Source organism: Abramis brama (assembly GCF_963993115.1).
Source record: "Abramis brama genome assembly, chromosome: 12".
NCBI lineage: Eukaryota > Metazoa > Chordata > Actinopteri > Cypriniformes > Leuciscidae > Abramis > Abramis brama.
In genome coordinates, this window is record NC_139974.1 from 11,956,428 (window position 1) to 12,100,606 (window position 144,179).

Below are 144,179 nucleotides of genomic sequence, written 5' to 3' on the forward strand. Positions count from 1 at the left end.
AGACTTGAATTTGGATTAGAGTCCACTTGATTGATTATTTTTACGATGCCTTTATGACATTTTTTGGATCTTTTAAGTTTAAGAGGAATGGACTTTAAATGGAGAGACAGAAATCTCTCAGGTTTCATTAAAAATATCTTCATTTGTGTTTGGAAGTTCAACGAAAATCATAGGTTTGAAACGACATGAGGGTGAGTACATGATGACAGAATACATTTTTTGGGTGAATTATACCATATAAATACAGTAAGTTGAGCCTTGGATAAAACTAACTATGTGAATCATATCGTTTACATCAACTATACATTTCGTTGCATTTTTTTTATGTCGTGATATCTCGATATGACAATGCATCGTTACACCCCTAGCGTTAGGGTGTTGTATTATGACCTCAGAATCTCCCTTTGAAAAAATCATTCCTGAGCCATCGAGCAGCAAAAAAACAAAAATCACATTTACCCACATGATCGACGCGCCACCTTAAAGCCCCCAATAAGTTAAGAGAAGCAAAGCCAATTCCATATGAACAGCCTCGCTAACATCAACAAGATTTGTCAGCATGGCAGTATTCCATTCCTACACAAGAAAAGGGAAAGGGCTACAATTTATGTGACATCCCAATCCAGGTTTGTCTCTAAGGAGCATTAGAGCTTTGTGCAAGAGGAGGGTGCCAGCGAAAACAACCCAACTCGACTGCTGTGAACAGTTAACAGTTTGTGGCAGGAGCAGGTGACTTGATCACCCCTGGGGCTATTTGCTGATGTTCCTCATTTAATTATGTTCCTCAAACCTCACTCTCCACACTGGAGAATTGGGCAGAGCCTCGACGGGAGCATAGGCTCTTGGTTTTGAGGGGAAGATGTGGGGACTGATACCTTTGGGGTTGGGGAACTGACCGCAGTTTCTGGTATTGGAGCTTAGCACTAGAGGAGGACAAAGAGGAGGGCTGTGGGGCACCAGGTGTAGATGAGACAACTGAAGGGGAGGAAACTGAGGAGGAGGAGGTAGGTGGTGGTACATGTATATGGTGAGAGGAAGAGGGTGGTGCTGGGAGTGCAGGGACCATTGGAGAGGGTAAAGAAGGTGGTAGACTTTGAGGAGGGGATGGCGGTTGTCGGGATCGGTCTGAGCGCTGTGGTCTTTGTGCATTGATGTTGGATTGGCTTCCAGATTTAGCCTGGCTCTGAGCCCGATCCGGTTTGGATGATTGCCGTTTGGGCCTTACGCTGCTGCTGAAACTGTGGCAGTGGGGGAGTAGTTCCTCCTGACTCCTAGAAGTCACACGATTCCATTTGGAGTGAGTGCTGGCAGAGTGATGGGGCGACTGGCAGGAACAGGATGTATGGCCTCGACTCTTCTCTTGAGACCTGCTTTTAGATTTCTTTTCAGTCTTGACTGGTAATTTATCTACAGACCAGTATCTTCGAGGTGGTGGGGGAGTCAATGGAGTTGGAGGACACTGGTTTGATCCTAAGCCTCCTGATCCCCATCCTGTTCCTGCACCGAACCCCAAGCTACTTTCTCTGCCACCCAATCCCAAAAAGGAGTCATCTCTACTGTTTATACTGCTTCCTCTTTCTCTGGCAGGGTAGGTGCCAAAGAACCATCCTCCTCCTCCAATGCCTCCAACTGCCCTTCCTTCGTGACCCTCCCAGTATCTCTCAAACTTACCAAACTCTCCAGAGGAACCTTCATCATCTGTGTATATCTCAACAGTTTTTTCTCTGTCCCTTTCGGACTCGGAGTTCATTCCTCTGCTTTCTCGCCGTCTCACCTGTTCTTCTGGCCTACTTCTTTCCACTTCAGACTCTTCATCTTCTTCCTCGGATTCCCATTCGTGAAACGACAGGCCTTCTCTCGAGCAAGGCTTACCTCTACAGTGATTTTCCAAAAGGGGCCGACTCTCTACAGCTCTTCCATGCTCATCTCTCTCAGCTCCTACAGACTTTCGTCTTTTAGAGGTGATGGGAAGTAGGGGTACAAAAGGCGATGGAGACTCTGAAGTTGGGTTCCCACTACCCCAAAATTTGACGGTTGAAGAAGGTTTGTTAGAGGTGGAAAAATGCTTGTTGTTGGACCTTGGCCTGGAGTGGCGAAGGGATTTTGGGCTTCTGTGATGCCTTTCCTTTCCCCTACTGCCTTCTTCATTATCTCCTCCTTGATCATCCCTATCTCTTTTTACTCCATCTCTGATAATATCCCACTCATAACTCTTGGTAGAGCTTTCACTCTTTTTTCGGAAAGAGCTCCGCCTCAGTGCAGGATAGGAATAACATTCCTGTCCCATTCCTTTTTCAAAAACATCTTTCCTGTCCACATCTACTTCCTCTTGTTCAGGTCGCTTTTCCCTCTCTCTTCTTCTGGATTTCTCCTCTTTTTTCTTTTTCTTTTTCACTTTACGTCTTTTACGCTCCCTTTCTCTTTCACGCTCTTCTCTCTTCTTTTTCTTTCTACCCTTCTTCCTCCTCTTTCTCTCCCTTTCCCTTTCTTTGTGATGCCGTTTCTCCTCCTTAACGTTTCTATCTCCAGCTGCTCTTCTACCTTTTTCTTTTTCCCCCCAAGACGCCCACCACTCTTGAAGCTGTGCAAGCTGACTGCCTGCTCTATCTCTCACCTGCGCCCTTTGTGGGCAAGGTTTACGGGGTGGTATAGGTGGAGGTGGGGGACTGCTGGGCAGGGATCGAGAAGACATACGAGAACGACTTTTTCTCCTCCCCAAAAGCAAGCTTGATTCCTCTGTAAGCTCATCGGTGTCGTAGTCCTCATACATGTCTTGAACATCTGCCCGGTATCTGAAGCTCTGTGATGATGTGTACGATGATGAAGAGGAGGGAGAATTGGATCGGGAGACTGACTCTGTAGAAGAGGATGAACTGGAGGTGCTGGAGCTACTGGAGGAAGTGGATGTGTAACATATAGATGGAGAAGGCGAGGGCGGAGTTTGTGTTGGGGAAGAGAGGGGCACCGGTATAGGCAGGGGAAGGGGAGGAGGACGACGTCCTCTTCTTCCACCAGAATCCCTCATTCCATATCTGCCGCCAACTCTTCTTCCGAGTGGAAGGATGTTTTCGTACAGTGGCCCTGAGCCCTTCCTTTTTGAGAAGCTGCTTCTCCTCCAGATAGATTGATGGGGTGGAGAAGGATGTGGCAAAGCAGGGTTAATTGGCAAGTGTCCAGAAGCTTGACCTTTAGGAGGTAACCGTGGATTTCCAGAGGATTTTGTCCCTCGATGCTTAGTTTTTGGAGTTTGAGTGCCCATGTTTTGAGGCTCTGCAGATACCCCTAAGCCCTCTGGATCAATTGGCCCATAGTATCTCTTGTACTCATCCAGAGCCCCGTCCCCTCCAGTTATTCCTGCACCCCAGTGAGGGGGCATGCCTTGGAATTGTGTTAAGTCTGTAATCCCACTGCTCACACCACCGGGCTTCTCAGGGCCCACCTTTGGACGTGTCCACCGATCTACCACAGCTAATCGGCGATCATGGCGTGGTAGGAAAGTAGAGCAAGGCATAGGTGCTCCAAGAATGGGACTATTCGATGGCCCTAGAGCCATTCCAGAATGTCCACCTGACGGAGGAGAGCCGGGAAGAAGAGTATTGTATACTGGTGGTGGCTGCTGGTGGTGTTGCTTTTGTTGTTGCTGCTGTTGTTGTGCCTTAGTGATAGTGGGATTGGCCATGGCTGTAGAGATCACATGAGGTGGCGGAGGAGGAGGAACTGTGGAAACATGATGATATTGAGGAAGTGTGCTTTGGGAACATCCATGATCTCTTTCATCCTCAAAATTGCAGCAGCTGTACATTCCCTGTAAGAAATAACAAGCAAAATATTTATTTAGCAAACAGTTCAGGATATCATAATATTCCCCTCGGTGACATACAAACAGATTTAGATGCTTGGAAAATGTCTCTGTAAAGACGTGAAACATTACCATAATAATGAAATTGTAAAGCTCCCAGTGCTTTGATGATGCAAGAGTACACACTGTAAGCTCAGCTAACCTTTCTCTGAGGTAATGGCAGTGCTGACCTCACTGTTTGAGTGTCCCATCTAACCTAACTGCCTGACATTTCTCTCAAAGAAAGTCTGTTTGGGAATTTAAGGTTCTTCTCATTCTTTCCATAATGTAAACAAAGACACACATTGATAATACAGAATGAATATATAATCCATCTTCTGTCATCTTCCTCTGTTATTCATTACTATGAGAGAAGTTAGGAGCTTTCATAAAATCCCTCTCTGTGTGCAGTGGAAATGCTGGATATGCCATCACATTTCAGAAATGACAGGAATTAAAGGAGTGTGCTGCAAAGTTCCCTTCTAAGGATTTAACACCAGATTACTTCGTGTCAGTCTTTGTTCTTTTTGCAAGTAACAAGAATTGCAAAAAGGGTAATCTTGACTTTTACTTGCAAAGAAATTCTAATCATTTCCGTTTTGTTTAGGTTCATTTTTACATTTCCTGGGCTACTGATTTTAGTTTGCAGAGCTGGAATGAAGTCATTATTATGGCACAATTATTGTTTCTTAATGTATTTTATTACCTTTTCTCTAATATCAACAGTTTCATAAGAAATATTCATTAATACATTTATTAGTGCATCGATTAATTAATTAGTTTAACACCATTTTAAGCACCATTAACATATTTATTCAATTTGATATTAAAACTAAAATAATAGGAATAATTCAGAACTGATGAAACAGTTTGAAAAGTCTCTCTTACACAGAGACACACTCCTCTACATGAGCACCTGTTTATCAGCAGCCTAAATTACTAAGAAAACCATTCTCCTACAAATCATTTATTTATAAATCAAACCCAGATGGGATGTTTAATAAAAGTAATTTGCAGCCTTTATATAATGAAATTGAATAATCATTTAAGCTCAAAAAGTGAAACACCATCATTCATAAAAATGTTAATGCAATCACCAGAGGAGGACAGTGGTTGAAAAAAAAAAAGCATATATATTCTGAGTGCCATTAACATAAATTGAAGAACAATAAGTACCCTATATTATTTAGTTAACTTTCCTTAAAAATGACCTGAATGCATTAACATTTTAACAAAATTAATTCAAAGACATAATATTTCTATATTATTAGGGTCACTCACCCGACTGAAAGCCAGCAGGAAGTCAAGTCCTCCTGAGCGGCCCATACAGTGGCGAAGCTTCCAATAGACAAGATGCTCCCATGCAAACACCAGCAGACTTAGCCCCATGGCAACCAGAAGCATATAGAAGACTCCTGCCATGTTGTCTATGTCTAGTTTGGAACTCATCACCTCAATCTTATCATTATGGCAGATCCCAGACAACCAGAGTCGTTCAAGCATGTCAATCTCATCTGAAATTAATGAAAAGATGGGCACAATGACAGGAGATAAGCAGCACGAAAGATAAGCAGTCCTTGAAACAGACAGATGGACAGAAGGTAGAGAATGAAAAAAAAGAAGAAGTAAAAGAGTACTAGAAACTAACCGTATTGTTGGGAAAAGTGAGCCTTTAATACAAATCTCCTGACAGTGGAGATCTTGGTTTAGCTTCGATTATTATTACACTATGTTCACAAAAAGGTGAAAATGGAAAAGAAAAAAGAGAGCAAAAGAATCATGAAAGGCAAGGAGGAGGAAAGAGAGAGGCAGAGAAAGAGAGACTGGAGGATAATAACAGCTTTGATGGAGGTCTGAAATGGCCTGGTTTTGAGGCTCTTGTGATAAGACAGGCCCAGAGTAGTTTGGAGATGAAAGCTCTAGACTGATGGGCCTACCTCCCAACAATAGCCATTAGTGCATTTATCAGAGTGAAAATGTCACTGTGGAAAAAATAAAGGAATGACAAGATCATGTTTCTGGAAGAAAAAAGAAAGAAAACGACATATGCATTTAGATGTAGGATTTATATCGGGGATTATTCCTTAACTCCGAAGGAGGGAAAGAGATAAGACTAAATCCTCTTTTCATATGAAACAAAACAAAAACATAACTGCATTGACCCATGGGTTAATAATGTGTTTCAATTCATGATAATATGGCCTTGAACTATGGCTTAGGTAATGGGAAATTTAATCACAGGAACTGAAATCATCATATTTTTCATTATATTTATTTATTCAAACAAGCAAAAACCAGCCCTAATGAGAATTCCAATCCAAATTGGAACGCGTCAAAATTAAAAATCGAGGCGTTCGACTACCGCACCGTTTACTGAAGTGACCCTTTGGCTATTCATAATTGTGTTCATTTGCTGTGACACTTTTTCTAATTTCATTTATCATATTTCAATGAGACTTCCAGCTCCCTTTCACATTTAGTGTTTAATCAGTATGGGGCAACTCACTAGGTTCCTCATCAAAGCAAAAAACAAGTAATGCTGGAGAAAAGCATGTGAATGTATGCATATGAGAGATGGGGAGAGACCCCAGAAAATCAGAACAACAAGTGTAACGCCACTCAAAAAAAAATAAAAAATTTGTTTGTCAGGGGTGAAAATCAGGGGTTTGAAACTGAGTATTACAACTACAACTTAATTTAGAAATTCTCTTACCATCTCCAACTAGCTGCAGCAGGGCAAGATCTAGCGGCCGCTTCCAGCGGGAGTTCTTGTGTAAGGCAATGCCATATCCTGTTGTAGCGAACACTTTACCAGAGCCGATGGTCATTACTTTGCAGCCCTCGTCTTTACGAGCCATGTAATTTAGGACAGCCGCATCATATATGAATGCATCCAGTTTGCTGGAGAGAGAAAAAGGAAAATCAGAAACAAAACAACAAGACATAGGGAAATCACTTTAAGAGACTAATTATCACTTTATTGATTGTTACATGTAAACACAAAAACATTGATGATCTTAAGGGAAATCCCATTCCGAAACTAAATAGTTTGTAATGGGTAATTAGTGAAGCCAATCAAGCACCAGTCACCTACACCATGCATTTGTTGGCTTAACAGCACTGAAAATCCTATTTAGGACTTGGATTTTTTTATTATTATTCCTGTATTGCTACTGGCATCTGCCTTAAAAGACCCATGGATTTCAATTATTTTTCTATTACCTTTCTATGAGTTGGAATACTGTATAATGATTTTTTATTTTTTAAAATAATTTTATAGAGATTTTACTCAAAATATCTCAGAGCAGAGAATAACTATAAAGAAAACTTCCACTACCACTCAAAAGTTTTATTTTCTATTTATGCAATGAATACTTTTATTCAGCAAGGATGTATTAAATTGATTAATAGTGACAGTAAATAATTTTTTGTTGTTAAAAAAAAAACTATTTTAAATAAATGCCATTCTTTTAAACTTTAAATGTATTCAAAATCCTGAAACAAAAATGTTCCACAAAAAAATTGAGATTGTGTGACGCTGAAGACAAATACTGGAGTAATACAAATACTGCTAAAAATTCAGTATTAAACATATTTAAAAAATTAAAAGGTGAAGAAAAGGAAATTATAAGCTCCTAGGGAAGCATGAATAAGCCTAAAGTAAAGAGCTACTTCATCCATGAATACTCTGTTTTTATATACAGGCGGATAATCAAATACCTCAAGAGTTTTCTGAGACACGTTTTGTTTCTTTGCCATAAATGTGATAATTTATGCGCACAAGCACTTTGCAGAATAGCACCAAAGAACGTTGTTATTGTCTGGCTGTGCGCCTCGCTGAAATGAGCAGCGCATAATAGGACGACAAATTTGTGGAGACACTGGTCTTCAAATAAAAAAAATCCCACCTGAAATTGGGACCAGATTGGCAGGCTGCAAGTATCCCACGATATCTGAGCTGTGGCTGTGCTGTGTTACACAAATACATATTTCTTCCACAGTTTGTAATGTAATGCTCGGTATCATGTGTCATTTGTGCAATTATTTTTCTAAACAATCACACTAAAAATGTCCACCTTGCTGCATGATAAAACAGGCAAAAAAGGGGACATCTACATCTACAGGCACCACTTGCGTTCTTAAAATAATGCAACAATCCTCTTTAATCTTATTACTGCATATTCACAGTGCTAAATCATTTAGCAGGTGAGTCTATTACAGTCAAGACATAAAAGAAAGTTGCAAAAGTCAAGGAAGCATTGTGCCTTATCAGAGTCAGGTGCACTGGAATGCCTCTTTTCTTTGATCGTATTTCCCCACCTTGTAACATGCCAACGTCTTTGCAGCAAAAACCCAAATTGACAGCTTATTACTGGGTACTCTTCAAACTCCTGCTAAGAACACCTTGAGGTTATTAACAAGCTCAACTTGGCCCTCTAAGACCAACAAGCGCCGCATTAGCATTCAAGGTGGAAGCTTTTGTCAGAAGTGTTGAATCCAACAAAACAGAGCCCTTGGGGGAAAATGAGTCACACATTTCAGTAAGGGTGAAACCAAACGAACAGAACACACACAGACAGGTGTTTGATAGTGCAGAATACTACCCCACAGTGCAACACTGAAATAGGTAGGCTACTGAGGTAAACAAGTGCCTTTGAGAATCAGCTGGCACCTAGATGGTGGCCTGGCTGGCAGGCCTGCCTTGAATTGCGCGGCTTGAAAGTGAAAGACTCACTCTGCAGGCTGCAACTATTATACAAACCAAGTGCTGATGAACGACAGATGAAATCTTCACGAGAAATTGCAAAGGTGCATATTCTAGCCTGCAAGCATAACCTTTTTTTGAAATGGGATGCATATTCACACCCTTTGTATGCATAATGCAGGGACTTGAGGTTTGAGTGGAACTATCATGGCATCTTATGATGCGGAGCAGCAAATTAATAATGCACAAGTGCAGAATTGCTTCTTTAAATGAATAAACACTACCAGAAGAAAATCGAATGGCGTCAAATTTTCTTTGTTTAACAAAGTCTGACAAAGCTTTTTTAAAAAGTTTTGTTTCCTAAACTAGCATCATGCAGAGTGGTGTCAACTGACTCGACACATTAAAGCACCATTACAGGAAAACTATATACCACCAATGCCTCTACACTAAGGCAATATGACACTAATAAAACACATTCTGCTACTATAAAGGTAGTCTCGTGTAGCCAGAACTTCAGGCTGATGGCTTTCATTGGCCAAGGAAAGCTTAGAGACCGGCTGATTGGCATGTAAAGCAACCAATCACAGTTCGTTTTGTTCATGTTTAGGGGCGTGAAAATGTATGTTGTGGTCCCTACAATAACTGACCGGTGTGTAAAATTCTTGGACGTATTTTAAAGAGTCTATGCCGCGAATTTCACGTACTTTTGAAAATCCAGCATTTAGTTGACCCTGATAAGTGCTCATTGTCACAGTTGTAAACACAATGGCTTTCCTCCTGTTTGGCGACCCGGCGGGTTTGTTTAAAGAATGTGACACTCCCAGAAATCTTGTAGAATTCAACCAATCAGATGACAGCTTTGAAACTCCTGAAGTGTTTCCAATTTTGAATCTAAAGGTAATGACACTACCTGCTATATTTGCATTTCCTGAAGGAAGTATCGGTGTTTGCAAAGCAGAAAAAGACCATTGTTATACATCAATGCTCATTATTTAAAAAACGTAGTTATCTAACAAAAACACTAACAAAAAGTGGGCAACTATTGTACACTGAAGCAATTTAACAGGTAACTAAATATTCCAAAACAACCTAGATAAAATATCTTAAATAGCTACTGTAACAGCTGTAACATACTGTATGTCAGTGAAAGTAAACTTGAAGATTTTAAACTTTACATTTTGTATAAACTATTACATTTATAACCACCAAAAATACATTTAAATTTAAAAACTGTTTGGGGCTGGGTCAGTAAGATTTTTTTTTTTAAATTTGAAAGAAATTTCTTATGCTCACTAAGGCTACATTTATTTGACAAAACAAATTTAATAGATAATAAATAAAAAGTAGTTTTCCATTTCAATATATTTTAAAATGTAATTTATTCCTGTGATTGCAAAGCATTATTCTACTATGGTGATTTGGTGTTTAAGAAACAGTTCTTCTTATTATCAGTATAGACCCTTTTACTGTTTGTACACAACGATGATGTATGCGCGCGCATATTGGCAACGGAAGTATGGCGAGAATCAGCAGCGTGTCAAGCTACGCGAGCGGATTAAACAACAGACGCGAGCATTTTTTATTATGTCCTCGCTCCAATCAACACGTTTAATCGCCTGCAGCCACTATTCTGAAACGGCCGTGATCCTGTCGGAATCCTATAAAACTTGAAAAAAATAAAGCCCCTTGGTGGAATATCGATTAGTGCAACCGTAAACGCAACAACCAGACATTTTGATGCTGGGAAACCATTTTGATAAACTTTCGGAGGTGCCAACACGTTAGAGCCAGTGGGGAAAAACTCCACTTCCGTTGCCAAAATGCGCGCGCAACTATTTGATCACGTGGGCTGTAAAAGGGTCTGTAGAAAACAGTTGAAGAATAGAAAATTCAAAAGAGCAGCATTTATTTGAAAGAGAATTCTTTTAAAACAATGCAAAAGTCTTCACAGTTAATTTTGAATGATTTAATGCATTTTTGCTGAATAAAAGGATTACTTTCTTTAAAAAAAACTTTTGAATGGTAGTGTAACTAGTTACTGCACCATTATAACAAATTGCTTGTGATGTTCCTCACTTGTAAGTCACTTTGGATAAAAACATCTGCTACATGAATAAATATAAATAAATGAAATGAAAACGTAAATAAAATAAATGAAGTGTGACTGGAGTAAAGCGAGAGATATCAAAAACATGCTCGCCCTGCAAGAACTGTAACAAATCAAGTTAAATAAGTAGTATCCTGTGGTGATAGTAATGCCTGCTGAATGTTTGGTCCTTCCAGTGACATAGCACCAAGGATGAAAGTCAATCTTCACACCCTCCTTGGAAATGGAGACGAAAAGCCAGGATTGAAGCTAGAGTTTGGAAGATTTTTTTATTTGTCAAGCTGGCCATGTAAAACGCTCATTATAGATACAGTTTATGCACATGGATTAACCTATAGATTCATCTGAGAGTGCGTGTACACCTTTGAACCTGGATCACCCAATCAGATTTTAGAGTCATTCGTATCATTTTTCTATTGTCTTTAACACTGGTCGTCATTCACTCACCCGGTTTTAAGGTTGTCGATGGCTTCTTCCACTCCTCTCTGATTGTTCCGCACCATGTACTGATGCATGTTGGGGTAATTGCTCCGTATATTCTCTTCCGTACTCCCGTTTGGGACAGTGCCGAATCGTAAGGGAGGATACTGATCTGTGGGATGTTGAAACTGAAAACGACAGTGGGAGATACTTCATTAGGTTTCTGAAATATGAGATTACAGTTTAGGCCTCTGAGTTTTAGTTAATTAATCATTTGGCTAACAATGATGGGAAACCCAAGGGGTGTTGGGGGGGGGGGGGGGGGGGGATTGGGGGTCTAATGGGGGTTTAAAAGAATGAAAATCAAATCATAGCTTTATGTGATTATAGGCAGATGATTTATTTGCATAATTTGGCCCCAACTCCTCCACACACATTCAAATGAGACCAGTTTCAAAAGATGAACAGTGTGTAACCATATTACAGTGATGTCAGTTATTGTTATAAATCACAATTTCAGCTTATATAAAAAATTCACAGCTCAGTTTAGTACACTTTAGTTCCAGTAAATAGGGATGCTATTAAAATTATATTAAAATTGTGACCAATACCAAAGTCCCTTTAGGCAAGTTATTTCACTCGGCGGCCATCTTTGAAATGCCTCTCGGACAGCTATTTCAGTCATGCAAGTGCAGCTCCTATCTCTTTGAAATATCTTTATCTCATCAAATTCCCCAAAGCTGTTCAACCAAGCTTACGAATATATTTAAGAATTTGAAATCACCAATGAAATCTGAGAACAATGGTCTCATTTCTTACTCTCAAATAGCGTTAAAAAAAGCTTATTTTTCAGGCTGGACCAGCCAATGCACACGTGCAGTCCTAAGCATGCGTCTCAGAACACTGACTGTTTTATAGCAACCGGATCTTCTAACGGCAGCTGCAGTGACTTTATCAATCAGCGATTGGCTGTTTTATTTAGAAGGCGGGACTTATTCCACCATATTGTGCGTTGCACTTTCTATAATAATTTATAATTTAATGCTAATTAAACAAATCTCTTTGGTTGAAAGAGTATTTTTACTCTCAATCGACTATAGAAATGTGATTTGTGTAAATAATTTTTTTTAAGTTGAGCTAAAGTAAACCGATTACTTGTAACAAGTTGTAAGTAATTTTTTTACTTTGATCCAACGACTCATTTTTTTCAGGTGTACCATTCATAGCAATATGACGTATGAAGAAATATGAAGTCCATGCTTATAATGAATTATAGCTCCATTTATACTTATTTATAAGTATTACTATTTTTAAAGACTCATTAAGACCTATTCTGCATTATAAGAACAGTTAGTTACATTTATATAATTTTTATAACAACTTATAAGTCGCATAGATGCATTTGGCTGTTTCAATGCGCATGCTTATAATCCATTATACACTGATTTATAAGTATTAATTAGTCGTATGTCATATGGATCCATGAATGTATTTATAAAGATGCAACCTGCATTGCTTTAATGTTATTATATTATGGTTACAATGACTTTTTAATATTATTATTTATTTATTATTTCTGTCAAATAAGTGAGATATTGTTATTAATAGCAGTGATCTTATAAACACTTATTGTAAGTGATAATACAGTTACTAACCTCTACAAATGCATCATTGATGGCTTTAAATAAAGTGAAAACATAGGATGCAATTTTCCTAAAGCAAATGTTAAGAAATCATGAAGATGTGTAAATGTAACTAATGAACAATAATTCCTGTAATAAAATAATGAAAAAAACAACAACACAGAAATCATTAATACAAATAGTTGGGGAAAAAATCATCCTTTTTAATGTTACATACTAGCAAAACACTGCAACAATATTTTTGAAAGTATAATTCCAAACTGCTATAAGCAATACTATGCATATGGCTGAGATATAGATTTTAACAAATCAAAATTGCCATTCATGACCTCTAATGCAAACATTAGCCATTAAATACATAATTGATAACTAATTTGTACAGCAAACAAGTGTCTCTGGAACTATTTTATATTTGATCATTTATAAATCAGTGTATAATGGATTATGAGCATGCAAATGAAAAAAGCAAATGCATGACTTATAAGTAATTAAAAAAATATATAAATGAAACTATAACTGTTCTTATAAAGCAGTATAGGTCTTAATGAGTCTTTATAAATATATTTATAGAATAGTAATATAGTATAAATGGGGTATATAAATAATTATAAGCATTGGGCTTCATAGAAAGTGTTTACCAACTGTTTTAACTGAAATAAAGCTGAAATAAAATAAAATATAAATTATAAATGACAAAAAAAAAAAAGGGTTAACGAAAATTAGAAATGTTGAACTAACTGAAATAAGTTTGAATTTATTTATTTAAGTTTGAAACTAACTGAATTTAAGTACTAAAATTACTAAAACTGAAAATATACAAAAAAGTTAATTCAATAAGTTAATAAATACTGTAGTATATAAATAATACTAAAATTACACTGCTGATATGATAAATATTTGATTTATAACAATGTTTTTTGTTTGTTTTTAAATTAGGCATCACAATATTATGCATTACCATAATCTATCAATATAAGTTAGTGCTAAATGGTAATCTAAACCTTAAAAAAGGAAGAAACAATTAAATATTCAATAGTGGTAGATACATTATGATGATTATAAATGATAAATACTTATACAATTATACATTGAAAACACCTCAATATAACAACAATTATCTTATTTGCAAACAATATTTATTATTACACAAATATAAAACATATCTAATCATAATTATTCCCCCGGTTTCACAGACAAGGCTTAAGCCTAGTCTCAGACTAAAATGCATGTTTGAACTGTTTTAACTAAAAGCATATTTCCTGGCATATCTTAAAATATGTCAGTGCCATTGTTTTGTCTCAAGATACACACCAGTAAAGTTTTTTTTTCGAAGGAACGTTTATAAAAGCCACTTAATTGTTCTAATTGAACTATGGTCTAATCCTGGCTTAATCTAACTCGTCTGTGAAACCAGGCCATTATTTTTCAACGTAATAGCTAAAAAGAGGGACATTTTTTACTAATTAAATCACTCATATTACTGTCTACCTTCTTATCACTGAGGCCCGACACAGTGTCGATGTATTCTTCTTGGATCATGAAAGCAGCCAGGTTAGCGGTGTAGCTGGCTAGGAAGATGACAGCAAAGAAAGCCCAGACCAGCACCATTATCTTACTGGTGGTGCCTCTCGGGTTTTCCACCGGAACAGAGTTATTAAACACCAGAGCCCATAGCAGCCAAATAGATTTCCCTATGGTGAACTTTGAACCTCCTAACTCTGGGAGAAGAAAAACACAGGAAGGCCAAATGAGACATGTCTTATTATGACATGATGATAACAGGAAGTGTAAAGAGAGACAACATGAGAGAAGAGGGAAGATAGCTCGAGGTGAATTGTGGAACATGCTTACAATGATAATAACAATCTGAAGACAAATCTTTCATTGCTGATTGCATTCAAGAAATGCCTAGAGCGAAACCTTAAAATATAGAAATAACATACTCTTCCCGCTCTGTAAGCTTCGGTTATATCCAACAGGGCTGAGGAACTCGAATATAAATACGGTCACAGCCACCACAGACAGGCACATGACGAACATCATAACCCACACAGCTGGGCTGTACGGCTCTACAATAGTGGAAAAACAAAAACAAATGAATAGATGACATTCAAAACACTTTATATTTCCTCTGAGCTCCATTTATAATGTTTTTGTATTTTGTGCCAATAAGTCTAGCAGGGGTCGGAAACCCATGGCACACGTGGATAATCACTGACACGTGACAATAGCTAAAAAGGTATGCGTTTAATTAAAATAAAGTGCTTGTTGAACTTTATTAAAATAAATAAGTACATTTTGAGGTAATTATTCCTCATAGTCACACAGCCTGTTTTAAGTTAGGTGCTATAATACATGCTATTAAAGTGTGACATTTCAACCTGCGATAACGCGCATATTTGACAATCCATTTGCGTGATTGGAGGGGCGTGCTTCTGTGATTATCCCTCCGCGTGCCATAAGGTTCCCTTAATGTAATTGAAATTTAATTGACCAGTCTAAATGACTTTGAATAAAACGACCTATTTAACAGCCTCTTTGCAAACGTAAAAAAAAAATCTGCACAAACGCAGAGCAGTAGGTGCTACACACCTAGCCAGGAACAACACAAGACTTAAAGAACTTTCTCACAAATCACCATTCTTATTGTTTAGGACTAATAGCATATATCATATTTTCAAGCTTCTAATCACCCAATAGATGTCATTGATTTGTCATTTGTTAATGCATTTATCTGTATACAAAATTAGTTGTCAAGGGAAATTTGATTCCTTATGCCAGCTTAACATTTAAAAAACATTCATTGTTAGGAAGAAGCCAAGTTGGTTTGCAAAGTACAAGATTATTTAAAGATTTATATAAAAATCCTCATTTGGCAAGTGTGCAACATGATACAGCACTAAACCAGAAGTAATATGAAGCCTGTACTGTAGCTCAATTGGCAGAGCACAGTGCTGGCAAAACCAAGGTCAAGTCAAATGCCTAAATGTAAAAATGAAGTCTAATGCTCCTTCCTACTTTCTTACCGAGGAAAGCAGATGGTGACACAGTGCCGTTGCTACGAGATACCATGACACTGATGCCAGTCTCCACAAACGGAACAGAGAACTCCACAACCTCTGACCTCTCTTCATTAATAGTCAGGGAGCCGATCGCCATGTCGGCCCGCTTGGACACCACCTGGTGGGGAAAGAGGCTAATAACATTACGAACAGAGAAAGTGGATTAAAAGTGAACAGGTTTGTCAAGATTGTAACTAACTTTTATTATTTGAATGTTGCATAGTTTGGACATATAAAAAAGTGAAATGATACGTTTATAATTTATATTCAAGAACAATATATTTGCATATTATAATATACAACCAATATAACAACACTTGCATATTTAGCCTGGTGCTTCATCTGTGTCACAATTCAAGAAAAATTCAGTTGAATTCAGTGAACTTTGTGATAATAAAATCAGGGTCAATAAATAGTCAAGAGATAAGATGAGGGCCTGACCTCCCCGACCATTCCATTCCACTCTCCATCTATGTTCTTTCCATGCCTGCCATTGGTCACCAGATAGAGGTCATAGGTGAAGCCCACTATTTTAGCCAGACGCTTGAGAACATCAATACAGAAGCCTTTGCAGCAGTGCTTCATGGATTGAATGCCCTCAACAACCATGCTGTAATTGAAAAGAAGAAGAAGAGAAAGACATAGAAAGGGAAAAAAGAAACAGAAAGGGGACAATGACAAAAGAAAGAAATAATGTAGAGAAACCAAGCCAAAGAAACTAAATGCACATCCCTGCTTAGAATTCAGTGCTGTGTCACCTAAAGCAAACACACATGATCTGGGGTCTATCAGCATAAAGCATTACGATTCTTAAAGGAAATGGTTCTGCTGTTTTAAAAACCAGCACTACTCCACAGAAACTGGAGTTTTGATCAAATAGAAATAGGTTATTTATCGAAATATTGTATTCCATATTTCAACCAAAAATATAATCCAAAATATATTTTAAAAAATTATTTGAAGACAATTTTTACGTTTTTTTTTTTTAGATTGTGACTATTGCACATTAAAGGGGTTCTATTATGCTTTTTCGCTTTTTAAATTTTAGTTAGTGTGTAATGTTGCTGTTTGACAAAATAAAATTACAAAAAAAAGACATGCATACAAGTTATGATCTATAAAAAGCAAATTGACCCGGGATCACAACTTGTAAGTATGTGTATGTCTTTTATTTTTAGTTTGTTTTTTCTATTAACAGTTCCAATTATAGGTTGTATGTAGTTGCTATGATAGCTATGATGTAAACGAAGGCCAAAGCTTTGCCTCCGCTAGCCTGCTAATTAACATTACAGTATAGATGTTTTGTTTACTGTAGCTTTTGTACACTCTTGCTTTTGTAAGACCGCCCCTTATCCAGAAAATTATCCATGATTTTTTGATTAATTACTGTTTGTATTACCATAGTTTTCCGACAAACATGATTAAATGGTGGATAACATATTATCTATAAAAAAAATACCACTCTGAAACGTCCTGTGAAATCCGTGGTTGCAAAGTCCATGGTTGAAATCCGTTCTGCACGTTCCTCTTGTCCGTTAACATTGTCAGAGTCTGAATCAGGCTCGAATCGCCATTGTTAATATTTACATCTGAGTAGAGCTCTTGGTTATGGAGGGGCCGGACATTTCCCGAACACACGCTAAGCGGTGCCAATCACGACACACACTGGGCCAGCTAACCAATCACAGCACATTTCGTATTTCGTAAGGAGGGGCTTCATCAAAAATGACGCGTTCAACCAGACTAGGGAAAGAGGAGCTGTAATAATGTAAAATATGTGAAAAAATAAGGCGTTTTTTGAACAATCAAGCATTAAAACATATTCTAGTACACCCCCAAAAATCAAAATCAATACTTCGTAAAAGGGCATAATAGGACCCCTTTAAGTACATTTCCCCTTACTGTCATTACCGTAACTACTTTTGAGTATTTAGTAATTCTCATTAAGAATCAAATGAGATTCGCCACTGCAATAACTACCATATATAAACATATACATCTTTCCAAACATGAGAACGAAAATCTGTGGGATAAATTATTGAGAAAGATAATGGAAATTAGATTTTAATTAATTTGATTATGATTTTGTCTAACCAACTAAATTTTTCATGACATTTTCATTATAATTAAGCATATTTACAGTAAATATGCTTAATTATAATGAAAATGTCATGAAAAAACTTAAAATCATAATCTAATTAATTGAAATCTAATTTCCATCATCTTTCTTAATTTTGAGGTGAAATATCACCTGTTACAGTTATGTTACAGTTTTTCTGCTATTCACCTAGGCTCTGTATGCTAGACCAGGAAGAGTTTTGAGAAATTCTCCATTTAAATAAGGTAAATGAAGTAAAGTGCTCTAACACAGAACAATCATTGATCAACCTCTTCTATTTCTACGTGAATTTCTAATTTATTTAAATTCCATCAGTGCTAGCGACAGGACGGGGAATTAATGCCCCTGGGGTAATGTGAATGTAATTTGCAACATCTGCATATTCACTGCCACATTTGCTAAAGTGATAACCTCAAATGTTGAACATTTCTAGTCTAAAAATGCACAGACTGAACCTTGACCTGTTGTTGAGTGGCAGACGGCACGGAACAGAGTCTCTGATGCAGGAGCCTGTTCCGGGATCAGCAGGCTCTACGATGACGAAGGGCCTCTCCTCCAAAGTAACAACGCGCAAGTGCTGGGAATCATCCAGAGGTTTGAGGAAGGGGCCGTACCGGGACCAGGGCGGGTAACGCAGACGCAGCACTCCATTCTCCCACCAACCCACCTACAACAAAAGCAAGACACCATTAAAAAAGTTTTTGAGACCTAAGACAGATGCAAAATGTTTCATAATGGTGCTTTGATGAAATCAAATAATGATTGGTGTTGGCAGGTCTGTTTCCTTTCTGACATTCTTTACATCGTTAGTGGATGTAGTCCCGACTTTATTAAGTTAGACACTTGAAGCTACAGAACATATAAAATGCCTGTCTTCCAAGTGACAGCTATTTTAGCTTTCAACAAGACACGTAAAACCAAACCTTTCAAAGCTACTGCAGCATGACACCTTTGTAAGTTCACATGATTCCCAATCTCAAGTGTTAACTATCTGTCAGTGAACACGGCAATTAAATGTAAAAAAATAAAAGAAAGACTTTTGTACTAGCTCAACAATGAATGATTTGCGGTTTTCTGCAGCTCTTTTGGCAGTTCTGAAACCAGCCATTTCAAACTGTCAAAAAGTGAATGAATAACTAATAAACTGCAAAAATATTTTTTTTCCTTGGCTTATTGACATTTGCCAGAAAAAAGCTGTATGTGCAATTATTTGCAATTTGCTACTCAATTGCATTCAAGTGCACTGCCCTGTTAACAATTTCCCTTTTGAGAGTTATTTAAAATAACAGACAAGTTATTGAAAAACAGGAACATTACGAAAAATACAGTAACGTATTAACAGGTATGAACTGCAGTGCAGACTACTTATTTTTATAATTCTTTTTTTTTTTACCCTGAATTTAAAGTTTTTAATAAGGGAGAGAGAGATTACAAACTAAGTGTCCAGTAGGTTGACCATTTTTCTGCATGATATGTAGAAGTATATGTACTAAAAGTACTGAAAATGAAAATTACTGGTTAATACGGTCATGTACAAAGTACAAAAGAACACAATAAAATGCTAAAGATAGTTACAGCGGGGGAAATAAGTATTGAACACGTCATAATGTTTCTCAGTAAAGGTCTCATTGCCAAGGTGTCACACAAGACACATCTCATGATGGGTAAAAGCAAAGAACTGTCTCGAGACCTTCGCAACCTAATTGTTGCAAAACATAATGATGGCATTGGTTATAGGCGCCATTCTAAGCTTCTGAATGGTCCAGTGAGCACTGTTGGGGCCATAATACGGAAGTGGAAAGACAATCATTTCACCATAAATTTGCCTCGACCAGTGCTCCTCGCAAGATTTCTGATAGAGGAGTGAAAAGAATAATCAGAAGAGTTGTCCAAGACCCAACACCAAGTTGTATGGTGTTTTTAGGGTAATGTGCACTGCCATTTCTCCTCCATATGGTGTGTATTATGGCATCCAAACAGTTCAATTTTGCTCTCATGTGACCACACTATATTCTCCCAGTACTTCACTGGCTTTTCCAAATGTTGTGCAGCAAACTTTAAATGAGCTTCAACATGCTTTTTTTTCAGTAATGGAGTCTTGCGTGGTGAGCGTGCACAGGCCATGGCGGTGGAGTGCATTACTTACTGTTTTCTTTGAGACAACAGTACCTGCTATCTGCAGGTCTTTTTGAAGTGCTCCACAAGTGATCCTTGGCTCTTGGACAACTCTTCTGATTATTCTTTTCACTCATCTATCAGAAATCTTGCGAGGAGCACTGGTCGAGGCAAATTTATGGTGAAATTATTGTCTTTCCACTTCCGTATTATGGCCCTAAAGTGCTCACTGGACCATTCAGAAGCTTAGAATGGCGCCTATAACCAATGCCATCATTATGTTTTGCAACAATTAGGTTGCAAAAGTCTTGAGACAGTTCTTTGCTTTTACCCATCATGAGATGTGTCTTGTGTGACACCTTGGCAATGAGACCTTTTTGTAGGCCATCATTTGGGACTGAACCAGCTGTTATTAATTTCCACTGACGGGGCTGGATTGCTTTTTAATTACTGTAAGTTTTCAGCAGTTGTCTTGGCTTTCCATGCCTTTTTGCGCCCCCCTTTCTTCATGTGATCAATACTTTTTCCCTGTGTCATTTCACATTATTACACATAACTTAATTTCTGAACTTATTTTTGTTTGTTTCTTTGTATGTATGGCTTACTTGGGTTGTTACCAACATCTGGTGAAAATTGCATGTCAATAGCACCTTTGGAAATATATTTACTGAGAAAAATGATGACGTGTTCAATACTTATTTCCCCCGCTGTATGTTTATAAACACAAATTTCAATGCAGTAAAAATTACAATTCAAATGAAAAGGCATCATATGACCTCAACTTCCTTGATTTGATTTGCTTTGCACAAAATGTATTGTAATAAAATGTGAATGTGCATATATTTTTTATTTGATGCACTTCAGTTCCTTCTGTATGCGACACACGGTTCATTTCAAATGCATTCTTCACATTTCAATTATATTGTATTTAAATGGCAAGGCAAAATGTGAACTCACTTGGAAGCTGCATTTAAAACAGTTCAGTGATAACCATGAATATCTAAACACATTTAAGCATACTAATGGCTCCACCCCTACCTCCTCCCAGCTTCTTCCTGCAGTGTAGGAGATAACATCCAGAAGCGGATTTGCCAGATAACCGTCATTATTAAAGGAATAGTCCCGTCCAGATAGAGTTATGTTACTGAAGAACCTGCAGGAGAAAAAGGGGGAAAAAGAGAAGGGTGATAAAGGAGGAGTCTGAGTGAAAGTGATAAAGAGAAGGAGAGCGAGCAGCGAGAGATAAAGAGTGATAGATGGGAGTTCCATTAGTCACCTCTCCACTTGGGGTGGTGTGTGTGATTTGTGCTGAATGCTTAAGGGACTTAAGTAAACCTTCTCTGCTGAACATTAAACAGAAATGACAACACTAAATCTCAAAGAACATAATTATACAAGAAATTAATTTTACAGAATGACAGAAAACTGAAGGTATAACCAAATGAATGAATCAATACAGAGTAAAATAGACAGTATGGATGGATAAAAAAATAAAAAAAAAAGAGTAATATATAGTGCGTGTGTATACATATATATACACTCAATATTGCGTTACTTCCTTAAAAAAGTAACTAATTACGATTTTTAATAAAAAAAAACAAATTTCACACCAAATGGTTGGTTGAATTGGATCATCGAACGTCAGCAGCAAAGACATTGGTTAATAAAATGTGATTAAATACATAACGTATATTTGTATTAATTAACAAATCTAATTATTGCAGGTTTGCATAATATTCTCTGTTTGCATTTACAATTTTTATTCATTTTGAGGAATAATGAAGCTATTTTTATCCAAGTGAGATGAGTAAATGCGTGATCACATTAGACTACAACTAATAATAACCATCATGTTAACACAGCGCACACAACGCCTTTGCATGTGTCAGGGGAGGTGTCAGTCAATAAATGAAAAAAAAAAAAAACTTTAAACTAAAAAAACTTGCATTACTTATTTGAAAAAGTAAGTATTTTGTTGTAAATTTAAAAGTAATGTATCACTTTACTCTTTACTTGAAAAAGTGAACCCAACACTGTGCGCGCGCGCGTGTGTGTGTGTGTGTGTGTGTGTGTGTGTGCGCGTGTGTGTGTGATGAATAATAAAAAAAATAGGGATTTTTTTTCTTCAATATTTGAAGAAAGGGTAGATGGATTCATGGATGAAAAAAATACAAAATGATCAACTTCATGAATGTATAAATGAAAGAACGAATAAATAGAGGAAAAGGAAGAGGACTAGACGGATAAAATATGAAGGAAAGTAAAGACGAACAATTTCATGTTTAAAGGGTCAAAATAATGAATAAAACAGTGAATGAGTAGCTATATAGAGAGGAAAAATTGGATGAGTGACTAGGAATGGATTCATGGAATATAATTATAGAACAAAAAGATAAATGAAAACAAGAATAAATGCATGAAAATTGTATTTATGTAGACAAAATTGTAATGGATAGATGGACGAATGAAAAAAAACAAAACATGGGTAACAAAGGATAAACTTCACAGAGGGAATGAATCGATGAATCTTAAAAAGAGGAAGTCTTGGATGGAGGATGAATGACATGCCCTAAAGCACTGCAGCCACGGCTCCGGCTGCACTTTTATCACACTTCCAGATCGGCGGCAGGACACGGCAGTCATCTCGCCAGTGGCTTGTTTTCAATATTCAGTGTTTGGAGCTCTTAGGATGCTGCTGAGATGCTCTTGTTAGTCGCCATGACAACTAGGAGCATGAGAGTAGCATTGAAACTCTGGAACAGAGGGACGCGAAACGTGAACATCACAACAGAGTATCTTTCTCCCCTCCGCATGTGTAAGCTGCATCTCTCATCAGGCATTTGTCAGCAGTTTTCTTTTTACTGGTGATGCGGTAATGGCCAGAGAAAACGACTCTTTCAACCAGCTCGTTTTTCTTTTTTTCTTTTTTATTGTAGCCCGTCATTGCACGGGATGCTCGGCTCGTTTTTATGAGACGTGTCTCATAAGTCTTTCCACTTCTGTCTTTGGGAGAAATTGCATTTGATATCTAATCCATAATTTATGACAGGATCTATATACGAGAGATTATGTTCATTTCAAAGCGTTGGTCGGAATGACGGCAGCGGGCCCACTTCTGTTTAATGCCCCATTTGATAGAATGTGAGCGGCATTGCTTAGCCATACTTCATTCCTCCATCTTGAAATGCCACACTAAACACTTTTAGGAATACGGAATGAAGATTATGAATGACACTGCTCATTTTCCATGGCACATTTTTTTCATGCACACTTAGATATAGCACAAGTGAATCATAATCGAGTTTACAAATCACTCTCAAACTTCTTCGATCCGTCACACACGATATCTGCTCCGGATCGGCAATTAAAGAAAACGTCCGATCCGGTGTAATTCATTTATCTCTCACTCATTACGAGAGTGCAATGGAGAGCGTGACAATGTTAACAACCTCGAGTCTGCGATGCCAGCACTCACACTTTGCTCGTTCCCTCGCTCTAGACCCCTGCATGGTTGTCATAGCGACGCAGCCATTGACATTACATGTGTTCCGCTAATGCCTTACATTGTGGGGTGAACAAACAACCTAAAGCACAGCACGTAGCGGAATACAGATGTCACTTGTGTCATCACAATGAAGACGAGAAAGAGAGAGGAAGGAAAAAGAGAGCGTGAGCCTGACACAAAATGGAAACGTAGCAGTGATGTACTGTCGCACAGAATTTAAAATGAAAAGGCCTGGAGACACAAGGAAGAGGAAGCAGGGGGGGAAAGTGTGAGGCGCACACACACTAGGACAGGATAAGGAGAAATGTTGAATGTTTAAACATCAAAAGGGTGTTTAAACATCAGAAACATTCCAGGGGTTTTAATGTGTCCATTAAAGCGGCATTAGTATGGTGATGAGCAGAGGCACTGCCCTCTGCAGCTGGCTGTGTGTGTGTGTGTGTGCGTGTGTGTTTGAAAGACAGAGTTTCTCAAAGCAGTTTCAATATGACTTTATACACTGGCAATATGGTTACCCTATAAGTTAAAGTCATAAAAGAGAGAGGGTGTTCCAAACCCTGAGACATAAGCCGCATTTCCATTACAGATTTTTGCAAAACTTTTGCGATATTGTCGACAAAAAACTATTGCGAAATTACAGTGTTTCCATTAACCGGTGTTATGCGACTAAAACATAATTTTTTCCTCTCACGATAAGTTATTCCAAAAATCAGAGATGGTCCTCACTGCAGAACACGAAATCCAGGGGGAGGAGTTGGATCCAGATCCAACCCCTCCCACCTTACATATACCTAAACCTACCCATCTCCACCCCCTGATCTCTAAACCCACCCCTAGACCTACCAATCTCCACCCCTTATATCTGGATCCAACTCCGCCCCCTGGATCTCGTGTACTGCAGTGAGGTGCTACTGAAAAATCATGGCAACGGATGTTGGTTGGTTTACGCATATCTCAGCCACTGCACTAGCCATTATTTTTAATATACTTGGGAGCGGTATATTCAATGTTCAATGCTGTCTATGAAGGAATATTCAAGCTCACCTGTGATGCCTAAAAATTCTTATATGCACATTTAACATCCCTATGATCCCCAAAAAGAGCCTTTAGGGTTATATAGAGTTATCTACGCAGGAATGTTCTAAGCGGCCATTCACACAAAACATGTTTTACAAATCAGATGCAAGGCAGTGAAATAAAAAAGACAAGGTCTATAGAACATCTTTTAACTTCTTTCCTTAATAAAATATGCTGCAAAATATGCAAGACCTGAGTGCACGTCCAAAATCAACATCATTTCCAAAAAATGTCAGGAATTTCCAGAATTAAAGAGTGTTATTTTACAATAAATTACTGTAATCCGGAATTTACAGTGATATGAATGCATGCTGGCCCGGGTAATTTTCTTATGAATTATTGTTAATCAACAGCAAAATGATAATGACATCTCACTCACAGTAATTTACTGCTCTTGTTTTACTCTGAATACACATTATAAAGTTGTCTTTAACCATGCCACTGTACACTTTTTTACTGTATACTTTACACTATACTTTAATACTGTTTATTACTGTAATTGTTTTGAAGTCACTATAATGGTGATCAGTGTTCCATTTGCTTGGGATCTTGGACCTTGTATATTCACATTCAAATTTCTGATCTAGTCAAGTAAGAAGTGTGACAAATGAAGATATTTGTTAAATCAAGCTAGAATTTAAAATAAGTGAATTGGCTGATTTTAAGTTAGTCAAACGCTATTATTAGATTTTATTTCAAATTCATAATTATTTGTAGATGGATATTTCACAATAAAGCAGCTGCTGAGATTTATCTTTGAAAGGTGTGACATCATCTTGCAACACAAGATTTTTTTTTCTTCCATCACCTAATGATGCACAGAAATCAATACTCGACATACAAAACACCACATGGTGACAACAAATAATAATAATAATAAAAGATCAATTCAGAACATTAAAAAATAAACAACTAACACAAACTGCTAAAAGTGAACAAAAAATAAGTTCAGCAGCACGGATAAAACCAACAAGAATCAAGAAATTCCACAGCATAATTTATTAATGCCGCACTGCATGCTGGGTACATTCAAAGTACATATGCACTGTAGAAATGCAGTATGATATTGCAGTATGAGAAATTTCCAAGAGTGCAGTTAGATGCAAGGGAAGTCCTACTATGGAATTATTGTGAAATGAATGCAATTATTAACCTGGAATATACTGTAATTACACAATTTTTAACCGTGTAGATCTAAATGCCCAAAAAGGTCTATGTAAGAATGTTTGAAAGAACCCATGGAACACTTTTACGTGCCTAATTCTTAAAAACGCTGTTTAGGAACATTTAAACGTACCCATGATCCCATGATCTAAATAAAAAAGACTGTGTGACTGCTTTAGTTAGAAAAGTTACTGAACTAGGTGCTTACCAGTCGACATTCGCTGCATATATTTGAGCAGTTAATAACATTAGCTAACGGCTGCAAGTGGCAACACATGACTAAACATCATCATTCAAAATACTTCTCTTACATGTCAAAACTCAGCATCCCTGAACATAGCACTTTCTGCAACTAACGTTAATTGTTTTGGGCCAGAAATCTACTCTTTTGTTAAAAGAAATTCCATGGCAACAAGATTTTACAGAACATTTGACATTTTCTCTAATTTCCCATGTGTTTTCCAGGACTGGAAAATTTACTATCAATTTTAAAGGTTTTCAAGGTTTTCCAGGATGCAAGGGCATAATGTCCAAAACCCCCCCCAAAAAACAGTCGAGGTAGAGTTCAAATGTGCATGATGCCCAAAAAAGGCCTATAGGTTTATCTAGGGCTATCTAGGCAATGTTCTAATGATGCCCCAAAACTGCTGTCTATGAACGTTTGACACACACATGCTGCCCAAAAATGCTGCTTGTTGAAATGGCCATGATCGGACCCTTCAAACATATCTATGATGCTCAACAATTGTCAATGTAGAATGTTTGAAAACATTTGCATGTACCTAATGGCTAAAAATGCTGTTTAGGAATGTTTTAATGTGCCTATGATGCCCAAAAATGTGCTTTGCAGTAGCTGTAGAATCCTTCAAATGCATCTACAGTATGATCCTTCAAATTTATCTAATGATGCTCAAACATGTTCTACATATGACTGTTAAACCCACCCATAATGCAGTCAGGATGGCCAAAAAAATGTCTGTAAAAATGTTGAATGCACCTAGTACTGTATGATGCCCAAAAATTAAGCCTATGCAGGAAAATTCACACACATCAATAATGCACAAAAATGCAACAAAAGTAGAAATGTTCCTATATGCCCGTGATGTCTAAAAAAAAATGTCTAGATAAGCAGCTCACAAGGTTTTGAGACATAACCAGAGATAGATAGATAGAGAGATAGATAAAGAAATAGAGAGAGAGAGAGAGAGAGAGAGAGAGAGAGAGAGAGAGAGAGAGAGAGAGAGAGAGAGAGAGAGAGAGGAGGAAGTTGGCAAAGTTGGCTGAAGACGTCAATACTGCAGCGACATCCTGCACAGACAGCATGAGTTAATAAGAGGAAGTGGGTGTAAGAGTGAGCGAATGAGGGATGGAGCAGACCTTGAGTGAATGAATGAGTGAGAATAAGATTGAGTTTGAGTGTGTGTGGGTGAAGCCGTGTGGCTGTGAGATCAGTTCCATTGGTGACAGTCTGTGATATTTCCCCCACTCAGCGCACCATAACCAATTATCCTATTTACATGCAAAACGACACTGCATGTATGCCTCTTTATAGCCGCCCGCAGGGGCAAGACGAGAGCGGAGAGGAAAAATGAAGGGATAAGACAGTGGGGGCCAACAAAAGGGTGGGAGAAAAGGAGGGGGACAGGAAAGAATGAGTGCGAGAAAGAGCGAAGAGTATGAGATAAAGAGATGGAATTAGAGTGGGGGGAAGTAATGTCGACATGATGAGAGAGGAGAGTTATTATGAAAGAGTGCAGGGACTGAGAAACGCATGGGCATGAAAGAGTGGGAGGACGTGAAAAAGGGGAAAAGAATGACAGAGCAAGAATGAGAAGAGAAAAAAACAACCCAAAAAGAGGGTGAAAAAGTTGAAAGGAGATGAATAACAGTGGGCAGGAGTGCAGGTGAGCATTCATCACACTCTATTAGCTTAGGCAGTAACAAAAAGTTAGCAGTAGGGGGCAACAGGTCGGTTGCAATATGCTTACTCATAGTAATGCCAGCGCTCTTGTCTCCTGCACCAGCCTCTAATGACTGATTTAGGAACAGCTCGCGGCACATCTGCCACCATATTTAAACTTGAGTAACTGGAATATACTGTTCCCAGAGTGGATGACCGTACATGCGATGGTCAGAGACAAAATCTCAATATAAATTCAGTAACCGTGCCTGTAAATCTGTGAACTTGTGCCGTTGATTGGAAAGCAGATCATGCTGGAATATAGTGAGGTCAAAGAATCAAAGCGATTTCATTATTTCGTCAACTCAAAAGTGGACTTTAGATTAATCATATTAATACTAGATTCTATATTATCCAACCGACCACTATTATTGTAATCAATTTAACTTCACTAAAATGACCACAAGCTCAAATATCAAACATGGGTGCTTCATAGGTCAGAAAGCTTGGTCAATAACATGATCATAAACCACAAAGAGACTACATGAATTTCACCATACCTGTCATGAAACATTTTCAGGTCATATTTCATTTGAAAAATCAAAAGAAATAGAAATGATATTTTGCTTAAAGAAAATGCAGCCTATTTGTTCAAAAAGTCTGTCATCAATTACCCTATAATGTCATTCTAAACCAGTATTTCCTTACCACAAAAGGTGATATTTTTAATACCGTTTTTGTCCATACAGTTAAAGCTAATGGTGTCCAAGGGAACACTGTCTTTGCATTGTGACCAGGCCTTCGCTAGTGGGGTGGCCCCACTAAATCCAGTAGTTATGCTATATATTGCCCTACTCTTGTGAATCATTATAGTATATTGATGTGTATGCCTGAGAGTTCAATGAAAACTAAAATTTTCCAGATATCTCCTCTCACTCCCCTTCCTAAAAATGGTTTAGTCCGATGGTTATTTATTATTTCAGCTCAGTCAGCGACAAACAGCGGAGGGACCCAATAAAATTGCAACTCCCACTCCAGCAGTAAACAGAACCAATCACAGTTTAGGCAGCTCCGAGAACGGTTGAAGTTAGTAGTAAAATTTCATTGTAAGTGAGACTGACTGAAACTGTCAGCGGGGGGAAATCTGGGTACTAGTAACATCATGAAAAGGAGAGGAAGGCCAGGAGAACTGCTTAATCAGCCAATCAAAACGTTCTTTAACAAGACAGGTTAGTGCAGTCAGTGTAGGGATTTCAATGTGATGGGATGCCGATCATGCCGTGCCCTGATCATTTTGCGGGAATAGGTATAATAAGAGCTGCTGCCTGCGCCCTCCTGCCGGTACATTTCATTAAGCTACTGTATACCGGCGTGTGATTAGTTTTAGTCTATTGCGCTATTATGTAGTTTGTTGGTTTGTATAACACACAGAAAAATGGAAATGCGTTTCACATTGAACACAGACCTGCTGGCTGCTGATGAGAAATGTTTAAGATAATACTGTCAAGAAAACGCGAATACAACTCACTGCTCTTGATGGATACATTTATTTTTAGCTTTATTTAATCAAATAGCAGTACATTATCTTCATCAAAAATGAAGACAATGAGAAACTTAAGTGGTTTTATTACATTTGACTGCATTCTTTTTAATTTCTGAATATTTATCTCAGCTGTTAGACATGAGACTGCCTGGAAAGACTTCTACAGCATTTATTATTCTTAGTTAATATTAATTTCAACATTTACTAATACATTATTAAAATCAAAGGTTGTATTTGTTAACATTAATGCACTGTGAACTAACATGAACAAACAATGAACAGCTGTATATTTCTTAACTAACATTACCAAAGATTAATAAGCGCTATAATAAATGTATTTCTTGTTGTTAGTTAATACATTAACTAATGTTAACTAATGAACCTTGTTACCAACATTTTATAGGCCTATTATATTGCTGGTATGCCTACTTTAAAAAAAAGTTTATTTGATCATTTTATTAATTTCTTGTCTTTTGTTGTTATTTTATTATTTTGTCTTGCATAATTGCTTGATGACTTTAAACAATAAGTAGTTATTAATCGCTAAATGCCACTGTTTTGATATAATATTTATAATCAACTTTGTATATAAATTTATATAAAATAAGTAAAAGCAAAAACCTGTATTTGCATTTATTTATTTGTATGTTTTGTTATTTTGTAAGAAATCCTTATTATAATCCTTATATATATATGGCACCAGATGTGAGCCTCCATGCCCATATATTATAGGCCTACCGTTATGGTACATGACATGAGTGGAGGACATTGGGAGCCCACATCAATGTTTTTTTTTTATGGGGGCCCAGAATTCAATAGCTACGGCCCTGATTGTGACATTATTTTTATTCTCATTATTGCAATGTGCCACCAAAAAAAAAAAAAAAAAAAAGTCTCGCTCATTACCATATAATGAAACAAATAATGGTATATTATTTAAATTGTGAGTCATTTAATAAGAAACTAACGAGAATCACGTTTGAAAATAATGAGAGTAACAAATAAACTTGAAAGTAAAATATCCTGACATATTGCCTAGGAAAATATGCTTATTTGTCATGAAAATAATGTTGCAGTGTCACAATCTTAATGGTCCTAAAATAGGCAATATGCAAAGTAGAACTTCTATTTTTATTTGTTTTATTTTAGAACTGAAATATGACACGGTGTGCTTTGGAGACTCATCCATCCGTTTTAGAAAATTAAAAAAAATGTACTCAGTGACTCCACTGCTTAAACCCACCTGAAGATCGAATAAGAGTTCATTCAAATGCAGGTTGCAATGATTTCAAAATAAGAAAGAAAACAATTAAATGAAAGAGAAATTATGGGGGGGGGGATCTATAGATGTGATTCCGTGCTCAGCGCTAATGAAGAGCGATCAATGGGAAAACCTTGAGTAAAAAATAGCTGCGAATTCTAAAGTGATTGTCCACTGGCTCCCCTAAAGGAATAGATGTTGCAATACTTTGAGGTAGAGATGAGGTAGAAATCCCTTTTCAGGCAAAAATATTAACTTTAAAACATGGACAACTTGGTTACACCTAATATGCAGATGTCACATTAAAGAAAATCTGATGATTGATAATCGTGCTGGTAAAGTGGGCTTGAGAGAAGGCTCAAAATGGAAATGAGCTGGCCAGGTCAGCTAACCTAAATTGATGGCATGTTTAAGTGATTGACTTTTGAAGGTGCTTAAAAGATTTATGATTCCCGCAGTTCATGCCTGAGTGACACAAACACTTCCAATAGAGCTCCCTCCACCATAAAAGACAAGTCAACGGTGCTGTTTGAGGCCAGAATTTTCTTCTTTTTTTTTTTTTTGAGTGATTTGTGAGAAGCATGACTGACAGGCAGCAAATCCCTGCAGTATGGCCTGTCAAACACAAATCAAATTCAGGTTAAGGGCTTGTGTGTGTGACTGAACACATGTGGCCTCACTGGGGTTATGGGTGAAAAGAGACCCAGGTAACAGACAACACAGGGTTTTGATTCAGTCATCACAATCGCACTAGTCTTTGAATTTTGCACGGCAAGAGATGAAACAGGAACTCGTTAGATTCTTTTTTGTTTTGCTTTGCCGCTCATGATGTACCCGGTTTAGGGCCATTTCCTCTAACAGTGCAAAGTCAATGTAGTGTTCATACATAATTAACACCAGTTATGCACAGCTTGAAATAAAGAGTTTCAGTTTGTGTTAGGAGACTGTGGGGAGATATATTGCAACCAAAATGTAATACATATTTATCAAATGAAAGCTTTAACAATTTTAAATGGAATGGTCTGGAATGCATTATGGTCAGTATTCTTTTAAATGCAGCTGGATCATGTGCAGATCATGGTTAAAAAAATAAAAGACCTCACACGTTTTGTTAAGTTTTAGCTTGCATGCCATTGATATGCTAGTGTACTCTTAAAAGTGACATAATCTGCTTTTAGTGTATATTTGCATTTATTTACAGTCTTTCTCTACAAAACTCTCACCCTGCACTTCACAGATTTTCAACCAATGAAATTCATATCAGAATGAGAAAATGCCTCCAAATCTACACTCGTCAAGTTATTTTATGAGATCTTTAAAAGATTCTGTTAAAAAGTTTGGGAACAGTAATATTTATTTATTTATTTACTTTTCTTCAGCAAGAACATATTAAATTGATCAAAAGTGATAGTAAGACTTATCTATTTTCAAATTTCAGTTCATTAAAGAATCCGTGGTTTTCACAAATAAATTAAGCAGCATAACTGGTTTCAACATTCATAATAATAAGAAATGTTTCTTTAAAACCAAATCTGCATAATAGAATGATTTCTGAAGGATAATGTGACTGGCTGCTGAAAATTCAGCTTTGCCATCACAGGAATAAATTATATTTTAAACAATATTAAAATAGAAAACCATTCTTTTAAATTGCAATAATTTCATAATATTACTGTTTTACTGAATTTTGTCACAAATAAATACACCCTAGGTGAGCATAAGAGACTTTTTTCAAAAACATTAAAAAAAAACTATACTGACCCAAAACTTTTGAACGGTATACTGTTTTTCTTTCTTCTTGTTTTTTTGTACGAGACATGGATGTACATCAAACAAAGCCGTGAACCTATCAGCAATCAAGTAGATTTTCTTACCTGATCCTATCTGGCACCCTCTGGGTTTGATTTCCATCCATCATGCAGTTCCCAGCGAAGCTCGTCCCTCGAGCCCCAGGATACTCCCTACGCAAAGCCATAGCACCGTGCGTCAGCACTGACACACCCTTTGCGATTCGCCGTCGTGGCTCGTCCCTCCATCCCTGTGGCCTCACAGCAAACACAGCCTTGGGTAGACCCTCAAGACCAAGTCCTGCCAGACCCGGGCCCACCGCAAACCACATGTGTGAGGGAGTAGCCTGCCCTGATGCCCATGCAGCCTTAAAAATGTGCCCTGCCTCTTCCTGTGAGCAATACAGGAGTCGCACCTGTAAAGAGTGGTAGAGCGAGAATAGAATAAGTATTCAAATGGACCACTTTGTCCTTTTAAAGTCAGCATAAAATCAAAATGCATTTACTTAAAGAGAAAGTTCACTTACTCACCCTCATGTTGTTCCAAACCTGTAAGAGTTTCTTTCTTCTGCTGAACACAAAAGTAGATATTTTGTGTTCAGACAGTTGATGGTAGCCATTGACTATGGAAGTCAATGGCTTGCGTCAAATGTTGATTACCAACATTCTTTAAAATATCTTCTTTTGTGTTCAACAGGAGAAAGAAACTCATAAAGGTTTGGAAACAACTTGAGGGTGAGTAAGTGATGACAACATTTTCATTTTTGGGTCATCAGGCTCAATAAGCTCTTTCTGGCTGCTCATGATACTTCACTGATCTCAGAAAATGTCCTATCGGAACAGAGTGATCCGGTGAGCTTGTTATCCATGCGCTAGCACATGTTCGTCAATATCTTTAGCACGACCAAAGGTGTTTTTATAAAACTCAAACCCGGGAAGTGATGTACGAGGGCTTTTTACACACACATTTCAAAAAAAGGTCAGAGATGTCAGACATCTTAAAATTACTTTGATACGGGTCTTGTTTTTCTTGCTGGAGATGTATTGCTTATCCCACTTGTCGACATGTAGCCACAGGCTTCTCAGAGGGAGATAAAACTACTCTTGAGGGTTGTTGACTGGTGACCTGCAATCCTCCAAAAACTCAAGACTAGGCCCTGGCTATTGGACTACACCCCTAAATGTTTTGGTTGTTGGTCTTATTTTCTGCTTTTTGTGGTATTTTTCGCATATATAAAAAAATTGGGCAGTTAAAGTAAACGCAGTTGATGACAATTCTGTCACGTGGCACTGGTTCCATTCATTCTGCCCATTTTAACCTCAGACACCCAAGCATTGACATTCATGATGTGATGATGTTTTTTCACCTTTCAGTATTTCTGTAGACAGGGCTCGACATTAAGCCTTGTTATGTGCTTGTCCAAGTAAAAAAAAAAAATCCTGTCTGAAAAGAATGGTGTAAATGTAATTCTGAAACAATATTCTCATCAGTGTTCTATCAGTGCTTACTTGCTTAAATCAGCAGATTTGTTTTGTGATATTAGTCCCCTTGATTTCCAGGGAATTTTGTACCTTGTATTTTTTCTTAATATTTTAAATATCTTGTGTGTCAAATTCTTACATTTTATCAATATATTCAATTATAATAATAAGACACTGAAGGGCTGTTACCAATTAAATGAATAAGTAAGTTAAATTAAATCAGTACCAATTAAATCAGTAAGAACAAAATCCATATTTTCACTGCAGAGGAAAGCTGCAATTAAAGTGGTATTTAGATGTATGTACACAGACTGTTTAATGAAGCTTAGAGGTGGCATGGATGCATTTAAACTGCATAAATAATGTTATGAGATTAATGTTTTAAATAACATTTTCTAAATATCCAAATATAAAATATTGGGGAAAAAAAATTAAAAGGTACTTTTAAACATAACAATGAACTAAACCACCAGTAGGTGGTTCATTCAATGGATTCATTCAAACGGCTGATTCATTCAAGAATCAAACAAGTGACTGTCTGTCTTTATGAACAAGTGACTGTCTGTCATTGAATCACAGACTCACCCGATTCATTCAAAAACAAATCACTGCAGTGTGTTGTTTGGACACGCACAACAGTTCTGCTTTGGCTTTGTTTGGAACTACTTTGGTTGACGAAAACAAAAAATCAATATTGTGTCTAAATCGTAACTCATGTACTATTAACTATTAAATAAGGGTATACAAAATGTGCAGAGCAGTGGGTCAAGATGTTATAAATATAAAAACTCAAAACAATTTAAATGTTAAAATGGAGTCGGACAATGATGGAGAGACTCAAGAAGTGACAACATGTAGAATGCAACAGGACGTTTCTGAATGGTTAGTTGATGAGTTAGTCATGATAATCTAGAAATCACTTGTCTGGGAACTGTTGTAAGATGTCTACACAGTGAAATGCTATTGCATTTGTGTTACGTACTGTATTGCATGTGAAAAGATGGATGCGACATCTTGAGCAGACTATCAAATGTGCTCTACTACAACAACTCTTCCTCTTCTCAACATGGACTGCGTGTTCCCGGGGGCGGGGTTTATGTCAATTTTAGGGTTAGTGATGTCACTAACCCGGGAGGAATGTTGTGTAGTCCCTACCAGCCTTTTGTTGTAGTCCTTAAAAAACGATTTCTTTAACAGCAAATATCTTCCTTTGCTTTAAACTTTGAGCGTTGCAACTTTGCAGATGTTGTTTATGCTCAAACAGCAACATTACACACTAACTAAAGTTAGAAAAGTGAAATCATAATCAACCACCCCTTTAATGTCATTTCATTGTCCATTATCTGTCGCCATTTACACTGAATGAAATAAAATCTGAATCCTTTTTGCACCCACATTTTGGGTGGCTAGTGATGTTTTATTAATGACATTTTAATCAGGCTACTTTTACTTGCCCCTTCAAAAAAAGCATTAAATGTCGAGCACTGCTCTAGGAAGCCATTAGTTGTTTAAAAAGAAAACGTATAAATAAATTTGCATCAGGGTATAATTTGGAAAATTGAAAAAATGAAGTAATTTTAGTTGAAAGTGAAACTGTAATTTTTTTAAATTATTATTATTTATGTAAAGCAATCTATTGTATAAAATGCTTTAAATAAATGTGACATGACTTATCAGGAGAGCCAAATTGCAGAGCTTGTGTAATCATATCCATATTGCTATAGTATAATCAGATGCTTCTCACCAGCAAAATATGCAGTGTTGTTTAGAGTTGTTTTATGGTGTTAATTTACCAGAGTTAAAAAGTGTTGATTCTGGTGTTGATTTAAATGACATCAGTGTAAATCAGTGGTCAAAGTTAGTGTAATTACAGTGAGTTTACATAATTGACACTGGTGATGAGTGGATCTTATTTCTGGTCCTTGCAAATTATTTCCTCTTTGATTAATGGCGGACGACCATGAGAGTACAGATATAATTCCAACAGATATAATATATTTTTTCAAGTCATTTGTGCTGGCAAATTTTGGCAATAAAATGCATTTTATGTCTCATACTTTAGTATAGCCGTGCAATACAATACATTCCACAAATAATAGTGAGCACCATTCAGCAATTCAGTTTTTTACGTGCACCCCCACGTGCTCAGCCTTGGATAATCAGGAATTTACATGTGCGGTTACACCCTTCTCCAAAACTAAGGCAGTGCAGAAAAATTATCATCCAATCCAGCAAGAGGCGTTGAACTTTTTATTTTCTGGCTGCATATGAAAAGAACAGTTTATTTTCACTTATCATATGAGATATGTATGACATGCACGCTTCATCTGCAATCATTTGTTTACATTCAAGTAAATGCAAATTAGCTGCAATTTCACTTTAATGTAACATTTGTGAGATGACATACGGAGCTTCTGACTGCAACGGCTCGCTGGACTTCATTTATCATTAGCGACGTTATAATTTGCGTTTTTCTTGACCAACAGCTTTCATCGCGCAGGTGAAAGATCAATATCAAAGTGTGAAGACGTGTGAAAGTGAGAAAATCTTGGAATGTACAATCATTAAGCAATGTAGGTAAGTTAATGTGCTACTGCTTAGAAATGTGCTAATTAAAGCAACCATGCTTAAAGCATAAGCTGAAATTAGAAAGTCCACAGGGATTGTTTCCAGGTTTCAAAGCTTTGCTGTCTGCGGTCAATTAGGTCAATTAGGTTTTACTTAAATATGAAAAAACCCAAAATGTCTATATTCATGCTATTGTTAAAATTACTTTTCAGTGAAAAGCAAATTCGGGTAGCAAGAACTGCAGCCCTTCAAGTCTTTGACAGACAACAATGTGGAAGAGGACATCTTCCATGAATTGAAGGCAGTCTACTGATACTCTTCACTCTCTTCAACTGACCATAAAGAGACAGAGAGAGCAGTGCAAAATCAATCAATAAGGGTCAGCAACAGCTTTAGAATAGATGCTGATAAGGCAAAACAGCTATGTATTCATGTGTTTTTCTTCATGACTAATTTGTCCATGTAATTATTCCCTTCCATTATTTTATAGCCTTAAGTTGTCACCTGTATTACCCGCTTTTCCACTGTCGGGCCAGTGCAAACCAGGGCTAACAATGTGCCGGGGGGTGGGGGGCAATAGCCTCGGACCTCAAGCATGTTTAATCAGATTGTCCAAGACGCCCTGGAAAAACAATCTGGTGGTAAGGAAGTGCTTCAGGGAAGGAGACTAAGATCAGTCCAACAGAGGCTGTTGACAGACTTGTACAATTCCGTAAGGTATAAATCACAATTCTGTTTTAATTTTTAAATTAAGATCATGGTTGTAAAAACCATAATGCAGTGGTTTTCAATCCTGGTCCTATGACCCACCACTTTGTCTTTCTTGCCTGACACACTCAGTTCAGTTCATGAAGCTCTCTCCAAACAAGCTGATGATCTGTCAGGTGTGTTAAATAAGGACATTATAAATGTGCAGTGCGGTGGGTCCCCAGGACCAGAGTTGAAAACCACTGCCATAATGCGACACTGTCTTAGGCTACGTTCACATTGTCAGTCCAAATACGATTATTTGTGTATCCGATTGGAATCTGATCATCTACATTGTGCATCGCAACTGTTCAGATCCAATTTGTGTGTCCCTTGCTGCTCTTTTCTTTTCTGGAATGACTGCATTAGTTTCTATGGCAATCACGTTGCGATGGTAAGTATAAGCCAAAAAAAAACCACAATCGTAACATGGAGCGACTTGCAATACAGATGTTGTCTTATTTACAACATGAAAAAGTATATCCACCATGCTGAACTACTACATCTTCTGAGATGGCAAAAATGAGCAAAATTCAGCATGTATCCATTATATTGTACATTTCTGCCTGACTGGCACTTTGCATAAACACAACCTTGTTTCTGCAGTGACTTTCAGAATGTTTCCTATAACAACGTTGGACATGTTTACATGGTGTGAGAAAGTGGCATAAACCATGTGAAATCCGAATAGAGCGGTCAGACTGAAACAGACTTCCAGACATGCGATTTAAATAGGATTTCAAACCACGTTTCATTGCATTTCTTGCGATTCTTTGCCGTTCACACTTGCTAAATGTGATCGGATTCCAATCAAATCGATTTGGAGTGAGTCTGAACATAGCCTAAATGTACCTTTGGACTCTCAAAGCGTTTCACACGTTCACTTGCGTTCTATTGACCTACAGCGCTCAGATTTTTTTCTTAGTGCTCACATTGTGTTTTAATGAAGAAGGCAAGTCACTAATTTTTGGGTGAAATATTCCTTTAATGAAGTTGTCTTGTCACAGTAATAAGCAAAGCATACCAACTGATTTTATTTTGCACATATTGGGGTTTTATTTGTTGGTGTTTAATGAAAATTGTCCTTTACTTGCCCTCGTGTCGTTCTAAACCCGTAAGACTTTCGTTCACCTTCAAAACACAAATGAAGATATTTGAATTAAATCTGAGAGATTTCTTTCTGCTTTCAGTTTTTACTGTTATGTGTATGTATTTTATTTTTGATAGGAAAGTTCTGAATTCAGTTTCATTTGAGATTTTTTATTTCATTGCTTTATACAAACTTTGCAATTCTGCTACACTGGGTCTCTGAGGGTTAAACACACATGTGAAGAGGGAATGGATTATTTAGTTTTATAGCAGCTTTGACAATGGAGAAGTTTACAATTTATCATCATGCTGCTCTTTCTTGTCAAGCTTATTCAAATAAAATATAGCGAGTAAGCTTATGCTTTAAAGCGAATCACTGGAGGCAGAGTTTTTACATTTATAACAAAGCTTGCTGATAAAATCTGCACTTTGATGTCATGTGTGTCTGTTGAGCCCTTACAAAAACCGAACTGATGTTTAATAATTTTGAGGAGAAAAAATAAAATAGCATAGCATCAAGCTGACCCCAATTTTTTCCTCATTCTTTTCCATGCGGGAAATGTGACAGGCACTTTGAATGTGCTCCTGTATCAGTCACTGATTAGGGGCTGAAAGTCTGGGTACTTGGACACTGTGGAGAATTAATCAGTCAAGTTGTTGAACGTAGAGGATGTCTGCTGGCGTGACCAGTCCTGTGGGGAATTGAGTTGGCCACCTTTGGGTCAGATGGAAACTGTCATTTAATGTCACGCTGCTCTCTAACATTACTGATGCCATCTCCCCTTTCGTGGGTCACATGACCTCCTTCTCTTTTGGAGCCTTCACGTAAAGGCCAAAGTATGCAGTAAAGTCAGAGAAAGAGAGAAGAAAAAGAAAGAGTGGAACGAATACATGAGCGATGAGAGGGAAGGTTAATCGAGAAATCAAGTTGGGAATATGGAGGAAGCGACTTACAGAATGCATGAGGAGCTTTACCATATTTTTCTTATTTTGAATTTCTGTAGAATAATTGCTCTGGGGCATTAGAGCTGGCTTCTCTCTTTTCTTTGTCATATTCTTCTATAATTAACCAAGACTGATTTTGTAATACAATTGTTAATTGTGCTGCCAGTGAAGCCACTTTGAATTAAAATGGGAAAAAAAGAAACAGGGAGCGGTGGAGTGGGAACGCTAGTTCAATGAATGGAAAAGAAACCGTGGAAGAGTATGAACTGTACAGTCGCAATTGAGAAAAAGAGCTGCAGTGCAGTTCAAAAAAGGTTGACATGATTTACATGAAGATAAATGAACAGAAAAATGAACAGATTAAACAAAAACCCTGATTGTGAACCCTTTGAAAATACCAAGATTTGGGATATTTAATGTGAGCTGTCATAATCATTTATTTATTTATTCATTTTTTGATCTGTGCTTTAACCCTGGAATAAATCATTTTAGAATTTCTAAATATGTAACATTACTTAATAAATGATAATTAATAAATAAAAAAGTGGGACAAAAAGTCAGATCACATAAATAATCTGGACTATGAACCTTAAATTTTAGAATAAAAAAAAAAAAAGTAAATTGATATAACAAGAAAATGAAATTAAAATAAATAAATAAAATCTGGAAATTAACCATTTCAACTGTTTTTAATAAAATGTAAAAATACATAATGTATGGAAGCTTGTTTCTGCCAATGGATAAAAATGAAAAAGGTAATAGAGACTTTTTATCTTACAATTCTGATTTTTTTTTTTCTCTCAGAATTGCGAGATATAAACTTGCAATTGCTAATTATAAAGTCTGAATTGCGAGTTATAGTCAGAATTGCATGTTATAAAGTCGCGTTTATTATAAAAAGTTATAAAGAGCGAATTTCAAGATATAAACTCGCAATTAAGAAATAAAAGTCAGAATTGTGAAATAAAACGTTCCAATTATCTTTAAAATTGTTTTATTCTATGGCAGAAACAAGCTTCCATAATAATGATATAGGAAGAAAAAAAAACTAACTACCCTGCACTAATTCTATATCACTAATCACATGTAAATAAATCTGTAGCATTGATCATGAGACTTCTTTGTACAGGCAGTCAGATGTTCTTGCTTCCATTGAAGCTCAAGATGCTCTTTGATCACGCTGGAGAACATGATCATCAGGTTTTACACAAACTTGTTGAGTTCAAGCAGCTGCTTGAGTGCTGCTGTCATTAAAGCAGAAGAGAGACGAACCAAATACTAAGACATTCTGAAATTCAGGTTAGTTTAAATTGTACATTCACTACAAGTTTTATGCTGATAATATAATGTGTTAAATTACGAATGGATTCAAAGGGGAAGCATTTTTTCCATTCCCACTCCTGACCTGTGCTTCATTCTCCTTCAGCAGCCTGCGGGTACGAGCCCCTCCCGGGTCATCGGTCAGGTTGAGCATCACCACACTCTTTCTCTCCCAACCGATGAAGGAGCCATCTATCATGCCTTCTACCATGGCCAGAAAATCCTCATAGCCGTGGTGGCGTGTGGTAACCACAGAGAACGCCGTCCAATCAAACTCCTCCAGGACTTCAAAAATGACATCCAGCTGCAGGCTAGTGGAGCACAAGAACTGCAAGTAGACGGAGCCGCTCTCCTGTAAGAATAAGACGATTTGGGACATAGTAAAACTTTCCAACATAATATTTTGCATAAAGAGGGGTACAGGGGTGTCAAACTCAGTTCCTGGAGGGCCACAACCCTGCAGAGTAGCTCCAACCAGCTCCAAAAACACTTGCCTGGAAGTTTCTAGTAATCCTGAAGACCTTGATTAGCTGGATCAGGTGTGTTTAATTATGGCGCTTTTCCACTACACAGTACCAGCTCGCCTCGGCTCGCCTCGACTCGGCTCTGTTTGGTTTTCCACTGTGTAAAAGTTGTACCTGTACCTGCTTGCAGGTACTTTTTTTCGTACCACCTCCGGCGAGGTTCTAAGCGAGCTGAGGCAATACTAAAATGTGACGTGAAAGCGTAAAAGATTAAGTCACGGCAGTTTCCTGCGGCGTCGCTGTGACGACCAGGTACTATTGTGGAGGTACTATCTGCAATGGAAAACAGAGCGAAAAGCGAGCCGAGCTGAGCCGAGTCGAGTCGAGTTGGTACTGGTAATGGAAAAGCGCCATTAGGGTTGAAGCTAAACTCTGCAGGGTTGTGGCCCTCCAGGAACTGAGTTTGACACCCCTGGTCTAGGGCATCATAGCCAGATTCAACATCACTGTAAAAAACTGAATCATGGTTCTTGTAATTTTCATAAAAAAAAATTAAGGTGATAATTAAAAGTATTGTGTATATTTTATTAGGAAAATTGTGGTTCAGTGACATGTTGTATAGAAAAAAATTGAGAACATTTCACTAATAAAACCAAGAGATACATGTTCCTAATTGTTTTAAGGAAGAAGTTTTGAGGCTTGAATTGAGGAACCGATTACCGTAAGCTGATCAAATTAAGAGAAAACGCACATGGCTGGAAATGGAGAGTAAATATTGAAATTAAGTGTTATTTTAAGTGTTTTTGAGTAAAGGGAAACATCTGTTAATGTTTAATGTTCAGTTATGTCTGACATTTGAAAGTTTCTATTATGTTGAAGTTTTGATTGTTACCATTGTGCAGAAGAGTGGGGCTTATGGTTAGGTTGTGAATAACTGCATGTATTGATACTCTGAAGCATGTTGCTTTGTTCATTGAGTAATAACTTTGCTATAATGCTAGTGCAGTAATAAGTTTGTTTCTGTGCTGAGCAGCATACCGTCTTTTAATTATACAATAAAACTCAGTCAAATATAAACAGGTTATTTCCATTCACTCTAATTCACACACTTTTGAGCGTCAACTCAAACTCAAATAAAAAAGCATATTTCACAAAAAAATATTAAATTCATTGTGTCATAATTAAACTAAATGATTTAAGGGATTTTACATGATTTATTCAGGTAGATTCCATGAAACAAAATCAAGCCTTAACTACTCAAAAATATAATGTGTAATATTGTATTCCCTTCCCAGCTTAAATTTCTGTTTGTAGTTCTAGATTTCAGCATTTCTCATTCATCAGGTAATTTTCCCTTCCCTCCATTTACTCTCCGCTTCTTACTCATTCAGATCAATACAGTTATTCTTAATACCCACACAGCATGACGTAAAGGATTCATTGCTATTCATAAGCCTGTGTTTCAGCTGACATTAGTGTCCTTGGCTGCTTTAGGATTCGAAACAGTTTGTTCGGCTTCAGCTCACCTCACTGTCTTTTTTTATACACCCCGGAAGGTGACCATTCCACTGTACAGTCGAGGAGATTTATGACCCTGACATAAAGCCGTATTTCTGATAGTGAAAAATAGCAACGCTTAGTCTGACACTTGCTAATGCATCATAATCATGATCAAATATATCATGAATGTGGCATGACACCTGTTTTGTGCCCGCTGGTGACACTGGCCATTAAATGAGAAGTGTGCTGCCTTTATAATTGTCTATTTTTTGAGGCAGGCTGAGCATGACCTTTGTAAATCTTTGAAGAATTATTTGTGGGCAGATGTTTTGTGTATCCTGCATTTGCTAAAACAACACATTAGAGTCAATATTTTAATTGCACCGAAGCATATCAACAGCACGATCTGGGTGGAAAAAAAAGCTTATAGCATATTAAAAACATTTATGCCTTAAGAGAAGTTTACATACAGAAATGTAAGTGTGAAGTGCTCAGCGAGAACGAGGGGTTTGTGTCTGTATGCTCTAAAAACGGGTTAGTTTAAAACGCCTGCTTTATTTGCACCAAAATATAATTGTAAGTCTCAGAATATCTATTTGTTGCTTAACATCACTTTAGTTTGCACTAATTTCATTTGCTAGGGTTGCTAGTGTAATCGGTCCTACTTGACCCGCTCCAAGCGGGATTCGAACCCTCCGGCGTGGGAGGCGGACGCGCTAAAAAGGACGCTAAAGACCACAGCCTCTACTCTTACTGGCATACCTTATACTAGGTTTGCACAAACAAACATCCACCGTGTCAGAGCAATTGAAGAGATATGACTATACAAGATGGCACCCATTATAATCAACAAAGCTGTCACTGAGGAGGTATGACCCTGGTTCCCTCAACCAAAACCCAATAGGATTTTTGCATAGGCTTTTGGCTAATCGCAAAAACAAAACAAAAAAACAAGCTCTGTGATCAACAAAAGTATGATACTTGCACGTTTTGTCCATCAAGATAATCTGTCACAGATGAACACAACTTTTATGAATTTTGAAGCCTAAATGCAGTCACTAGAAATAAAAAAAAGTTAAGACAGACTATAAACGAACTGCACCACGGGCCCATGAATTCAACGACACCATCACTAAGCTTCCGACGATTTTTAATGTTCCCGACTGCCGCTGTAGTCCCATTTAGCCACTTGTTAGCAACAGTCTTTTTTAAGACACGTAACAGCTTAATAAAATCACAAGTGGGGTAATACCGATGTATTTTATGTTGTAGAATAAAACTGGAAAGTGTCTTGAGCTTGTGTTCACCACAGACCTTATTTCAGCCATTTAACCAAAATTCCCATTAAAAAAGCCCATTGACTTCAGGACGATGGAACCGGAAGTGTTAAAATATTGTTTCTGCGTTTTGGCCTACAAAGTGATGTCATACCTGCACAACTATATGGAGGTGATCTCCAATGTTTGACAGAGGACATTACACAAGGAAAACTTTGTTATTTTTAATTACATTTTTTTCATTGACATCCCTTTGTAAATATGAATATTAGCTTAGGATTTCATACACTGAATTGTATTTAATCTTTGCAGATGTATAATATATTGACTCCATAGTTATATTTCCACAGTTGTACTGGCTCAGCTCCTTAAAGTCCTACATTTAAAAAAGGGTATTATTATTTATGGATTTTAATAAATGACATGATGTTGAAATAGAAAACCGTCATCTATTCATGATTCCCTAATTTTATGTCAGCCAAAATTTCCAATTTGAGATTATTGGTAACCAATTTCTTTATAGATTTATATAAATATTAAAATAAACATGTAAACAATGTAAAATCAACCCAGAATTTGTCTCAAAATAAGCTACCATCTGTGCTAAATTTGTAACTTTGCTCAGCTGGGTTAGGCTTGTCAAATGAGATTAACACAGCATGTCTTCTGACTATTATTTACCTAACAGTGTGTTTAAAAACTACTAATTTTGGCTTGTTTTAACCCAGCATTTTTGTGTGTGTTGTTTTTAGAGTATAGACCCCTGAAATAATGATCAACTAAATGACTAACAACTTGTGGTTGAACTCACTGATAAGTTGTTCTTCATCCAGAACAGCTTTTCCATGTTACAAACACTTCTTATGCAAATAAAGTCTCAATTAACTCCACAGTACTTTCCCCGTATGAATAATTTCCCCCTAGGCATTACCTTGGCAATCTGGCAGTTTTTTTTTTTTTGTGTGTGTCATAATTACACTTTGACTGTTAGTATAGTCATAATGCATACCTGTAGCAGAGGAATTTTTAGCATCTCTGTCAAAATTCAAGGCAATCAGCACGTATTCCAACAGGCTCATTAGAATACAACCGCCTCAAACATGCAAAACAAGTGTTCATACTGTGTGACCAAAGGATAAAGCCAGGCTATTACACTGAGTCTTTCAAATAATAACCAGACAGAGGAGCCGCAAACCTGATGAGCACAAAAATGTCACGACTGCAGAGAAGCATTAACCGAGCATAAAGGCTCACCTCCGCTCTATATTTAAATGAAGACCAGCTTGTAAAAGCTGAAAGAGCTTACAGTTGTACAGTAACTTGCAAAAGTGAAGCACTTAAATGGGTCAGGTTACATTTTCCACAGGACTGCATTTCTACATTTTCTTCAACTCCGTATTGGAATCATCTTGATAAATTTGATGCACTAAAATTGGAGCATATATCTCTTATTATATTTTACTGAGAGCAAGACGAAGGGAGAGTCAGATCTTGACATGCATATGAAAAATGGAAAACATACATAAATTAAATTGTAATTATACATTATGATCATTTTATTTGTTTTAAATGATTTATAAGAATATGTAATATTAATACTAATAATAACCATATTTAATATCTTGATAAATACTACCCTTTATGGAAGGAGAATGAGTGCCCAAGGTGTTTGTGTTTTCAAAAGAATCCCAGTACAAACAGGCTTCAGTTTCTTCTGATGCTGCAGCTTTGATTCGGCAAAAAACAAAAAAAAAACAAAAAAAACAATCACATTGAACACTTGAAACTAGATTTGCTGCATGCATCAAATGCATTGCAAGTGGGAAGGTTTAGATTAAATTGCAACACAATATACAGTACATTAAACACCACTAAATCAATTCCTGCTCTAAATGACCTCAGATGTAAATCTGTATGTGCTAATGAAGTACCTTCTGTTAGTGATTACATTCTGTACATAGAGAAATGGAACAGCCTGCTTTGCATCATCTCAGCATCCTCTCAGCAACCAAACCAAACACATCACATTTTTGGAAACATATAGATCAAGTCTATTGGTAAAAAAATATCTAAATCAATTTTCATTTCCCCCCTTAAAAATGACCTATTTAAAAGAGACAGGAGACATTTTTTTATTTGAACTCTATTGTTTTAAGAGTAGAAGTTTAGATGCATGTGTCCCAATTTCTCACTCGTATCACAAATAGATAATTGAAGAGTCCAGCGATCTAAGTGGCCTGCCTTCCTTTAGGAACACTTCAACAGCTATTAATATAATGTTTTTAACATTTGCCCACTTATATTCAGAGGTCACAGCCTTTGAAATTACTGGAATCCACAATGACACATTTAGTGCTGTTGCTGGGGAGATTTGAAAGACTTCAGGATATACTGAAGTGTTGCATGAATGTCATAGCATTGCATAGCTCTGAATCATAATTGCATAGCGTCCATATTCTGCTGGTTTCATATGCGTCGCACTAGAGTTGAACCAGAAGTTGTGCATGTGCTAAGCTTGTGCCTCTGAGACACCAATAATCATATGTACTGCATTATGTGCCATATTGAGGTCCAGATGGACTAAGTGATGCATTTTATTTTATTTTACTCAAAAGCTTTCAGAGAATAAAATGGACCCTGGAAGGCTATGTTTACCAAAATCTGAAGAAATATGCAATTCCACGTATCTTTTTCATTGTTTTGGGGGGGGGAGCGAGTGCCTGAGGTGTTTGTGTTTTCAAAAGAATACCAGTATTACTTCAGTCTCTTTTGATTCCGCAGCTTTGATTCGGCTGAAATCAATCTACATTGAACACTTGAAAATGAATTTTCAGCATCAGATTTCAAAGCTCATGCAGAGGGTGCAAAAGTAGTGGCTGAAACATCTACGTTCTTCTCACACCAGAATATTTAACCACATAATGTAATTAATTACTGTCCTAATTAAACCAGTTGTGACTCCTTCGTGCCGTGCTCTGGTTGGCGGTTTGTGAAGAGGTAAAGGAAGTCTCTGGAGACGTGCTCTGCGAGACAGAGTTAACTCCATGACTCCAAACCCACGCTCACACCAATCCACAACACATGAGCCTTTCTAAATGTAGTTAATTAAAGCCCAAGCAAGCAAATGAAAAAGTAATGTAATATTTTTCCACAGGAGAGAAATATGCTGGCAGAGAGGATGTCTCCTGAGAGTGAGTAAAACAACACAGGTAGCCTGAAACTTATTCGAGTTTAATTGGTCACCTTAATTATGCCGAAATCTTATTAAGTGGTACGACACGGTGAATTTTTAGTCCACCGTCACATGCGAGAGGCAGATACTGGTTGCTGCAGAATGAATAATTTAAGTAGGGATTTTTCCAAACAAGCCTAGACGGTGTTTGTTCAAAGGATGGAAAAGAAGTACGAAACAGACAGAGATTTTAAATATTGTAAATCCAGGGCATGTGAAGACAGCATGAGGCTTACGTGACAAAAGAGACCTTCAAAAGGCCTCTGACTGATTCATTTCTGAACATAATAGTTGTACCGGATGTGTTTGTGCATCACAGAGTGGGTACAAAACACTACATACATCACATGATTTTCAGTTGCTGATGGCACCTTACTATAAAAACAGTGTCATTTTCCTAGTTTACATTTAGATTAAGGGGGCTTTAAGCTGTTTTCTTTGGAATCCATTGAATCAAATCCTGACAATCACTTAAATGTGTCCTGAAATATCCCACCTGTCTCTGTGACAGCCCTAGGCTCTATAAACATCTGGGAGTGGCCCACACACATTTTCAGTCAATCAGAAATGCTTTCATGCATCTGACATTCTGACATGTCTTTGGAGGGAAGACACTACTTTGGAGGGCAATTTTCTCAACTTATGGTCAAATGATGGAGCATTACTTTTGCAAACCCTTGTATTTTTTCCTCTATGCCAATACTTACATTCTATTGTGTATAGGCACCGTAACTCAAAAAGTAATAACCATAACTTTGGTCAAATATTTTTACTATTGTACACAGGCCTCTTACACAACATTTTACTCAGTTTACTGCCCATTCAAACTCCGGTGTAATGCGTAATACTTTGAATAATTATTTTATTCACTGTTTTGCTAAAATTAGAAGAGGCATATCTAGGAGACAGCACAGTGCTTTTCCAGGCCGCTGAGAGCAGTGTGCACAGAGAGGACAACTGAGGTCATGGCTGAAAAATGACCAAATACCATTATATCTCTGGGGAAAGTGTTATTGTGCATTCCAGAAAAAGAAAAAAAATGATAATGAGCTTTAGTTTATTTCAATTAGACTAGGTCAGGGTTTGTCTGGCTAGTCTAGTCCAGTTAGTACCTGCTGCTAGATACAAAGAGCATCTTTGTTCATTCATGCCAATTTTTTTGCAAGCGACATATAAACAAATAAATCATATTAGATAATAGAAATTTTACCCATGACCAATATGTTTTCAAAGGGCTCCTAAAAGCATCAAATTAACTTTTATTTTCCATGTCAGAGCTCAGAATAGTCGCTAACGAATAGCTTGTGACTGTGCATGCTCGTTTACTGTCATCAGCCAATCAGTTGTCATATATAGTGTCATATTTACGGCTCTAACATACTGGCAGTAGAACTGACGGCCACACCAATGGACTATTTTCACAGATTGTGATCACGCGTTTCCACAATGATTAACATTGTAAATCTATCAAGTTTTTTATATTTTCATCTTTAAAAAAAAAAAGTAACGCTAAAGGCTAATTTCTCAAGAATTGGAAATTACGTCACTGCGGTGTAAAATTAGTTCCACTACGGGTCTGCAACTATTACATTAGTACGCTCTTTTCTTAAATATCGCTTCTTAACTTTTCTGTTTTGCTTGTTTTCCAAGTTGCTGTTATAAAATGTACAAAGAAATTAATTTGTAATTGTTTGTAGCTAAACAGCCACTCTCTGTTTTTTAATTCACTGGCTGTCATGTCACCGAAATATGTACTCATTCAGTAATATCCCTGCTCGTATCACCATATGATGAGCATTTATTTATAATATAAATATCTTATGTCTTGGTTTCACCGTTCTGTCGGATATGTCACAACATAATATCCCGCATTCAAGCATATGTTATTACTAATCCTGACAGATTAAAATAATGAAACTAAAACATAATTTATTTTCATGACCACATTGTATACAACTTACCTTAATCACAGTCTTTTCATTAATCTATAAGCAGAGCAACTATACAATGTGCAAGAATACTGCTTCTAATGGGTTTGTTAAGTCTGTGCATTATTACAGATTTTAAGATGATGACGACTGGAGCATATGTGAGTGAAGGAGACGAAATATAATTTAAAGATGACAGAAGTGTTGCAGTTTATGATAGATATGTCCAGAAACTTATGCTTGTCCTGGGTGCAAGCGGTCCTGCTCTTATTATGAATCAGCAGATCAGGTCTGTGCGAGAACGGAGCTGCCAGCCGATGATTTCCCCAGCACATCGCGAAAAACACTGTGATCATGTACAGTCCAAAACAGACACAGAGAATGATATAACCAATTAGTGCCGACATTTCGAATTAGTTCTTAAATTTAGCTCTTAATTAGAGCTTTGTAGTCTCACCAAAAAAATCATCAAGACAGTTCAAACATTTTCATGGTATTTAATTCGTAAAATTCCCGATATAGTTCTATTTAGGCTCAGCCACTGCTGTTACCGCAAAAAAAAAAAAAACAAAAAAAAAAATCCACCAATCCGGAAGCCAAAAATCCAGAAGTATGAAATGGGCCTATTGTGGATTTTTTCATTTGCTATTGGTGCAAATGGGAACACAAAATTATATTTATTGTAGTTTCGGTTCACCACTATAGAAGTTTCTAGAGACCCTAGAAATGTTTTGCATAATTTCTTTTCCCTAAGCAGTTAAGTGCGAATACCACACCTGAATTCATCTCTCAAATTCATAAAGAACCATTATATCTAAGAATCTTATGAATGAATCTTAACTCTTACCTGTGGCTCCCTCCCCAAACCAGCCCCTCCTCCCACAGCAATGACAGGCACTCCTGTCTGGGCCGAGACAAATTCCAGCATAGGTGCTAACGGTGCCCGGTTGGGCGGTGGTGGCTTCTCTTCCTCAAACACAAGGCCTTGTAGTGGAGTGGTAGCCAGTAACTCGCATAACTGTAGCAAGAGGCTCCCAGGACTGCTCTCGTTCACGGCCAGCCAGATCACGTTCGCGGGACCCCACGGTGTCATCACACCTTCACCCACCTGTCCTGACCAGGCCCGACTTAGAAAACCCGTCCCCGAGTTGCTGCTGCTGCTGCTTGGCCCGGCACCGGAGCCGGAGCCCGCTGAAGAGGCCCCGCCCACGCCCCCCACCCCAGCGCTCGTTTCCGGGAGGTGGGAGGAGCCAGAGTGAACCACAGCGATGTTGACTCCGCCCGAAGCACCTCCTGAGTCCCTCTCTCTCTCCCGGGGGCGGAGCAGCAGTGGGGGGGAGGGCTGGGCCGGCCCAGTGCACGCCAGCACAGCCAATAGAAACGAAAGGGCGGGCCTCGCCGCCATAACAGAGAGTCACTTGGGTGGGTAGCGCTTTATGCTGGAACGAGACCTGGAGGGAGAAAAGAAAGAAGGACTGTTAGAAACAATGTTACTGAACCGAGGGAAAACATGAAAGGCAAGCCATCAGCGTACAGTCCATCAACATCAATTAGGACACCACCAGACACCAAGATACATTAACCTGGCAGAGGTAGTTAAGTCCCTGCATGGGAATTGGAGAAGAAAGCTGACACATCTCACCTCCCTGAACCTCACCATTCCCCGGGGAACGTGGGAAATCATTACCTCCTCTGCATTGATTCATGCATTAGATCCTTTAACGCAGGACAGTGTCTCGAATCTCCGCTATAAATCTGCCTGGTCGTAAAGCATCCATCTCTGCCTGGGTGGATCCAGAGCAGACAGAGTAAATAAAAGTGAAAATAAAGAAGAACAGAGGGGATAAGGGCCACCCTCTGTGCCTTTTGTTTGTGTTCCTCATACAATGAGAGAAAAAAGCGAGAGCGCACGAGAACGAGAGAGGGAGGGAGAGACGGCATGCTTGTGCTGATACAAATGGCAGGCCATGTAAGCGCCAGCAACACCATGAATCATTTTCAAGTCACTTTGTACGCCAGCCATCAAAACCTACCCACCCATCCCTCCGCCTTTGCAGTAGACGTGCACATACACACTCTCTTTAATTAACCTCCCACTAAACACACTTATTTATACACAAACAACGTGTACGCGAGTGCACAGACAAGCAATGGTGCGATATACTGTGTGATGTATAGCACAAACGTACCTATACTTGCACTAACGTGTATATTAAGTAATGCACTGACTCAGGGTCTGGCAGCACATTCACACACCCACATGCGCACAAACGCAAATGAACATCTATCTCTCCGTCATACTGGCTACGTTTCAGAGCTGGAGCTGCTAATGTCATAGCTTTGAACCAGAAGGCACGTTGACGTCATAATTTCTTCTCATTTTCCTCCTTCTCTCTCCCCCATTAATTCTCCTTGCAGTTCTTTTGACACTGGGAAAAAGACACAGAATGGGGGATTAAGACTTGGGAAAGCAAGATCCGTTTGGGAAAGACCAATAGGCAGAGGAGAGGGGGTGAAAAAAAATGAAAGAGAAGTGGACGTTTGAATGGAAGCAAAGAGTGGAAGTGGGAAGAAAGAGAGGGTGGGTGGAAATGATGGGAGCAAAGGAGGTAAAAAGAGAAATATTTAAGAGTGAGTTCAATAACGTAAAGGACAGATGCCTATAAGGGAGTTCTGAGTAAAGGCAAAAGGGACTATCAAGAGGGTCTGCTGCATAATTCAGGACATCATTACTATGGGCCTATGGGCAAAAACTGCAGTGGCGAGTAGGGCAAAAATACTGCGGACTAAAGAAGAACACAAACAAAATTTATTTGACTGTTATGTCTAGCGCGCAGTACTTCAAAGTGGACAGCAGGCTTTTAAAAAGGGCTATACGTTTCAGCTCTCATTCCGTGTGTTGAAATCCAAAGGGATTGAAGACAAGAGAAGGTGACTTCTTTGTGCATCAAGCATAAAAATCCATTAAAACTATAATTCCGCTTCAAAGAAATCCAAAGTAACGGATGAAGAAGAAAACAATAACCCGTACAGTAGACCGAATCTAGATAGGAACATCTGTTCTGGATAGTTAAGTGTGCTTATAAATGAAACTGTGGAGGTATAAAGCTCCTTATGTTTGATCCAAATGGGTTATTAGTAAGAAAGTGGAAAAAAGGTCCTTTAAAACACAGTAGAGTAGGAAGTCCAGCACACACCTCATTAGACTTCAAAATCATTAGACTTGCATCTAAACATGCAGTGAATTGCAAATAAAGTTAAATCTTTGAGAGGTGAAAACATCTAAATTCACTGAAATAATTATGGGCCCCACTAAAACCCAAAGGGGCAGGCATCACAATTTTTCAGACTTTGGTGGTTTGTGTTGAAAGGTGTTTTTATTTTAATGAAGAAATACAAGGAACTGCATGCTTTCTTGTGACAATGAGGTTGAGGGTTCTTGTCATCAAGGCCAGTGGTTAAGTTTTGCTGATAGGTGTATATACCACAATTTAAAGTGCAAAAACGGAGGTTATTGACAAAACGGCAAGACATTCTTTTTGCCCTTAAATTCTGTGAGCTTGACTTTCTGAAGGCGAGCTTAAACAGTGAGCTGCTTTTGACGCTGGAACACTGAATTCAGCAACAATATCGACAAGAAACCAGACAGAGAAGTTCAAGCACTTCTAAACAGAAAGGAGAAGCTTTAAGACACACCACATTGCTCCAAATTCATAAATATAAAAATTGATTGGATATGAATTATGATTTTATAAAATAATGTGCTTGAAATAAATTTGCAAAACCGAAAAGGTGAAAGCAAACATTAATGGGCATTTAAAAGCTTGTTGCCACATGTTGATGAAAGAAGCGGTTCGGCACATCGGGAGAAAAGTGTGAAAGCAGAACAGAGGGGAACAACTGAAATTGGGTATGGACTGAAGCAATCGTATAAAGTGTGAAAACACTCTAAGTCAGGCAATTTGGCCAGTCATTGCCTCTGTGAGTAGCCGTCTGGTGATTAAGACTGGGCTGATAACACAGACGTCACAAATGTGATCCTAGGCAGGGCTGACACATAAACTGGGGAGTTTCTAAGTGAAGCCTAACACAATCAAGTCTTTCATCAAGGCACTTAATACCGTGTTGCTCTAGGGGAAACAGATCCTGCCATTTGTGTACTAGTAGAAAGCTTCTGTTAAATGACAAGTAACCTTCAAGAAACCACACTTATGAATGAACTTAAAACGGCACCAAGCAATAACTTCACAATCATTTGGTAAACATTTTGATGTTTTTTTTGTTTTTTTTTTCAATTGTAAACATTTCATTATTACATGCTTGATTTTGTGACAAAGCAGCTGCTGAAAAACAAAAAAATAACTTAATGCTGCTATCACAGAATTAAATGAGTTATACCCCAGCCTCGGAATAACCCACAGGTCTAAAATAAATCGACTACGACCCCACAACTTAACTCGTCTTATTCAAATTCTGCTATTGTTGATTAGAGAATAAAATATGTAAATGGTATGTAGAACTCTAAATGGATAGTAAACATATTAGTAAATATTGTTGTGTGAGTTCATGCTGTTTCTCCAAGAGTCTGATGGCAATAAATATTTAAGTTTCCATTCAGGGCTGATAAGCAGAATCGACTCATTCTGGGATGAGTGACCCCATGATGAAATGAGTCAAAGAGAAAATGTCTTGAGATTTCTGTGGTGCACAGTAAAGGCAAAATACATTTTCTGCTTTGTGACCACATCTTAGCACATCACTGCTCTCCAATATGTACTGTACAGACAGTTTCTGATGCTCAAGAAGCTGAACCAATCTTAAGCAAAGTAATCTTAAGCAAAATGAGCCAAACTAGCATTTTAACAAATGTTGTTTAATGTTAGTAATAGAGACATTCATGAAAGAAGTAGCAATATGAATGGGCATTAATAGCCTACAGGTTTGCCAGCTGATTAGGCCTAGATTCCGGTTCACAAGCTCTTAATTTGGTTCGGATTCATTCGAGTAGACTATATTTCAGTAAATGTCAATTTTGTTCACATATGAAAAATCATTTAGCCACTGACAATTAGGGCTGGGTATTGACACAAATTTCACAATTCGATTCGATTTCGATTCACAAGCTTGCAATTCGATTCAATTTCGATTCGATTCGATTCAATAATCCGATTATTTTGGATATCAGGTACAATACATTGCAAATTTTCTCAAGGAAAACAAATCTCTTAACTATTATTGTAAACTATGGGAGTCAGTTGTAGCCTATAGGCTTCATTAGCCTACTATAATATTGAAGGTAAAAAATAACTGATTTGTATACAAACACTTAAAATACACTTATTTATTTTTATAATAATAAAGTTATATGAAATTATATACAAATTTAAATGGTGGCTGTCATAAAAAAACTTTCCAGATTTATTCAAACATGCATTAAATATTGAAGAACATTAAAAATTATAATGAATATGTAATATGGTGCATATATTTAACAAAATGCTCCTCTCTAATTTTTCTAGCTGACTAACGAGTTTATGGTCACTGGATATGGTTTTTCTGAGGTAAATGTGAGTTACATGACATTGTTTACTAACGTCTTTCCACGGTTGAAACACTGATTGAGCGATTCCATGTGACATGATACGGACTTCGATAAGTTGTAGCCTACTCTACCTTTTAACACACTTTCAGATGCTCATTCATGTTTATCTCGCGCTGTAACGGATATTATTAAGGCGGAAGAGAAGATCACGTGCGCTCCGCGCTGCTACTTCTCTTAAGCTGAGCTGCGCCAGAGCGATCTCACGCTACAGCGCCAAAACGGTAATTATGTTTTTGAATTTCATAAGAAAATGGACGTAATTTGAAATCTGAGAATTTGTTTCATATTAATAATAACAAAGCACAAAGATTATTGCGATTTATTGAATGGGAATGCGCGCAACAATGTTCCATTCATTCATCACTGAAAACAGGATGACTAATCGATTCTTGGGATTTAAGAATCGATATCGTTTCGTAAAAATGAGAATCGATTAAAATCGAGAAATCGATATTTTTTACCCAGCCCTACTGACAATATTGGGAATAAATTGAGATTGTTGAAATTAAGATTGCATTTAATCAAATATTTAAGAAAGATTTTTTTTTTTTTAAACACGTCTAAAAATGTCTTTAAAAGTTATCTTGTGACTTCAGAAGACCAGAACATACAAGTTGTTTGAACCTTCTTGATAATACCTTTATGGTGGTGCTTTTATCATTTTTGACAGCTCCAACCCAATTCACTTTCAATATATAGAAAAAAGTGGCAGGATATTCTTTAAAACTCACCTTTTGTGTTCCACTTGAAAAAGGAAAATCACACGGATTTGGAACGACATGAGGGTTGGTAAATAACAACAAAATTTGGGTGAACCGTCCTTTTAGTCTTTCAGAACTACAAAAAAGATAAACTGTGGAAATTGTCAAGGTAACTGAAGGGCGAAAATCAAATAAGTGCTGCTCGCTGCTCAACAAGCAAGTTCTTTTCAGCGTGGTTCAGCTTGAGGTACTAGCATACGCGGCAGTAAATTTGTGGAGCTCTGTATCCGACTGAGTGACTCTGAGAAATTGACTGGCTTGGAATCTGTTCTCCTAGTCCTCATGACTTTCCAGCATGCGTATGACTTGGCATATGCTGGCAAACAGGATCTATTCACAAAGCTAACAAGAATGTATTGCTCTTATAGTCACAGGTATTCTACATCTGAAATTGCCCTATTTTCAAAACTGAAATTTGTGCTTCTACGGATGTCTAAAGCTAAGTACAGTGCTTTGACAAGTACTGGTTGTGCTTTTGTAATCTGTAGAGCAATAGCCGTTTTCTCCCCCTCAAAAGACTCTTTACTCCAAACCTTTGGAAAATGCTGGCTCTTCAGAACATTTTCATGTTAATAATGCACATTTAAATAACATTCTGTCTCTAAATGACATCTCTAGGATCATTCACTTTTCAGCTGCTCCCCATCCCTCCACCTCACAAGAGTTTTGCTGCAGGTACATTTACAGCAGCGCTCTTTCATCAGACTTGAATGACTGCAAAAATCTTTCAGCGTTCCTCAATGAACCCCTTTAAATATTCCTGTGTGTAGCACTTTAAGATCTGTGTGGGGAGTTCTGAGTAGCTTGCAGATTTCTTCCAACAAGTTCAAGTTGCTTTTTGGGAGAACAATGGCGGGATGAACAGATGGTCACTTGTTCAGATCATAGGTCTGCAGTGCAGTGCAGTGCTTCCCAGAGAGAAGCACTTATCCAAAATGACTCTCTCGGGAAATAAAAGAGAAGGAAAAATAAATAAATAAATAAATATATAAGAGATGCTAATGTGGGTATGTCATGCATCAGCATCTGAAAAAGCCCACCATGGACCTCTTCCTTGTCATTTCCTATGTCTGGGCAGTTCTTCAACATCACTATCAAAGCCTCTTTTTTTGTGAAAGACCTGGATGCTGAGTAAGCCGCCAGCCCTGCAGGTCTTTTTTGTTGTTTGTGCTGCAAGGGATGTGGGTAGATCACCGTCTCTGCGTTGTGCAGTGCCTGTCTTGCATGCGGTCGTCTGTGATTCTTGCATGGAGATGAGCTATAGTGGAGTCTGCCGTGTCTCATATAACAGCATGAGCCCTTCATCATTCACAACTCATGGTGCAGGTTTTACAAAGACTTCTCTGGGTGGATTCAACATTCCTATTGCTTAAAAAAAGTCAAAATTTACAGTAAACTTCAAAACGATTGTCATAACCTATTTATTTTATGGTGAAATGGGATATTCAACAAGAGAAAAAGTACATTTTTAGAAACAAATGTTGTGCCAGGAAAAATCAAAAGGGGATTTTAGACAAGGTCATAGAGGAACCATTTTTGGTACCCCAAAGAAACTATTTTCTTCCACTTTGTCACTCTTAAAAATAATGTCTCTTTAATGGCATTATGGTTCCATGAAGAACCTTTAACATCAATGAAGTAGAAAAAAGTTCTTCACACTAAGAAAAAAAAGGTTCTTCTAAGAATATTTTACTGACAGGTTCATTGGGGAATCATAAATTGTTCTTTTATGGTATTGCTATGAAACCCCTTCATGAAGGAATACTTTCCAACAAAGAAAGTTAAGTGTTTTTCTTAGTCTAGGGCAGGACTTCATTTAATCCATTGGAATTGATTGGGTTGTGAAAGTGGTTGTTGCATATCAGAAAGGGTCCAGGTGGAAGCGATTGAAAAATAAGAGGAATTGTCGAATTGTTTCAGAAGAGAGCAAATTAATACATTTTGATGAAAGAACATAAAGACAAAAAAATATAGAAAATATGAATACAAAAAAAATAAATATTTTGAATAATGTGCATCAGTGTAAAATATGAGCAGGAGTGTGTATTTCAAGCAAGTAAATAAGGTCAATTTTGATTTCATGTTGACTTTAACAAAGATGGATCCCACTGCCCTTTGCAACCCATTTCACAGCATATAAGCCTATGTGTGGTTATAACACAGAGTTCAGAGTGATATTATTGTACAATGCAATGCATGAGAAAATATCCACCCACGCCCCACGGTCACTTCAGAGGTCATGCAGTCCACCACTGACTCCCACACTCCTCCACAAAGGACAGTTTTAATGACATAATGATATGCAATACCTTGAAAACCTGCTGTTAATTACTTTGGATACTTAGCAGAGCAGAGACCCCATTCAATGAATACATTACAGCGAGCAACCTTGACGTAAGCCACCGTCCCCTCGGTCTTGCAAGTGCAAAAGAACACACACACAAGTGCTCTCCGCGCAGTGCAATAACTTTGTCTGTGGAAAAGGATTCTATAGTGAGGTGTTATCTCTGGATTCACAATCAAACTGAAGCTCCCCTCCCAACAAAAAACATCCTCTTAGCAACATATTGCACAGCCTCAACCCAAAAGAAAGGCGGAGAAAAGTGAAGAAAAACAAATTAAATTCTGTCAAGATCGAACTGCTTTTCACGCCACTGCAGGGCCCCGGCTCTGACAGAGATGGAATTTCATGCAGCTAAAGATGGCTTCCTTTCCATCAGGCCCAGCCTTGTCCCTTGCAAACAGGGGTGATGCTCCGTGTGCTACAAGCACCTAAAAAAATATTTAATTCATATGCTGATGTGCCGGTCCGCTTCAGGGCACCTCCATCCCCTGTGCAACAGGCACTCAATTTCAGCGTGCCTCGACACACGAGCCCATCTTTACAGCATTAAATTAATATTTAATCGCATATTTGTTTTGCGTACGATAATGCCATCATTAGTCCCTGGGTGCAAATTGCCATTTCCATTTCACAGACCCACCTGGCAAAATCGGTTCTGTCATTTTATGAAACAACATCTTCATTCGGTCTTCCACACAGTTTGGCACGCGTCTACTAGCATGAGGAGCACGGAATTGCAATTTATTGCACCATAGATGCTTTACTTCATGCATACTCTTCAAGAGCGTGTCGCTGCGAGAGAGCAGATTACACCTGAGAACTAGCAAGCCCTGAAGCACAGCGAAGTTAAAGGAGGGTAAAAGAAGGTAGAAGAACTTCTCAGTTGATTGGGCACTGGTGCAGTATTTTGTGTCCACAAAAGAATGACATGATGAAAATATTGTTGTAAATGAGGTGTTAAAAAACTGGAAAAAAAAAAGAAAAAAGGGTGTTACGGTATCTGTGAGGCTCCAAGCATCCATGAATCAACACATGCCGTCCGGCTCTGCTGTATTCTGCAACAAGGGGAAAGTAATCAACAGGCATCGCTGTGACCTTGTTTCCAGTGTTCTTAACAATAATTTAATTAATCAGATTTGAAAGAGGCTTGGGAACATGAGGGCGAAATTCAGCATGGCTGAATATTCCAGGAAATTACAGACCACAAGAGGTGAAAGAGGTTGCGAGCAGATAGAAGAAGTGTGAGCAAAAGATATAGGCCACAGACAGGGAGGAACAGACATACCAAAAAAAGAAAAATCAGGGAGCGAGCGAGGGGGATAGAAACAGAGAGGGGAGGAACAAGAAATATGAGGACAGACCAAGGACAGTAGCAAGAAGGTCTGAAACAGGGGGGGAAAACAAGCAAAAAAAATATGGGAAGAATGCTAACAAAACTCATTTCTACCCTTTCCCTCTCATGTGTTTCCTGTGCTTCTCACCAGGGCTTAAATGGATTCAGTATTCTTTCTTTTCTCTTTCCGTTTTTTATTTATTTATATATTGCAGTCCCATTTGCCTGAGCTAATGAGTTGATATTTAGCTGGCTCAGACACAGGCTCTTAAAGAGAGCTGCTGGGAATTGCAGGCCGGCCGGGGGCCTCAGGGCCCTCTCCACCATGCAGATGGAACTCTCACACTTAAATAGGGTCAGTCATAGGTTTACAAACACAAGGCCATTTCAAATGTAACAAAAATATGTAATAAAGAAGAACCACAAACAGCAAGTGTTGAGTTTCCTTGCACAGCTGATGTTATATCTAAAAGACAAAAACAATGTGACAAAAACTCACTAATAACCATTAGGCCTACCTTTTTTTTTTTGTCAATTTGCAACCTTTAATTAAAACTGGGTGAATCTCACAAAATCTAAAACATGTTCTGTTATAAAAACAACCCTTTCCCTAATTCTTCATCTCTTGCAAAAAATAAAATAAAACATATATTTACACACACACAGAAGAATTAATTCATTATAAAAACAATTAAAGTGCCCCTATTATGCTATTTTAAAGTTTTCTAATGTTGTTCTGGAGTCTCCTACAACAGGTTTACATGCATCAAAGGTCAAAAAACTGTTTAATTTTCTCATAATATACATTTGCACATCACCACATTTTCAATGATTCTCAAACGACTCGTCAAATGAATCAGTCTCTCTAAAGCCCTCCTTTCTGCGAGCTACTCTGCTCTGATTGGCCAGACAGCTCAGTCTGCTGTGATTGGTTTAACGCGTACAGCGCGCGTTGAAAACAAAAACGCCCATTGCCATGACAACGTCGGCTGTCCTGAGGCTTCGTACACCGTAACCTAAAGACAGTAACGAACAATGACGTTGATTTTACCATATCAAACCCGAGAGTGAGTCCGATGATGAAACACTGGAAGAACTAGTTATTGAACCCGAACCTCCATTGCAAGGACAGCTCGAGCAGGACGTTTCTCAGTGATACACTACTCAGTTTGAGGTACATTATGAGATGTTGCAACCTTAATTCCTCACCATCAGAATGAACAAGTGCATGTCCATCAACAAACCGATTATTTTACTTGTACTAATTTAACGTTATTTACCGAGTATTTTTCAAATATATTGTGGTGAACTCGTGGAAACTGTATCAATAACAGTGCATGTATACATTAGCCGAGCTCTAGCGTGAATGACTGATGTAACATAAACGCTAGTAAAACAAATCTTGCTCCATGCTTAATCTTTCCTCAAAGTAGTGACAACGACATGCAATCTGCATTAATAGACACAGTTTTAGGTAACAGTGGCCCACAACTGATTAGCAGAAGTATTTCAGTAAGACAGTAATAACGTGAGTTAAACAGTTAGCAGACCTACACAATATAAAACTCAAACGTAAGTATTTTTAACACCATCTTTCAAGAGCAAGCGGTTTGCGAATCCTGCATTGAACTCCCGAGATTTGAGAAGCAGTCATCAGTAAAATAAAGGGAACACAGCAAAAGTTTAGGATTATACTGCTGTGATATCATGGTAAAGATTTATTTTAACCACTGATTATTCACATGCTCGTCCTTGGGCAAAAAAAAAACTGGCTTTACCTTCACATTGTAGAGCACAGCATCTTCTCGACATGATGCTATCCAGTATCCACAGGAATCAGCTGCAGTGTTTGAGGTTCAAGTTTTCCCTGGTGTCTGCGCGGGCAATAAGTGAGCGGGCAATATGCTAATGTTTCGTCTTGACATCACAACGAAACGGCTTATGACTCGTTTGAAAAACAATTCATTTAATTGACTCAGAGTCGACTCTTACTTTTGAAAGACAATAACTTTATATACGGTGCACTTTCAGATTTAAAATTTTGCAGGATGTTTGCATTCACTTAGAGCTATGTTACACACTACATGAAAGGGCATTTTCAAAAATCCATAATAGGCGGGCACTTTAATAGTTGTTACAAATATATTGTATATTTAATAATAAATTAATATACCTAATTATTAAATATACAATACATAATAATTATCCACAATAAAAAAAAAAAATTCAACACTGATGAAATGGAAATCGTTGAGTGAGTACTCACAATTTTGGCCATAAATTTTTCAGTTAATAGATAGTTAAATGACTTTCAGTTAATAGATGCGAGCATAGTAGCAACAAATGTGGCAATGCTCTGTTGTTAATGAAGGATTCAACAAAGAAAGCTATAAAATGACATGCACAAGGCATGCAGCCTCATGCTGATGTAATAGATTTTAGACTGCATTTACCACATCAGGACACATCACTGCAATCTCCAAGGCTGCAGTCGATCATGGAGCTGTCGAGTATTTCTAACAGAATTGTCCCTGATGACATAGTTATCTGTGCGTGGGTCATACTGTGCCATTCATTTTTCTAATGTAAAGAAAAAAATAAATACGTGTGAGTGTGAGTGTGAGAGAGAGAGAGACAGAGAGAGAGAGAGAGAGAGAGAGAGAGAGAGACAGACACACACTTTACTGCAGACCAAGGGACTCAAATACATACATGACTTTTGGGTCAATTATCTATATTATTTAAATCAATAATGATATATTTTAAAGGTTAGTTTTCTTGAGGTTAGCGAAGCTTCAATTTTCAGGTTAAACTGTACAATATACATGTTAGTCTCCTTGTTTTTGGATTGACACAATACCAAAATTTCAGTAGTTAAGTACCACACTGAAATTCTATAACCAGTTTTCACAGCAAAAACTAGTCATATTAAACACGATTTAATAAATGAATATTTGAATCTAGTTGAATTAAAAGAAAATTGGGCCTTTAATCATTTCTAATAATTGAACAAGAGAGAAATAAATTAATAACAGTAACTGGTTTTCTCATCAATATTGTTGTTTAACAACATTAATTAACGCTATAAGTTATGTTCAGAAAACCGGCTGTGTTCATATTAATATCTTGCCAAGACTGCATTTTCAAGTAGCGCATCGCTCACATTGCAGCAGTATTAACACGAGATGCAAGCACTCTTCACAGATCATTCACTTATATGCACATGACGAGGATGAACTTGGTCAAACTTTTGACATCCCTAATCCCTACTGTAATATGATCTATTAAATCTGTTGTCTTCATTTGGATGCCTAATGAGTCTTGCATTTAATAATATCACTATTTTAAAACTGTGCCTCATGAGCAATCTGCACTGTTGCTTTTAATCACCTTGCTCTTCATCCATCCACTAATAAATACTAAATGTATGCATGCTTTATAGATAACAATGACTGCATTATTAATAAATTAACCATACCCAGTTATGGGATTTGCAGCTAGATTAGAGATGCCACTGAATCTGGATCAGTGCCATCAATGAGTGTTATATCTGTTATGTTTGGCTGTAACATTAAATTTACTGAAGGCCTGCCAGTAGCCAACCATCGCGGTTCGGCGACCTGAAGCGATAACTTTCCCGGCATCAGCGGAGCGGGTCGTCTTGCTCACTGGTGTATGAAACTGGCAGCTGCTCAGCTAGAATTCCTACAAATTGAGATTTGCACAAATTCAACATTGTAGTGAGTGTTAGCTCTGTGAAAAAAAAGAAAAAAAAAAAAAGACAAAATGGTCAGATTCACCACAAATAGGCCTATTTGCTTGTACACTAAAGAGCTTTTTGACATAAGTAGACACACATTATTCAAATCTAAAAACCTAAATCACAAAAGCATTTGCTACATGGATCAAGACGACAAGATTTGGCACAATCAGTATGCACCCCAGTGTCTTTATACAAAAGAGAATCTGCTTCGGACTTTAGTGATTGATGTGCTCTCCACTTTAAGCCTTGATTGACTGATGGTATTAGAGCGAGTAATGCATATTAAGTTAAAGCCAACGTGCAGGTTCAATCAATAAAATTCCAGCTGGTGTCTCGGAGTTTCTTGCAACTTTACTTTTGCTGTTGATCTAATATACATAGCCCTAAATGTAATTTTCCTAGTTCATCCTAATCTCTATTTTCATCCCACAATCACATACTGCATATGCTCCAAAATGCAGCAGCTAGAGTTCTTACTAGAACCAGGAAGTACGACCATATTAGGTTCTGTCTAAATGGTTTAGCTCCTCACAGGGCTTGATGCTTCCTTTTTTCCCCAAGCAGCACATGTGTACTGAATGTACTGAATGTACTGAATTAAGATACAAAAAAAGTGTTGTCCTCCAAACAGGTTTAATAACTTTTTATTCTATATATATAAAAAAAAAAAAAATTATAATAATAACAACATTTAAATACAATAAAAAAAGTAAGAAAATTATAAAGTAAATAAATGTTTCAAATATATTAAAGTGCAAAAAAATTATAATGAATATTAGCACTTTACAATAAGGTCTCGTTAGTCAACATTAGTTAATGCATTAACTAACAATGAGAAATAGTATTTGTTACAGTAGTTATTTATTCTTTGTTAATGTTAGTTAATAGAAATACAACGGTTCATTGTTAGTTCATGTTAGCTCAAGTGCATTAAATAATATTAACAGATACAACTTTTGATTTAAATAATGTGGTTAATGTCTAAGATTAATAAAATTAAGTTGATTCATTGTTTAACATGAATTAACAAATGTCAACTAAAGTGTTACCGAGCAGTAATAAGAAATCAGAACATTTTCGATCAATATCTATAGGGCATGTTTTAGTCCAGATTAAAATGTAAACAACTATGTATTAAGTCTTTAAGTATTAAGTAATTGGTGCTGAGATGAACACCATAGCGAATAGATAAATCTGACTGGCTGTTTGAAACAGCTGTTCAGAAACAGAAAGAAGCAGCTGCTTTGTTTACAGGGTTACCCGGGTAACGGCTGAATTTCTGCTGTTCCATAAGTGCCATCTACTGTCGGAGAATGAATGTGCATTTTCATTCAGCGCATCTTCACTCATTCTGCCTTGTTTCTCATCCGTGTTATTTTTTAAGTTTAATAATTACATTAGGATGTATCGCTGTTTTCCATTCAAAAAATTTAAGACCTCTTAAAATGATAATGAAGACGTTTGTTATACCAATTAAGATATTTAAGACATTTTATTTGCACTCATGCTCCTATACATTTTACAGTTTGCACACATTTATTTTTAGTCGCAAATGCGAGTGAAACTCTTGCACAGTCAAGCCCTGCCTCGGTACTTGAGCGAGCTCTTGACGCATTATAGTCTATTGCGACTATATTGCGGTCTAAAAATTCTGGTCAGTTGATAATACATAGAATGACAAAATAGACCACAGGCGGTATATTCTTTTCCTATTTAGCACCTAAACTCTGGAATAGTCTTGTTCGGGAAACAGACACACTCTGTCAGTTTAAATCTAGTCTAAAAACATCTCTTTAACCTGGCATAGCCTACACCTAACACATAATCAATTTCTATTATTATAACGCTAACTTCCGCTGGAATTGTCGGATAGGAACCGTCCGTAGCCTTTCGCAAGAGTTAAATTTTTTGTACGCACCCGGATGACCAACGGACACGATTTTTTTCGCACCGCACTCGTTCGGACCCGCGTCGGACCCATCCGGTCGTTTCGTAGCCGTATCGGAGCTGATTTCAACTGCCAGTGTGAAGGCGGCGTTAGCCTACAGGCCGTAGTGTGACATGCGTAAACCAATGGTGTAAACATAATCATAGATGACGCGCCACGGGTTTTTATTTAAAAGAAAGAACTATACAATGTTATGTTTGTATGTAGGTCTAGGCAATTTATATTCACAATACTTAATAACTAATATTATTTTATTGCATTTGTATTAGTTGTTTGAAGAGTTAAAAAAAAATCGGTCGGCGGTCTTAACGCATTTTACAACCGGCAAGTCGGTCGGATTAAAAAGGGAAAATAAATAAATAACTGGGTCGGTACTAAATTGACAGGGTCGGTCGGGTTACGGCAAAAAATAATATTTTTAAGGATGGCCTAATATTGGTCTGTCTCTCTCATCCTTATCCAGAGGTTAACGTAGTCAGCCGGATCCGGTCAGTATCCATATCAGATTGTGGACCTGCACCTAGACACGACCACAATGTATCCCTGAATGTCAGCAGAGACCATGTCAACTTGATGAGCCCTAGAAACGGATCTCCATTCGACACGACAGCCATCAGCACAGATCCTCTGGAGTCCTCTGCACAGACCCCTTATGCCAGCTTCGTCACAATACTGGCGTGATGAATCCCGATCTTCAAGCAAAAAGAACTGGATGAAATATTATAAGTGATGTCCTTAAATCATAATTACACCATGTTCATTTGTTGGCCGGCCAGAGGAGAACTGGCCCCCGGACAGAGCCTGGATTCTCCCAAGGTTTATTCTCCATTTCTATCACCTGATGGAGTTTGGGTATCTTGCCACTGTTGCCTATGGCTTGCTTAGTTGGGGGACATGCAATATTCAACAATATTATTTATTTGATTTCATTGCACTGACTCTATCGAATGAGAACTGAACTGAGATAGATGATGACATCACTGTTTTCTGCACAGCTGCTTTATAGCTGAATAGAACTAATTTTATAATCGATGGTTTACAGTTCGATTACTTTACAGTTTTTGAACGGAACTGAATCAACACCGAACTGACTTCAGCTGAACAATGACACTATCTGAAGAGAATTGGACTGAGCTAGACGATGACATCACCGTTTTCTGCAGAGCTGCTTTATAGTCGAACTGAACTAATTTAAAAATTGACGATCCGTACAACGGAACTGAACTGACTTCAGCTAAACAATGACACTATTTTTCTCTTAACTGAACCCAGTTTGCATCATTGAATCATTATTTTCCTGTTGATCACTGTAAAGCTGCTTTGAAGCAATCTGTTTTGTATAAAGGCATATAGAAATAAAGGTCTCCCATGTTGTTTTCTCTTTCTGAAATATGCATGGACAATATTCTTGGAGATGCATCTACTAAAAACAGCGTAGTCCAGGCACATGCCATTTGGCATGGTATAGAGATAACATTGAGGCATTGAACTAAAAAAAATTGCACACAAAGGACAGATTCCGGCCATGTCCAGAACGACAGCGCCGTTGCCCTGCTTGCCAATGCACTTAAATAAAGATGATGAGTAATGGAGTGGGCAGAAACATCTGGCTGTGATGCTCTACTCCGAAAGCATTGTTACGACTAGGGGCATTGTTGTGTGAAGTGGACTAAAGTAATAAAAATGGGGGATGATAAATAATAAACAGAAAAGCATTGACAACACACCTGAAGGCTTATTTCATTACACAAGAACCCTGCACTTTATTAGAGATAATGAGAAACAATCCCAGGGTGAGTGTTACAGTTGAATGCTTCATAGTCACTCTTCTCATCTTTTGACACTGATGTCACTGGATTTATCCATCAAATGGGCTTCTTCATCTTCAATACAATCACTTTAAGTGTGGCTCTGATGAGTAAACCGTGTGGCTTCTGAATGCTAGCCTGACATGTTTCAAGCTATAACAGTTTTAGAGAAATAGCCAGTAAGAAATAAAAATAAAATGTTTCTCAGCAGTGTGATTAAATCCAAAAGCTATCCACGTGAATTTTATAGATGTATACGTTTTCTGTTTTCCAACAATTAGCTCATTTTATTTCATTTTTATACATCCTAAGGAATTGTAACTGAAACATCTGAGGGAAAAAATAGCACAAATCTGGGTTACAGTGAGGCAGACAATGGTGAACGGGGGCAATCAATAAATGTTAAAATTCTCTGTTAATTGTATAGCTACAAGATGTAAACTGTGTTTACAAAGTATTTTTTTCTTTTCTCAAACTAAAATCAGTTTAAGTTATATTCAACTTTCAAAACTTTGTCACCATGACAACAATCACCTGAATGACAGTAAAAAGTACTTAAAAAGCTTTACAACTTTAATAATACACAAACAGATAAAACGAATTAATGTAAGCTTCACATTTCTAAAAATTGGCCTCATTCACTTATTGTAAATGCCTCACTGCAACCTTGATTGTACCTTTTTGTTCTTTCTTTTTTAAATAGAAACGAGGGACAAGCCTAAATATTTTTATGGTAATCAACATTATACAACAAACACTTTTGTTTGAGCTTGACTTGTACTGAACACGGAATATTTATTTAAAAGAATACGAGACTTCCCTGAGTTCCCTGAGCTGTGACAGAGCAAACCTCCAAGTAGGCTTGCTGCAAGCCGCACACCGATTACATCACTTGCCCACAGCAACGATTTTTAGTAATAAAAAGCATTTAGTTCAGTTAGAGAACAGACACTGCAATTAAAAACTGAACGCGTCTGCTTAATTCAGTGTGAGCAAACCGAGAGTCGCAGCACAAGATCAGCAACAGGAGTCAATTTCATTTATGTGACGAGAGTGAGGCGAGCTGATGATGGCAGAAGATTTGGTTTCAAGATTTCAGAGGTAACACTCATTTACATACACACACAAGAATGAGGCTGCCGTTACTCGTTTTGTTACTAAAAGTTCTGTTTTAAGTGTGTCACTGTACTGTTTTGTTTGTGTTTTTCACTAAGAATAATAATGAACCCACCATTCAAGAAATTGCCGCCCCCGAATTGCCGCGAAAGTAAAATGTGCACGGCCGCACAGGCATTCATAAGAGATTTAAAAGCGAGGTGGAAAAGAGGGAAAAACTCCAACATCCACCCCCGGTGATACCGGTATTACCGGTGATACTTTCTTGACAGTACATGAGTACATTTTTAAAAAATGTATAAATTAAATTGTGTTTCTTTTACTTGAGTTGAAATCAAAATAAATTAGTCAACTTCGCTACATTTATTTTCCCGCCAAAAGTACAAAGTACTTTGACGAAGGTGCGACGGAGCAACCTTTGACTCGGGTGCAAAACCAATCAAAACTTCCAGTTCAACTCGGGGGCGGGGCGTTCAAACCGCGCTTTGACATTCAATCACTGGTGCACGTGTTTTGAATCTGTATTTTGGTTATTGTAAGTGAGCTATGCTCATATTCTGATTTTAAATTTTAATTATGGCAGCTCATGAAATGGGTCATACCATTGATATTACCAGAGCACTGAGCAGTTAAAGGAAATAGAAAACTCGGCTCAAAGGAGGACGCAGTTATTGCATGGATGGAGCTAGAACAATGCAAGTATCTAAAATGCATGCGCACAGTTGAGTTTAAAGGGATAGTTCACTTTGAAATTAAATTTTGGTATGTTTTAGCTTACCTCAAGGGCATCCAAGATGCTGGTGTCTTTTTTTCCGCAGTAGTTTCAATTTTTATATTTTTAGGTCAATTTTATATTTTTGATATTTTACAGTATTTATATCGTTTTTACCTCTTATAGGCTACACAGCCACGTCCAAGTGATCTGAGGGCGCGCGCGCATCCTGGTGTGTGACATGTACGCAGACTGGTGCATAGAAATATACACTAGATGTCGCCTTAAAGACATTCATTCCAATGAACTGCCGTAGACAAGGCGACATCTAGTGTATATATCTATGCACCAGTCTGCGTACACGTCAGATCAGATCACTTGGACGTGGCTGTGTATAAGAGGTAAAAACGATATAAATACTGTTTGTTTTCTCACACAAACCGCTCGTTTCGTGTCTTAGGCCATCAATGTGTACTTACGATGGGGAATTGTTTAATTTGGACGACGGGGAATTGTTTTAATTTGGACTCTGTGCATGCTCTTTGAGACAGTGACCATAGACCTGCATTAAATGACTGCCAGACAAGAACGGTTTGACCTAAAAATATCAAAATTGAAACTACTGCGGAAAAAAAGACACCTACATCTTGGATGCCCTTGAGGTAAGCTAAAACATACCAAAATTTAATTTCAAAGTGAACTATCCCTTTAAATGGTAAAGTTTGCCCTCTTTAACAATCCAGTTAAACTAAATGTATGAAGCAAACTTTGTACGAAGCTGAAATAACCTCAACATTAGCAACAACAGTGAAATAAGATCGCATGATTTATCTGTCAATCAGATGCACATAAAAGTGTAGTTTGTTACTATAGCAACAGTTGGCTCCCAGCACATTTTCAGTAGAACGAAAATAAGAGCATTTTATTAAACATGTTAACCCATACCCAACTTTATTTTTTTAGTGGCACTTTCCTACTGTTTTAATCCCTCATTTCTTTGATCAGACCTCTTTGCTTTTGCCCTAAGAAAACATTCAAATGATCTTACGTGGACTTACTTTCCAAAATTAGTAATAAAACAATTGCTCTTGGCAACAGGGATAGCTAGTATGTTTGCTTAGCATACCGTCAAACATGACAATTTATGAGTTTAATATATAAAAAATTTGCTCCAAAATCACAATACACATCAGTCTTGTCCAAAATAACTTCTGTAGTTCCGTGTTGCTTCTTAAAACAGAGTGAAACAGAATATTATTTTATAAAATTCTATGATACAGGCTATGTCGATTAGCGTTGCATTATAGATATACATCTTTCTTATGAAAATACCTGAGGTGGCTTGAAGAACACAGATATCATTGCAATTGTGTTTGTCTTAATGTTTCATCAGTCAAAATGTCTCTATTTGCATGTTATTATATCCATATAAGGGATTTCCTGAAACAACATAAGTTTAATACTTCTATGAATCTCACTTTTGGACTTTCTGCGTGAGAGAGCCCTCTGGCTTCCAGTATGAATGAAACAAAAATTACATGAGAGTGTTTAACGCTCCATATTGCTGTCATCAACTCATTTAGGGTAAAAACTAAAAATAGAAAAATAATACTTTGTACTTTGTAATAGGTACTTTGTAACGTAGTAACTCGAGTAGTTTTTAAGCAAAATACTTATTTACTCTTACTTAACGTCAAATTATTATTCAGTACTTCTACTTGCACTCAAGTAAATTATTACTTAAGTAGCAATACTTTTACTTAAAGGATTAGTTCACCCCAAAATGAAAATTTCCTAATAATTTACTCACCCCAATGCCAGCCCAAGATATCCATGTCTTTCTTTCCTCAGTGGGAGAGAAATTATGTTTTTTGAGGAAAACATTTCTGGATTTTTCTTCTAACAATGGACTTCATTGGTTACCATCGTTTTTAAGTCCAAATCAATGCAGTTTCAAAAGTCTTTGAAGTGTTTAAACGGGCTGTACGCGATCACAGCTGAAGAAGAGGTTATCTAGCGAAACGATAGGTCATTTTTAAAAAAAATATATAATTTATAGACTTTTTACCTTCAATAGTTCGGATTGAGCTGATCAACAAACGGACAGGGAACTACGTCATCACGCTGAAAGGTCACGCCGGCGCCGGCAGAAGTACCGCCCCACTGTTTACAATGCGACCGTACGTAGGAGGATAGTTCAAATAGTATTGTTTGCTATTATATATATAGTAATAGTATTCAGTGAATATGAATATGAATAGTATATGAATAACATTCTGATGAATATGAATAGTAGTTCAAATAGTATTGCCGGCGCCGGCATGACCTTTCAACGTGATGACGTAGTTCCCTGTCCGTTTGTTGATCAGCTCAATCCGAACTATTGAAGGTAAAAAGTCTATAAATTATATATTTTTTTTAAAAATGACCTATTGTTTCGCTAGATAACAACCTCTTCTTCAGCTGTGATCGCGTACAGCCCGTTTAAACACTTCAAAGACTTTTGAAACTGCATTGATTTGGACTTAAAAACTATGGTAACCAATGAAGTCCATTGTTAGAAGAAAAATCCAGAAATGTTTTCCTCAGAAAACATAATTTCTCTCCCACTGAGGAAAGAAAGACATGGATATTTTGGATGGCATTGGGGTGAGTAAATTATTAGGAAATTTTCATTTTGGGGTGAACTAAACCTTTAAGTACATTTTTTTAGTACTCTTTTCACTACTGGTTGTCACACGTCGATTAACCAGTGGGAAAATACCCTCACCGTCACATCCCTACCTCCATGCAAGAAAAATGTCCTATGGAAGTCTTTCTTTGGATGTATATCAAACAACATATTTTTTATCAATTGGTGAAACATCAGAAAACAGCACTGTCCAAAACAAAGAAGCCTCTTGCCATAAATCCATGATAAATGAATACCTCCTCCTTGAGGTACAAAATGAAGAAAAAGCTGAAAAACTCATTCACCTCATCAAACACAGAGCTGCATCCCACTCAGGACACAAAAAAAAAAAAAAACTTGCAAAGGTGAGGAGCTTAATTTGAATCATATCCCAAAGCCCAGTGGGAGGGAGGAGAGAGTGGAGCACCAAAGAGTAAAAGTGACAGCAGCAAGCCATATTGCCCTGCGTTGAAAATCACTTCTGTGGAGGCCCCTGAGATTTAATTTCGGATGCTCGCGGGGAGCCGGTTTCTGTCTGTCTCACTCAGGGGAAAGAGAAGGAGGGAATCCCTGCAAACTCCACCCTACCATCCGCCCGCCCCCACAAGACATCATGTCAGATTAAATCGAACCCAGGATGAGCTTGGCTTTAGTTTCAGAGGCTCTGGACTCCACAGCTCAGACTTCAAGTGCACAGATAAAATGTCGGTTTACATTGGAACAAAGAGGGATTTACAATCAATGGCCTGAGAGAGAGAGAGAGAGAAAAAGAAAGAAAGAAAAACATTCACGCCTGCCCGATAAGCAAGGGTAATTTACGGCTGATTTCAAGACCCGATGTTAACAGAGTGCGAAATAGCGGTTCACCCTTGTTCCCTTTTCACTAAGGTACTTATTTAGATGAGCAATCAAGCGGTCGAAAGACAAAGACATCATTCCAACACATCACTTGAGAAGGGGGGGGATACAACTTGACCAAAAGGCTACAAATTAAGGACAAAACTCAACGGGCATCAAGTTCATACTAAGCCAGCACATGAGGGTAGTGCGCTTGCTGCAATCGAACTGAAAATCAGATGAATAAATACATATGGGGAGCCTCTGCTGGTATCAAGAAGAAAGTGTGGAGTTATTAATTCACAGTGATCAGAGCGCATCTGGGTTTGGGTGAGATTCTTCAGGGGGTGGAGAAAACACCGGCGGGAGAGAGCATGTGGAACGATGCTGGCTGCCAGGCAGCCTAGTGCAGGACCATTAGACAGAAAATGTCTGTTGCGCATTGGGAGAGATTGTGTTTAAATATCATGTCACTCTGTCACGGTATAAGCAGGGGGTCTGAGTGTTTTCACAGCCAAATAAAGCAAAAAGAGGAGATCGAATAGCTAGAAGGAAAGCAGAAATAGTAGTCGTAATTGATGATAAATTGAACAAAGAGGTTAGATCATATGCTCACTTCCTCATAAAATGTTTAATTTCCTATTTTCAGTTCAATAATCATGGGTTTGATTATTCAATATGGTGATATATGCACTTTCTGTGGCAATCCGAAGATTGTCAGAGAGTGTAACGTAAAAATGATGGAAGGCTTAAGCTATTTGGAATTGTGGCTTCGTTGCATCATTGACTTCCTGTCACATGCCTTTGAGGTCGACCTTGCGGAGGAGCCGAAACCCTGTTTTGACATGAAGTTGGATCGAAAGTCGAATCTATTGTTTTCTGAGAATATCCTGGGAGTTTGAGCAGCACTACAATTGTCTGGGGACAGGAGTTTATAAACAAAGGTAAAAATAAAAGAGAAGGTGAAACCGTGTCTAGAATTGTCATTGAAACAGTGGCTTCCATTATTTAAACCCTACACAAGCAAAATGAGGGCTCCCAAAAGAGTTTGGTTCATCACACTGAACATAATATCACTGACTTAACTACATTTATTCTCATTAGCCGCAAATGGTAAATGTCTGCTCTCCCTGGTGCCTCATAATGCTGAAATCATATGAAAGAAAGACAAATCTCCTCAATTTCACAATGGGCTGGACCTAGGCATCAATATCTAGGTAAAAATATATCACAGACATAAATAAATGTCCCAAGCACAAAGCATATGCCTTTATGTGCTTCAAAGCTCGCAGTTTTGCTGCTTCAGCGTCTTCCCCGGTTTTTTAAAAAGTAAAATGCCTGCTATTTCTAGATGCAGCCAGCGTCTGAGTTGTTTCTCCCAGTGATCTCACTGTCGAGCAGTGAGAAGACAACATCAACAAATACGAACCATCAAGGAGAAGAACAGGAAAAGCAGGATGCGGAGCTGCTGAAAATCATTAGCACTCTAGTTCTCAGAGAAGCTACACTGTCAAGATTTTAAGTCTCACTTCGCATAGTGATGTTGACAAATCCTATGGTACCATGGGAAAGTAACGTCGGCTGCTACAATCCTCTTCGTTTAGATTCAGTTCCATCCCATGTATGAGCTTCAGACAGCAGGAACAGAAGGCATAGGGGTTATTTAAACTGTACCATGGTAAAAGGGTTTGATGAGCCTTTAACGACTCTGGTTATAACAGTCATTTGCCTGTCTCATCCCACTGGTTAAATAATAGATATAGAAATATTCAGTGTCTGGCGATTTTAGAAGCCCATTTTTGGACAACTGTTGAGATATGTTTTGGAATATAGAGAGGCTAATTGCTTCTATATCTCTTTTTTGACATTTAATTAAGTTTAAAGGGCAAGGAAACTCCTTCTGGAGGGTTTTCAGGTATTAACATCTACTGCGTGACCGATATTAACATACTGTCGACTAGACGCAAATACAGGTGCGTTCGGTCTAAAGGGCCTTGAAAAGAGTATCCACACCCTAGCCTAATCCAGCACAACACTTCATCACACAATCAAATCATCACACAAATGAATTCATTTGAATTAATTTTTTTTCTAATGTAAAAATACGTTATCCTCATTCAGTACAGACTGTACTTCAGATTTGGATATCGCCCAACCGCAAACAATAAAGCAATCATTATATGGCATTAGATAATGTAGTAAAATTTCTACTTCTCTGAAGTCTGGTGAAAAATATCAGTCAGTCTCAGTCTTATACATAGGGTGATGTAACACAGCTCTGATGCATAGACATGACAGGGTTGGACGTAGGAGGTGGCTCCTCAGAACAGCTGGGGTCTGGCAAGCACCGAATCCCGTAGGGAGGGGGCTTGAAAAGGCGAGGGGAAACAGGACGCAATTTGGCTTCTCTCTCGCTTTCTCCCTGGGATGTGCCTTTTCAAGACCTCTAGGCCGGCTTCCTGTTGGGCAGTCATCCCAAAATCCCCTCAAGCTGTGCTGCTTCAACTGAAGCAAGTGAGGTTTTTTTATTTTTTTTATTTGTGTATGTGTGTGTTTATATGGTGGGTGGTTCTTGGAGTCAACAACTGTAACCCGGGGAGGACTTTGAAGCAGCAGCAATCTCTGAGACAGCCCAAACTGTGCACCATCACCAGCTCCTTTCTGCCACCTTCAGACCTGTCAGATGAGCCTTTAGGTGGCTCCAGCAAAAACCTGGCTTTCCCATAGGAAATCATCTAAGACTGTCAAACTAACTCTAATGTTTCAGGCAGGTCACCAGCACAACTTCAACATTTAGGTAGGAGATGGCTGAAGGCTTAGCGAAGCGCTGTCAAATACACTGAGTAGCCTACCCTATATAAAATCTTGGCATTGAGAGCTGGCCGAACACGATAAGAGAAACAAGTAGAACGGCAGCCACACTAAAAGTAATTGAATCAACAACTCAAATATGTAATTCATAGCATTCTGACATTTGCAGCAATGTTAAAGCCCAAGGAACAATAAAAAAAAAAAATCAGCTTATTCCTCCTAATAGCCGGAGACGTGCAGATTCCGTGGATCTTGATTGCCCAGTAACAAGTGGCACACAAAAGGAGGCAATCTGAGCTAAGAAAGAAGGCACCTCAATTACTAAACTCAGCACACTGGCTCTGATATTTCAGACCTAATGAAATGCATTTGATTCTGGCATTTTAAAAGCATTATATTTATTAAACTCTGACCTTTTTTAATATGCTACACTTCTAAAAACAAACTATATTATTCCGAGTTACAGAAATTACATCATTTGTGTGTATTATATGAGGAAAACCACGTTAAATCCTTGAAATGTCGGCATATTTGTGCACTTGCGGCTACACACAACATGACGAAAACTGATTTATCGTTTGATCGCCACTAATTTTATTTTTATTTTTTAAACACAAGGAGAAACGAATGACTGCATTAAAACGGCCGTTCACATGTAAGGTAAAAAAAAAAAAAAAAAATACCAGGAAAAATATAGCACTATTTATATCAGTCTGTCAATTAAATTTCTTGCGACCACTTGTCAGACACACACACACACACACACACTGTAATACGGAGTGGCTTTACATACGTGCTCTCCTGCTGCTCTCCCTAAGGAATCATACTAGGCTCTACCCTTGTTAGTGAGGTAAAGTTGAGACCCTATTCTCGAACCCATAGGGTAAAAGGCACTACTATCCTACATGGGTTTAGGATGTCTAGTTGATAGTCGGCTTAGAAGAGAGAGAGAGACCTTGCGTTATGTGCACGCGCATCAATGACAGAGGGGTCAAACCCCTCGCGCACCGGCCGGTTGTCTACTATCCATCAAAGTGAATATGCGCGCGAGATGCAGGAGCGTTCAGGCGCTGCCGCATTAAGCGTGTCTCGTGCTTGTCATCTTTTGCCGATTTGAAGGGCAAAAATCCGTTAAGGACTTCACCAAACACCCCACAAGAAAGAAAAACAGCATACTCACTGTTTTTCAGGATCCAGACACTCTGTTCTCCCTGCGGCACTTCGTCACTTGTATATCCATTCCAGAGCTGCCCATTTTCACGACGTTTCAACCCGGTATGTTTCTCTGAGGTAAAACCAAAAAAGAAATTGTACGTACACACAGTCTCGACCTCTCTTTACTCAGCCTGTCTACATGTTGCTGACTAGCTCTCTCCCCCACCCTCCTTACCTCCCCCCTCCCGTATCTTTCTCACTCACTCAGTCTCTCTCTCCAGTTATTTTGTTAAAATTCAGTATACGCCCCGTCACCTAGCAACCTATCTCTCTCTCTTCATCACTCACGCGACACGTGTTGAATGCTAAACTTGCCGTTGTGGAAGGATGCAGGACTGTTTTAAAAGCGCCTGTACACGCACCGGTGGCGTATCACTATGCAATCAACATACTTATTATAGTAGGCTTTCTCACGCCTCTTCCTGTCCTTTAACCCCAACCTGGAACGTTCCGCTTTTCCCCCCTTAAAGACCCCAGAGACGCAACTTACCGCCTAGCCGCCTAAAAGGAGAGGCAACAGAGATATAAAAATGCTCGATAATTAAGACTAAATTATTCTCTAACCTGGTCATACCCGTTCTTTTCTGTCATCGTGTTACACAGAACACTAAGTCACAAAGTCATTTTTACAAATAGTTATTTTTATCAAGCCCAATGGGGTTTGACTGGCGCAAGGTGAAAAGGTGAGCTATGAGAGCGTTTCAAAATCTTGAGGATTTTTGTCTGTTTTATCGTAGGCTACTCCTCCCCCGAGCCGGTCATTTTGTTGTCCTCTGCTGGACGTCAGGGTGTTGAATGCTGCAGAAAACGTGAGTGCTCAGCATTCTGCTGTCCTATCCTATCCGAAGGTAACGTTAATCACTTCTGCAGTGTGTTTGGACGGACTGAGAGATACAGACCGTGTTTGCGTGGATGGAGGTGATGTGGGTGATTGAGACATTGAGTAGACAAGTGTGCGTTTGCAAAATTGAATTAAATTTGACCACGCCCCACAGGAAGTTGAATTGAATTGACAGGAAGAGAAATTTATTGAATTGGAATTAGTCAATAAAATGAAAAGTTAATTAATGTGATGAAAATATACTATAGAAAAGAAATACAAATTTCAGTTGTTTCAGATGTTTTAATTAAAAAGTATAGCCTAGCCTATATAAAAACATAAAGAAAAATGTTAAAGAAAACCCGGTTAATTGGTTAGCCTAACTGTCAACCATACCATATAAATACCATACCACATTAAAAATTATAAATGGTTTGACATTAGCCTATGTTTAAATGTAATTTAAAAATTACAGTTTGTCTGTATATATTGATCTATCCATCGGTCTATATATCAGTCTAGGTAAATTGTATTTTTTATATTTTAATATCTATCTATCTATCTATCTATCTATCTATCTATCTATCTATCTATCTATCTAATATCTATCTGTCTGTCTGTATGTCTGTATAGGTCTAGAAATATTTCAGTCTATATATGTGAGTCTGTTAGACATGCACATAAAACTGCCAGATTGTTTTTTTTTAAAAGAACCTTTAAACAATGCTTTATCAAGCCAAAGTTCATCATGAACTTTCACTTTCTAGTTAAATAATTATATGAATTTTATATTACTCCAATTGTATAAATTAATTTCATTTTAATTCTACTTCCTTAAATTCAGCTTGTGTTTTTGAGTCTTTTTTTGTGACTTAAAATTGAAAAGCCAATTCACTTCTGAATGGCAAACCAACCCTTCTGTGTGTGTATGTGAGCGTGTGAGTAAGAGAGAGACACAAGAGGTATGTGTCTTTGTGGAATATTCTTGTGACAGAATGACAGTGAGTATGTGTGCAAAAAGTGTGATTGAAAGGAGGATCTCAGGTGTTTGTTATGTGTACTCTGAAAAACTGCACACGATTATATATCCACCTGCCTGTATTTGTCCAGAAATACTCAGCAGCATTCAGTTCCCTTAATATATATATATATATATATATATATATATATATATATATATATATATATATATATATATATATACTGTATATAAAAATAGCACTAATTAATTTAAAAGCACAGGACTCGCATCCCATGTTGTATGGTCTAGCAAGTAATTGGAGGACAGGGCAGTGACCTCTGTTGGCAGTAGTGGTATGATGAACATTGAAAATATTTTCATACGGAGAGACTGAGACCCGTCACCACCCGGATACATAAATCAGCGAACATTGGTACAGTCAGCCCAGTATACAGTTCTGAGATAGCGTCCCTTGTGCAGCACCATGAAAAGGAATTATGCAGGAAGAATTGTGTAGAACTAGAGTGAATATTATAAAAATTGCACACTACTTCCATGCAATTTGGATGCAAAACTAACACTAACATCTTTGCTATATTCTTTTGGCTTATACCAGAGGCAAGTGAATATTTTAGCTATACAATCAAGTAAGCAGGTCTCTGAGGTCATTATAAATCATTCATGTCATTATGTCATCTTTACACGCATTGAAATATCAGTGGCATAAATGGCTCTTCTCTTATTTTCTGCTGCACTGGCTATTGAATGTGTCCATCTATATGTATCTATTGCTTGTTCATATCTGAAGCTTTAAGTCATTACTTCAATTACATTTTCCCATGATTATAGTGGAGAACCATCTTATCAGCAGTCTTACCTTAAAGCAAAGAACGAGAGTGCTGTTTCTCTATGAGTTTTTCCCCATAATAAGTCACTACAGAGGGGGGGAATTGAATCTCAAATTGTTCCTTTAAGGCAAAGAAGTGGAGGAACTATGCTGAAAAGAAATATGCTGATGCCTAAAAGGCTCATGTTAATACTTCATAGAAAACTTCATTCTCAAATATGTATTGACATTCTTTCAGATCACCTGTACCTTGCAATTTAGCTTTATTATTTGACGTGCTCAGACAGGAATTATGTGATTTAAGTTACAGCCTCACAACCTATTTATTAGTTTTGTCAAATTTGATTAGATACCGCTGAAATATCTTTTTAAGGTTACTGATTTACACAAATACAAACAGCTGGGGGCTTTAGGGCTTTCCACGAATCTTGTGCATATTATTTTGTTTATAGTTTATAGTGAGTAAATTATTTATGAACCTTGGGACTGCAGTTACAGACAGAATCCCCAAAAGTGGATTTGATTTAGATATTAAGGCAGCAGTTGGCAAGCGTGTCTTGTTCATATCAGAGATAAAACTTTTAATTGAGTTTTCAAACAGGTTTCTTCTTCTTTTTCAAACACTTCCCACATCTTCCATTGAGTAAAATGGCGCTTATCTGCAATCCTCCACTGGTGTTTGCATTGCTATGAATGACAACATTTCACTCTTGGGTATTTCACTTGTTGAGCTTCGTGTGTGAATGAGAAATCACAGAGAAGAAAACAATAAGCTATAATTAAATAAATGTTAACTATTAAAAAAAATTAACAGTGCTTAATTGCAGGCGTTGACAGTCCTGAAAAGTCTGTAAAAAATACGGCCCAATGACAATGTATTGTGTTAATATGAAGACAATTTTAGGATTTTTTTATTTATTTAAGTGTTTATTTGCATATCTTGCAATCCATATTTGCAATCTGTTCGTAAATTTAATAGATAATGTCCTGGCAGGAATTTACCAGTAGGCTACCTTTTCTGTTTTTCTACAGATTTTTTACAGTGTTGTATATTCACATTCTTGGGGTTTTCTAAATATCTTAGTACCTTTGTACAATAATGTCATAGATTAAGTTTTTTAAACATCAAGTTACTTCACTCTTTCTGACCCATCCTCTGGCATACTTTCTCAATAGCTCTTATTCTCTGTATATTATTTCTTAGAGGATCTCCAGAGAGTCAGTTTTATGCTCAAGCACCTCTATTAAGGAGAGTCAACCAAAACTAGCTCTCCTTTTCCAAACACTATAACTGCATATTGTGCGTTAAATGAACATAGGATCCTGATTTAGTACATAAAAATGATTTGTGAGAATATGATGACACCCTATTGTTGGTTGTTTGATGGCTTCTCATGTTACACATTAATCTTATAATGTATACCTCTATGTAATATGTTAATCTTAAGAAAAGATCAGCTAAACCAGCTGCGCAAAATAAGCTAAAAAAATTTCTAATCAGATTTCTTATAACAGTCTTTTAATATCTTTCAGTTTAGAGAACCATTTTACACATATTGTGAAAGGTTTTATGTAATACAGTGACGTGGATGCATCTTTAATTGAGTTTTAAAATCCTACAGAACACTATTTAGATACTGGTTCTTACCTCTTTTGCATGTGTGATTGATTTTCCCGAAAAAAGAAAAGAGATTCGGTTAAGCAAAGACAAATTTTTTCGGTCTTTTGCACGTCCAAACATATTCCCAGAAATGCTCTGACTTGTCACCACCCCAGTGCTAATTACCAATGATCACATTCAATGAGCACAGAAAAAGAGCAATCAAGTGCTCTGGTGTAATGAAATTCACCACCGCAGAGAGTGATTTGCCCTGATAATTTGTCTTAGAAAATCAACACGGAGCCAGGCAGCCATATTTGTCAAAGGCGCTCACAGCTTTATGCATCAGAGGCAGTCTCGAAGGTCTTGAACCTGTAACTGTATGCTGTAATAGCCTGATGGGCTTCATGATTAGCCCATCGAGCTGAAGACCCAGACCTGTTCCCTCAGGGAATGCGGCTTAATCTGCCCCTTTCCCTCTGTTTTCTCTATCTCTCTTTCTTTACTTAGAGCAGAGCTCATCTTTATAATGCTGTCTGCAGAGGTTTCTATTAGGAGAGAGCTCATTTAAGTTCATGAGGAAAGTCTTCAGATAAGTATATTCTGGAGAGAAGTTTGTTAAAAGAGAATTAAACTGAAAACCCTGCCAGGTGAGTTTGAGAATTAGCATTTCCTTAAAGGGGCCATATTCTATACTTTCATGAATATTTTTGCCTGAAGTACACTTGCACCCAAAATGTCAACATCTGTCTGTCTGTCTGTCTGCCTTCCTATGTGTGTATGTACTGTATTTATCCATTCATCCATCCATCCATCTATCCATCATTATGATTGGTTATAACCTCTTTGTATGTGAAAACGTCTCTGTGTTATGTATATAACCTGGTTCCCTGAGAGTGGGAACGAGACGCCGCATCATTGTGTTGACGCAATGGGAACGTCTTCAGTGTAGGGCTGGACCCGAATATTCGAATATTCGTTCGGTGGGTTGGTATTCGATTTGAAAATTTGACATTCGAATATTCAGGGGTTTTTTTGCACACCTGGCATCCCCCTCGAAACGGTTCTCATTCGCGCTTGAATATGTTCAACACTATAAAATCTGACGAAATACAATACTCTTTTTTTTTTTTTACAATTATCTTATATAGCCTAGCCATTTTTAATAGGATGGACAGTTGAAGGAACCCAACCTCGTTATACTTAATACATATATTTGCTTCTTTTTGGCCTACTAAAGTGTTCCTGCAACGGGAGTATTCTCTGGCTAGAGCGCAGAACAGTGGAGTTTGTATGGACAGAAGTGCATGCCTAAGGGTCCGTGTACTTTTTCGTTCATTCATTATTCTATTTCGGAATGAAAGATGAAATTTAAAAAAGGGTGCAGCTTGGTTTTTTGTTTAAAAGAAAAAAAGCAGAAATGGCTGTATTTTGTTTTCCAAATGTATTGTTGTCATCAAATAATAGTATTAGAAAATTGGACGACATTTCCGATCGTTTTTTAATTTGTAATATTTATTTGTACGTTTATTGTATTTCACTTGACTGATCCTATCTTTACCCGGAAGTAAATTACACCATTGTGCGAAGTCATAGATATATACACTAGATGTCGCCTTGGCTACGGCAGTTCATTGGAACTAATGCGTTATATATATATATATATATATATATATATATATATATATATATATATATATATATATATATATATATATATATATATATATATAATGAGCAAAACTTGGCCACTAAATAATTAATATTCAATTATTTTAATGATCACAATTAAAGTTTTAATTTTATTAAATTGAACAAGCGCAACATTCAGCATTCAATCAAATATTCTAAAAGATGTATTATTAATAATAATGTTATTTCAACATAATATCTCGTTATTTCGACATAATATGTGTGCGTGCAACAAGCAAGATGTGCATTTGTAAATCCGGTGACGTGTGCATTGATTTTTATTAATAAACTAGTGTTTTCTGACAGTGTCGACTCGGCTGCAAAGATGAAGTTGACGATCGCCATATTCGTAGTGAACGCGCCTATAGAGAGAAATGCGCATAATGGATTACATAACTTTTATAACTGTTTTAATTGTCCTTTATTTTGTGATTATTTTAATTCCTTTCTGTAAAGCACTTTGAATTGCCATAGTGTATGAAATGTGCTATACACAGTAAATAAACTTGCCTTGCCTTGCCTTGCCTTGCCTTGCCTTGCCTTGCCAGTGCAGGATCTGCTGCACCAGCTTGAACAGGGGGCGCGAATGCAACCCACCCTGGTGATAATGTAGGCTACTACTGATGTGTTGTCCATCCACACTAACACATGATAGCCACTGAGATCTGGGAAGAAATGTCTTGCTAATGTCACAGCCCTCATCTTTAGGCAGTTGATGTGACCCTGGGCTGGTCGACCATCCATGACAGTGCCCCAGCCCGTGAGTGAGGCATCCGCTGAGCGGAGATAGGTAAAAAAAAAACAAAAAAACTGGAGACTGTTGCGTCCCAAAACACAGAAGTGGTGGGGCTAGCAACACAGTCTCCTAAGGGCATCAGGAGGGATTGGACACACAACTTATTGTGGTGTGAAACATTTCCTCCCTAGAGGGCTCGCCCTCAAAGGTTTAATTAACATCTTTTAGAAGATCAACATGGTATGCTTGCAAAACTGCCACAGTGTGCAAGAGCATGCCAGTCTGATCATAGGGTGTGTATTCCATCATTCACTGTATGGAAAACATCACCGTACACTGCCTGGCCAAAAAAAGAAAAAAGAAAAAAAAGAAGTCACTGTTTGGATTTAAGTAGGCAAATGCTTAAGAGTCTTGGATCATTATTGCAGTGATTATTATGTTTCTAGCATGTTATATGTTGGGCAACAGTTCTTCTAACCCTAATTGGATAAGTGTGTAGCTTTTCATTTCTTAAACAACCATGTTAGTAAAAGACACATCATGGCCATATTCCAGGATGACAATGTCAAGAATCATCAGGCTCAAGTTGTGAAAGAATGGTTGGGAGGGAGCATGAAGAATCATTTTCACACATGAATCTGCACATCTGAGTCCAAATTCATTGCTAAGTCTTTGGGATGTGCTGGAGTAGACTTTACAGAGTGCTTGACTCTTGAATTGTCAATACAAGATCTTAACAAAAAAATTGATTCACAACATTTATTTCCATTCATTCCGTCCCCAGAAATAGACCGGGGGGCACGACAAGACAAATCTCCATTGAAGTTTTTTCACCACTCCTGCTGTAAAACAGACAGACAGACAGTCTGACCACAGTGAGAGACAAAGCTACTTCTGATGACAAGAATCTGGTGAAGTTTTTGTGAAGGTGTTACTTATAGAGATGATTACGCGCGACCTTGCATCACCTGTTTTCGTCCTGGGCCAATGGCGTGACGTACTACATGTGACTCAGACACCGGCTCACGCTGAAGGCGTTCCTATTGCATCAACACCATGATGTGGCGTTGATGTCGATGATTGTAACTGCACTCATAAGGCAAGGTCAGGTTGCTGGATACCGTATACATGTTTATATGTAAATGTGGGCCATCATATTTTAATATGCTCATGGTTGTGACAATTGATCATGTCTGAATGATCTGTACTGGCAGGCTAGTTTCCATAAATCGACTGTGTGGACTGGGAAAAGGACCATTGCATTATGCATGTTAAAGTATATATCTATGGTACATTGAAATCTTTTATTTCAAAAGTGCAAGGAAAATGATTTAACTTAACTTTAATATAATTGAAATAAAAAGCAACGCACCACTCAAAGGTTATTTTGTGTTCTGGACTGCTGACTACACAGCAGAAGAGAACTGTTGCACTATATAAGTAAATTCCTTGAAATGGTGCTATAACAAGGATGCTTTGCTATCAAATGTCTAGTCACCACTCCAGTGTGTGTTTTGTCAAACCATATTCAATTCATTATATTGATTACAGTACTTAGGGGAGTGCCAGTTAGTGCCAGAATACCTAAATGAAATAATTCATATTCAAAGCAACAGCCCTTCTCTCAGCTCACCCCTTCAGTGAGAAGTCATTTTCCTCAGAGTCCATTTTAGCATCTGCCAGTGATAAAAAAAAAAAACCACGTATACAATTTCTGTGAGGCCAATCTAAAATTGGATTTTCAAATCTAATCAGGTCTTTCAGGCATCTGTCATTCACTGTTTCAGCCAAATTCAACTAAACTTTCCTCTGTTTCAGTGTGAACAACAATAAACATTCGGTGTGGTTTATATACTATTATAATATTTTGAAATAGATTTAATTTTTTTGTAGTTAATTTTAGTTCTTTTGTCATTTTTATAGAGCTTTAGTTCAGTTCTAGTCATTTTAGACTTATTTCAGTTAGTTTCCATGGCAATATTAGTTTTATTTCAAATTACCAAAAACTATTTTAATAGTTTTAATTAACAATAACACTGCATTAAACTTTATTATTGTCACGTGTAGGACAAAGCTGATGGGGACGAGGAATACGTAGAAATAACATTTAATAACCAAACTCTCAGGGGAAACACCAAACACTCACACTTACATTGATGATAACGGACAAAGACTGAAGGAGAACACAAGGTATAAATACACAGGGACAAAAAAAAAGAAAAAAAAAAAAGTTAACTAATTAGGTGATTGGCATTTCTAATTAGAACAATCATGGAACACTAGGTCACTGGACTGAACCAAAAACACAATGAAGGGGGAAACGGATCATACATTTAAACAGTACGCCCCCTCCAAAAAAGGCGCATCCTCACGCCGTACATCAGGGTTCACCAATCTCGGTCCTGGAGGGCCGCTGTCCTGCAGAGTTTAACTCCAACCCCAATTAAACACACCTGAACCAGCTAATCAAGGTCTCACTAGGCATACTAGAAACTTTCAAACAGGTGTGTTGGAGCTGGTTGGAGCTAAACTCTGCAGGGACAGCGGCCCTCCAGGACCGAGATTGGTGAACCCTGCCGTACATAGTCCAACTGAGGAGGGAGGCAGGGGGTTCTGGAGGAGTGCGTGGAGCTAACAAAAAAAAAAAAAAAAAAAAAGTCCAGGGCACAAACAAAAAGAGTCCATGGAGGAGTGGATGGTGGAGAAGCCAGTGGGGAGCAAGAAGCAGGAGGAGCCAGATGACATGCCAGAGACCAGCCAGGACGAGGCCCCAGGGCGGAGTCGAAGGCGGGAGGAGCCATGGTATAGATGACTTGCTGGAAGGCGACACCCTCGGGACGACCGACGGAGCTGCCACAGATGGAGACCCTGGTGTAGCTGAATAGCCTATGAGCCCACGTGAGACCACTGGTCCTGGAGACTGAGGTGGAGCTGTGGCGACACCTAATTATAAGACACTGGGCAGGTCTTCAACACATATGGGAGCTGCAGAGGGGTTGAAGGACAGTAGCGGAGGCAGGGCTGAGGAACTGGCTGATTGAGGAGGTGGGAGAGGGCAGGCATTCAGGTAATACAAGGGACACTGGAGATACAGGGGGTGCTGGAGCTACAGTGGAAACAAGAATTACCTTGCCAAACCAGTCTATGAGGCTCTCCTCAAAATGTCCTTCAATTCCTCATAACATATGCCAGAGGCCACTGACATCTCATCCACAGCAGTAGTGGTGTGGGCGGGGCTCTCCTCCCAGCCCTCAAGCTCCACAAGCACTCCCTCTGCGACACACGATGTTGCCGGCTCACGCACCTGGTCAGAGTCCGTTTGTGGTCCGGGCTCTGTGGCGATGACACTCTCCATCCTTATCCTCGGTACGGGCTCGTCTATCGCGGCAGGCTGGTCTCCGCGGTCTGCACATGCAACTTCTCCATCACGTCACTCGCTGGTGGTGGATGGCTGGACTCTGATGGTGATGGAGTGGGGCTGGTGGTGATGTCATCCTCAGTAGGGCCGATGGTGAATTGTTGTTCACCAGCACCCACTCCACGAATGCAGCGAAATCATCGGACCGCCCACTGTAATGCATGCCTTGGACCGCTCGCTCAGGCTGGCGTGATAAAATACACAGAGCAGAGCAGTCTGGGTAGTATGTCTGGCATGCAAGCTGGATAAAGTCACAAGTGTGTTCTTCCAGCGGGCGGTCTCCTTGCTCCAGGCAGAGAAGCTGGACGGTGGATAGAGCCATAGGGGGGAAAAAAAGAAAAAATAAACAGAAGGAAAAAAAAACACTGTTAGGTCCGTTATTCTGTCACGTTACGTGTAGGACAAAGCTCATGGAGATGAGGAATACGTAGAAATAACATTTAATAACCAAATGCTTACATTGACAATAACAGACAAAGACTGAAGGAGAACACAAGGTATAAATACACAGGGACTAACAAGATAACTAATGAGGTGATTGACAATGCACATGTGATAGACATGACTAATTAGAACAATCATGGAACACTAGGTCACTGGACTGAACCAAAAACACATTGAAGGGGGGAAACACAGATCATACATGTAACAATTATACTTCCAAGTTTTGTGTATTTTCACAATGAACTTTTATTTGCATACAATTTTATTTAATTTTTTTGAATGTATGCTATAAACGTATATGCCATTTCATCCATTTAACTTGATATTTGTTTTCCCATTAGGTTTATCTTATTTGGAGATTAGACAATCTCTAAATGGCCATTTTCGCCCCAAAATTGAAATTCTGTCATTTACTCACATTCAAGTTGGCATCATATTTGACTTGAGAGCCGCTCTAGAGCAGCAGCACTGGTGACAAAAAATTCTGTGTATTCCACAGGGAAAAAAAACAGCATACGGGTTTAGAACAGCATGAGGGTGAGTAGATAATGACAGAATTTTCATTTTCGACATTGCTTTAAAGCCTGTTCCAACATGTTCCATTGTCATTTTTTTAAGCTTATTTAGAATCAGTGTAAACTATCTGCCACAGCCTCTTCCTTTATCCACATGGTTGTTCACATGATTCACAGGATTTTTCTATTGTTGGACACAGTTCGCTCCCAGGCCTTTTCCCCTCATTAATCTAAATTAACATCATGCTGGAACAGATTCATTAGCATCTACCTCCGTGCACCTGCGATTCGAGTACGTCTCCATCTCCTCGCAGGTCCGACTGGCCGTAGCTGCGTGAGGGGACTGGAACAGAGCAGAGCGTAATCATGCATGTGTCACCTCCATCTCTCATCTCAGTCCCCAAGAATGTTTTTCCCTCCCTTCCCAGAGAGTCTTTCTCTCTGACAGTTGCTGGAGGCATCCTAGCTGTGATTGATGGGCCGATATCCTTTGTCATTATCAGATAACAGCCCAGATATCTTGTGAAGAGTACAGTGATGGTTTGATGGGAGCTATCACTGCACTCGCAAGCGTCTGTGAACTTTTCCACCGGTGCATTGACAACGTTTTACATTGTCCCTCCATTCTAATTCGTTAGAATGACACGTTTTGTCAACGCCTGCCTTGTTCGCCTGTTCACAGGGTGTCTCTGTGATCAATATCTTATCATCACTCTATTAAAATGTGATCCTTAAACTGGGTCAGTGGGTAGAGCGTCTGAAATAAGAAACACATGAGAGCCATTAAATAGTCATAGACTTCACATGCTGTAGTCATAAATGAACTGTCAAACGATGCAGCTATTCTAAAATATCATGGCTTACTTCTTAATTCAAGCAAATCTGTGTGCCGCTTACAAGCTGCTCCGAAATTCTGTTTGGCGGCTCTGGGGAACTGACCCGCTCGGATGTGCATCAACCTCACACAGTTGCTTACGTATTACTGGAGGGATTTTCTTTCCTTCCATGAATCTCAGTGCTATCTCTATCATCTGTGAAGTGACTTGTCCATCAGACAGAAACGGTGGTGCAGTGTTTTGAATATTTACTGTCCCAAACTATACTAGTCGTTGATCACTTTGTAAAGACCACTTATTTCAGAGTCCACTGCATCCCCAGCCATTTTCCTTGTCAGACAAACACTGATTCCATACTAGTAGCTTTTCAATTATTAAAATCTACAGTGTTCTCATAGAGGCTTAGTAGTTCTTTCCTCCACTGTGTGAATCTAATTATTTCTCTCATCGATCATACAATATTATTGCTTTGAAGTTCCTGCAGCGTCTTCCCAAATTGCTAAGTATCAGTTTAAGTCTATGTGGTTGATTTTCTGTTTGCACCATATAGAGCCAGACAGCTGCAATGCAGCAAATACACTGTAAACATGTTGAATGAATTGCATTATCTGAAAATCAATAGACATGGACATCATGGGAGAGTGGCTTTCCCCTTTTATGGTCTTTCTTGTAGATTACTCAGGTGTGATTCTAACAGTCCTATATACAAAGTGGATTAGATTAGAAAGCATTAATAGAGAAAGCCTGCTGTCTTGCTAGCGGCAGCAAGCAATGCAATCATTTATTCTTTCTCTGTGAAGATTACAAATGGATAGGAACGACATGCAGAGATGTTCTGAACAATACGTGGGGTGGGAGTAATGATGGTTTATTGGGTTTTCTGACATCTTACAATTCAAAATGATCACAATAAAAACAGCCCTTCAAAACCGGCATGAATTTTAGATGAAATGCGTCTAAGATTCTCTGATATTGCTATTTCTGTTGCTCTGGAACATGAAGAGCTGAGTCACTCTTTAAACAAGGCAACACTTCATAATGTAGCCGTTAGCCTTTTAACACCATTTTTTACTTTAAAAGCCTGTGTTAATTTCAAAAGTTGTTTGGTTACGTCACAGCCGTCTCTTATGCCGTATCCTTAGCCTTCAGTCACACCACTCTCTGCACAACTGCCTGTTTTCAGGCACGTCCGCAGCTTCTTGAGTATGTATTCTCTTTGAACTGGAGAATGTACAAAAAGCATTGCTAGCGAAAGAACATTGATTCTGCTTCCAGTTTTCAAAGGAGAGTCTACAGAGAAGGAGAGAAGGCTCTGCAGAACAGCGTGTCCTCTTTATGAACAAAGCACACCTTCCGCTGTCTGTATGATGTGTCATTGACACATTACTTACAGCAGGGGGCAGCACTGAACAACATACACACTTGTGTTCTCAGATCTCATGCATGCCACAATAGAGTTTAATTATGCAGAGAATGGTGATGATTTAGAACTCATTATTTTTTTCTCTCCCTCTCTCTTCCATTGAATGCATTAATCTGCTTTTCTATCTGTCTTTCCATCCACAACATAAGTAGAGACATAATTCATAACTTCTTGCATTAACATTTGCACAGAGCACTATTTAAAAAAAAAAGAATTATGCAAACTCCATACATCCCAGTTGACATTCCTATATATATATACACATATACACATACTTAATTCAGACGCCAACATGCACATGCATACACACACCCTCACTCCTCCTCATCCTCTGTCTGACAGATGGGACATGCTACTGCCAGCTTGCATTCCCCTGAGAGAGGCCAACACTGTCTGATATGAGAGAGCAAGAGAGAGGGAGAACAGGAAGAGAGAGTGGTGTTACTGAAGGATATCATGATGACACGCCGTCTGTAACAGAGAAAGACAGAGCAAAAGCAAGAGACAGAGGCTTTAGTGAAATATAGGGTATTTTTTCTGACAATGCACATGTAAGAGGGGTAACGGGATAATTGATCAGTCAGCCTTCACACAGCCAACAAATCAGTAGCTTTATCTTTGTTGCACATTAAATGTGTAACAAAATGTACTGGATAAAAAAAAAGTAATAAAATGATAAATTATGACGTTCTCAGAAATCTTTGAGGAAATTCGGGGATGATCTTTTGATCTGGTATTGTCACAGAGCTGCTTTGGCTCTTATTGAAATGAGACAGGATATATGAAAGTGACATTAAGCTTCAGAATGCTGCATTTGTGCTGATGGGATTTTCAAATTGCATGACAGCATTTATAGGATTATCATAATGAGAGCCGTTATAAATAAATGATTCAGAATCAAATCTGATGCACACTGGCCCAAAAACAATGGCAGTTCTCACACACCTGTTATTCCTATTGATTTAATAGTATGGTTGTTTTGCCACAACATATATTTCAATATATGTGGACCGATTTGTTGATACCCTTACAGTTCATTAAAAAATGCTTCATTCCTCCTGAAAACTGAATAAATTAAAATGAATTGTCTCATGCATATATCTGCATGCCTTTGCTATGTCCTAGAGTATTGCAAAAAAAAAAAAAAAGTGTGAAAAGATATTAATTCATGTTTATTCTACAGAGATATTCTAAAATGGTCTGGACATACTTGTTGGTATTGGTAGATTTGTTGCAGATTTGTTAATAGTATTATAATTATAGTAATGATTCAAACTAATTGTTTTGCTTATTTAGTATCACACATGTCTTGTAAACCTATTTAAATGGAGAAAAGTTTAGTCACTCTGCTGTTTGGTATGATTGAGAGCACAATAATGAACATGGACCATGCAAAGAAAGCAAAGGAGTGAGTTGTGTGAGGAGATTAGAAAGACAAATCTTTGGCAAGCATGTTAAAGGTGAGAGCTATAAGACCATCTCCAAGCAGCTTGATGTTCCTGTGACTACAGTTGCAAATATTATTAAGAAATTTAAAATCCATGGGACAGTAGCCAACCTACCTTGACGCGGCCGCAAGAGGAAAATTGACCTCCGATTAAACAGAAGGATAGTGGAAATGGAAGACGAAGAGCCAAGAAAAACTTCCAAAGAGATACAAGCTGAACTCCAAGGTCAGGGTACGTCAGTATGTGACCACCATCCGACGCTATTTGTGCAACAGGCTCCATGGAAGAATACTCAGGAGGACTTTTGACAGAAAAACATAACAAAGCCAGACTGGAATTTGCTAAAATGCAAATTGATAAGCCACAAATGATGTTTCATAAACAAAGTTCGGGAGGAGCACATTCAATAATCAATCCAATCAACTTGTCATCACACAATTACCATATCTACCCTATCAGCATGAGAGGAAGCATATATATATATTCACTCTGTCAACTCACCTAACATTCCTTGACAGTTTTCAGCATCCCTCCACCACCCCAACTCCTCACTCTTGGCTTGTTCCTTTACAGCCAGGAATACGGGGGGGGTACTCTGGGTTCGGAGCCGAATACCGAGCACGGAGCCCTCTCCTCGGACAGCACGCCAAATACGCATTTATTCTATCTGACTTATTTGTACTGTAAGTGTGAACTCGTGAATGCTTTTTGGGAAAATGTCCCCTGGACAAATGAGACAAAACTAGAGCTTTTTGACAAAGCACATTAGCTCTGTTCGCTGACAGAAAAATGAAGCTTTCAATGAAGAACACTATACCTACTGTGAAACATGGCTTGGTTATGTTTTGGGGCTGCTTTGCTGCATCTGACACAGGGTGCCTTGAATCTTTGCAGGGCACAATGAAGTCTCTACACGATCAAGGCATTCTGAAGCGAAATGTACTGCCAAGCGTCTCAGTTGCAGCTCATGGGTCCTTCAACATGATAACGACCCAAAACATACAGCTAAAAGCACTCAAGAATGGCTGAGAACAAAACACAGGACAGTCCTGAAGTGGCCTTCTACGAGCCCTGATCTGAATCCCATCGAACATCTATGGAAAGAGTTGAAACATGCAGTCTGGAGAAGGCACCCATCAAACCTGAGACAGCTAGAGCAGTTTGCTCATGAAGAGTGGGCCAAAATAGCCCTTGACAGGCGTAGAAGTCTCATTGGGAACTACAGAAATCGCTTGTTAGCAGGGATTGCCTCTAAAAGGCGGTGCAACAAAATAATCACTGCAACAATGATCCAATGTCTTGAGCATTTTCCTATTGAAATCCAAACAGCATATTAGTCCTTTCAAATTGATTAATCGATTAATATATAAATATTATTTTATATATGTTTTTATTTATTTATACCATTTATTTAGACAGATACTTTATTGACCATAACATGAAAACAGTTATCAGTATCAGGCAGAATTGTAATATTGGTATGTATTTGGAATAAATAGCTTAATATATTAGCTGTAATTAAAAATATATATATATTTAAAGATATTCTATTTTTAAAGATATATCCCATTTTGTTGTAATAAATTGTACTTTAATTAGAAATATAGTATTGTAGTTTGCAATATAGAGACTATGGTATAAATATAATTGTTTTGTATAGTATTAAGACCAATTATAAAAGGAAACAGTATATGCACACAAATAGTTTTGTGTAGAAAATGTGCAACACACGCACACACACACACACACACACACACACACACACAAAAGAACTGGAATGCTCTCAAATCTATATTAGTGAGGGTTTCACTGCAATCCCTTGTTATGTCAAGGCAATCCACAGAAAATCTCCTTGTTCAAAGACAGATAATGAACCTATGTGAATGTGTTGGGACTGTAAGTGTGTGTGCTTAATAAAGGATGAATCACCACGGCAAGGATAATGAATGTCTCAAACACATGTCTAACACCTAGAGAGCTCTGTGTCTCTATGCCAGTGACTTTGCTGAAGTACTCAGTGACCTTTAGCGCAGGTCAGCAGTCTTTTACACAAGTTCATAAAGATTTCACCTATCTTTCTTAAAGCAAACAAAGGGCTCATGTGGGAATCTTTTTCATAAGACTGAGCTTGCCAGCAAAAATGTGAACGTGAACAAATGTGAAATCTTTAGGATAAGTCACTAAAGCTGCTCTTTAAAGGGGTCATGACATAAGAAATCAAATTTGCCTGCTCTCATTGACAAATGCGGAACAATTAGTTCATGCGTTCATGACCTCAAGGCTAGATTATTGTAATGCTCTACTGGGTGGTTGCCCTGCACGCTTAATAAACAAACTACAGCTAGTTCAAAACGCAGCAGCTCGAGTTCTTACCAGAACCAGGAAGTATGACCATATTAGCCCAGTTCTGTCAAAACTGCATTGGCTCCCTATTAAACATCACATCAATTTTAAAATATTGCTGATTACTTACAAAGCTCTAAATGGTTTAGCTCCGCAGTACTTGAGCGAGCTCTTAACGCATTATAGTCCTTCACGTCTATTGCGATCTCAAAATTCCGGCCAGTTGATAATACCTAGAATATCAAAATCGACTGCTGGCGGTAGATCTTTTTCCTATTTAGCACCAAAACTCTGGAACAGTCTTCCTACCATTGTCCGGGAAGCAGACACACTCTGTCAGTTCAAAGCCAGATTAAAGACACATCTCTTTGACCTAGCATTCACATAATACATTATAGACTTCTATAGTTCAATGTTAGGCTGCATAGATTAGGTCAGCCGGAACCGGGAACACTTCCCATAAATCCTGATGTACTCGTTACATCATGAGAAGAATGGCATCTACTCTAATTTTAGTGTCTGTGTTTATCCCGAGGTTTTCCCGCAGCCTGCCGGATCCGGGCCGTATCCAGATCTGACGAAGGACCTTCGCCTGGACCCGATGACAACGCAGTGCTGAAGTGCCAGCTAGTCTCTCCTTATGGAGGATCCCTTTACCACTCTACAGATAAGGCGTTGTCGCAAAAATCTGTTTCGCGTTCCTACCCCAAAGCGACAAAATAAAATAAAATTCTTTATCAAAATTTATAAGGAAAGACAAGTACTTTGTTTAGGCTTGGCTTGTAGGGAATTCCAAACCTGCGCACATACAGTGAGGAAAACTAGATGTACCGCATGGCGGTACAAAATATGACCGCCGCTCAGGCCTGCACTGGCTTTCCACAAAAATAAATGACGTGGAGCAATTTGGCTGTATTGCGTGTTTATGTATATAAGTTGTATATTTTAAAAGACTGTCTGGAGTATTCCTGTGGATCATGGATAATTTAGAGTTTTGTAATTATTTGCCATTACTATTTAAGTTTTATATCAAAAGTCATTAGTTTAGACACTTAACATCCATAATGTGAAAACGTCACATCCATAACAGTGGTTAACAGTAAAAAGCGACTGAAGTGCCCTTGAGCAAGGCACCTAACCCCTCACTGGTCCCCGAGCGCCGCTGTTGTTGCAGGCAGCTCACTGCGCTGAGATTAGTGTGTGCTTCACCTCACTGTGTGTTCACTGTGTGCTGAGTGTGTTTCACTAATTCACGGATTGGGATAAATGCAGAGACCAAATTTCCCTCACGGGATCAAAATAGTATATATACTTATACTTATACATACTAAGTATGAAAAATCTGTGTGTTTTTTTTTCAAAGGACCCTCCCATTCAATTTATACAAACCTCTACCAAACGGTTGAGGTGCCTGTTGATGGTAAAAGTCTGTTATCTGACTTTGGCATGGGTTTGTTGTGTTTTACTGAAATAAAAAACATTTTTTCCCCAAAAAAGTGGTTTTATCTTGTAGCCCTGGTCCCAGAGTTTTAAAAAAACAATGTTAACAAAATTAAACTCATTCCCACTGTACCTAGTAGAACACTTAAGTAAATGTCCCATTGAAATTAATGGGATTTTATGGATTTAGGTGAAGAAAGTGTACACATAATACATTTTGGTCTGTACCATGAAGAGAAAACTGATTCAACTATATAAACTATATATTTTCTGAAAGCGTAGACTCTCAGGATGTGATCTAACATGGCATGAAACATGTCCCACCCACGTCATTAGTATACTGCCCAAGCATAACACATTGGGTATTGGTAAATCTGGTATATGGCTGATACCTAAAAAAAGTAGTAGTATGTGCATGTCTGTCTGTGTGTGTGTGTATGTGTGTGTGTTTGTGTATGTGTGTGTCTGTGTGTGTCTGTGCGTGTATGTGTGCGTGCGTACATGTGTGTGCGCGTGTGTGTTTGTGTGTGTGTGTCGGTGCATGTGGATTTGTATGTGTGTGTGTCTGTGCCTGTGGATGTCAGTTTGTGTGCATGCTTGCGTTTGTTTGTATTCCTGCATGTGTGTGTGTGATAGTATCATCCTAAACCAGCAACCCTTCGCTCAACAGCACCATCTACAGGCCGATGAGTGTACAGTCACTAAATGTGCACATAAATGAATTTATTTTATACCCCCCCATGGATGAAATTCTACGAAACTTAGCATACCCCCAGAGGATGTCAAATTAATCATACACATGAAATATGGTGCAGTTCTGAACATCTCCACTGAAGATAGGGGCGATTAAAGCAGAATAATATTGCATTTTAATTTTTTATGGGAGGGGCACAAATCACAAATGAGTGATTATGGGCTAGGTTGATGTGGGCCCTTAAGACCAACATACCATAAAAATTTCTTCATCCTCGGTTCCACGGTTCAAGTAGTTATTTAGGAAAAACTGCATTTTTTGGGTTTGGGGGGGCCCAGCGCGGGGGGGAGTGGCCCCCGGGGACCAAACGAAATTTTTCCGTAAAAGTCTAGTGGGGCTACATGCCCACCAAATTTCATGTTCCCCGGTGTTTCGGTGTCCCTGGTATCGTTGACGAAAAATTCACGGGGGGCCCAGCGCGGGGGGGGGGGAGTGGCCCCCGGGGACCAAACGAAATTTTTCTGTAAAAGTCTAGTAGACCAACATACCATAAAAAATTCTTCATCCTCGGTGCCACGGTTCAGGTAGTTATTTAGGAAAAACTGTATTTTTTTGGGTTTGGGGGGGCCCAGCGCGGGGGGGGAGTGGCCCCCGGGGACCAAACGAAATTTTTCCGTACAAGTCTAGTTGGGCTACATGCCCACCAAATTTCATGTTCCCCGGTGTTTCGGTGTCCCTGGTATAGTTGATGAAAAATTCACGGGGGCCCCAGCGCGGGGGGGGGGAAGAGGCCCCCGGGGACCAAACGAAATTTTTCCGTAAAAGTCTAGTAGACCAACATACCATAAAAAATTCTTCATCCTCGGTGCCACGGTTCAGGTAGTTATTTAGGAAAAACTGCATTTTTTTGGGTTTGGGGGGGCCCAGCGCGGGGGGGGAGTGGCCCCCGGGGACCAAACGAAATTTTTCCGTACAAGTCTAGTGGGGCTACATGCCCACCAAATTTCATGTTCCCCGGTGTTTCGGTGTCCCTGGTATCGTTGACGAAAAATTCACGGGGGCCCCAGCGCGGGGGGGGAAGTGGCCCCCAGGGACCAAACGAAATTTTTCCGTAAAAGTCTAGTAGACCAACATACCATAAAAAATTCTTCATCCTCGGTGCCACGGTTCAGGTAGTTATTTAGGAAAAACTGCATTTTTTTGGGTTTGGGGGGGCCCAGCGCAGGGGGGGAGTGGCCCCCGGGGACCAAATGAAATTTTTCCGTACAAGTCTAGTGGGGCTACATGCCCACCAAATTTCATGTTCCCCGGTGTTTCGGTGTCCCTGGTATCGTTGACGGAAAATTCAGTAAGGCGACGAAAAAAAAAAAAAAAAAAAAACTTTGACAATCCCTATATGACCGCTTTCGCTAGCTACGCTAGCGGCGGTCATAATAAGTATTTGAATTTGACCCTGCTATTTTGCAAGTTCTCCCACTTGGAAGTCATGGAGGGGTCTGAAATTGTCATCGTAGGTGCATGTCCACTGTGAGAGACATAATCTAAAAAAAAAAAATCCAGAAATCACAATATATGATTTTTTAACTATTTATTTGTATGATACAGCTGTAAATAAGTATTTGAACACCTGTCTATCAGCTAGAATTCTGACCCTCAAAGACCTGTTAGTCTGCCTTTAAAATGTCCACCTCCACTCCATTTATTATCCTAAATTAGATGCACCTGTCTGAGGTCGTTAGCTGCATAAAGACACCTGTCCACCCCATACAATCAGTAAGAATCCAACTACTAACATGGCCAAGACCAAAGAGCTGTCCAAAGACACTAGAGACAAAATTGTACACCTCCACAAGGCTGGAAAGGGCTACGGGGAAATTGCCAAGCAGCTTGGTGAAAAAGGGTCCACTGTGGGAGCAATCATTAGAAAATGGAAGAAGCTAAACATGACTGTCAATCTCCCTCGGACTGGGGCTCCATGCAAGATCTCACCTCGTGGGGTCTCAATGATCCTAAGAAAGGTGAGAAATCAGCCCAGAACTACACGGGAGGAGCTGGTCAATGACCTGAAAAGAGCTGGGACCACCGTTTCCAAGGTTACTGTTGGTAATACACTAAGACGTCATGGTTTGAAATCATGCATGGCACGGAAGGTTCCCCTGCTTAAACCAGCACATGTCAAGGCCCGTCTTAAGTTTGCCAATGACCATTTGGATGATCCAGAGGAGTCATGGGAGAAAGTCATGTGGTCAGATGAGACCAAAATAGAACTTTTTGGTCATAATTCCACTAAACGTGTTTGGAGGAAGAAGAATGATGAGTACCATCCCAAGAACACCATCCCTACTGTGAAGCATGGGGGTGGTAGCATCATGCTTTGGGGTGTTTTTCTGCACATGGGACAGGGCGACTGCACTGTATTAAGGAGAGGATGACCAGGGCCATGTATTGCGAGATTTTGGGGAACAACCTCCTTCCCTCAGTTAGAGCATTGAAGATGGGTCGAGGCTGGGTCTTCCAACATGACAATGACCCGAAGCACACAGCCAGGATAACCAAGGAGTGGCTCTGTAAGAAGCATATCAAGGTTCTGGCGTGGCCTAGCCAGTCTCCAGACCTAAACCCAATAGAGAATCTTTGGAGGGAGCTCAAACTCCGTGTTTCTCAGCGACAGCCCAGAAACCTGACTGATCTAGAGAAGATCTGTGTGGAGGAGTGGGCCAAAATCCCTCCTGCAGTGTGTGCAAACCTGGTGAAAAACTACAGGAAACGTTTGACCTCTGTAATTGCAAACAAAGGCTACTGTACCAAATATTAACATTGATTTTCTCAGGTGTTCAAATACTTATTTGCAGCTGTATCATACAAATAAATAGTTAAAAAATCATACATTGTGATTTCTGGATTTTTTTTTTTAGATTATGTCTCTCACAGTGGACATGCACCTACGATGACAATTTCAGACCCCTCCATGATTTCTAAGTGGGAGAACTTGCAAAATAGCAGGGTGTTCAAATACTTATTTTCCTCACTGTATATTCAAACGCACATAACTATAGAACCCATTCTAAATGCGCATGTGAACGCCATCAGCGTTTATCACAGGTTCGCGTTTAAAGTCTGTGTAGAGAGAATGGTGTCGTCTTAGCGGCCCCTAATTTAATAACAAATGATCATTGCGACGGAAGCAAATCAATCAAAACTAACTTTAGATGGAAAATAACTTAATTAAAGAACCGCTATAAAGCCAAAACAATCTCTGTTACCTTAAATTATACGCTTATCTCTGTAAAGCTGCTTTGAAACAATCTACATTGTAAAAAGCGCTATATAAATGAAGATGACTTGACTTGACTTGACTTGATCATTTGACATCGTCCTTAAAACATCCTCCTCATTATAAACAAATATTTAAGCAAGCTCCAAAAATGGCTCATTTGGATATTGGGGGAATTGTGACATCACACTGACAATGCATTTGCTTGCCAAAACATCGATGAATAGTTTTACATACATTGTATCGCCCACTGCCATTCAGTCGCTTAAAAGAATAGTTCACAAAAATGAAAATTCTGTTTACTCTCAGAATAATTGAGAAAAATTACTCTCAGAAAAATTACTCTCTCATTTCGGATTTCATCAAAAATATCTTAATTTGTGTTCCGAAGATGAACGAAGGTCTTACAGGTTTGGAACGACATGAGAGACATTACCCTTTAATGGCTAACACTTGCCTAAAGCAGATGAGCGTCGCGTCAAAAGCAAATAGAACCAATTGTAATCACTGACTCTGTCTAAACTGGATACAGTATACAGATGCCCGTTCACTTTACTCCACGTGCTTGAGTCTGCCGAAAAGAGGGCAAATGGAAGAGTAAAAAGTAATATAAAGGAATGTTTGCTTTGACGCATCCCGTTTAAACAGCTTGTTTGCATCTGACTTCAGAAGGATCCCAGCGTTGGAAACAAGTGGATGGGTTATTTTAATGGCGTCCTGGATCGCGTTGGAGGATTATGTGTTTGTTCAGAGAATTTGAGTGCAGATTGTTTTGTAAACAAGGCACATTGTAATGGAGAGTTTGCAAAGAAACTTTTGTTGACATGATGCAGCTGTACTGGATCTTGCAAGTTTCCCATTATCCAAATAGTTTACTTACTGGATCTTAAGCAAACGATTTCATAATGCTTTGTCTATAAATTACGGTTTTATATGGATACTCTTTTCAAAATACTTACTCACGTGCCAAAGCAAGTGGGTGTTAACACTGTTTCCTATGTATTGACATTAGCCTGTCGTATCAGTGGCCATTTATTGACAAGCCTTGAAGGAGCCGCCCCTTGAACCTCAAGGGACATATTCAAATAAAAAATCCATGTCATGACCCCTTTAATGACTCATATATGTTCAATATTTCTAAATTACTACAGTACAAAATGTGTGTGTGTGTGTGTGTGTGTTTGCTTGCCTAAATAGTGACATGAGCATTGAATGTGCATAATCCAATTCATAATGAGTCAGTTGCATTATAAGCACATTTCACTGGCCTAGATTGCAGAGAAAGAGTGAGAGAGCTGATGTGAGAAAATAGAAAGGGATTGTGGGGGCTTGTAGGAAACTGCAGGGACAGGCTGTCACTGGTTGAGAACACATTTGTGGTGAACGTTGTGTGGTTATTGATGTAGTTCCCTAGCACTAGGGATCTGCCCACAGCACCCCTCATGTATTCTACGAGAGCTGCCTCTCATCGCGATTACATCATTCTCTCGGGCTTGGAGGGATGAATACATACTATCAAACATAGACAAATAATGTATGCGTGTACACACCTGAGCATACATCATAATCTCTATGGGCTCAGTCACTGAGCCAGAGCAAAACTATTTGTGTACGTGCACACCTGCACAAATACACAAAACACTGCTCAGTTTTAGTAGTCCATATACTGCAATCCATTTTTACCTTTCATGGAGGTTCTTCATTAACCAGACCAGATTTTGAGAAGATATACTGATCAACTTGTCTGTTTGTTGCATTGTTTGTGTTTTTAAGTTTATGAAACTTTATATGAAACTTAAAACTTTAATATATATTACATTCAAAAGTTGGAGTCAGTAAGATTTTTTTATGTTTTTGAAAAAAAGTCTCTTGTGGCTGCATTTATTTGATTAAAAATACTGCAAAGTCTGTAATATTGTGAAATATTATTACCATTCAAAATAACTTTTTTTATTTTAATATATTTTAAAGTGTAATTTATTCCTGTGATGGGAAAAGCTGAAATGTAAGCAGTCTTTCCTCCAGTCTATGAGTCACATAGTCCTAATTCAAATATTCTGATTTGGTGATCAAGAAACATTTCTTATAATTATCAATGTTGAAAACAATTGTGCTGATTAATATTTTTGTGGAAACCATGATCATTTTTTCAGGATTCTTGATTAATTTAATGCATCCATCCATTTTTTTTTTAAAGATCTAAATTTCAGTCCATAAACTCATTTTATGGAAAAGAACACTCAGAACATCCTGTACAATAACTCCGTATGTGTTCCACATTAGAACAACATCAGTGTTTGTGAAACAATGATGAATATTTCGAACAGGGGTGTCCAATCCTGCTCCTGCGGGCCGCTGTCCTGCAGAGGTCAGCTCCATCCACAATTAAACACACCTCAACAAGCTAATCAAGGTCTTACTAAGCATACTAGAATCATAGATGGTCTTATTTTTGGGAGATACGAGGATCCGTGGCTTTACATTGGAAAAAGCATAACAGCTAACTATCACGTGTGCCTTGATAACCAATCACATTACAGCCTTGACGTCATTGAATTTTGTTCAGAGTTGTGCGACAGTCAATCACTGTTAGTGGATACCATAGAAACAGATGAGAAGTGCACCTGTCGTGCAATTATCTGTGACTTCTCTTATAAAAAAGCAGTTTTGTTGGTGTGAACAATAGATAAATCCAAAACGAATGTTTAAGAGTAAACATGTTGAAGATTAGCCGGTAGACTGTCAATTAATGAATGAATTAATTAAATGAAATGCTATTTCCTCACAAAAGTGTTTTTTTCAGTGTAGTGAAGCCTCTCCTCCATTAACATCCATAAAATAAAAAAAGAACACTAGTCTCTTTCCCTACATACCACAGCATTAGCAGGCATTATGCTTTTTTCGGCTATAAGGTTGCAGGCTTTCTTTTAAGTGGCTTTGCTTTCCAGGCAGGTGTGTTGAGGCAAAAAGCTAAACTCTGCAGGACAGTGGCCCTCCAGGACAGCTTGGACATCCCTGATTTAGAAGAACTATTGTTTCACTGTTTGAAATCCAGAGTCAGACTGAAACCACAGTGCAATATAAAGCGGTTGCGTGACTTTTTACTTTTTGAACTCAATCACTGCTTTTTGTGTTTGTCCAGAGAAATAGAGAGGGCGGGAAGTTATGCCCTAGTTTATGGAGCTCCTGAGCAACAATGTGGGATCAGACTATACCAACAGGAGAAAGAAACTGCTCATGAGCAATTCCTTTGATTCCAATTTGCAGCTTCCTTGTGATGAAGTGCAATTTCAGATGTGAGACTTCTAATCACACTCTCTTATTATGTTTATGTTGAACTGTTTTATGTAAATGCAAGTTTTTGATGTGCATGCATGCGTGTCCTCATGCCACAGGACTCCAATTAAACATGGACTCTCAGTGGAGATAATTAGGAAGATGTTACATCTCAATATAGCCACCAATGAACCACAAATTATCTCTGTACAACACCCTTGTAACCAACAACATTCAGCTCATTTATGCACGCCAGTGTGTTTACACATTCCTCATGGAGAAATCAGCATTTTCACCTTGTTTTTGTTCATCAGTGCTGTTATTTGCAAGTGTCTTGTTGAATTTGGTTCGACACATTTCAAACAAAGTGAACGTGATGTTTATTGTGCGGTTTGTTTTTTGAAGAGTGTAAAGAAAACCTGCTTTGTTATTTAATCCATGCTAAATTTTATGATTTATATTAAAATAATGAGTTACATTTTGAATTGGACAACCACGTTTTCCTTGTTCTTTGAAAATAAGTGAAAGCTACACAGGGGACTTGTGATGTTGCGTTTCAAGAACCAGAACTTAAAATTAATTCACCATCTGGCAGCCACAAAATCTAATCCCACACTCCACGTTTCTTTTTTTCCTGTGGCTGAGAAAGATCTGGTGTATTTGTCAAAGTGAGGTGATGATAAACAAAACCTTAATAAATTCTGCCACTATTGTAATACAGTCGATAGTTCTTTTTCTTAGGGCACAACAGATTTTAAAGAGAAACTGACTCACTCACCAGTCGATCCGTTTAGTTTTAAGGGCAAATTAGAATAAGAAATCTAACCGAGTGAAAAGTTGGATAGTTTTTTTTTCTTTGTTTTGCTTTGCTTGCAGCACTGTATCACCAATTTCCCTTTCATGCTTGATACTTTGACCTTTCTTTTCAATGACCCCCTTTCCCCTTTTTCATTTTGCCTTTTTTACTTCCTGTCCTCCTCTCCACGGGATACAGTCAGAGCCCTGCTCTCAGTAAGTAATATGAAGCCAAAGCCTGGAACATGAAGCTGGCGTAAATACTGTATATAATGGAGAGTAAAATAACTGCTAGGAAGAATGACAATTACATCTGGGTGTCTAAACTATCTATATGTGTGCCAGCAGTAAATGAAAAGGTTTAGAGCTTCTCAAATACAATCAGACCTCAAAATAGTAATATAACTGAAAAATGAATAACCGTATCCAGCCGAATACTTGAAATTAAATCATACTCATTTCAAATTTACAATGTCGTGACATTTACAATCACTCTAGCTTGATTGGGAAGAAATGTATGTTACAACTGCCCTCGGTTTCCCATACTCTGCATGTATCTTATTGGAAATCAAAGTGGATAAACACTAGAACATGATAGGGAACAGGATCAGAAAGCAAAGCAGGTTGGTTTTACTGACTCCTTTTCCTCTTGGACCCCACGGGGTAGCCATGCCTAATCAAAAATGTCTGCCGCATCTTCCTGTTGTAACTGATTGCATTAATAGCCTCATAATTGAACAGTACTTGAGAGTGGATGATATAATTCATATATTGAACATGCATTGTATATAATGTTGCCTTTCTGTGTGTGTAAGCTTTCTGTTGTCGATTGAACATTTTGAATAGGCAATATGGTATATTGGTGAACAGACATTCTGGTTTTACAACATCATTTAAGAATGTCTTTCAGCAAATCATTTTGCAGTGTATCTGTTGTCACAGATAGGAGCGAACACAAGTTTTGTTATTTAATACTGTCATAATTTAAACTGTAATATCATAATCTGCCATCTGCAGCTTTGTGACAAATAATTGTAATGGCACATGATTATTTAGCCATTATTTACACAGATCCGTCGAATCAAACGTAGAAATAGACTAATAACTACCACTAATAAATTTAATTTGATCTAAATCGTTTTCTGATTTTTATATCCAGTTCATTTATGTTTAGTCATAGCTACTTTTCTTCCCGGAACTACAGTACAGTAGAAAGTTCATTTATTTGAAATAGAAATCTTTTGTAACATTATTGATGTTTTACTGTCACTTTTTTACAATTTAATAAATCCTTGCTAAATAAAATAATTTCTTTAAAAAAATAAATAAAATAAAATAAAAAACTTGCTTTGAATGGTAGAGCTACACAAAATTCAACATGTTGATATGATTAATTTGGGCATGTTTACATTTTTTTGGTTTTAGGTTTCAATATTGTGTACATGTTAACAATAATGAATATGTTATAATATCTATTTTCCTAAACGGTAACAAATAAAAGCCAATGAACTCACTTTGGGAGCCAATGTGGATAGGATTTTGCCAGAGGGTGTTGAAATATGATTCAAAACTGTATCTCCCACATTGGCACCGCAGCTCAAACCATTTGGAGCACATGCTAATCACTAGACCACGGCGCCAACTAGTGCTTCCTGTTGGCACCTACGGCATCTAGTAGCGTGCAGGTGGAGTGAACCCGTACGCTGACGGCACTGTGGCTTTGCCAGTTGCTGGCAGCTGACGAGTTGCTGACAGTACTGAAGATGTGCATATGAGGCATGTGAAGAAAGAGACTGTGATGGTGTGTGTTGCGCCTTGGCATGTCAGCAGAGTGCCAAGCTAAAGAACATCATAATTATCACAGGTTAATCGTAAGTCATTTTGACAAGCCCATGATAGCTTTATTAATTAAATGCACTATATCTTCCTGAGAGACGACAGGGAGAGAACTGATGTGCTCTGGTACTTATCTTGTCAGTTCGTGCTGGGTTGGGTTGACTAGTGTGTGTCTGTGTAAATGTGTGTGCATTTGTGTGTCTGGGTGAGAGAAAGAGAGATAGATAGAGCGAGAGGAGAGCTGCATAGTGCTTTAAATGAGCAATCAGGCACAGAGCCTTGCTCAGCTACAGCTGCCACCCACACAAAAACACTTATGCATTTTGCACTCGGGAAAACCTCTCATTCAGGTCACATGGGGTGCAGATGCATTCTCTTTTAAATTTTGATATTGCTCAATTAAAATGCACACTGCAATCTCTACAATCACACACCTGACCACATTTCCAGGCAGCCTAACACACACGCTTTCACTCATACTGTTGAATAACGGCGATAAGCTGACAAACATAGCCTCATTATGCCCCTCTCCCGCTCTCTTTTGCTCTTATTCTCTCAGCCTCTCTCATACACACCCATTTACACACTGGGTTCTTCACCTCATCCACCTAGGCAGAGGGAAACAGGCCCTCCCTACTACCATTCTGGTCTCCATAGCAACAGCCAATCAAGTCATGTCTCTGAACTGGCCTGCCAGTAGAATACCAGGAGACAAAAAAAAGGCTTGATGCTCAGGAAAGAGACTTAAAGAGAGAAAAAATATTTAGGAGCAACAAGCCAACGCTTGAGGTCAAAGGGCAAAGATTAATTTGCAGAATGTGGTTGTCCAGTTTATATCTAGAAAGTATTAGTAGCAAGTGAGAACTGCTGAAATAAAAATGAATTTAAAGTTCCCCCTATTATGCTTTTTCGAATATTACCTTTCATTCTTTCACCCCCAACATTCATGTTTTGTCCCGCTCTCGCCTGCAAAAGCCCAGAGGTGAAAGTATATATAAATATCCATGAAATAGTTTAAAGTTACTGTCAGAACTTCTGTTGCTATGATAGCTATGATGTAAATGAATGGGTAAAGTTTTCCCTCTGCTAGCCTGCTAACTAACATTACAGTATAGATGTTTTGTTTACTGTGGCTTTTGTAAGCTCTTGCTTTTGTAAGACTGTTCACCGCCCCTTAGGAAAATTAGCCATGATTTTGTGATCGATTACTGTTTGTATTACCATAGTTTCCCAACAAATATGATTGAATGGTGTAAAACATTGTATCTATAAGAAAATTAAAAACAAAACATACCACTCTGACACGTCCTGTGAAATCCGTGCTTACAAAGTCCGTTCAGCACGATTCTCTTGTTCATTAACATTGTCAGGGTCTGAATCGGCCTCGAATTGGTTTGAAATTGACGCAATTGTTAATATTTACATCTGAGTAGAGCTTGCGGTTATGAAGGGGTGAAGCGGTGCCAATCACAACACACTGGGCTAGCTAACAAATCACAGTGACAGCACATTTCGTATTTCGGAAGGAGGGGCTTAATTGAAAACAAATATTGTTGTATTGCTGCTGTAATACTGTAAAAAAAAAAGGTGAAAAATAACGATCAAGATTTTTTTTAAACGATCAAGCATGAAAACATTCTAGTACACCCCAAAAACAAAATCAAGACTTTGTAAAAGGGAATAATAGGACCACTTTAAACATGTAACTTAATAAATAACTTTGCCTGCTTTAAAGGCTTTGAGAATCTTTCCTTTTACCACTGTTAATGTTGAAAGCTAAGTAATAACTTTCGTTATCTGAGCGTTCAAGCTAAATCCTACGTTTTGCTATCCGTTCTGAGACTTTTACCTTCAAAGAATAAGAGGTTAAAGAATAACAACAACAGATTAATTATATTGGAGTCAGATAAATAACTCTAAAATAAATAAGAAAAAAATCAGCTTTTTGTTCTGATTATTGGTTCAAAATAGCAGCGTAAGCTTCTAGCCTTACAGGGTCAAAACAACAGGGAAGACAATCCAAACAATAACAGAGTCCAAAATACAGGAAAGCAGCAGAAGGTCAGAACCATAACACAGGAGACAAGAGAGGAAATGCAGCATGACACTAACAAGACTTTGCAAAGAATTAGTGAATATTAGAGATGGGCGCTTTCGAAACACGCTTCGACAAATCTTTTCTTTCGAATCAGTGGATCGGAACGCGTATCAAACTGCCAAATCAATGAGAACAAAATCCGGGAGGTCAGTGAAATTAACAATGTCCAGAAAGTCCTGCATGTGGTCCTTGAGTGAGCAAGTCTGGTGATCGCTAGTCCAGTGCTCTCAGCGCTTCCCAGTCCGGTGGTCCCAAGTCCAGAGTCTCCAGCCATCATGGCCGTCACACCAGAGTCTTCCATCATCATGGCTACCCCACCAGAGTCTCCAGCTGTCATGGCCGCCACACCAGAGTCTTCAATCATCATGGCTACCCCGCCTGAGTCTCCAGCCATCATGGCCCCCATGTGAGAGTCTTCAATCGTCATGGCATCCATGCCAGAGTCTCGAGCCATCATGGCCGCCATGCCAGAGTCCTCAGTCATCATGGCCTGCTCCGTCATGGTGGTCTTCTGCCATGCATTGGTTGTCTTTAGCTCTACCTGCTCTGCTGTGGTCATCACCAGCATTGCCTACTCCTCCGTGGGGATCTTCAGTCATTGTGTCCACCACACCAAAGTCTTTAATCGTTATGATATCCATGCCAGAGTCTCCAGACATCATTGCCCCATGCCAGAGTCCTCAGTCATCATGGCCTTCACACCCAGAGCAACAAGGACTGTTTCAAAGCGTCGAGACTGCCTTCCAATGTGGCAGCCCCACCACTGATGTTGGTGCGAGCAGTTGTCCCAGCGGTCCCAACATCATCTGCTAGTCCAGCACACCCTAGTCCAGTGGTCTCAGTGTGTTTGAGTCTGATGGTCCCAATTCTGGTGGTTTTACCACTATTGGCTGCGCTTTCAGTAATGGCATTCGCCATCTTATGTGTTTGGGATGCACACACGTCTCCAGCTCCTCCCGAGGCAGCAGCGTCCGCTCATGAACTCTTTCTTTGCTTCGACATGACCCGGAGGTCGCCTATGAACTCTCGATCTGCCCTGTTACGACCATGAAGGTCATCCTAGAACTCCTTGCCTGCCCTTTTATGGCCACAAAGGCCATTATTGAACCCCCTTCCTGTTTTGTCTCGGCCAGAAAGGCATTTCTAAGTTCAGCTCTAAGTTCAGTTTCCTCCCCTTGTCAGCTCCCCTGAAGTGGTCTGCAGGCCTGCCTGCTCTGTCGTGGTGGTCTTCTGCTATGCATTGGTTGTCTTCAGATTTTCTTCCCTGCTCTGCCGTGGTGGTCACCGGCTCCGCCTACTCCTCCGTGGGGATCTTCAGTCCCGTCTAAAAATCTGCTTTGCTGATGGCCTCCAGACCTCCAAAACAAAATTAGGAACCTTTAAAATAGCATAAATTAGGGGCACTTTAATAAATAAATTTCTTTTAAAATTTCTCTTTTTTTTTTTAAATGATTACATTTTTTTTACAGTTTCAAGTGAGATGTTGCTGCAATTAAGAATTTAAATTATTTTAAAATGGGTTTTTTTATTAATAATATTATTTATTACATATTAACATATACACAAAATAAAAAAAATGTACTAGGGTGTAGGTGATTGCCAGGTTTTTGCTCTGCAACTGCTAAGGTGATATGTTGTTGTTTTAGCATGTTGCTGAGTGGTTGTTTGTCAGCCAAAATTAAAAGCACGCGAATCCCTCTTTCAGTGTAAATCGTGTAAATTTTCAGTGTAAATTTTTTTCACATATTTTATCACCCGCTAGACAAAAATCGCAAACCATACTGTTTAGAAAAGGATGTATAAGAAAAAACAAATGGGAAACTATAACTTCTGTTAAATTGTCAATGCTATAGTCTATGACTTCAACTCTGCCTAGCAGATATAGTGTTCTATCAATAATTTGTACAGCTATGGAGTCTTAAAATTGTGGCCCTTTCTTTGTTCATGACCCATGCATGGCTACCTTAGTGTGAGAAATTCATCTCAGGTGTGCCTTTTTCACTAAGCTATTTGAAGGCGAGAGGCTTCAGTATTGAACTAAAGGTGCTTATACTTTCTAAAGCCGCTGCTCTGGAGATGCTGACTGATAAAATGGAAAGGAAATGGATAATTCTGGCTTCTGTTCTCCTGTTTGCGATGCAATGTGTTAGAGCAGCGAGCAAGAGGTCTTGTTGTTTGGCCAGAGCTGTCTTCAGGTGAGTGAAGACAGACACTGTGGCATCAGTGGTGAGAGGCTTTTATTAAATAAATAAATAAATAAAAAGGAGATGAAAAGGAGAAGTGTCAAGGTAGAAGTTGTGAAGTCTATGGGGCATGAAACAATATAAAAGTATGATAATCTCATCGGGTATGGGGAACGCGAATGTCAGGCTGAGCAGCACAAGGCTAGAAGGTCATCTGGGAACCTCAAGTATATCTGGTGCATGCAAGAGGTGTAATGCAAGATTTATGACTGCGGTGACTAGGCATAACGTACATTCCATCATGTGCTGCCAGTTTTGTGCCATTGTCATGCCCTTCCTCACTTGTTCCTGCTGTGAGCCTGGACATGGGTTGGCAATAGAATTTGTTAGAAAGCCATCATTTTAGGGGAAGATGATATTGAGTAAAAAAATACATTGAATTTAGTAGGGTATATACTTTCATGTCATAAGGGTGGATTTTTTTTAAAAACTGTTTTCCACTTTTTCGTCTTTGTTGTATGACAGTTACATCAAAATTTGTAGTTTTGTAAACTTTGAGCCATGCGTCATTATTTATTTGGCTATAATTTTTAAGATGCCTTATATGTTTATATTTTAGTATTTCACTCTTCAAGTCAATACTTACTATATTTAAACATGAAAGTCCATTATAAAAAGTTTGCATAAACCTACTGCAGCCTGATCTGAATGCAAAGCACTACTAAGGGTTTTTCCAAATGAAATAATTTAAATATAGCTAATGTGGTGATAAAATAACCTTGAAGAACTAACCTTTAAAAATAATAATACAAATTCTGTCTCAACTTTCAATGTTGAGATAGTATTAAAAAAAAGATCGCTTTTATCAGCTATTTTTGGGGTATCAGTTAAAAAAATTGATTCTGCTATAGCTGTAAGCAAACGGTTTGCATTACTAATCGCACAGCTCAGGAAATACGACGACAACAACACGTTAACCACAAACAACACAGAACCATGAACAGACAGAACTAAGGGTTTAAATACATAGAGTAATCAGGGTAAAATAGAACAGGTGTAGAGATTAACAACCAATGAGACTAACTAGGAACACAGGCAGACAGGGAAAACCAAACACAATGACAATAAAACCGAACATAACCATTACACTAGCTTTGTGTACGCATGTGAGTGAAATATTCCAAATTATATAGTATAAGTCACTTTGAAAAGTCAGTTCATCATTAAGAACTCACATGATTGTAATGCATGCAGACAGCTGAGCTTTGCTTGAAGGTAACACTCAAATTCAATAAAAGGACTAAATCTGCTTTCTTCCATGTCACTTGAGAGATTATCTAATTTAATATTGAAAATTAGATGGTATCAAGCAGACTCAACGGCACAAACATGTTCGACTGACCTTAAAGCCAGACAGTGAAACACAACTTTGAAAGCAACCATGTTTAGTACTGTCTGCACTCTCTTGGAATGACCGTAGGGTCCTAGCGGCCCAGTGTTACCAAGCAGTTGCTAAGGAGACAGGAATTTGAGGCAGAGAAATAGGATGAAGTGTGAGATGGAAAGAGAGATGAAGTAACAGAAAGAGAGTGAGGCAGGGTGAAAATTAATAAGTGGATTGCTTAGGAAGGGTATTGGAAGGTCTCACATATGTTTTCTATTGAGGCACTGCACATAAGGCATAATGAATCAGACCTTTCACTCATTCCTGTCTCTTAAGAACCTGACCTGTCCTGTACACACACATATAATCAATTATGCTTTCATACCACTGTATATACATTCACATTCATCTGTCCATAATAAAAGTATTCATGCTGGTTTGACTTGATCTTCTGTGTGAAAAGTGTTTTGCAAGTCAAAACCATTATCTGTTGAAGGGTTAGTTTAACCAAAAATTTACATTATCCCATAATTTACTCACCCTCAAGCCATCTAGGTGTATCTGACTTTCTTCTTTCAGCCAAATACAATCACAGTTATATTAAAAAATAACCTGGCTCTTCCAAGCTTTATAATGGGAGTGCATGGTACCCTAGATTTTGAAGCTCAAAAAAGTGCATCCACCCGTCATAAAAGTAATCCATACGGCCCTTCAGTGATTTAAAGGCCTTCTGAAGCAAAGCAATGGGTTTTAGTAAGAAAAATATACATAATTACAACTTTATAAACTATAATCACTGGCTTCCGGTAACGACCGTATGCAAGTCTAGTTCTGGCGGAAGAGTGACCTCTGACCCGACGCATGACAAATGATGTAGGAGTAGCGTAAGCTTAGGTGAGAGTAGACGTAGGGTTGGGCAACAAACTCAAGCTCCTTTTCTCTTCTATCGAAATCCTCCAACAATTCTCGTTTTAGACGTCTAAGTCGTGACCTGTGTTTTCCAAAATCTAGGGTACCATTCACTCCCACTATATAGCTTGGAAGAGCCACATTTTTTTTAATATAACTCTGATTGTGTTCGTCTGAAAGAAGAAAGTCATATACACCTAGGATGGCTTGAGGGTGAGTAAATTATGGGATAAGTTTCATTTTTGGGTGAACTAACCCTTAAAGCCTGCACAGTACATGCTGCAAGGGTTAGTTCTTCCTCAGAGCTTTAATGGAACCAAATTACTTTTATGACTTTAACCGTCTTTCTTACGACTTTTACGACTTTCTAACCATCTGTTAGAACGGTGTCGTGTAAGCAGCCCCTAAGTTAATAACTAATGATCTTTGCAACTGAAATGAATCAGTCAAAACTAACTTTAGCTGGACAATAACTTTATTCTAGAGCTGCTGCAAAGCCAAAACAATCAGTTACTTTAAATTCATATTATCACTGTAAAGCTACTTTGAAACAATCTATATTGTTCTATATAAAAGCGCAATATAAATGAAGGTGACTTGACTTGACATGACTTTAATATTTCTTGAATGCCTTTTGCCAATGTGAAAAGATTGTAAATACTCTGACAGTGTTTACTGTGCTGCTACTGAATCTACAGCACAAAAGAAATGAGTTGTGAGCATGCAGTCTGAATTTAAAATGAGAGAGAAAGATTGCGTGCAGTGAAATAATAAAAAGACATTGTCTTCACTGGTGCACGAAACTGCAAACGCATGCCGTGAAATCCTATTCACAGTCTTTTTGATCAGTTCATTAAAATATAATTGGTTCATAAGAGTCGTTCTTTTTTAATCCATTTGTTCATTTACAAGAACTGGTTCATAAGAATTGTTCGAATTGATTCAAGACTCTTTTCACGTGAATTGGATAACACCCCTACAAATCTCGTCCCCTTCTGGAAGTGCCCTTCAAGGGTGCAAAAATGCTGTTTGGAAACACCCCTCAGTTGCGTCGCTACCATTTGTAAATCGTCTCCCGTGGCCTCGGCCTCATGAGATAGTAAAGCGTCCAGCGAATGCGCACTTCAGAATCTAGCAGGAAGTAGTAGATCTTCCAGGGACTTTTCACCGACTGTTTTTCAAATACTATAGTTGCATCCCAAATTACACACTACACAGTATGCTCTTATACTCTACGTACTTATGCACTATCTGTCGTGTGTGAATTTCATGTTATTTTGTCATTCAACATTGGAGTCAAGTGCATGAAGAGTCCAACATTTCACACTTAGTTTTTTTTCCATTAATTTAGTGCATAATCCGGGTATTTAAAGATTTATTTTTGGCATTTTTGCCTTTTATTAGGATAGGACAGTAGATAGACAGGAAGTGAGAGAGGGGGACAGGTTTGGGAAAGGTCCACGAGCCGGAACTCGAACTCGAACGGCGCACTTGCCCACAAGGCTATCAGCACCGACTATCATCTGGGTATTTAAAGTGCACTTTTTCTTTTAGAATTTTCAGTGTGAACACACTACTCACACTATTTATGGCTAAAAATTTCATAGGATAGTGCATAAGTACGCAAATTGGGATGCATCTTACAGCATGTGTTCAGACATACTACTCTGTTGGCATACTGTTTTTCACATACTAAATAGTAGGGAAGTATTTGATTTTGGATGCTGTGCAGGTGTGTTCGACTTGAATCAGTGATCGATTAGTCGATACTCATTATGTATATTTGTCACGTTTTGGTTTTGTCATTGTCATGTTTCTGTCTTGTCATGTGATTCCCTGTTTGTCATGTGATCCTCCCATGTGTCTTGTTATTGGTTAATTGTCTGATCATTGTTCACAGGTGTCCTGTAATCAGTCTGTGTATTTAAGCCCTAGTGTTTGCCATGTGTCTTTGTCAAGTATTGTTTCATGTAGATCTCTGGCTGTAAGTCTACAGTATGTTCATGTTCCTGTCTTCATTTTGAGTTTTCATGCCACGCCATGTTTTTGTTTCATGTCTGATCTTGTTTGTAATAAACTGCACTTGGGTTCTCAATAAGCTTGCCTCCAGTGGATCCATTACAGTATTATAAATTATAAACTTAAGCATACTTTTTTAAAACACTTAGCCCAACTGCAAGTAGCCTATTAAATTATAGTTTAGTAATATTACTTAACATTCTAAGTAAATTGAATTAATGAAATCAAAAATATCACATAATAATGTCTTTTTGTTACACAAATATGAATTTAGCAAACCTTACCCTATAATTCTGTGAATGAAACAAAGGCTTTAATGAAATCCCCAGTATGTTTCCCATTGTTTTTTAAGCTGCTTAAATGTACTTAGCACACGGTGAATTTTTCGCTAAAATGCATTGTGCTTATGTTAACATGTTAACTACAGGGAGTTGATGCACTCATAAGCACCCCATCCAGTTGATGGTCCCCTAGGCTTGTCTATGCCTAGAAACGGCCCTGGACATGAGGGTGAGTAAATGATGACAGAATATTTAGTCCAGGCAAAGTAGCGTTTTACGACAGACTAATTGTAAAATAATTTTTTGCAACTTAGATCATTTCTATGAGGTGTCCAGAACAACATACTAAAAGTCCTAAGAAATCCTAGTTGAGGAAATATGTTAAATTCTTATCAATCCGAGATGTGTGCCAATAAAGCTAGGCAACAATACACCCCAATGGGGCTATTTTTTTCCTTTACTCCTATCAAAATGAAACTTTACACAATGAAAGTACCCATGAAAAGTACCATTTTTTGTATTACAAGTTTCTTTGAAAATGAATTTTAATATGCAAATGAGCTATACACTAATCGAATATGCCCAAAATACACCCGCATAGGCTTAATTTTTTCCTTTACTCCTACCACAATAAAACTTTACATAGTAAAAGTATACATGAAAAGTAGCTTTTTTTGTATTACAAGTTTCTTTTGAAATGAATTTGAATATGCACATGAGCGCCACACTTATTGATTATGTCCTAATTTGCACCATTCATATCTATGACAAATACATCGGCCCAATCTTCATCCAATCATCCTACTGCCAATGGGTGATGGCAATGCTGCTTTTAGACTGGCCTCTAACCTGAAAACTGCCTGGCTTGGTAGTACCTGCCAGGGGTATAACCCCCGCCGGTATAGTCTTCAGGGTCACGGAGGCACACAAGCCTCACAACATCTTTTTGGTGTTTTTTTATTTTATTTTAGTTTTTTTTTGTTTTTCTTTAACTAACCTAGATATTGCTGTTGCTAGCTTCTCATAACAATGCAAAGCTACTTTACAAACGGTGGAAGTCTGATGTGTGGCCCGTCTGGTCTGAAATACTTGCTAACTACAAAAAGAGAAGCAGTTTTGGTGTCTGGCAAAATTATTTTAAAGAGCTGGAATGCCTGGAAAGTGTGTCTATCTGGTTTTTCATCTGTCTTCTGTGTGAGAGTGAATCGTTTAGTTGGTAAGAATGACTGTAATCCCGTAATCTTACCAACAATACCAATCATTTGTAAATACCAGCCCAAAATTTAATCTCACCACATTACTAATGACTAAGATTCTGACTTTCTTCTGATGTTATCTGTGGGGGAATGTCATTAGGTAAGGCTTGTTCGCAAAAAAAAAAAAGAAAAAGAATTTAGAAAGCAACTGGAGGCAAGATTGTGCAATCAATCCTTAAGGTCTTTTTGTGGCAAGTGACCCAGGTAAGTGTGGCAAGTGACTTCAAATTTATCGTGTTTATGCATAGGTTAATTTACTGAATGGACATGGATGTGTTAGTTATTTGGCCCCTGTTTTTTCTACTTGTGACTTTATGGTTTCTTGGCCATAAATCAATTAGGCCTAGTGTTGAGCTCATTTGCATATTTAAAATAGATTTATATAGATAAATATAGATTTTAAAAAAGAAACTTGTAAAACAAAAATGTTACTTTTCATGTATACTTTCACTGTGTGAGGTTTGATTGTGATAGGAGTAAAGGAAAAAATAAGTCCATTAGGGTGTATTTTGGGCATATACGATTAGTATATTGCTCATTTGCATATTCAAATTCATTTTCAAATAAACTTCTAATACAAAATGTTTTACTTTTCTTGTAGACTTTCATTGTGTAAAGTTTTATTGTGGTAGGAGTAAAGGAAAAAATTAAGCCTATGCGGGTGTATTTTGGGTAGCCTATATTCGATTAGTGTATAGCTCATTTGCATATTCAAATTCATTTTCAAAGAAACTTGTAATACAAAATTTTTTACTTTTCATGGGTACTTACATTGTGTAAAGTTTCATTTTGATAGGAGTAAAGGAAAAAAATAGCCCCATTGGGGTGTATTGTTGCCTGGCCATATTTGGCACACATCTCGGATTGATGAGAATTTAACATATTTCCTCAACTAGGATTTCTTAGGACCCTAACCCTAACCCTAACCCTTTTAGTATGTTGTTCTGGACACCTCATAGAAATGATCTAAGCTGCAAAAAATTATTTTACAATTAGTTCTATTTTTGGCTCCAAAACTAATTCACTTTAAGGTGATAGTACCACATCCTTTAATATCCTTTCTTTTTCAGTAATTATAGTTAATAGCTTCAACTTATTGTGGACTCACATCATAAAGGAACATACAATAGGACTCAAACACCTCCTTATTAATGGAAAAGAGCTACCTACTGTACATCTTTTCTCCATAAGATAATTAAAAACATCAAAACAAGGCCTAATCTTCACCACCATCAACAGGTTGGCCAAAGTTTTTCAGGGCCAGCCTGTTCTGGGACATCACTGTAATCAAACATAAAGGACTTTTGGCATGTTATGAAGCTTGTATGGCCAAGCCTGGATTATGGACCTCGAGCCTCAGGGCCTCAGGCTGTTAGGGCCCTCCAAACCCTCTGCATATATAATCAGTTGACAACTATGGCCCCCAGCCTCTTGGCGAATACAGCACAAGCTGACCACTAGAGCCCCTTAGGAGACCAACGTGAGCCGGTCCTATTTTTAGTCATCTAATGTTAGCCTACCCTTTTTACCCACACAACACTAACCACCAGATCCAACGGAAGCTTTTTCCTCAAACCATCATGATGCTCAATAGCAGTGACTCACCACCTCCCCCAACCTCCTACCTGAAAAGTCTAGTAGACGCTGAAAGGGATGCATATGTGTATGAAATTACAGTACCAACCTCAGTGAAATAATTCTCCATTCAACACTGCAATAAAGCACTATACAGAGCACTACATTTCATATTAATGTCCTATTCATTGTTGCCCACTCCTGGTAATGTTCTTTTTCTTTTTCTATTTCTATTTCCTGTTACTGTTTTAACGTTGACTGACTCATGCTAAATGAGCGCGCTGGAGAAAGTACATATTGTTTAGTCTCTAGTGCAGCAGAACAATAAACCTTGACTTGACTCGATCAGTGCCAAGGCTAGACCGTTTCCAATACACCTAGAAAAGTGTTTTGTACAGACATAATATTTCACACATATCCCTAACTTAATTAAAACTTAGTCACTGTGAGACTTTTCAGTAAAGCGAAGACATTTCTGTCTGCAATTTCAAGCTTTTCACCTGCAGTCTGTCGAAGGCCACTTGGGTGAATGGATGCTATATTTGAATGCTTTTCAGAGATGAAGAACTTTACTTTACATGACCTTTTGTAGTCTTTTAGATTGGAACAGTTTCAAATCTTCACCTACGGTCTTAAGATACATCTATGAGAAGACTTAACCGCATAATAGGCGCGCATTGACGTAAGCTTTCAATGGGCAAGGCCAAACAGATGGCATGCAAGCAGGTTAAAAGAGCCTTTTGCATGCCTGAAACTGGTTTGGATAGTTGGCTGACAGGGTGTGTGACAGCTGCTGTTAACCTTTATTCAATTAGCTTAGAGACTGACAATAGCACAGAGTAAACAAAATGCGTAAGCAAGGGCTGAGCTGCTATTTCACTTGTATGATCATTCAAATTGAGTCAGAGTTTGGCATACTGTTCTGGTCTACCAGTGGTTTATATGAACTCTGATCAGCCTCTGATTAGATTCCAAGACATTAATTCAAAATGTCCCATTTACAAATGACTTTGTTTTCAGCCATCAATTCTGATGTTAATTGGTATTTACAGCACAAGGGATTCATTGTCAGTGAATAGGGCTAATTATTTATTGGTGTTTTAGGAGAAAAAAAAAAAAGCCAGAGCACATTTCCCAGCATCCCTATAGGCAGGAACAGTAGACATTACCAAGTGATGTTTGGTAGTGGTGCACTCATGGGATTCATAGTTCATAACAGTCACAAACAGGGAGCTGTTCAAAATCCACATGTGGAAAGGGATAAAATGATGAATACAATACCCGCAATAACATTTAGCAGCGTGCCGTCACAAAAGTGTCGACAGGCTACCAATGCCCATGAAAGTGTATGTGCACACAGTTACATAGAAAAATAGCACTGTCAAAAGTTTTTAAGCTCATTAAGGTTTCAACCTTCACTTGATTTAAGCTTCTTTTTAACAAACTGTACGTTTCTGACATGGCATCAAAAAGAGTCAAAAGTGGTAGAAGAAGTTCTGTCAAGAGAAAGGAACAGTCAGTCTACTATTTGTTTGTTTCAGGTTATATCAAATTCATACACACAAGGACAAGATTGCGTTGAACCCCCCCATTGCACTTGAGGCCTTGCACAGTCCCGGTGGATGGTTCCAACAGTGAACGGGCTCGACTGAGTAATTCAAGATGGTCTTGCAGTTACAAGGGAGGTAAGAGAGCAACACATTTCCTTTGAAAAGTAAGTTGTTGCGAGAAAACAGTGAAAAGAAACGTGAGAATTATAATCATAACAACAGCAATGATATTGCAAGCAATCGTAATAATAGAACAACAAGGTTCAAAAGGAAAATACATTTAATTCCTATCATTAATATAATAAAGTTATATATCCAGCACTGTTTTTTTTTTTTTTTTTTTTTTTTTTTTAACAGAATCTTCCTCCAAAAAGAGTTGGTAGTGCACTATTCATTTCTGTGGAATTATACAGCCACCATTAGCTGGCTCCAAAGAATTGGACAACAATCAAGCAAAAAAGCCACAGTTTCGCTGATCAGCATGGCGTGTTTTTTTATAGTCATCCCAGACACCTGAGAAAACTGATAAGAAATCAGATCTGTCTTTTTTATCGGAAAGATACTACATTTATATATTCAAGTTATGCAAATTACATCTATAGTCACATATTCAAGCATATACTCATGTACACACATATATCTAGTGAGAGAATAGTTCAATATTTAATATATAATATAATATTGTACTTTGTATGGTACAGTAGTATTAGGGTGCATGTCTTTTTTGGGGGATGTGGGGTTAATTTTTGAGGAAGTATAGATATACTTGTGAAGGTCTATATATATATATATATATATATATATATATATACATACACGATTCCTCATACACTGATCAATAATCATAAAAAACCAAGAGAGCAAAGGTTATAGGCAAACAGGTTATAACTGTTGGGTTATGTGCGTTTGGGTCAAGAGACTGGGTGAGCACCATATAAAATAACGGTCGTAAACACGAAGAGTGTTTTATTCCTGCACCGGAAAAATATGCATGCGCCAGCATGCAACTCACTCGCTGACCTGGGTGAGAAATGCCAAACCAGCACCGATCACAACGTCAAAAGCTCGAGGAAGAGAGAAAGAGAGAGAGAGAAACAATATTGCTGTGTTTAACAGTTCTGTGGTTCACGTCTTCAAAGAGTCTGTTTGTGCATATACATGTATATATTGTACTGGCCATAGAAACCCACGTCCAGTTTGTGTCAAAAAGAGTGTGTGCGGACGTATTTGCTTTAACATTTAAATATATACATGAAAAAACCTTCCCAGACATAGTGACATGATGTAATGCCATCTTTCTCTCTCTCTTTCTCTTTCTCTCACCTCAGGATAAAACAAACACACACATTAAATTTTAAGAAAAGGAATCAAAGATACCAAAACAAGTGCTTGAACAAACCCATGATGAAAAAAATGAAACTATACAGTTTTCATGTTCACTATTTTTCTTTCCGTTACTCTTACTGACATTCGTCCCTTAAGTCTTGTTCTTCCTGACCTGCTTGCCTGCTCCTGATGTTGAAAATATATCATTTAATGATAACGATCCTGACTTTTTCTTCATATAGCCCTCTTTCGGTCCAGCTCCCCAAACCCTCCCACCCATATATAAAATATACAAAAAAGATTATTTCCAAAATCTCATCGCCTGCCTGCTTCTGCAAGTATAAAAATATACAGTTTTCCTATGTCAAAATCTTTCTCGCTCTCGCTGCCATCCGCGTTCCCTCCTCCGCCTCTTCATCTAGTCTATTATAGCTGACCCTAACAGTTCAAAAATATACAATGTTTCTTCGTCATAGAAAAAATGACATATATACCACCTCCTGTATAATTCTCTCTCTGAGAAAATCATCCTTTATAGAAAGAGGATGTTCACAAGGGCTACATGACATTATAAATTATCTGCCTTTATGATCCGTGAGTATTTAAGAGAGATTGGATTGCACATCCACAGTCAAAGTTTTGGGTGGTATCCTAGGAAAAGAGCTGATGCTTATGAAATACGCTTGTGCTTGCATGTAGTCCTTGTGCGCATCCCTCGTGCTGGGGCTGTTCAGCTTTGAACCACAATTTTCAAGCATTTGATTCAATTAAGCGCCGCCCCAGTAAATTCAACAGATCCCTGCACGTACGAAAAGAAATTTGTGAACAGTCTCGAAGTGCTCATTCGAAGCAATCGCTATGAGAAAATGCAATTCCAGGATGAGTTGAACAGCCCTTGAAACGCTATTTCAAAAGCAGTAACTGTCTTTCTCTTCCTTCTGTTTTTTCCTTTCTCCTTTTCACAAGTCTCCATGGCGGCTCTCGTATTTGTTGATGATGTTGCGACAGCGGCCCAGCTCTTTTCGCATATCGGCGACCTCTTGTCGAAGGGCGGCGTTCTCCCGTTCCAGGAATGCCGCTCGAACTGAAATCTGGTTCTCCTTGAGCCGGCGGGCGTCGCGGGAACGTTTCGCTGCTTCGTTGTTCTTGTAGCGCCGGTTCCAGTACCTGTCGTCCTTTAAGGGTGAAAAGGGGGAAATGGGTCAGATCATAATTATATTCATGATATATTATATTCGTTTTTCAACAATTTTACAGTTTCTTTTAATTATCGGTATCAGTTAATATTGGATATTTAATTGTGCATGCTCATTTACACAATTCTTTTACATTTAGATTAGCATTTAACCCTCACTTAAAGTTAATCTTTACAAAAATGATTAAAGGAAAAGTTCACCCAAAAATGAAAATGATCCCATAATTTACTCACCCTCAAGCCATCCTAGGTGTATCTGACTTTCTTCTTTCAGCCAAACACAATCGGGGTTATATTAAAAAATATCATGGCTCTTCCCAGCTTTGTAATGGCATTGAATAGTGCCTGAGTTTTTGAAACTCCTAATAATAGTACTCCAGTGGGTTAATAAAGGCCTTCTGAAGTGAAGCGATGGGTTTTTGTAAGAAAAATATCCATATTTAAAACTTCCGGCAACGGCCATACGCACGAGAGAGACCCGACATTTGACGTAGGCGTAGCGTAAGCTTAGGTGAGAACTGATGAATGCGGAAGCGCAGAGCATAGAGACAAACAACGGTCACAAATTAGAAGTCTAAAACAAGAAGTTTTAAATAAAAATGTCGGAGGATTTGAATATAAGACAAGAGGAGCTACGACTCCAGAACTCGACTCTCTCGTGAGCGCGCGTACGGCCCTTGCCTTAATAGTTTAAACTATTACGGTTATAAACTAGTTATAAACTATTACGGCCCTAATAGTTTATAGAGTTTTAAATATGGATGTTTTTCTTACAAAAACCCATCGCTTCTCTTCAGAAGGCATTTATTAACCCACTGGAGTACTTTTATGATGGATGGATGTGCTTTTTGGAGCTTCAAAAACTCAGGCACTATTCAATGCCATTACAAAGCTAGGAAGAGCCAGGATATTTTTTAATATAACCCCGATTGTGTTCGGCAATGTCATATACACCTAGGATGATTTGAGGGCGAGTAAATTATCGTATAATTTTCATTTTTGGGTGAACTATTCCTTTAATTTAATAACACTGTTAAATGTAATCTTCAGCAAACCTCAAAATGAAATTTTTCATACTGTACATTTTATTGTTGTGATGCCTAAATTCACTTGTAGCATTTTAATGTTTAGTGTTTTATTTTTAATTTATATAGAACAGAATTTTAGCATCGGCCATTCTTCTGTTATTTGCCATTCAATTATTATTTATTATTGGCTTCATATTCATTTAATTATTGCCCAGAATTTTAATATTGGTGCATATTATATATCCATCATAATATTTCATAATTAGAATAATAACAATACAGTTAAGATTTTTATAAGATGATGCTAATTAAAACTGTATAACATACTAGATATTTAATTTTCATTGATTATTCATGGACGTCATTCCAGCAGCAATCTGGAATCTGGAAAACAGTCTCTAAAATGAAATGCAGTGCAGTACCTTCTGATTATCTGGCACCAGCATCTTACGGGCCTTCTTGATCATGGGCTGAGGCTTCAGCTCCTCCTCTGTGAAGCGATGCCTGCGTGGGTCAAACGCCTGCTGACCTGGCACACTGGACAGGGCGAGGTCAGCGGGGTCGGGATCAAAGTTCACCATGACATCAGCCGCATTGGTGGGTGGCACCACCGGCGGAGGTGGGCATGACGGGCTCGGAGAAGGGTCAGGTGGTACAGTTTGAGCCCCTGTTGAGAAAGAGGGAAGCGTAAGGAAAAAACTGCCTCTCTCGTCACCAGACAGATGAAAACACCACGCGTCTGGGCTAAAGGCAAAGAGGATTATGAACAATAGATGTGTATGTTCCCTGACCAGCTGCAGTGGCTTGTTTTGGCCACAAGAGTGCACCAAAAGCCAATGTGGACACTTGCCCAATTTCAGCAGCTGGCAGGCAAGGTCGACAAGGCAACCTGCAGTTTCAACTCATGTCATAAACATCCAAAAAACCTCATAAAACTCACATTTTGTTCACGGTCGAGATCGTTTAGATTCATTCGGCCTCGTTTTCCAGTGACAGCACTTTCCATTGCTTACTTCCCATATATTCTTCCTCTTTTCAGTTTGAAATATGCTTTTAGAGCAGCTGATAACACTGCGATTGGAAGGCGAGCACTTGACGTTAATTATGATGCATTAACTGTAATGGCAGTCGCTGCTTTAAATTGTTCCTGAGCGATTTCTTACACAGAAATAATGTATTTAGGAGACACACGTATAATTAAGAGGTAATTATGTGCATGTAACGTTTACTGTTGTATGCACCTTTAATCATCTCATGTAAATGTTGAAATAAGATCGTTCTGTTTATTGCAACAACAGAACAATCCAGCTTCAGACTTAAAACAGCTCTTGAAAGCCCAATTTGCTCATGTAAACATAATCAAATTCTTTGTAATTTAATAATGAGCTTGTAAGCCCTGAGCACTCCGGAGTCCTGCCAAAGATTTGTTTTTCATTCATTAAGACAACACACAAAGAACAACACGAAGTGATATAGGAAGAATGTTACATAAAGCCAGCTCCCCTCCCACCAAACCGACGACGTATTGTCCAGTTCCTGTACTAATCCACGTCTATCTAAAATCTAGCAAGAGGGGAAAGAAGTGTTTTTTCCCATGGACATGCATAAGACCAGCTGTCCTTTGGGCCTCTTCCTTTCTATGAGGGAGGAGACATAAACAAGAGACACAGCTGTGTGCACAGTTCACATAGTACAAGCTATACAAACACACAATGACATTCAATGTTTATATTGCCATACAAAGGCAATCAATCAATCTATCTATCTATCTATCTATCTATATTTATCTAGCCACACATATCCATACACACAACTTTGATCTGTTTGAGACATCCAAACGGCATTTGCATATGCATACATATCTCTTAAAACGTATATCTATCGTTTTAGCTTTCTCTTTCTATTTCTCTCGTCCCTCCTTCTTCCCTATCCGATCTTTCCCCTCAGTCTCTCTCTCCATTGCTTTCTGCATCGGCACGTGACAAGTCGACTGCACATGGCCTCAACGTGTGAGGGAGCGGGAGGGAGGGGGAGTCAGAGAGAAATAGAGAGAGAGAGAGAGAGAGAGAGAGATTTAAAAGCATGCAATAGAAATGCACCCACCATCTCCAGCGGTCTTTCCTCTCTCTCTTTCTGTGCAGCATTTTGAAAATTCAAATGGATATTTTAGTTAATACAGTGCAGAATATTGCACACTAATTTAACACTGTCGTTGCGCTTATAAGTAGTACTATGTGCAGTCACTAATGCAGTACATTGCTAGTTAGGAATGATTTCTTTTGCTTGGTCAAGCTAAATTTGGTGCTTCCCCAAATATTGCATGAAGTTATTATCTGCTCTGATGATTATGCTGTAAAGAAACATTTCCACTCTACATGCACTAGTACACACACACACACACACACACACACACACACACACACACACACACACACAGCTGTGCCCTTAAAGCTTCAAAGCCTGCATTGCCCTTGGCATCAGAGGCCAACAGTTTCAGACATCCCATCATGCATCACTGCAGTCTACATGAATCTTGCTCTTGTTCACACCAATGAACACACAAAAAAAAAAGAAAAAAGTGGAGGACACAAAATAACTGGTTATCATAAAGACACACACTAAAAAAATGCAATATGGTCACATAACTATTTAAGTCAGTTTAGCAAACTAAACATTAAGCAAGCTGTGTTAGCCATTATGATTCCACACAAAACCTAATGAAAAACTCATGAACGTTCTTACCATGCAGACACTCCGGACCTCCCAGCAGTCCAGGGCCCTGCGGCACGTCCAGACCCAGTAAAGAGGATGATGAAGATGATGAAGAGAGGGAAGAAATGGAGGAGGCGGAGGAAGAACAGGGTGGAGATGATGAAGGTGGGCACTGGGAGCTCTGACTGGGTACGGCCGACTGTGTGCTCTGAGAAGGGACCTGAGCGGCCGTACTGCAGGTGTTTCCCGACGGCATGCACCCCATCCCGTTCTCCGTCAAGAACTCCTCCAGGTCCATGTACTGTAGCTGGAACAGGCCGCCGTCGCACGGCAACGTACGCTCCCACAGCAATGGTCCGAGGAAGGCAGACTGGTTAGTGGAACGCAGGGTGCCGTTCCCACCGTTCATGCCCCCAGCTGGACCCAACGAATCCTCTTCAGAGTCCAGAGGTTTGTCTTTATCTGAGAGTGGCAAAAAGAACAATAATCTGTTTTTTTTTTGTTTGTTTTTTTTATCATAAATTAGCAAATATTTCATGGAAAGTTAAATTGCAAAATTACAACAGCAATGTGAATGTCCATGCTCTAAAAATAAAATAAAAAATCTGGCTATAGTCACACACACACACACACCCTCTAATTTACCATAGCATAGATAATAATAAATGCATAATTTATGTAAATTAATACAAATTTCTAGGAATGGCTGATATATGAGTACCAATTCAGTTATCAGCAGGAATTAGTGATTTTTAAATTAATCATTACCATAACATTTATTAAAATGTTGAATTGTCTTTTATAATGGGAAAATGAGAATGCTGCATGAGTGCTTCAGAGGGAAGCAGAGAGCTGAGCTGTCATCTCCAACACTGGGGCTTTTGAAGATGGAGCTGGGGAATATGTGCTGCATAGTGATAGCAGGGAAAAAGCTGTGTTTTACTCTACAATACAGTGTCCTGACAAATGGGAAGTGGAGGAATATTCGAGAAGGAAACCGTAATGGAAAGAGAGAAAAAAAAAGGTTACCGGTGGGGAGTGCCAAACAAAGCACAGCAGTGGAAGCATCATCACACTGCAATATTTACCAATATCAAACTCATATTTAGAGAAAAAACAAATACATTTTAACAAGACAACGTTAACCATTTATTAAAAGTGTTGTCACAGTATTCATCCTCTTCCTGATTACTTTTAACCTCATATCGCTGATGTGGCATAGATTATCCACAAGAGGGCGCAATTTGAGCAAATAGTAATGTGTACTTCCGTATAAGACAACGTCTCAATGAATTTTAGGATGGCATCCCTTTAATGGCAGTGAGCTTCAGAAATCCCTTTAAGAGAGGGGAGAGGCCCCTAATTTCTTTAATTTGTAGTGAACCCGTCAATTCACATCATTTGTCAACGATTTATTCATCCAGCTGAGGAAACGGCCAGACTGAATGAATAATAGAAGATGTTTCCTGGTTGCACAGAACTGAGGTAGACCAGTCCAGAGCTTTGAAGGCAACAAAAGTTATATTGCCGCTCTCTATTTGTAATTTGACTACCCCAAAATTCTTTCTAAACAAAAACGATATTGTGGGTAACATATTATGTTAACAAAGACGCATTTTAAGAGAAAAGCAATAGTGGATAAGTGGATGAGATAGTGAGAGAGTCACCTTTCATCGCACAGCAGTCTTTCCCTCTCTGGTCCCCTTTAATAGGCAGCTGAAGAAGGGATTTCAGACTGGCCATGGAATTATTCAGGTGGCCATTGGTGGTGGTGCCTGCAGGGTTGGCAGGACCGAGCTGTGGACTGGTCCCTGCTGGAAGGTCAGGTGGCAATAGCTGAGAAATTGGCCTGGACATTCCTCGGTGTAACACCTCGTCCAGGTTCAACCAGTTAATAACTTCAGATCACTGGACAGTTGGGTTGGTTGACTGAATCAAATGTTTCAATCAAAAGTAGAAAAGCACTACAAGCTGAGTTTGGCAGTTGAATGAACGCCTCGCGCCGTGTTTATAAGCATTTAAAATTCGCATTCAAAGTCCCGATGCGTTCCCATTAGAAAACTGAAGTGAACTGACGTCCTGTAGGGTCCGCTCGAGTGAGAAAGATGCAGGAGATCTACTTCATCCTCTTCAAACGCACTGTCTCCTTTGAAATAATATTGTGATGTTTGTTTCGCGTTCAGTGAACCTTCCGTGGGATCGCCGCTCATTTGTTGACGTATGTCATCGCATTTGACTGGTGCTCCTCGCGTCCAGGACAGAAATATTCCCCGAAAAACCGAATGAGTTGGATTAAACGGGCGTCCATGGAGGCAGAGATAAAATTCAATCCCACACAGTCTGAAGGAAACTGCGAGTAAACTATAATATCAGACTGAATCGAATCGATAGAGTGCTGAAAAAACTCCGTGTGCAAATAAAAAGATGGTTTATATAATAAACAATTAAACGTGAGCTATGACGGTTCAGACTGATGGCTGTTATTATTCCTCTGCCCTCTTTGTTGCTCTCTCTCTTTCTCGTTATTTTTGTAGCTAACCTCCGCAACCTCTCTCTTTCTCTCTCTCTCTCTCTTTCTTTCTTCGGGCGCTCGGTAAAGCGAGCGCTCGGTATCGTAGCAAAAAGTCAGCTGGAACGTACACGGGCAGCGAGCGCTCGTGACATCACCTCTCACGGGGGAACGGCTCTGAGGGGCGGGGCTGTTCATTATTCATTATACACACCTCCTCGCCTTAACGCCCATTATATGATAAACAAGCCGCTCTGGCCAATAGGATGTGTCCTGGTTTACATATTAATATCAGACCACCCCTGTTTTTCACGAACCTCTTCTGTGCCGTTACATTTTCATAGATCGAACTAATTTGAACGGGAGGCTACACACATCCAAGCAGAAGGACAAATGACAAGGCTCGATATAAAACATGTACGGGTCAATTACACAATTTTAATGACATTTAAAGGGCTTTATTCAAATTGAATTGACATATTATTAACAGAAAATGTGTATTTGAAACTTTTCATGAATCGTATTTGTAAAATGTGTAAAAAGAGCGGCACGTGATTGTTGTTTATACAGCTATACGCTTAAAAAGTTGCCTTAAAAAACAAGTGAGGGGTGCAATGAACAGTGCAGAAGCTATATTGCTTGTGAGAATGTTCCTGCTAAAGTTAATAGATATGGAAAAATCAAAAGAAGTTGGAACTTGGGACACAGAAGAATGCAACTATTTTAATTGCAGCTGTAGTCCATCCAAATTCAAACTATGACTCTTAGTAGCGCTGCTATTTCTAGACATCGTCAGATTCATTCATTCTCTCATTTGTTTCTAGTTGCATTGGCCAGAATAATCCAAAAACGTGAGCACATCGGTTTGGCCGACACAAATGTATTTCCACAGTACCTTAAGGCCAGCACTAGACCTCGTAGCGAGCACATGGCTCAGGCACGCGCGATCGCTACCTACCGGCGGCCTCTCCTTCACGCGATTGGCTTAAAGTAGGTCAGTATCTGCCCTTCGCGAGATCCAATTGGACAAAACTAGGTCAGTCGCTCCTCCCAGAGTTTTCCCCATGCTAGTGCCGCGTGAGATGAGTGTACAACAACATGCAAAGACGAATTGGTGAGATCTTTGTGGATTAGAGCCGGCAACTCTTGTCAGAAGCAGAGATCAAATGGAATCTGCCTTTGCGTGTTTAAAAATGAAAACAAATTCGAAGAAGGTTCCATCCACAGGCATTGTTATGCATACTAACAATAGACAGACTGAAGTTTCTGTCTACATAACTGATAGATTTATTGTGCACCATTTAAAGGGAGAAATTATTATTATATACTTTTGAAATAAAATGTAAACATCTGATCTTCATTAAGCTGTATGCAGAGAAGGGGAAGAACTTTTTGTGTGTAAATGAACTAAACTAATTTGAACCAATGGAAATAATCTTAAACAATTTGACAATTTTATTCATGAATAAATATTTTACCGATTTTTCAACTGCATATTAAAACATGCTTGTAATTTAAATGACAAATAAGGAGGGATCACATACCTTTTGCCCTTTCTTTATTCTGGATTTGCATGGTCACGGAAAACAGAAATATCAGAGAATTCTGATATTGCTATTTTTAGTCCTGGTAAAGTCAACCGAAAAACGTTTAAAAAGCTTGGAAATTTCTGTAGTGTATATAACCTTTTCCTAGTTATGCTCAGCAATTAGAAATTAGCCTAGCCTACTCCTCATGAGTGAATTTTAAAAGGTCCTTATTCAGTTATCACACTGAAAATGTTCTGAAATTAGTTTTAAAAAAATGTTTTATTGGGGTGGAATTCTATTTATATGGCAGGTACCAATATTTTAAATTAAGTGATTTAAATTAATATACTTACTGCTCAAACGTGAACTGCAGCATATAGAAATTCACGCTGGCTTACAAGGAAGTTTTACTTCATACAAGCGTTCACAAGGACCAATACCTAAATGGTGAAATACTGAGCAGAGCAAACAAACAAAAAAACTTTTATATATATATAGAAAAGTTCTTAAACAAAACATGAGAATACAAAGACTGTTACAGTGAATTTAAATCTGAAAATTCCTTATACTTACAAAGTAAGTACAATGTAACATAAGTTGAAACAATTGAACACAATACGCATGGTCTCGACAGGAAGAAAAAAAACAATCACTGGTATTGTGCATGTGTTCGACAGTCTGCACTGTACAAGCCTTGTGAGGCCAATCAAGTTGATTTGATTTCTGAGAACACAGCTACAGAGAACATTACTGCCACCTAGAGGACATCATTTGCAACTTGCAGTTTCACGTTATTTTCAATTAAGCCATGTGAGACGATGTCCTGTATTGAACTCATTAAACTTTTGCTTGGAGACACTGAGAGAAAAACTAAGTGAACAGACGGTTGTGTTCCTCTGACACACCAAACCAAAGTACCCTTAAAGGCATTCTTCCCCCCAACTCTAATAGTGTGCGGCACTGCATTGGGCATGTGTCAACACATGTGAGCTGTAAACATCCCGCTGAACACAGCACCATGGCACCAGATGCGTAACACCTGGTCATATCCTTTAATTTGATGTTTATAAATCATTTAACCTACATGCCATAAATAACCAATTAATCCAATCTGCTCACCGCCATGAAGAGGAAGAGCTCTGCTTCTAATAAACATTCAAAAGAAAATACAACATACTCAAACAAAAAACTGTACATTTCCTATCTTTTTATTTGCTTTCTGAGAAACTCAACATTTCTGTTGACTCAGAAAAAGAAAACAGTTGTTTAGTATTTATATTTTGTATTTTAGTTTACTGAGAGGAAAACATTGGGACAGTAGAGCTAAGTAAAAGTATTGAGAATGGATACAATAGTGTTGGGAAAGCTGGGCTAAACTGTGGTTTGGGTTAAACAGATCAAAGGGGCAGGGAACAAAAATCACACCGACACATATATTCCCCACATCTTACAATGACAGGCCCTGCCACATACCCACCCACCCCTAAAATAGTAAAAATGATTTTAAAAAAAAAACATATACTTTGAATAATAAAAAAGAAAAACTGTTACATAATAAAATATAATACGCATTGTACAGTACAGATTGGCTATTCCTCTCACCCGCTAGCCAATCTCGCAACCAAAGACATTAACACTTGCCATAGAAACACCTGCAAAGGTTTCTTTACATATTTCTTAAAAAAAAAAAAAAAGATGACATTAAACGCAGGAACATGGCATTAGCAACACCATTCTGTCCCCTTCTCATCGACTCTGTAGAATATTTTGCACATTTTAACAGTTTCACCGCAGAGTCCTCTTTGAGACACTGTTGAATTCAACCTGGAGTGTCATAATTGAGGTTGTTCATAGGGAATACACACATTATGTACTTGATCCTCTTCCCAAAACCAGTAACTTTCAGTTCCAGATCGAACATTTGCATTTTAACATGAAGACAGCAAAAGGGGGAAAACAAAACGCAACACCACAATGAACAAAAAAGCTACGTATATTTGAGCGTAAACAAGGGCTATACCGTTAAGCTCTGAGTACTGGGGGGAAACTAGTTTAAAGAATAGATTGTTACTGTTCAAATTAGTTCACTTTCACTGGTATGCATCCATCATTGCAGCACAAATAAAGTTACGAAAATACATAATGAATGCATTTTTAGAGGATAGAGATGCTACCATTACAACAAAGGTGCTACCAAAAACAGTTCCATAATCTAGAATATTCTTCCCCTTTGGAGAAACCGTGTTAGAGATCCATGTCTATAATGGATGGTTCTTTAGGTACAGGCTTGTTTTCACATCAACTGAGTCTTTTATTTTTAAGAGGCACTCCCTTGGTTATAGTCTGACCACGTTTAAGGAGTTGAATGTGTGGCAATTTCCATAAAAATCCTCTATGCCTATTTCCATGTTATCCCTGTACTTTTTTTAGATGTCAGTTTACTTAGTGCCTGTACCCTGTCACAACTGTTGATCTTTCAATCTGGTCCTCTGTCTTCTGAACATTAGTCCCCTTTATTGACATTCTGATTCCTCTACTGACACGCCGACAAGCAAATTTGTGGCGCTGAAGGAGGGTTCCGTTCCAGAATCTAGAGGGACATCGAGAGCAAGAGAACACCCCTTGAGAGAGGTGGTGGGCCCGATGACGGAGAGCTGTCAGTAGCCTTCGAGAACGTTTTCCACAGACTATGCAGCGCAGGTGAGTCTGACGCCCATGTTTTCTTGGCGGATGCCTGGTTACACGGTGCACTGAAAGAATTATGCGGCTTGAAAAAGTGGTAAAGGGACAGACAGGGCAAGAATATGACTTTAAGGGGACGATGAGAGACCGAAGGCCTCTAAACCTTAACCGCCCTGCACGCCATGTGCTTCCACCTACATTTAAACCAAGCCCAGCTCCAGTAAACTTGGCCCATTTCAGCTGAGCTATCCACTTCTTTCGCTTTAGCTGCTGCTGAAGCCTGCACTTCTTTCGTTTTAAATACATACGCCTCCTAGCAATTTCGTAAGCACTGAATCCAGTCATCAACTGCATGCTACTAGCCAGTTTATATTTTTTCTTTCTTTTTTTTTTCTTCCTTTGTGTGGCATCTCCCGGGGCCTGAGGGCTTTGCTGTAGATGCTGAGTCTGCATTGAAAAAGGGTGCTGCTGTTGCTGGTGGTGATGAGAGTGCTGGGGTGGTGAAATGTGGATATGAGGTGGAGTGGAATGAAGGGTGTTACCTGGTACCCCTGAATAAATTAGCTGTTTCCCGCTGATTGGCTGTTGAAGCTGGAGGGGACCCATAGTGGGGTTTGAGTAGTGCAGATGTTGGGGGTGTGAATTGACATTTGAACTGTGATGTCCTGACTCTGGAGTGTAAAAGAGAGGAGAATAACCAGCAGGCTGAGGATGCTGTGTGTGAGCGATGGTTGAATGGGGCTGTTGTACTCCATGACTTCCACTTTCAGGTGTTATATGAAGGAGTGCATTGGTTGCAGCCTCACTCTCAGAGACAGATGGGGCAGTTCCAATAGATTCACTTCCTGTTGGTTGTGTTGTTGGCCCAGTACGAGTCAAACCGTGTTGAGATAATCTATGTCTGGTCAGGCTGTTGGAGTAAGAAAACGCCTTACCGCACACTTCACATGAAAACAGTTTCTCCCCACCATGTTCATGAATGGCTTGGTGATGGGCAGTTAGGTGGAAGTGATGGCGGAAGGATTTCCAGCAAATCTCACATGTATATAGCTTAGGAGGGGGTTGGTTGCTTGTGTTAGCATTAGATCCTTGAACTTTATCCTGAGAATAGGAGTAATAAGCGCCAGGGTTGGTTTGATTAGTTTGATCAGACTGATCTTGATTAGCGGGCCCCCCTTGATTTGCAGCAGATTTGGTTTTACTCCGCCTCGGCTTGAAATCTCCCCGTAGATGCAGTTTTTCATGCCTTTTCAGACTCTGTGCATATCCAAAATCTTTTCCACAAAGGGTACATTTGTAGTTCTTCTCCCCCGAGTGAACAGTCTGATGTTTGGTAAGATGAAACGGCTCTCGGAAGTCTTTACCACAGATGTCACAATGAAATGGCTTTTCCCCTGTATGCACACGTTCGTGCCGACGTAAGGTCTCACGTCTACTAAAGCCCCGTCCACAAACAGTGCATAAATAAGGCCTTTCAGAACCATCTCCAGCAGCACCACTCTGATTGCTTCTCCGACGTTTTACTCCTTCTCCTGGAGCCCCACCAGGTCTCGGCTCTCTTTTCTGTCTGGGCTTCCGTGGCCGCTTGGGTTTGGCATTAGGATTGTTGGCATTCTGTGAATTAGGCTGCTGTTGGGTGGGGTGAGATAAAGGTATCATTGAACCACTCAGGCATTCTTCATTCCCACCATTTCCTGTAGATGTAGACGAAGAGGCACCCATAGACCCGAAGCCAAGCCCTCCTAACAGACCTCCAATAATGTCTCTCCGTTCCTCTCGTCCCCCAGTACTATTCATTTCAGCAGGCAAGACAGAGGCGGCAGCAGCTGCGGCAATGGCAGACATGGCACTACTGGTGACTTCATCTTCAGAGTCATCCAAAAGAGAGGAGAGAGGAAGATGAGATTGCTGTTGGTGATGGTGCTGCTGATTTTGAGGGTGTGGATGAAGTGTTGGGGCTAAAGGAGCTTTTCTGAGCGCCGGACTTGACATGCTGTTGCTACAGGAGTCTCCAGAGTAGGATGATGGGTTGCCCTGTTGACGACGGTAGTCATCAACCCTGTATGACGTTTGGTAAGGATCTCTTGAATACTCAGGGTTATACTTTTCTTCAGTTTTGCCCACAGGATTTTGATTAGCACTTCTTCCCTGTGAATACAGACTGTCACAAGACATCCCTGCTGTGCTATCCTCATTCTTGCAAAATACTAATTCTTTTGTGTCAGTCATTTGTCCACCTGAAAAATCACTTTCAACTTTGCCCTCTACTGAACTTATTGAGCTACCATCACTGCTTCTAGACCTCCTCCCTGGCTTGCCACAGTCACCTGATGCAGCATGGTTAAGCAAAGAAGTGCTCTCTCTAAAGCAGCGGCCACAAGCAGGGCAGCGGTAGGGCTTGTCTTCGTGAATTTTCTCATGTCGAGTGAGAGACTCTCTGCGGTTGAACGAACGCTCACAAACAGAGCAGGCATATGGACGAGCTCCAGAATGGATAATGCCATGCTGAAGCAGGTGTCCTCTCTTCTTGAACCCCTTTCCACATTCATTGCAACAGTATGACTTATCTGGACTTGGGCAAGTGGAAGACATGGGGTCTGGATTTTCATGCTGGTGGTGAGCATTTTGAGAAATTCCATCTTGTGTTGAGTGGGGGAGATCTGACTGATGCTGATGACTTGGGTTTGTGTTTGTGCTGCTGTTGGGACGACTGCCGTCTTCTTCATGGCAGCGTATGTGTCGACGAAGGCTTGGGAGGTGGCTAAAAGACTTGCCGCACTCTCCACAATGAAAGAGAGGTTCTTGCTCAGGCTGTGTGATATTGGGAGTCATTGATTGCTGGTTTTCAGGCTTGGGGTTTTGAGAGATATTTGATACCAGCACAGAAGCAGAGTTTGAAGATGGGGCAGAGGAAGAAGAGGAGGAGACAGTTGAAGAAGAGGAGGATGGTGTTGACGAGGAGAGGATGGAGGAGGGGTCACCACCAAGACCCCTCATTCCAACCCCTCCACCTCCTCCCACAAGACCAGAGGACCCATCATGACCATGTGCCCCAGAGCTGCCATGACAGTTAGCACTGCTTGTACTGCTGCTACTGTTACCTTCTGCCTTCCTCTGGGGCAGGTAGCCAGCCATGGCTTTCTTTCTCCTGCTGCCACTACCTCCACTTCCTCCAGCCCCAGATCCACTATCTCCTTTGCCATCATCTTTTGGTATGGAGAGATGGAGTGGGAGTGGCAAAGGCAGGCCTGCTTCTTGTTGCATTAGGGAAGCCAGTTGATTAGACGAAAGAACAGGAATACCTTGGAAATCAAAACCACCAAGTGGTGATGGTTGGGGGGCAGGGTGTAGAGGGTGGTGTGGATGGGCATGGCTGTGAGGGTGGGACAACGCATGAGGTGGCAGCTGCTGCTGCTGTTGTTGGGGCTGGGGAGTTGGATGGCCATGGGTGTGGGAAGGATGAAGGGCTGGAGGAGGAGCAAGACCTGTATTAGAATCTGAAAGACCAAGATGATTATGGGGACCCTGCTGAACTAGAAACTGTTCCAAACTGGCATTTGTGGGCACTCCAGAAAACAGGTATTGGTTTGCAGCAAGCATGCAACTGAACTGCTGGTGTAAACTTCTTGCATCAGACTGGGCTCCGACTAATCCAGCCACTGAGCTGCTACTGCTGGGGGGATTATTAGAAGTGGTGGTTGAACTCGAAGGGGAGGGGGACGACGAGGATGGTCCAGGAGATGGCTGAGGAACAGAGAGACCAGGGTGCAAGGGTGGTGGTGGTGGCGCAGATGTTACAACTCCTCCAGTACTTCCTCCAGCAAAATCGAAACGCCCCATTCCTGAGTGAAGCTGCTCCTGGGCTAGTGCAGCCTCAGCAGGGTGAAATGTGCGTAGAAATTGTGGATAGCCAGAGGCAGAACTGCCACTCCCACTGCTGCTGCTCATCTTGCTTGATTTACGTGTGCTTTGTGACGATGAGGACTGAGTTTGTTGTGGAAGAGGTGGAGGGGGCGCACTCATTTTGGCAAATAAGGATGAAGAATCTGCAAATGCATTACTTCTAGATCCTTGAAGGGAACCAAGTCCAAGCCCAGACAGGAGGCCACCAGATGCCTCACTTTGTTGTTGCTGCTGCTGTTGAAGCTGCTGCTGGTGCTGAAGTTGGACTTGTTGTTGGTGCTGCAGTTGTCTTTCCAGCCCCAGTCCTTTGAACTGGTGAGCCTGGTGTCCACTAAGCATTTCTAAAATGTCCATAGGGTACTTTCCAAACTGAAACATCTCCCTCTCACTGTTGAGGGGCGTTTTTAGGATTTTTAATCCCTGTTCACCTGGTACTGCGGCAAAGTGGACAAAGTAATCTTACCTAAAAGATGTGCAGAAAAAAAAAATCTGGCACTGGGGCCACTAATAATCAATATAAAGCTTTAAAGTAATCTGCTAGCAGCTCCAGTTTTTAGAAAGCAATGTCTTTGTGGGAGTAATTTGTCTGATGTTGTGACTGTCCATCCCAAACAAACAGAGTTTTGACTATAGTAATGGGCCACTACATGTGAGAAAAGTCTGGAAGTCTTGGATTAAATAATAATCTATAAATAAGAAAAAAGTTGGTTTACAATATCATGCAATAAACACAGGTCTGCGTTGGTCTTCCAAAATGACTATATCTACAGTTAAAACAGTAAAAACATGTCTAATACTACCATATGAAATATGTTTTTACAAAATGTGTTTATCACTAAAAAGCAAATCCTTTAGTGTTGAAAGCCATTTAAAACTGAAGCGATGAGGGAATGTCTGCGTGCCTTGCTATTTGTGTATTCCTTTGACAAGTTCTCAATAAAATGGTTCCACTTTGTGACTTCTCAGAAAAGTCCTCATTTAAAGAGAAAATTGTGGTGAGCAACTTTCTCAATCGTTCAAGTCTGGAGTTAAAAGGTGAAAGGTTAGATAGTCCACAGAGTCTATTCAACCTTTGTCTTTAACACCTCAGCTGGAAGACCACAAACACAGCACAGTGGTATGACCAAGTTCTTCTCCTCTCTTCTGTGGGCACCCTGTCAGTCCTTAAAAAGAGAGAGAGAGAGAGAGAGAGAGAGAGAGAGAGAGATCAAAAATAGTAAGAAGGCTTTCAATCAAAGGAAGTATATTTCAACACAAAAGATGGTACAATCAAGACATGAGAAGCAATGACTCACAAAGCTAAGGCACAGTATAACTTTTAACCAATCCACAAAACGAATATTTTTACTTTGGTACATAGTATATATATATATTTATATATATATACTATATATAATATATTTACATGGTACATACATAATATAATTACTTGCATAAAGGATATTGGTATCAACTTCTGAAGCTGGGATATTGTGATAAAACTACTTAAAAAACATGGACAGATTAGTTAACCAACCATAAACACCTGACTTCTAAGGACTATGCTAATTTCTTAAATCATTTAAAAAAAAAATAATAGGCCTATGAGGCAATTAATTACATCTAGGCCTGAGAAAAAAAGAGGGTCATGTTGCCAAATAGCTTTATGACATTTATACATTAAAATGTATAAATGTCATTAAATGTAACAATTCATGTATAGCACACACACCATAACTGAAGAACCAAGAAAAAAAAAAAAGAAAAAAAAAAAGGGTTCTTCATAATATAAACTGTCTACAATTCATTCACACATTCCAATCCAGACAGGTACACTTGAGTGTCAAATCCTTATATCAAAGTAAACAGAAAGCACAAATTTCACACTTTTGCAAGCTAATAAATAAATAAATGGGGTCATGTCAGGTAACTTTAGACACTTTTAACATTGAAATGGCTGTCAAAAAAATTGCCCAATTTACCTGATTTTATTTGAATAAATAAACAAATAATCAAATAGGGTAATTTCAGGTAAACTAGAAGACCTTTTGTCATCGAGATCACTTCCAAAAAGTAGGGATGCGCGATATATTTGCCAGAGTATCGGTATCGGATGATATATGTTCATTTTACGATGTTATCGACCCGATTATAAAATTTGCCTGATATATTAAAGCTGATAAATAATGGATTATTTCCTTCAGCTGAGACAATTCAGATGTTCTCTGTTCGCCATGATGATTCTGATTTGCTTGAATTATGATTGGAATCACTTGAAAAGGAAAATACAGTTAAGAGCAACATGTGCAGCTTAAGTTTGTCACATAGGCTAGGCTACATAAAATTATAACGAAAACACTATTGTAAAAGAATGTTGTGAACTCTTTGTACTAGGGTTGTGCCGATGGACGATGACCGACATCATGATGGAGAGCCACCATCGTGATGCCACACCCCCAACAATCCCGTTCTTTTTTTCCTAAACCCAACCGTCCTGTTCCTTTTTTCCTAAACCCAACCGTCCCGTTCCTTTTTTCCTAAACCCAACCGTCCCGTTCTTCTTTTCCTAAACCCAACCGTCCCGTTGTTGTCCCGCGTGTCATGGAAATGTAAGCCCACCCACGACCTTTTCCTTAACTTAAGGGGCCGTGTTCATTTCACGGAATTCTACCGTGGGCCCATCACGGAATTTTTGGCGATTCTTGCAAAGCTGTTCTTTGCAGCTTCTCTGCTGCAGCCCGACTGGCAGAAAGAATCGTGCTACTTTTTTTTTTTTTCCTTACGTGCAACCTATTGGAAAGCCCGGATGAGTAATTAGTTGGGTTAGTAAGATAACGATATAGTTTTTAAGTAGAAAAAAAATATTTATTGTAAAGAGATATAGTAAAATACTGTGTTTGGTTAAGAATTAACGCGGTAGTAAAGTGCGCTGTTGATCATCTTATACTCTTCAGCGCACGCAGCTCAGTGCACAACATTAATAACATAGGGCCCTATGATTTCTGCAACGCGGACGGAATAGCAGAATTCAGTGATTAAAATTAAATTCTGTATAATGCGGAATCACAGAATTTGTCAGATCTTTGATGAAGTAGGTCAGTAAACTTAAATCAAATCACGATATGGACTAATGCCGCAAAAAGACCTTTTAAATATGAATCCTGCATTCTGTCTCTTTGTGAATGAATGGCGCAGATGTGCAGTTTAGCACATGAAATTCATCTCCAGAGCTGCTTTGAGTCACTTCATGAGCATTTTACCTTTTCATTTGAGAAAAACTATCATCATATCATAAACATACAGAAACTTTAAGGTCACCACGGCAACCCGTAAAATAGAATTTCCGGTTTAACTTGAAGAAATTTTTACATAAATAGGCTATATTACTACTGTACAGTAGAATGTAGAATGTCTTATGTCGTAATGTAGTAGTAGTAATAAATTATTATTAAAACTTTATTTAAGGAATAATACATTTTTCTTCCATGTTTTCATTTTAACAGTAAACCTCTGTTGTGCAGCACTTTGTTTGCCAAAAAATTGTATAGGTTTAATTTTCATTTGATATTTCATAGGGCCCTATTATGTAAAAAAAAAAAAAGATAAATCAAGTTTTTATGAATTCAATTGATTAAACAGGCTTGTTTATTAAAATGTTATTAAACCATTACAATGGAATCCATAAAAATTCAAATGGAAAAAAATAAAAAATAAAATGGAATTTGAGATAAAATAAAATGCATTTCATAGGGCGCTAAAATATATATATATATATATATATATATATATATATATATATTTTGCTTTGGGTTAATAATTTAAACATTAAAATTGAGTCCAGAAAAATTAAAACAGGGAAAAAGACGGAATTTGAAAAAGAAAAAAAATGGATTTCATAGGGCCCTAATTAAGCCTAGATTGCATCAACCTTATCTTTTGTGATAAATAATATCATTAGGTAAAACTTCATATATAGATTAGTTGCGGTTATTATTTATTGGTAAATTAACCAAAGGATTAATGAACTATAAAAAAAAAAAATGGATGGATTAACATGAGGGAAAAATTATTGTTAGATTATTGGATTAATCGAAAAAATAATCGATAGAAAAAAAAAGGTAATAATCGTTAGTTCCAGCCCTAACAGTAATACTGACAGATTAATAAAACCATAATGCTTGACGTCTAAGGGCTAAGCCAATTTACATGTTACCAGTTTAAAAACAGTTTAAGGATATCAGGTCCTTTTAGGCCTGCGATGAACTGTGCATCATGTTGTCAAATATGCAAGCTTGATGACAAAAGCAAAAATTATTCTAAGCAACTTTATATTATTGTTTATTTAACTATTATTCATTACTTAACCGCAATAAAGTAAACAGACTGTTCACATTCACACACTCCAATAATTTTAATATCTATCAAAATCAAGTCCTTATAGGCTATGTCAAAACTGAGCTGAAACTATTTGACTATTGGTTGTTTTACTCAATGTACTCAAAAATCACCCAAATTCACACTTGTACAGCAAGTTTTCAATAAACAAACAAATTAATTGCTGACAAAAGTGACCGAATTTGTCTACATTCACCTTGAATATAGTTTTTTTTTTTTTAACAGCTAGACAAATAAATACGGTAACACTTTACAATAAGGTCTAATTTGTTAACATTAGTTATTGTATTAACTAACAAGAACTAACAATGAGCAGAACATTTGTTACAGTATTTATTAATTTTTGTTAATGTTAACAAATACAGCTTTTGATTTTAATTATGTATTAGTAAATGTTGAAATTAACAATGTTGTTCATGAATTAACATGAACTATGAATTAATTCTTAGTTCATGTTAACTAGACTAGTTAACTAATGAAACCTTATTGTAAAACGTTACCGTAAATATTAAAGTATAACCACACCAGTCAAAACATTCATCCACACAATCCGATACAAACTGGGCCTTTACAATCAAATTCTGATATCTGCACAAATGAAATCCTTAAATCTGTCCAAATCAAGTCCTTATACCTGTCAACAGTAAATAAGATGCAACTAAAACACTGATGTAAACAAAAAGCGACAGATAACTCTAAAAACACGAGAACGCATGGGGAGAAAACAATACTCGGATACATTGAGGGTGAAACATGAAAACCTGAGCTCAGCAAAGAAAATCAAATGACGACACCATGTCAACATCACTAACAAAATCTGCATGCAGTTACAATTAAACTCAAATCAAACTTACCAAAGCCTCTGCAGGTTGAGAGAAAAGCGCTGATCCGGGATGGTTGTGTTGAATGTGAAGGGGATGAGGGAGAGGGGGAGAGCCGAATTGCCTTTTTCAATCACATCCCTCTATGGCAGACCAAAAAGTTTCAAAATAAAAATTAGAGCAAAATCAGACTTGTTAAATTTCCAAACAATTTGGCATTATCATGCACGAATTTAGCATAAATGTACGTGTGCTACTCGTTGCGTAGGGGCCAACTACATGACAGAAAAACAGAAACATAAACAAGAAAGTGACTGTGAGTGCAGACAACCCGTCATATGAATTCAGGCTATAAGCCCACTTCACTCTGCTAGCCTCTTAGCTAGCTAAATAAAGACGTCGTACCCTTTTACATCGCAACAGAATGCATTCAAAAGCATTGTTATCACACCTGCTCGTGAACGGAGAAAGTCCTCTTGAAGAGCAAAGCGTGAAAATAATAATGCTAAAAAGGGCGCCGAAAGCGTAGATGTGCACAAAGGCGGTATCCGATTTCAGGTTAGCAGGTCATTTTTCCCCATCCCGTGGAAAAACACTCTCGCAGGCCTCTCCATCGCTTTCGATCCGTTAAACAAACCCCAATTTCCGCTGGCTGCGCTCGCTAACGTTCAACCTCACGCGATATCACTCTCATCGTAGAATTTCGACCGAAACTGCTCTTCCCGTCCGTTTTCCGCTTAAATTTTTGCGGATTATGGTCGGCCAAATATTTTCCGCCCCGTGTCAATTTTTAGTGCCCCCGTCTTCCTTCGGGTACTTCTGTTCGCCTCACAGTGGTCGTTTCCGGGCAGTGATATAAGTTCCGGGTGGTGTTACATGTTAAAACGTCCGACATTATCCTGCTTAGTACATTGAACCAGCATGTAATGAAGTGGGGTCAAAGAAAGCTTTTTTTTTTCATTCACGGGTTCATTCTATCATGCATTTGAGGTAGGATGACAGGGTAATGGCGTGTAAGTTTAACAAAACACACTGAATTGTGTACTTTTCGGTATTCGTAGTCTCGTAATGTTATTAACGGTTAAGGAAACCAGCGCCAAAAAAACAACAACAAATGGCGCGTCCTAAATATGTTACTTCTGTGACGTAGTAACACATTGTCAAAGGACACACTTCACGAGCTGCCGCGCGAGACTTAAAAACATCACATTTCATCTCTCTCGCGCTGCGCACTGACTGATACAAAATAGCCAGTCAGAACAGCTGTTCCACACATATGCGAGCCAAAGTAATTAGAACAATTATTTCACCTTGTGTGAGAGCACGAGAGAGCGCGCGCGCAGCATTTTAGACTGCACATATATTTTGGAAAGGATTGCAGTGCACAGCACCTCTCTGAAGCCATTTTACCAACATGCCGCCGCCGTCTCCCCCCCGCCACCCTACCAGAACATAAGGTCCTCGCCCACCCTGCCCCTCAAAATGGCGAATGCCGGTGATGGCTCGTCCGTCTCCCTTAGGAACCATTTAAGAACCTGAAACGTCCCATTTTAGATTACTAAACATTAATTGAAAACATGTTTTGCAGAGAACAGTTATAATTTACACTACAGCAATATAAAACTATAGCAGTAACAAACTATATATATATATATATATATATATATATATATTAGGCTTAAACTAATTTTTAGACCAAATATAAAGAAAATGAAAAAATAATTAATGAATGCAGGAGAATGGTAAATTGAGATTTATGGGAATGTAAATGTGGGGAAACAACTTCTTAGATTACATCAGCGATTACATTATTATAAATTATAATTAATTCTCTTTCTTTTTCATTGTTAATCTAAAGCATTCTACACTAGTCAAAAGTAGCTAAGCGAGTTGCATCCACTGGCTGTTTTGCCGATGTAAACAAACAATTAGTCTAATACAAGATCACGCATGGCTAAAAATACTCAGCACATTATATATTGAGATTTAGGCTAAAACATATCTCAAAATTACATATACATGTAAAAACCAACAAACAGATTTCATGACTCATGAGAAAAAGAACACGTGTCAGTCTCCAGAAAACAGCTTCTTTCTTAATGGCAAGAATTTTATTTACAAAATAATAATTAAAGTTTTTGCTGTAGATATTTTATGCATGGCATTGTGGCATTTTCTCCCATAAAATTTACAACAAGGTTTTATGTATTTCATGGCAAGAAACATATCTAAAATAAGAAGAAAATAAAATAAATAATACTGAAAAAAAAAAAACACATTAAATAAATGGTGGTTGTTTATTCTGTTTTTCATAACTTTGGTGAATGCAGCAATGGAATTTTTTTTTATTTTTTATGATTTGTTTATTTTTTGCATTCAAAGAGACACTCACTTAAAAAATAAAATTATATTTTGGGTTTTCTGAAATGCACATTCTCTGATTTCACACAAAGCAAAAGTCAGATAAAATGCAAGATAAAGCATTCCAAAATATACACTGAAATACACACAAGCACACAAATACAGACACACAAACTGGACACATACACGCCTTGACATCAGAAGTCAGCAATATGACATCATCAACACTGGCTTTGACATCTTCATGCGTTTTGTCTTTTCACTATGATTGCATCTGCTTTTTTGTTGAGTTACAAAGGTTAGAATCCACTATAAACTCAAATATAAACAGAAAACAGGAATAAAAACAATTTCTAAAATCACAGAAAAAAATAAAACAAAACAATGATAATAATCAATAATATGAATAATATCGATGACTATATATATTTATATATATATATATATATATGCACGTAAATTGGCATGTGTACATATTTGAACATTCGGGATTCAATTAAATTTTTTTTTTCCTTTTCAACATATTTAACTTCAGTTTTATTAACAAGTTAATAAAAGCTTAAACATTGCAGAGTGATCTAAAATACTATATTATGGCCCAATAATCTTGCTCAGCCAGGTCGTTCTCACACATTCCACCACAACAGTGTCCATTTGATGTGGAGACAGCTGAAAAACACAGAAATCGCTAACAAAAAAGACATTTTTCTTGAATATAATATAGATAAACAAGACAGCTTTTACTCCTAAATCCTAACTCATCGGTTAGATAATAATGCATCTTAGTGTGACACAGAGTGTTGAAGTAGCTTTGCAGATTTTGTTCTATTCTTCTGTTTTGTACACTCATTGGCATGTAGCCTCTATGTTCCGCACAGCCGTGCCAGCGGGAAAAGATAAAAAGCCGTAAGAGCACGGAAGCACAGACACACATGAAGAAGTTTCAGAATAGCCCTTGGATTAAATTGTCCATTGTATAACTAAACCCTTTCCCCTGTCCCCCTCAATACAACAGCTTGAGTTGCAAATTAAGTGTGAAGACTATGCTGTCTTATTTGACATACTGCATGCCCATGATTAAATCTCAGCTCTTAACGCTTAATAACAGAACAACCGTAACAACTCCGGAACGTTTGATGCCGTCATACGAAGCTATTCTCCGACTGGTCAAACATGCAAGAAAGAGGCATGACTTCTATCAGTTTTGAATGGCTGACTTCGGTTACCAAATGTCTGTCTAATTCAGATAGTATGACCTGATTCACCCATCAATCTGACAGCCTTTTGATTATATTATAAAACAGCCAAAATGTTATCCACAATGCAAAAAAGTATTCATGTCAACTTTGATTCACAGTCTTGAGTATAAGATGCTAAAAATCTCTGATCAACGATATAACACCCGTTTCCCAATGAAAATGTTTTCCTCCATTGTATTCCATATGAATAAGCTCTAATATGGCTGATGGCATTTGGACTCATATTAACAGTGCAGACTTAAGAGTCAGGTCACGAAACGAGTGACATTTTTCAAGTTCCAAGTTCTTCTCTCTGATGATTTACGTACTTGATGGCAAGTCACAATCCATTCCCAAGTCAAGAGAACGGTCAAATCATAGTTTCCGTGAGGTAATTCAGGACACTGTTGGACATTTGTCAGTTTCATCCAGTATATCTCATTGTTCTCTTATTTTACTGATGAAGGTGACACACACCCACACCTCTTTAAGAATGACACTTTGTCAAACTCTGAGGCAAGGTCAACTGCTGTCATTGGATTCAGAAAAAGTAACCCCTAAAACAATTGGCTTTTACATTAGTTGGAATGCACTAACTAGAGAAAACATGGCCTATTCTAATAATGAACCTTTTCACTTTTGTGTCTCCTCAGATCATGTCTGAATGGTGCCATCATGACACTATATGCTACACACATGTCAGAGGAAACCTGAGTCCCTCTTCACTTTTCTGTTTGTTGAGAATTTGACAATTTAGGGATCTACAGAATCACTTAGGGCATAGTCTCATATTCCTCTTTCTTTCAATAGTGATGCACTGTATTCTCTTCAAATGGGCCTCATTCCTGACCACCTTCTTCATTTCGGTCTTCTGCCTTTTTTTCTTCCCTTCCTTCAGCTTGCGCAATCACACCTCATTTATCCATCTCCTTACCATCTCCCGTCTTTCTTTTTGCACTCACACGGTTACTTCGTTCTTGCTCCCCGTCCTCAGCGCCTGACCTCCACCCCCGCCCCCTCCCCCACCTCCTCCGGGGAGGAAGTGCAGCTGTTCGATGGTGTTCTGGCGTTTGTTGGCGAAGGCCATCCGGCGAGCGTTGTGCGCCATCGCTCCAGGCCCTCCTCC

General features: G+C 38.5%; 4 protein-coding genes across 4 annotated transcripts in view; all 4 read right to left on the bottom strand.

Moving 5' to 3' along the window:
- Positions 1 to 643: 643 nt before the first annotated feature.
- Positions 644 to 75,967, bottom strand: grin2da (glutamate receptor, ionotropic, N-methyl D-aspartate 2D, a). The gene is made up of 14 exons (XM_084131217.1): positions 75,688 to 75,967; positions 49,649 to 50,252; positions 40,486 to 40,752; positions 32,337 to 32,665; positions 21,051 to 21,165; positions 18,359 to 18,564; positions 16,220 to 16,388; positions 15,743 to 15,896; positions 14,660 to 14,785; positions 14,205 to 14,434; positions 11,101 to 11,261; positions 6,552 to 6,739; positions 5,120 to 5,352; positions 644 to 3,805 (listed from the first exon to the last, which is right to left on the bottom strand). The coding sequence occupies exons 2-14, from the start codon at positions 50,204 to 50,206 to the stop codon at positions 785 to 787; spliced, it is 5,757 nt and encodes a 1,918-aa protein (XP_083987343.1). The 5' UTR covers positions 50,207 to 50,252; positions 75,688 to 75,967; the 3' UTR covers positions 644 to 784.
- Positions 75,968 to 118,325: 42,358 nt separating this feature from the next.
- Positions 118,326 to 126,289, bottom strand: dbpa (D site albumin promoter binding protein a). The gene is made up of 4 exons (XM_084130262.1): positions 125,304 to 126,289; positions 123,667 to 124,098; positions 121,347 to 121,591; positions 118,326 to 119,876 (listed from the first exon to the last, which is right to left on the bottom strand). The coding sequence occupies exons 1-4, from the start codon at positions 125,491 to 125,493 to the stop codon at positions 119,661 to 119,663; spliced, it is 1,083 nt and encodes a 360-aa protein (XP_083986388.1). The 5' UTR covers positions 125,494 to 126,289; the 3' UTR covers positions 118,326 to 119,660.
- A 2,572-nt stretch (positions 126,290 to 128,861) lies between these two features.
- znf865 (zinc finger protein 865) lies at positions 128,862 to 140,309 on the bottom strand. Its single transcript, XM_084130654.1, has 3 exons — positions 139,906 to 140,309; positions 139,488 to 139,597; positions 128,862 to 135,422 (listed from the first exon to the last, which is right to left on the bottom strand). Exon 3 carries the CDS (start codon positions 134,635 to 134,637, stop codon positions 130,117 to 130,119), a length of 4,521 nt encoding a protein of 1,506 aa, XP_083986780.1. The 5' UTR covers positions 134,638 to 135,422; positions 139,488 to 139,597; positions 139,906 to 140,309; the 3' UTR covers positions 128,862 to 130,116.
- Positions 140,310 to 141,201: 892 nt separating this feature from the next.
- shisa7b (shisa family member 7) overlaps positions 141,202 to 144,179 on the bottom strand; it is an 18,369-nt gene continuing 15,391 nt past the window's right edge. Inside the window, exon 6 of the mRNA XM_084131867.1 lies at positions 141,202 to 144,179. This exon is cut by the window's right edge and continues 659 nt beyond it. Within this exon, the coding sequence (XP_083987993.1) occupies positions 144,012 to 144,179 (168 nt within the window). The 3' untranslated portion in view covers positions 141,202 to 144,011.

Coding starts and splice junctions, on each gene's coding strand:
- grin2da (XM_084131217.1), bottom strand. CDS start 50,206: ATGGCGGCGAGGCCCGCCCTTTCGTTTCTATTGGCTGTGCTGGCGTGC. Junction 40,753..49,648: donor GTTTGGGGAGGGAGCCACAG/GTAAGAGTTAAG, acceptor TTATTCTTACAG/GAGAGCGGCTCCGTCTACTT. Junction 21,166..32,336: donor AGGGTGCCAGATAGGATCAG/GTAAGAAAATCT, acceptor TTTCTCCTGCAG/GTTCTTCAGTAACATAACTC.
- znf865 (XM_084130654.1), bottom strand. CDS start 134,637: ATGTTTCAGTTTGGAAAGTACCCTATGGACATTTTAGAAATGCTTAGT.
- dbpa (XM_084130262.1), bottom strand. CDS start 125,493: ATGTCCAGGCCAATTTCTCAGCTATTGCCACCTGACCTTCCAGCAGGG. Junction 121,592..123,666: donor AGGTCCGGAGTGTCTGCATG/GTAAGAACGTTC, acceptor CTTTCTCAACAG/GGGCTCAAACTGTACCACCT. Junction 119,877..121,346: donor TGGTGCCAGATAATCAGAAG/GTACTGCACTGC, acceptor TCACCCTTAAAG/GACGACAGGTACTGGAACCG.